The following is a 134281-nucleotide window of genomic DNA, read 5'->3' as shown; positions in this document are numbered from 1 at the left end:
CACTCCCCAGCCACGCACCTTGCCACCCAAGAAGCGGCTGTTCCTGAACTTTCGTAGGAAGAAGGCAATGAGGAAGGTCCCAAGCATGAGAATGAGGGACAGCAGAGCCGTGTTGGGCTGGTTCCTCGGGCCCGGCGGCCCCTCAGTGGGGGGCAGGGCACTCCCATTCAGGTCTAGCCCAGCCTCCAATGCCCCCTCAGGAGGGTAGAATGGCAGCAGCGGGTGCTCCGTGAATACCTGTGTGGGTTACAAGGTTGTGACACTGAACCTGGGCAGGTGACCCTAATTTCATCACCTTGATTTCATACAGCTGTGAGGGCGAAGCCTGGGTCCTCACATACCTGACCAGGCAACAGCGTCACACGACACCCAGCTACACCATGCACGCGCACACGCGCGTGTGCACACACACACACACACACACACACACACACACACAGTCCTCTACAAAAGGAGCCCCATAGCACCGACAGCGCCCCACTCCATCACATACTGGTTGGACCCCACTGGAGTTCCAACCTGTACCCTCTGGCTGTGGCGCCCTGCCCTTCAGCGCTGACCTAGCCCAGGGTGTCCCAACCCCCCATGCCCACACCCAACGGAGCCCTCCTCCCTGCCCCCTCTGCTCCCAGGGCTCCATGCGCCACCCCCATGCTCTCCTCCCCAGGGCGCTTCCCAGCCCCCACCTACGCCCACCCCCCAAGACCTCTCTGGACCTCCACCTTGTAGAGCTTGTGGAAGGTCTCATAGATGAAAATAAGCGAGATGAGAAAGGCGAAGATCTCCTGGGTGAAAGGTGAGATATAGCGGACCAGGAAGCTACCTTCGGCGGCCACCAGGGCAAGGACAAAAACCACCAGCCAGAGGCCAACCCACACCCGGCCGGTGAGGTACTCCAGGTCCTGGGCTCGGCAGAACTGGAGGACAGGAGGGAGGTGTGGTTACCCACTGAGGTCAGAGACCCTGGGGGTGGGGGGGAGAGGTCACGGGATCCAAAGGGGGAGGAGGGGAGACACTGCAGGGACCCATGGCCTGGGCCAAGGGACAGGGCGTGAGAAGCTGATCCCTGGGGAGGGGCAGGGTAGCGCCGTCACCTTGAAGAAGGCTTCTTCGAACACCAGCAATGGCCCGGAGAAGCCGACCACAAGAAGCGGCTGGGCCCCCAGCAGGGAGAAGAGGACGCCAAGCACGGCGGTGGACACAATCAGCTCGGACACGCCCATCAGGCCCTCCGTCTTCTCCCCTGGCGAGGGCGAGGGTCAGCGGGAGGGCCCTGGCCTGGCTCCTTGGACCCAGGCCCTCTTCTTCATCTAGCTTACCCTGACCTGGGGACCCAACTAGGACAGAGCAGCCCCCCAGAGCCCAGCCCCATCCCTCCCAGGCCCCTCACCACCAGCACCCCTGGGGCGGCCACAGCCTCCCTCGCCCCTTGCACCCCTCCCGCCCCCTGCAAGAGTGATCCCTGGGGTCCCCCGACCACAGACCTTGAGGGTGACGCTGGGTGCCTCGCCCTGCCTCCCCTCCCTCTCACCTAGCAGGCCCCCGAAGGTGATGGCGGGGCTGAGGGCAGCGAAGTAGATGAACAGCACGGCCGCCACGCACTGGGAGTGCAAGGCGTCTCGCAGGTCACTGGGGTAGTGCGGGTACCGACGCTTCACATCCCGCACGAGCCCCCCAAACACTGAGCCAGTCCGCAGCAGGGGGTCATCTTCGGGGGTCGCCTCAGAGCCCCCCAACTCCACAGCCAGCTCTGGGGGAACAAGGGGCTGTTGGAGCACAGACCACCCCTCCCGCGGCGGGGCCCTGGGCTCAGTCCTCCCCGACAGGGGCTGGGAGCAGGCATGTAGGAGCTAGGGAGTCAGGGCAGGCTGGGTCACGACCTTAGGAGCTCCAGGGCGGGTAGGGGATGGGCCCCAAAGGGGCTGACCTTTCCCAGGGGCCACATAGCTTCCCTGGGTAGTCATCTCCACTTTGGTCTGTTCACGCTCCCTCCGCTTCCTCAGCAGCTCGCGCTGGAAGGCGGCCACGGAGCGCAGCAGGTCACGGCCCTCTACCTCCGATGGGGGGATCACGATGCTGCCATCCAGGAACTCGCTGATGGCACTCAGGAGGTCCTGCCGGTCATCTGCCTGGTAGGCAGCCTCATGAAACAGCTGGGGGCAGGAGAGGCAAGGGCTGAGCCTCCCAGTAGCGCCCCTGGGAATGCTTCGGAGAGGAGGCGTTGGGCCCTCACAGAGCCAGAGGCAGGGTGGATGTCTGGCCACGTATACACGTCCAGTCCGATTGTCAAAATACGGAGTCATGTCCCTGCTGGCCAGCAATCGGCCGGCCACAACCCTGAACCTCCAAATGCTTTCTGTTCCCCTAGGAGCTTCGAGATTTTTCCACAACGCCACAACTAAAGGGGCAACGCTTGGCATAGCAGGGGCCCCCGAAACCATTCTGACTAGAGTACCCACACCCTACAGGTTGGTCAGTACGGATTTCCAACATCACCCCTGGCCAGAGGACCTTCCTATCCAAGCCGAGGAGAAGCCACAGCAAAGACCGACATACCCAGCCCTCCCCTTCAAGTCTCATGACTCATCCAGAACTCTTTCTCCCTCTTCAACCACCTCCCCTTCCAACGGCCCCAGCCTAGGGCTCCCTCTTCTCCCCTTGGCCAACAGCTCCTTCACAACCACTCCAGAGCACTGCCTCCACCCAGAAGGGCCCCCAGAACCCCTGCATCCACAGGCACCAAGGTAGGCAGGGAGAGACTGGGGAAAAGTAGGGCTCAGGGGAACAGGCCTAGAGCACCCAGCCCGGGGCCTGCAGGACCCACCTTGTCAGACATGAGGGTGGCAATGGAACGCCCAAGCTCGTGGTAGTCAGTGCTGGTGTGGCTGGGACCCAGCATCACAAAGAGAAAGCGAACCGGCACCGGGACCTCGAGCACAGACTCCAAGAGCACAGCCTCATTCAGTCGCACAAAAGCTGCCGCCGGCTGCTCCAAGAAAGGCACGCAGCCTGTGGGGGAGAGTAAGGCACCGGGCACTGGGTAAAGAGGATCAGTCCAGGCTGGCCCTAAAGAAAACATCTGGGGCTGTCATGTACAGTTGAGCAGGTTGCGTGCTGCACGAAGAAACCCCAATCTAAAGAAACCCTATTCACCCATACGTTTACATATTTATTATGATTCATCAATAGATGAAACGTTCACAGTCTTCAAGAAAGAGTGCTTCTTTTTAACTCCCACAAAAGTGCCGTGCAGACTAGCAGCAGTCCCAAACAGCAGAAAACTGGACGGGAGGCAAGCAGAGGACTGAGAAAGAAAGAGCTGGGGGCAAGACAGGCTGTCAGGAAAAGCAGGTACAAGTTGGGGGGCTGGCCAGGGATGGAAGAGGTGGCCTGCAGGCCAGAGCATAAGACCAGCAGACCACAGTGGAAGGAAACCCACACACCCAGTAACCCCAGCCCCCTGCCCTCCTTACCCACGAGCACAACAGTAGCCTCGGCATCTTCAGGGATCTTCTCCAGTAGCTTCAGGCTTTTTCCCCGGTGACTGTCTCCCCCAGGCATGTGGAGGGGCTTCTAAGGACGCAGAACTGGAATAGGGCTGGGACCCTGACCGGAGGCCGTGGCAGGCCCTCCCCTCCCTTGCTTCAGCCCCCCTGGACTCTGCCCTCCAACCCCTGGACCTGGGCCCTGTTTTGTCCCTCCCTGGGATGATGCGCCCCACATCGGGAGCAGACCACTCGGGATGTGGACCCCTCCTCCGAGCAGCTCACGACCGCCTCAGCCTTATCTCGTTTAAACGGCTCCCACGGGTCTGCCACATCATCTCATCTAAACCTCCTATTTCTGTAGGGCAGAGGCCCTCATGCGTATCTGGATCCCCCACATGCCTTGTGTGGTACCAGGCATCCAAACTTCCTGACCCGCTCAACGAAGCCATCAGTGGCCTCCAGTGTGAAATCAGAAGCCCTCTCAGTCCCCCAGCCCAGGTCAGAGCAAGGCGACTGACCTCCTTGGCATCTGGGTCATGAGGCCAGAGAGGGGCTGGTTCCCCCACGTCCTCAGCCATGGTAGGCACTGCACCGTCAGGGCCATGGCTGGGGGTTGGGTGATGATTCCCCATGACCGAGTTCACGCTGGAGCTGGACGGGTTTCGGGGAAAGAAGCCAGTGTCCTTGTCATCATTGGGATGGCTGTGAAGAGGGCAGAGGGAGCAAGGCAGGTTAAGAGGAGATGCCCTTAGTGGACTGAGGTCATGAAGAAATGAGAAATAAAGGGTCGGCGGGGGGGGGGGGGGGGGGGCGCCTGGGTGGCTCAGTCGGTTGAGCATCCGACTTTGGCTCAGGTCATGATCTCACAGTTCGTGAGTTTGAGCCCTGCGTTGGGCTCTGTGCTGACAGTTCAGAGCCTGATTTGGATTCTGTGTGTCCCTCTCTGCCCCTCCCCTGCTCATCCTCTGTCTTTCTCTCACTTTCTCTCTCAAAAATAAATAAAAACATTTAAAAAACATGAAAGAAAAAAGCAAAACAAAGGGAAAAAAAAGAAAAAAGAGAAAAGGAAAGGAAAAAGAAAAAAGAGAAAAGGAAAGAAAAGAGAAAAGAAAAAAGAAAAGAAAAAAAAGAAAAGAGAAAAGGAAAGAGAAAAAAAAAGAAAAAAAAAGAAAAGGAAAGAAAAAAAGAGAAAAGGAAAGAAGAGAAGAGAAGAGAAGAGAAGAGAAGAGAAGAGAAGAGAAGAGAAGAGAAGAGAAAAAAGAAAAGGGTCTGCACCCCTTGTACCTCAGTGTAAAAAAGAACCTTCTAACAGCTGGTGCTGTCCAAAGATGAACGAGGAATAAACTCCCTGTTGCCTGGGTTATGCAAGCAGAGGCTAGAAAGCCACACAGGTGAGTCTGTGCTCCTGGAAGAGCAGCTGACCTAGAAGGCCCGTCCCAGGCGCCCCACCCTGGCACCTGTGTTTCAGCAGGAGGGTGCGCAGGACACTGGCCCTGTCCTCCGGACGGATCTGGTCAGACACGATCATGGTCTCCACCACGAGATGTGCGATACCCGGCAGAGTGGTCTGCTCCAGGTCCAGGAGGGCAGCTCCTGGGGGCACAGTCGAGGAAGGGAGCAGGGCCCCGTCAGATAGGAACAACCACCCCGGCCGCCTCGCTCCCCCGGGGCAGGCAGACACACACGCGAGCCAAGCGCCCGGGGCTCACCGTTCCACGTGGCCTCGCCGAGCCAGAGAGGGGGGTGTGCAAAGGGAACGCAAGAGCAAGGGACGGCCCCTCCAAACCCGGGAAGGGGAGCCACGGGCGAGCTTCCCGCACGTGGACTGCGGCCTACTACGGCCCAGGTCCTGCGCCGGGCACCAGAGGCACAGCCCAGGCCCTCAGAGCTTACGGCTACGCAAGCAGTCAGACCCCACGTCTCCAGAGTGGCAGCCAGACCTCGCCTGGGCCCAGGACTCCAGGGAGCAGTCCCCAAGAGCTGGACGGCCTGCTGGGGGCCAACCTCCGGGGTCTCTGAAGAGGGCACTGCACCCCAGGGCCAGGCCCGCAGGGCGCCTACCGTGGGCGATGGTCCTCCGGAGCTCCAGAAGGCTGCGGAAAGAGAGCGAGGCCACGTGGGGCTTGCCCCAGCGCTCTGTCTCTTCCTCCACATCCTCCTCAAACTTGATCCAGCGCGCCGTCTCCCGCCAGTGGGGCTCCTGGCTGCGGTCCAGCGTCAGCTCATTGAGCTCCACAAACACCTGAGGCGGACGCCAAGGTGAGGGTCTGGGGGCCGCCAGGTGGGACCGGCGGTCTCGGAGACACGGCGCTCAGGTGAGGCAGGGAGGAGGGAAGAGGAGGCTCTGGGGAGGAGGGGAGAGGAAGCCGCAGGCCCGGTACCTCATGAGGCCTCCGATCAAACGTCTTCTTCTTCTTCTTCCTGCGCAGGATGGGGGCCAAGCCACCGGGGCTGCCCCTCCCACCCTGCGTGCGCGACGGCTTCTTCACTAGGTGACGCCGCATGCCAGGGTTGTCCTCCAGCCGGTGACCTGCAGACGAGGCAGGCTTCGTGGTCCCAGCGGTCCAGCTCAGGGCCTCACGGCCACAGTTAACCCCTCCGGCCCCCTGCTCTGCCCAGCCAGTCTACCTGGCGGGTGCCATGGTCGCCCAGGGGCCATGTCCACACCTCCACACCACAGACAAGGACAGTGAAGCCCGGACAGGGAGATGGACTAGCCCAAAGTAACACAGGGGACCACCGGCCAAAGCACAGTAAAAAGGCAGACCCCAGCTCAGTCCACGGCCCCAGCTCCCTTCCCTCGCCCATGGCCACTGCCTCTCATGCTGGAGCTCTATGACCTGTATCAATTCACCAGGCCCCCAACACTTTCCCTGTGCCCTCTCTCAGCACCCAGGTCTCCCCCATTGATACACACATCTGGCAGACTCAAGGAGAGCTCTGTCCCTTCCTCCCCGCCTGCCCCTTCCAGGCCAGCAGCTGCAGAAAGGCCAGCTGCCCAGTTACTCACAAGCTGGTCCCCCTGCCATGGGGCTCAGCTGGCCCTGGGTGGGTTCCCATGGGTCACAGTCATCAAGGTCCAACACCAACATCTCTAAGTCCTCTGAGGTCAGCGAGTCTCGAGTGCTGGGGGCTGGGGCCATTCCAGGGCCCCGGCTCTCAGCGTCCTCAGGCCTAGGGTTTGGTGCCCCGATGGGCTCTGTGACCTCCTCCAGCAGGCTCATCATTCCCCCGGAGGCCGAGCCCTCGGCCCCTGCTCCCTCCCAGAGCCCTGGCTTTCCTAAAAGGTGGGAGCCTGGGCCAGTGGTCTTCACCCAACCAGAGCCTCCTGACTCCTGGCAGCCCCGGGCCTGCTCCCTGCTGCTTCCAGCCCCCTCCCTGAGTCTGTAAACACGCCCTCCCCCTGACCCCCACCCCCACACCACTGCTGCCATCGGATTGTTCCTGTCCCTGTCCTCAGGCCCTGGCAACTTTCCATGACGTACTGAGCTCAAAGCCCTCCCTCCCACCCGCGCCCACACACTATGGTTCCAAGGGGGAGGGAGGTGGGGTCAGTGATGCCCCTGGCCCGGGCACAGAGTCCCGTGGGTGATGACAGGTGGCACAGAAACCAGGGCACTGATAAGATGGAAGGAATGTGCCGAGATCACGGCCAGGCCCTGCCAACGGTGGTGTGACAAGTATGGGGCCCCTGATGTAGGGAGAAGCAGGACCCAGAAGAGTGGCTCACGCTCAGGGGGCCAGTGTGAAGGGGCCAAAAAGAAGATGAGAAGATGAGCCTTAGGGGAAGAGGAGATATAAAATCTCCAAATGCCATGGGGAAGAGAGGTTGCCTTATTCAGGGGGTGACTCAGAGGACAGAATCAGGACAGAAGGACAGAGGTGTCACGAAGGGAAATCTCAGCTCTGGCAACCAGAGAAGTGGCTTGGTGAGGTAGTGAGCTCCCCGCCCCTGGCCACATTCCAGCAGACAGGGATACTGCAGAGGGGACCCAGCGCTAGTCTGGGGAGAGCACAGAGCTTCCCCAAGGTTCCTCACAGGCGGGGCGCCCATGGGGGTGGGCCACGGGGGCTGCCACAGGGTGTCACTCACTCTTCATGTCGTCCAGGTCCGCGGAGCCCAGCATCTGGGCCTCCGCCTCGTCAGTGGGCACCTGCTGCTCCGGGCCACCTGGGCTACCCAGGGCGCTGCCTGGGCACAGCCGTTCCCGAAGGTCATAGCTGGCCGACGGGCTCCAGGGCCGGCTCTTCTCCCCAGCGACTCGGGAGGCCCGGGCCCGGGGGCTCGGGGAGCTGAGGAGGCACCATGGCAGCCTTGGACTTGACAGGGAACCATGGTGGAGATGGGCCAGGTTAGGGGGTTTCTTTGCCCTCCTCCAGTTTGGGGTGGGGCCTGGAATAGCCCCCTGGGCACTAGACACAGACTCCTTCTGGGCAGAGAAGGAAGCTCACGTCCAGCTCCCTGCCCCCACCACACCAGTCCCCCCCTTCCTCTCTGTCCTTCCCCCTCTAGCCCTGTCCTCTCTAGTGACACCTTCTCTCTCCTCTTTGTCAGTCATGTGGATAGAGAGGGAGGCGTGCCCCTCCCTGCTTCCTCCGCCCCCTCTCCTCTCCTCCCCTCTTCCCCAGGGTCAGAGCTGGGGACAATCCCCAGGGTCAGGAAGGAGCCTGGGACCTGCTCTGGGCTGGATGCCAGTACCTGACTGACTGCTGGGGGCTCTTGTCAGAGCAAGGGCCCACCGAGGGCAGGGGCTTGGTGAAGGCAGCCTTCCCGGAGAGGCCAGGACTGTCATCCTCGTCACTTCCAATGGAGAACTGTGGACAAAGCAGAGTGCCTGGGTCCCTGCCCAGACTCAGCCCCCAACCCCCGACTCTGCTTCCCCCAGGCAGCCCCAGCCCCCTCTGCTTCGTCTTCTTTCCTCTCCTCTCTGCACCCCTCCCTGAGGAGTCGGTGCTCCTTCGGGGGCAGACCCATACCTTTGCTTTCGGTGGGGACCCTGAGGGCGGGGGCTCCACAGGTTCTGCCTCAGATTCCCCTTCCTCTTCCTCCTCCTCCTCCTCCTCCTCTTCCTCCACTCCGGCTGCCCCCTCCTCCTGGATGGGAGGGGTCCCCTCAGAGGGGGGAGCAGAGGTCTTCTCCTTCTTCCTCTTCCTCCTGGTCTGCCGGGCAGAGGTGGGGGGCAGTCGCCGCAGCTTGTGGGGTGGAGGCAGGCGCGCCGAGAGCGGGTGGTGGGTGTGGTGGGATGTGTGCCGGTGAACTGGGGGTGCAGGAGAGCCGGTTGGGGTCCCCACAGCAGAAGGGGGCCCCTCACCACCCTAGGGGCACACACCTTATTCTAGCTCAGGGCCTCAAACAAGGGCACCCTAGTCCTTCCTCGAGAGCCAGGCTCCCCCCGACACCTGTATCCACGTCCTGCCATTGGTAAGGCCTGGCAGAGCGGGGGAATGGGCCTAAGGGAGAAGGTCGTGAAAGGGGGGCTCGGGGAAATAGGACACGATACAGCAAGGGGGGAAGGCAGAGTCAGAGCTGAGGGAGGAGGCAGAGAGAAGAGAGCAGGGCCGGAGGTATGGCAGAGACTTGGGGAAGACAAAGGTCACGGAGGGAAGCCTCAGGCCCATCTCCCTGTGTCTCCCCTGCGTCTGGGGCCCGGTCCCCTGGAAGGTGGACAGGCGATGGGTGAGTGAGGCAGGATGACTTAACATGGCATGGTGGCCCAGCACAGCGTCCAGCACAGCGTCCAGCACAAGATGGCACTGGGTGACCAAGCCAGTGGTGAGCACGGTGATGGTGGCAATGAAGGTGATGGTGGTGAGGGCAGCCACACTAGGGGTCCCCAGGCTACCCACACTCAAAGTCCCGCTCGCTGTAGCTGCGGCTGGGCTTCTCAGGGTCCCAGGCTGGGGGCTTGCTGATGAGGTCCCCAAACCTGCTCACAGCCAAGGTCTTGCCCAAGTCATCATCCTCCTCCTCCAGGTCTGGACTCAGAGGGGGCTCCTCCAAGGGCACCCGGACCTGCAGGCTCAGACAGCCTCTCCTAAGGACCCTTGACCCAAGAACGCCCCACATCCCCCACCCCCCCACCAACTCCCAGCCCTGGCTGTGGGCGGGGGAGACCAGCCGGCTCCACCTTCAACAACCCCCTCTCCCTGTGCCCCAGGCTTGGGTCAGCATCCCAGGCTCCCCGGGCTTGGGAGGGGAGAAGGCAACAGAACTGAAAAATACCAAAGCGCGCCCCCCCCACCCCCCGCCCCATACCCTCCAACCCAGCTCCATCCCTGGATCTGGGGGTCCCAAGGTCGGCCAGAGGACTCCCCTCTCCTCTTTGGGGGTCCCTCCCGTCTTCTTCCACCCCCGCGCGCGTCAGTCACCTGGGGTAGGGGGGAGGCGCCCCCGGGCGGCGGGATCACTCCGTTGGCCATGGCCGGGGAGGCGACTTGGGAGCCTTGCTCACTGAGGGACCCGTGACCCGGTTGAGAAGAAGGGGGCGCTGCAGGGGCCTAGTGAGGAGCCCTGGGGGAGGAGGGCGGGGTCAGGAGCCTCGCGCGGCCGCCCTCTCCCCCTCGCCGAGCCCGATCCCCCCGCCCGCCCGCGCGCCCATCCGAGGCCCCGCCACGCCCGGGACACTCCGGGGCCCCGGCCCTGGTCCTGGCCCGCCGCGCCCCGCCCTGCGGTACCTCGGGGCTCCGGAGCGTGCGGGGCCAACGCCGGCCGCCGCGCCCCATCTCCCGCGCGCGCTCCGGGGCCTGGCGCCGCGCAGGGCCGGACGGCCGGGGGGCGCCCGCGGCGGCGGCGAGCCGGGCCGGCCGGGCGGACGCAGGCGCCGGAGCCCGCAGCCCGGGGCTCCACCTCCTCGCGCTCGGCTCCGCAGCTCCGCCGCCGCCACCGCCGCCGCCGCCGGGCCGCACAATGGGAGCGGGCGGGCCGTGACTCACTCCGCCCCGGCCGGCCCGGCCCCCACGCGCGAGCCCCCGCAGGACCCACCCTGCCCGCCAGCCCCTTCTCCCGGCGCCCCACGCATGGCCGGGGGCGGGTGCACGGCCCTACATTCCCACAATCCCCAGATCGCTCCCCCACTTTGCTTTTAGCCTCCCCTCCCTCCCCTCAGGAGCCCTGGAGGCGACCCCTGCACCGACACAAGCCCCTCCAACCTTGGGAACTGGGCTCACAGACACCGGAAGGCAGCCCCCACGTCCCCCTTTGGTCCCAATATAGCCTCAGATGCCTGGCTTCTGCCACCGGGCACCACCCAACATTTGACCTTGGCACATCACCTCCCCTCCCGGGTTTGCCCCTCTGTGGCCTGGAGTAGGAGTGTTCCAGGGTTCCATCCAGCTCTAAGATTCTGTAGCCCAGTTGCCACAGCCCCCCTCCCCACCTACACTCCCTGAGGTCACTTCTCCTTTTCCAAGGTCATATCTCCTTTTCCAAGGTCAAAGGTCTTTGGAAGGAACTGCTGGATCCCAATTTGATCCTCCGGTGTCTGGCTGAAATTGGGCACCCAGCCCCAGGCTACATCCATAACAGCCCCTCAATAAAATGTGTTGAAGATATAGTGCAGCCACCTCCCCAATCTTTGGGAAGACAGAAGACGATGTGGGGGCAGAACCGGGAGGGAGCTAAAGGGCAGGGGAAGGTGAGCCAGCCCGAGAAAGGGGAAAAAAACGCCTGCAGAGAAGGGGTATGGGGGACAGGGTGCTGGACAGGATGGTGCTCTGCGTGGGAAAGAGGTTTAACCTTGTGACCTTGGGCATGTTATATACGCTCTCCTACCCCTGCCCTCATCTGGCTCTCAGCTCAATTCAAGAGATTTTCGACACCAAGAGCCACACAAGGGGAGAGGGGAGGGCAGCGAGGGCCTGTGAACACCCACTTGGCTTTGCACTGCACCAGACCCTCTGCAAACTCATTTCAGCCTTCCCACAACAGAGATGCAGGGAGGCTGATTACCCTGCCATGGTCACAGCCGGGAAGCAGGCTGCCAAGCAGGTCTCGGGGGTGTGTACAGGGTGACTGTCCGAACCACAGCCATTTAACTGCCCCCAGCCTCTTACATCGAAAGAAATGTGCTCGGCCTCCCCATCTTGCAGGGCGGGCGGTCGTTGAGACGGTGAAACAAGACCCCAGTGTGAGTCAGCTGTGTGCCAATGGAGCATGTGCAACTGTGCCCCAGAACTCCGGGAGTGACACCCATCTGTTATGGATTGAATTGTGTCCCCACCAAATTTATATGTCGAAGTTCTAACCCTGGGCACCTCTGAAGGTGGCCTTATATGGAAACAGCCTAGTCAGACTGGAGTAGGGTGGGCTCCTTTTCCAAAAGGACTGGTGTTGTCATAAAAGGGGGAGATTTGGACACAGACGCACACTCAGGGAGGACACCATGTGAAGACAGAGTTGGATGCCACAAGCCAAGGAGCTATTAGAAGCTGGGAGAGGGGCCTGGAACAGATCCTTCTCTAGCATTTTCAAGAGGGAACATAGCTGTGCTGACATCTTGATCTCAGGCTTCCAGTCACCAGAACTCTGAGCTAAATCTCTGTTGTTTAAGCCTCTCAGTCTACGGTGCTTTCTTACGGCAGCCCTAACACGCCGATATGCCATCCCAAACCTTTATACTCTGAGCCAGGTGACTCGGTCCCAAGACTCTATCTTGAGGGATGTTTGCACAGGGCCCTCACCTCCTTAGAGATACTCAAGAGCCTTGGTGCCTTTTCCAGTCGGGAACATTGCAAAGGGCTCTGTTCAGTCTACCTCCGACCCCTTGGTCGTCCTCATGGCCCCGTCCCTGGCTTCTAGGCTACAAACTTGGTATCCAAGTTTGGGGGAAATGCTGATGGCCACTGGCTGTTTCATGCCAACTCATCCCACTAGACATCAGGGAATGCTCCATTTCTCCCACTTCAGATGTCCTGGCCTCCTGGAGGCTTTTCCAGTTGTGTTCTCCCGCACCTGTAATTGTCAATCCCCAACACAACGTTCCCAGTGGAGTCTTCAATCCTGCGATAAGCATGTTTCCTGCATACTCAAAGAATGGCCACTGTGTGTGCGAGACAAAGGAAACAGGAAAGGTGACCAACGCAGAAACTCAGAGTACCCCACTGGCACCCTTCTCCTCAGCCCAGACTGACTTGAATGCCCGCACCCTGCGTGTTGAGGCCCAGAACACTTGTCTGACACATGTACCACCACCAAGGCCTGTCCCGTATGTCCAAGAGCTCAGAAGCCACGCCACCACGCCACCCGGATGCAGACACATGAGCACATCGTCCTCTAGGGTTCCTCACAAATGGACCAGGAGCCCTCGGGGTGGGTCCTCCCCTAGCCGTTCCCTGCAATCACAGTCTTGTGACCAAGCACGTTGGGAACCAGCCTGACGTAGTGGATTTTTGTCCTCTGCGGCCACCCAGACCTTTGCAGACCCTCTACATTTTTGGTCGTTGCCCATGAGTACTGTCCCTCCAAGGTCAAAGCCGAGTGCCCCTTGCCGGACTCCCTTGCAGCTAGGGTACAGATACAACCTGGGTTCCACCAAGCAGACTTGCCTGTGCAAGACCTGAAATCAGAAGTGAGCACAGGAGTGGAGGCAGGTGGGTCCTCTGAGAGCAGCAGTGCTGCTTTTGCTGGAGAAGCTGTACTGACGGGGCCGGTCGTTATTCCTTTCTATTCCTCCCCCAAATACCACCTAACGGTCATTATTTCCTTTAACAAATTCCAGCTTGAAGTAGCTCAGCATTCTGACTGATAGAATCGGGGAAATGGCTCTGAGTCCAGGGCACAGGCTAAGCAGGCACCAGGCATTAGCAGTACCAATACCAGGGAGCTGGGGGCAGGCACATGAGAGAATGACAATCTTTTTTTTTTCTTTTTTGAGAGAGGGAGAGTGTCTTTTTTTTTAAGTTTGTTTGAGGTGGGGGATGGGCAGAGAGGGAGAGAGAGAATCCCAAGCACACTCCACACTGTCAGCACAGACCCAACGCGGGGCTTGAATTCATGAACCATGAGATCATGACCTGAACCGAAATCAAGAGTTGGACACTTAACCAGCTGAGCCACCCAGGCGCCCCGAGAGAGAGAATCTTAAGCAGGCTCCATGCCTAGCGCAGAGGTCAACGTGGGGTTCAATCTCATGACTGTGAGATTGTGACCTGAGCAGAAATCAAGAGCCAGACATTCAACTGACTGAGCCACCCAGGTGCCCCGAGATGACCATCTTATTAGCAGACCTGGGCAGTCTCTGTCCTCTTATTACTATGTCACTCCTCACCAACTCTATTCCTTAATCGTTTGTGGTTTTGTTTTTTTTTTTTAAGTTTATTCATTTGGGGTGTCTGGCTGGCTCAGTTGGAAAAACATGAAATTCTTGATTTGGGGGATGATGAGTTTGAGCCCCACGTTAGAGGATTAAATAACCTCTAGAGGATTACTTAAATAAACTTTTTAAAAATAAAAAATAAAAACTGGTGCAGCTGCTCTGGAAAAGTGTGGAGGTTCCTCAAAAAATTAAAAATAGTTCTCCCCTATAACCCAGCAATAGCACTGCTAGGAATCTACCCAAGGGATACAGGAGTGCTGATGCATAGGGGCAGTTGTACCCCAATGTTTATAGCAGCACTTTCAACAATAGCCAAATTATGGAAAGAGCCTAAATGTCCATCAACTGACGAATGGATACAGAAATTGCGGTTTATATACACAATGGAATACTACTTGGCAATGAGAGAGAATGAAATCATGCCATTTGCAGCAACGTGGATGGAACTGGAAGGTATCGTGCTGAGTGAAATCAGTCAGAGAAAGACAGATATCATATGTTTTCACTCATATGTGGATCTTGAGAAACTTAACAGAAGACCATGAGGGAAGGGAAGGGGAAAAAAATAGTTACAAACAGAAAGGAAGGGAGGCAAGCCATAAGAGACTCTTAGAACAAAGAACAAACTGAGGGTTGATGGGGGGTGGGGGGACAGGGGAAAATGGGTGATGGACACTGAGGAGGGCACCTGTTGGGATGAGCACTGGGTGTTGTATGGAAACGATGAACCATGGGAATCTACCCCCAAAACCAAGGGCACACTTTATACACTGTATGTTAGCCGATTTGACAATTATATTAATAAATAAATCAATAATAAAATGTTTTAAAAAATAAATAAAAAATAAAATTAAAATAAAATAAAGTTGATTTTTCTTTAGTAATCTCTACACCCAACGTGAGGTTCAAACTCATGACCCCCCCAAATCAAGAGCCACACGCTCTTCTGACTGAGTCAGCCAGGCGGCCCTCCATTCCCTAACCTTCATGATACACAATAATAACTTCATTACCTTAAATGTTGGTTGTGCTATCCTGGTTATAAACCACTTTAATATTCATAATCTCATTAGTCCACAACAACCTTCTGAGGTAGAGTGTCTTAATCCCATTTGACATGAGAGAGAGAGAAAGGGCTCAGAAAGTTGAAGTGATTTGCCCATGGTCCAGGGCTCTGGAGACAGCATGGGCAAGAATTGAACCCAGGGGTGGGGAGCCTGGCTGGTTCAGTCGTTAGTGCATACGACTCTTAATCTTGGGGTTGTTTGAGCCCCATGTTGGGTGTAGAAATTACTTTTTAAAAAATCTTAAAAAAAAAAAAAAAAAAAAAAAAAGAATTCAACCCAAGGGCTTCTGGTTTCATGTGCAATATTCATCCCCATACATTACAGTGGCCCCAGCCCCACCCCCATGTCCTGACGTCCTCCTACAACTGTTGAACTTTCCACGTCACGAGCACAAACTGTGCCATCCATGAGAACGGAAATTCCAGATGAATTTTTTAAGGAGATTGCATCTTTGCTACCAGAGGCTGCAGAGGGGAGTGGTTAAGCATGAGATGGCTAGAGCCAAGCAGCCTGAGTTCACAGCCCAGCTCTGCCACCTGACAATCACATGACCTTGAGCAGGTTATTTACCCTCACCGGACCTCAGATTCCCCATCTGTAAAATGGCAATAATAATGGGGTTGTTGAAAGAATGAAATGAGTTCATCCATGTAAAGCACTTAAAACAGTGCCAGGCACATAGTAAATGCTCAGTAAATGTTAGCTAGCTTCAATCCCATTACAAATCTAAGAGACACGGTATTGAAAAGACCTCGGGTAACTTAAACTACGAAAAGTGACGAAATGTATACACACGAAGTAAGTGGGAATGGTCTTACACTTAAAAGGACCGTAAGTCAGTCTTCCAGCCAAACTGGGTACTAGTCAGGCGAATTCAAAGACAGAGAGCTCCAGAACAGCTTTTATCCCCACCAGAATAGATTCTGACACTTTGGCCAGTGGACCAAACTTTGCTCTGGTAATCGTCCCTCAGCAGACTGAAGAGCTTCTAGAAGATGGGAGGATGTGGGTTCATATGTGCTACCGAGCCATTTCAACTGGCCTAGAATTCCCTCTGGCCTAAGCAAGAGTCCCTCACCCCTGTTCCCCCGAGCTGAACACCCAGTGCCATTTGTGGTTGACTGGCCAGCCTCGTGATGAGTAAGACCTTATTTTTACAAGAGAGATACCATGGCTCGAGAAAGAGCCCCAACTCTGGAGTTGGGCTAAAACAAAAATAAAACGAAATACCAGTTCAATGCTTGGCACAGAACAGGTGCTCGACAAATGTCATTCTTATTTACTATTGTTATTTGCAGTGGTTCTGCCATAACCCGTGTCCCTCAGCAAACGTGGCCTCAGATCTGAAACAAATCCAATCTCAGGAGGGCACTGCCTCTCCCGGAAGGTTTTTCCACCCCTGCAGAGCCCACGTTTCAGCTTTGGATATACGGATTCTTTGTGGCTAGACTGACATTTTGACACAGAAGCTTAGGTCCTTTTGCTCTCCTCCCCCAACCCGCCTGAGCAGACAGCTTGCTTTGAATTCTGGTTTTTGAGAATGGGTAGGACAGAAGCCTGCAAGCCTTTCGGCACTTTCTGCACCGTCTTCTGCACTCAGTCGAAGTCTCAGGAGACCAAGGGAGGTTTGCAGAGGGGGGAGAAAGAAGGGGTTAGCGAGACATGTGGTGTCTTGGCCAGAAAGGGGTGGAGGGTCCAGAGGTTGTCACAGACCCTTCGCCTCCCCCAGTCAGCAAAGCAGGAGGAGGTTCCCCCAAGATGTGGGGAATGGGGAGGGTGAGGTCAGTGAGCCCCGCCAACCTCATGGGATGGGGGCTTGAGATAAAAGTTTGAAAATGTTTTTGTGGGGACGTCTTCTTGGTGGCTCAGTCAGTTAAGCATCTGACGTCAGCTCAGGTCATGATCCCACAGTTCTTGAGTTCGAGCCCTGAGTCAGGCTCTGTGCTGACAGCTCAGAGCCTGGAGCCTGCTTCAGATTCTGTCTCTCCCTCTCTCTCTCTGCTCCTCCCCTGCTCATGCTCATGCTCTGTCTCTCTCTCTCTCTCAAAAATAAACATTTACAATTTTTTAATTGAAAGAAGAAAATGTTTTTGTAAAGCAGGGTTTCAGGCATACCCAAGCGTGTAAACCAAAACCCACACACTCACTCTATACATCAGGTGTTGGATGTACCTCTGTGAAAAAATCAGGCATGCTCCCTGCCTTTGGGCTGTTTATAGTCAACAGACAAGCAACACGTAAGTGTATTACAAAACATGGCAAGTGCCCGTTACAGAGACCACTGAGGTGGCACAGCTAAGGATACGCTCTGGAGAGAGGGGACGATTGAGCAAAGGCCATGAAGGGTATGGGGGGGGGGGGAAGCAGGGCAAACGAGAGCATTCCACGCAGAAGGAAGAGCTTGGGGAAGGCCGGGTGGCAGGAAAGAAAAGGCATGGATATTTGGGTGTGGAGGGTCTGGATGGTGTTCTTCTGGCAGGACGTGGTATCCCTGGAGCCTGGAGCCACCAGGAGACGGATTTAAAATGACTGAGGGTGGGGGCACCTGGCTGGCTGAGTCGGTAAAGCATACAATTCTCGATCTCAGGGTTGTGGGTTCGAGCCTCACGTTGGGTGCAGAGATTACTTTAAAAAAATAAGATCTTTTTCAAAAATAATAATACAGTGACTGAGGGTGAGCCAGGGTGGACAGTCTAGAAGTGTAGAAGACAGTCGAGTCTAGAAGTCTAGAAGGTCTAAGAGGCAAGAAATACCATTTAGGAAAACGAGGGGTCCTGACTGGGATCTGGCATCCCCTTGGTGAGAATCTTAACCTTCCTTGCCCTGAGCCTCCGTTTCCTCACCTGTAAAACAGAGATCATGCTTTTCCCTCAGGGCTGTACTGAGGGCAACGGCGTCACTGAGATGATCAATGCAAAGACCAGCGCAAAGCAGGTGCTCCAAAATGGAGGTCATACTTCCCCGCTGTAGTCTTACCCACCCTTCGTGCGCCGGCTCCGAGGCGCCGTGTCCCACTCGCTCGCCGGACTGGAAGCTCCTTGAGAGCAGGAGCACGTCTGATTCGTCTTTATTCTCCACCCTCCCATCTTCTCTCCAGAGAGCCTGGCCCATTTTAAGAGCTCAATAAATGTCGTGGAATTGAAGACAAGCGCGCGAGTAATTATAGTAACTAATAAACTGAGGAATGTTTTTGCGGAGGACAGAGAAGTCCCCGCGTCCAAGATGATCAAATGACAGAGGACGGGCCAAGAAAAAAACATGCCATGGCCTGCTCGCATCCCCAGCAGTGTCCGAGCTCCCCTCCGAAGCACCCTGGGGAAACAGCCACTCGTGAACAAGCGGGCGGTCAAGATGTAGGTTTCTTCTGATTACAAAGGGCATTTCTAGGCAACAAAGCGGGCTGTGATAACTCGCAGGCAGTTTGTTTAAACCAGCATTTATTTACTGCTTTCTGGCTCACACAGCACTTCCACGTGCATTACTGCACTCCACGATTTGGTGAACTGGCAAGTTATGGATGAGTCTCATCCTCGCTGTAGATCGAGGTGCCACAGATAGGTAAGGACAAGTGACCTGCCCGTGGTGGAATAGTCAGCCACAAAACTAAGGCATAAGCCTGGACCCTCTGGATCGAATCCACCGTGCCTTTCCCTGGATGACCATCACCCCACGCGCACTCGTGAGCACACAGATGCAAAATACCGCATGCACCTGCAGACAGACAACGCGCAGCCCAGCACTGTAGCTGAACTTCCAACCACACTTAAGCGATCCGGGGAGGGTCTTCTCAGAAGCCACCGTGGCATCCTGGCAAAGGGGGAAGGATGTGACTCTTCATTCCACCTGAAGTGACCCATCAGCAAGGGTGGACCCTGTCTCATTGAGAATGAAAGAAAGAGTCTTCGAGGTGACCTACTCCCCACCTTCCAAAGTCTCAGGAGTCGTCTATACCACTCAGTTTAGGGGGCACCTGGCTGGCTCAGTCAGTGGAACGTGAGACTCTTGATCTCAGGGTCGTGAGTTCAAGCCCCATGTTGGGAATGGAGTTTACTTAAAAAGTAAATAAAATAAAATTTTAAAAATAATAAAAAAATAAAAATAAATGAAAACTTTTAAGTTTTGGCCACTGACCGCCTAGGGCCTCATCTAAGTTTTTAAATATTACTTTTGAGGGCGCTTGGGTGGCTCAGTGGGTTGAGCATCCAATTTTGGCTCAAGTCATGATCTCGCAGTTTGTGGGTTCGAGCCCTATGTCGGGCTCTGTGCTGACAGCTCAGAGCCTGAAGTCTGCTTCAGACTCTGTGTCTCCCTCTCTCTCTGCCCCTTCCCTGCTCATGCTCTGTCTCTCTCTCTCTCTCTAAAAAATAAACATTTTTTAAAAATCAATAAATAAAATAAATATTACTTTTGAATCATACCTTTAGGGGGGTTAAAAATATTTTTAAAATAAAAAGAGCCTCAATACCATCCCTGACCCCCTCTGCCTTGTTCTCATCTTCATCCCCGTCACAACTTGTCCCTCTGGAATTCACTTACACAAACAGAAGTAAATATGAATATATACATTTCATCTCATCCTACCTTATTTCTACAGAAAATGTGGCATAGTGCTGTTAGTGACGTTTTTAGGGAGTGACTCCTTTCTCTCCACTGCTTCAGGCCTGCACTGCCAGCAAGCCCAAGGCCAGACAGATGATCAATGAGCACTTGTTAGAGGGGAAAGGCCAGACTGGATGGACAGGTCGATCCCTGGGGCCAGTCCAGGGCGTGAGAGGCCAGTGCTTGCTGACGGCCATCTGTGCACAAGCATCAGTAGCAAAGCAGGTCCCATCCGCTCAGAGGGCAGCAGAGTGTCAGAAGCAGGTGCATCCTGGCACCTGGTGAGGCGTGGCGCTAAAGGCCAGATGCTTCCGAGAGTGGTAATGGTAATGGCCTCACCATCGTCCACTTCTTCGGTGGCTGATACCAGCACCTGTCTTCTGGGTCACCAAAGAAAGAGCAACCACAGGACAAAGGGTGCAGAGGACTCCACTGACTTGTTAAAGAAGACAAAGAAGCCCGTAGAGATTTTAGGCACAAAGAAATGGAAGAAGTTCCTCGTGAACTGCACCAGCCTCACACCACTTTGCAAATCACGCTACGATGACTAAACATTAGTCTGCCCCATAGGGACCGTCTGACGGGACTTCTGGAGAAGTCCTTATAAATGGGCCCGACCTTTCTGAACCGTAGCTCTGGGCCAGCGGCTGGGGAAGGTCTCTCTTAGGGCCAATACCGGCTTGTTCGCAGATGGTACAAAAGTGCTGATGGGGAAGGGGGTGTGCACACCACCAAGAAAGTGGACTAATCTTTTTGGGAAGTTTTAATTTGCTTCAATTAAAAATTCAGGCCAGCTCTGAGCCAACAGAAGTAGGTGAACTTATTTTCCGAACCTCTGCACAGTCCTTTCGCAGGCCTGTCACCGAGGGACCTCCACCCTAGCCAGCATTTCCCGACTGGTCAGTTCCAAGATTCACACCGCTTCCTCTCCACTCTCCAGCTAGACCAGACCAGGATCCGGCTGGGGAAGCAGGAGACAGAAGCCATCTGGCTCTGAGGTGCAGAAGAAACCCCCTCTCTGGGGCCTCGGCTCAGGTCTGCCAGGTCTGGGTCATTTCTATTATACTGATGGCTCTTTTCTTAGGCGAATTGGCTCTACATCTCATGATCAAAGGGTGTAGGAAACACCCGGGAAAATGAGCTGCTTTAAACGACGCACGGACCATAGTAAGGGCTCACTAAGCCATAGCTGTTAGGTTATTACCTCCCTCATTATTTTGAGGTGTGCCTCTAGAAATCCTCAAGGGAGCTTTACATATTGGCACCACCAGCCCCTCTCAGCAGTCCTGACCCAGAGAAGGTAGGTGATTTCCTGGAGGTAGTTTATGGGCTGCTGGAGAAGCCCTCCTGCCCTGACGTGTGCTCTAATGGGCTCTGCGGTAGGACCTGTGTCCTACTAACCAATCAAGTGAAGGAATAAATAAACTCATCCTTTCAGTGCACTTAGGAATAAATATGCTTCAGGACAGGAACAATGCTGACCCACATGAGGGTCAGAAAAGGCAGAATTAAGGAGGGGGTCTTAACCAGGATCAAAGGCTTCTCCCTCCCAGGGCCCCACAGTTCCTTCACCTCCTCAGAACTCAGGGGCTTCTCGGGGTGCCTGGGTGGCTCGGTTGAGCGTCCAACTCTTGATTTGAGCTCAGGTCATGGTGCCGGGGTCACAGGATAGAGCCCTGCGTCAGACTCCAGGGCTGAGCACGGAGCCTGCTTGAGATTCTCGCCCTCAATCTCTCTCTCTCTTTCTCTCCCTGTGCCCTTCCCCCCGCCCCACTCATGCTCTTGCTGCCTTTAAAATAAATTAGACGGAAAAAAATTAAAAAAAAAAAGAATCTAGGGGCTTCTCTCTTGTACTTTTGCTGTCTCGTGAGCAGGGTTTGAGGATGAGTGACAGGCCTCCAGTGGCATTGATTATCTCCCATACGACTCCACCCTCTGGAGCCCCAGGGTTTGCAGAGGCTGGCTGGGTCAAGGGTAGAACTGGGGCACAGTCTTCTCTAGCCTACAGCACACCCCAACCCCAGGCCCCACCTTGGACTCCCCCAAAGCAGCTTTACAGTGATGCCTGACCCAGTTTCCAGAGCACGTCCCTCCCCCATGAATCCTAAGTCGAAGGCCTTCTAGTGGAGAGGAGTAACCCCCAGACCACTAACAAAGAAACCATACGCCCCTGCTCTCTAGGTCCACACCTTCCACACCCTTCTATGTTGACTTTTCCAATTGTAACAGATGAAAATTCCAGAAAACATGGCAGTCTTCCAAATTCAGGTATGCAAAAATGTGGTTTTCTTGACAACTCAACCCTATCCTTGTAACGAGCCCCCATTTCCAACCAACGGAGAAGTTAATCTGTTAACATTCAAGTCAAGTCAGCCTCATCAGTGATTTAAATTCAAGCAACTCAAATTTAACTTGGTCATATCCCCATCTGGGGGCTGGACCTACACCACCCTCCGGCTGTGCTGCTGCAAGGACCCGGCCAAGCTCTCTAGCACGCTTTCCTTGCACTTCCCCACACTTCCGGGAACCCACAGGATCCTCTGGGCCCCCTCCCCTTTCCATTCGAGAGAAATCTGGGCAACTGTCTCCAGCCCTATCTTGCCACGTCCTTCCAAAAGGCCAGCTCTGTGTGTCCTCGTGGCACAGGGAACATCTGACTGGTCACTGTCTTCCCTAGTTCCAAACACGGAGCTAGGCACTGGGCCCCTCCACCCTGAGAGCCCCCAGCGGTACGGGGCATCGTTCCTTCACTGCTCCTAATGCCCTTCTGTAAACACTCTCCCCTCTCTCCCCTGCAGAGCTCTTCGTCCCTTTATGGTCCCTCTCAGATCTCTTCTTACTGTTTAGCCCTTTGACTTAAAACCTAAGGATCGTCATCTCTGTTCTCTACAGTTCTGCTGGAAGGGGTGAAAATCACCCATGAATTAATACTTCACCTAACATCTCGCTACACCCTGGAGGAAAGAGAAACTTCAGATACACTCCATCTGGCTCACCTGTTCTGCACGAATCTAGGATTACGCAGGGCAAGGTGGGCAGTGGTCCCTCTCTGTGAACTGTGAGTGGGGCCGGGCACAGAGGCCCATCCATGGCAGAGAATGGGAGGCAGTGAGGCTCTGTGGTTTGCTGACTGCCCAGGCTTTGAAGTCCTACGAGTCTCGACTCCTCAGGTCTCCGCCCTTTACTGATAGGACATTGAAGAAGTCATTTAGCTCCTGTAAGCCTATTTCCTTCAACAAGATGCCACCCACTTCAGGACTCCTGTGAGGAGCTACCATCCCTAAGCACTTGGCTCAGGGCCTGGCATATAAATGCTCCATAGATGAGAGCCACCCCAAAACCACACAACAGACTCAGCCAGAGCCCAGCTTCTGGGTTTAAGGGAAGCTTGACTTAAGCCCTCAACACTCCTTCCCCAAGCTCTCCTCCCAGGGCCTCTGTGCACAAACATGTGGGTGCCACTCCTCCCGCTGCGCGCATTCCTGGGTGCAAAAGTCAGGTCCCAAGTCAGGCTGGTTCAAGTCAGGGTGCAGATTTACACAATTAAGACCCTTTCTATGGCTTGTTACTTGCTTCAAATTAGCTTAAGCCAAAAGAGAGACAAAGAGAAGAAAAAAGGAGGGGACTTCCTTTAGTTCACATAACCCAAAGTTCCAGGGGCACCTGCTTCCAGGCATGACTGGACCCGGGAACTCCAAAGACACCACCAGGACTTGGTCCTGCCCGCCCCGTCTCTCGGCCCTGTCCTGTCTCCGCGCAGTTCCACTCTCAGGAAAGCTCTCCCCTCACAGCCAGCAGCTCCAGGCTTCCTCTCAGCACCCCTCATGGGGGAAATGTACCTCTTTCCTGGGTGTTCCGGCAACCAGACCAAGTCACATGAGCGTCCCTGAACTGATCGCTGCGGCTACAGAGACAGAGGTGAAGGAGCAGGGTCAACCCAGCCAGGCCACCAGGCTGAGCGAGGAAGTGCTCAGAGAAGAGGTAGGGGCGGCAACCCACAGAATGCCAACCACTCCCTCCACAGCCCAACTCCACACACCCTCTCCCCAGACACCGTCTCATATCGGGCACCTCCTGCCAATGACCTGAGAGCTTCATTAGTTTCCAACGGTAATCCGAGACAGTGAGAATCGAACTGGCCCGACTGTTCGTTAGGCAGTGATCTCCACATCAGGCCCCGTAACAGGCACTACTGGCTGAGGACTGGGGCCCATGAGTCAGGGGTCCTACTTGCTCCCATCAGCCAGGGCAGAGTGGGGCTGGAGACGGGGTCTCACAGAAAAAGCAAGGCTGCTTGCGCAGTCCACTGAGGGAGAGCTATGGGTGGGGTAGTTTCTGTTAGAAGAGAGAAAGGAGCGACAGGCTGCATGAATGACACATGTCAATACCTCCACGGCCTCTGGAATGGAAACAATTTATTGATACCTGAGACACTGTGCAGGAGACACGTTCCTACTGACCACTTAGCTTGACCCCTTGGGCCAGACCAGGCCAGGCAACTTCTCTCACCCTTCCCTTGGGTGAGATGACCCTTTCCTGGGTCATTCTGGGGCCTCACTGAGCGTCCAAAGGCTGGAGAAGTCCACAGCCAGAGTCTGGAGAGACAGCCTGCAGCCGTGGCTCCTAAGGCCAAAGCAGGGTCGGCAAGGAAGCCTCACCGGTCAAGATCTAGAGCCTCCTGGGTCACAGTCCGGAGTCCGATGGAAAACAACTCCTCCCAGGGCTCCCGGATCCAGGCCAACAGGGCCGTCAGCTGCTCAGGACACACAACCCGAAGTGCCCAAAAACTCTCCAGCCGGGACACCTGGCAGACAAAGTGGCGGTGAGGTGAGGCTCACAGAGGACCCACCGCCCCTCGACTCAAAGGCGTCTTTCCTTCCCCAAGCCTGTGTCACTCCCTGTAGGAGACCCTGACTTTGAACTTTTTAAACAGAACACAATCAACACTTACTGGAGGCCCCCCAGAAGGCTTTCACATTTACTATCTTGTTCTTTTAATCCACCGTTTTTCAGAATATAAGTTCTGGAGTCAATTCCAAGGAATTGGCTGGAGTTGAATTTCTGCATCTACCACTTGTGACCCAGGCAGGTAAGTTAATGTCCCCAAACCTCAGTTTCTCCATCTGTAATAGGCCTAATGAGAGTACTCCTCCCACTGAGGCTGTGAAAACCAGATGGCTGGCACTGGGGCCCAATCGAACACGAACTCCAAGCAGCAGCCGGTGTGTCATGAAAGGCTTCCCAGGCAACACAAAGCCAGGCTCCAGGTCCATGGGGTTCCCATGGCTGTCTCCCCCGCCTCTACCTGCTGCTGATCCAGACACCCAGCGAGCCTCCCAGTTCCTTGCACCCCACTTCTCCATGCTCCCTCCAGCATGACTGCCCATCACATCCACACTGCCTCCAATGCCCAGCCCTCCTAGACTCATTTCCCACACTGCCCACCACCCCTGTCCTCATCTCCCTCTCTTTCTCTTTCTCTCTCTCACACACACACACACACACACACACACACACCTCGTCATAGAAGACCAGTCGCAGGTCCCCCGGGGCCGTGCGATACAGCAGCACCGAGCTCAGGCTGCTGAGTGGCCACTGCTCCCTGACATGCACAGAAGGGCCCAGCCCCAAGGGCAGGGACTTCTCAGAAGCTTCATCAGATGGTGCTGGAAGAGGAGGCTCTGCCTGGGACCCTGCCACGTCCTCCTCTAACAGGTACAGGGTGGACAGAGTCATCAACAGGGACACAGGGCAGGCTGCAGGGCCTAGAGGGAAAGAGACAGGGCGAGGCCCAGGGTGGAAAGCCGCAGAGGAGCCCAGATCCCCGGGGCAGCATCCCAGTGCGCTTGAGAGGAGTGAACCACACCCTGCTGAGGTGGTCAGAGAGCAGCCTGTGCCCCTGGAGGCCAGGGCCCTCCCTTCTCCAAACTCCAGGCATCTCTAGCTTCCAAAACCTGAGGCCCAAGACAAAGGGAACCTGCCCCACCACCCACCCCACTCAGAAAGAAAGATCCACTCGCCTCCTCTGACAGGATGAGGTGGAGCAGACCCAGCCAATCGGCTCCACTTCATAGAAAGCCCATACCCGGAAGCAAAGGTCTCTGAGCAACTGAGGACCCAGGAAACCTCCTGGCCCCCCCTCAGAGAGGCCGGGAAGACTGAGGCTGTCATTTGGGTGTGCCTGTGAGTGAGAGGAAGTCCGGATTCCAGGAGCTGAAAATTGCTACCACGGCATGAGAGGCACGGGGGGGTGGGGGGGAGGCGCAGCCAGCGGCCTGAACAAGAAGAGGTACCGAAGCCTTACCTTCGACCAGGAACACCCGAAGGTAGAAGAACAGGGGAGGCTCCGAGGAAGAGCCCCTCTCCAGCAAAGGCCTGGGGAGAAGGTGTGGTCAGCGAGGGGGGCAGAAAATACTGAGAGGGGCAGGGAGGAGGGACCAGAGCTGGGTCAGGGGGGTGCAGGCGTGAGGGCAGGTGGCAGGCCCAGGTGCTCAGGGCCTAACCGTGGCCGGAGCTGGTGGCGAGGGCCTGTGCACCAAGAGCGGCCGCGTGGGCCACCGAGCCCGGCCTCGGCCTCCTATCCACTCACCAGAGGCGGTGCTCCGGGGTTACCTCCTCCTCTGTGGCGCTGACACTGCTCCTCCAGGCAGGAGGCAGAGCCTGCAAGACATCTGGACCGAGCCGGCCAGGGACAGGGAACCTCAGCGACCCCACCTCTTCCCCCCCCACCCTCTCCGCCTCTCAACACCTTCCGTTCTCACGATCTCTAGATTTCAGAAACCTCTACAAGGGACGAGTCCCAGTACCCGTCTGTCTCCGCTGCAGCTGCCAGACACGGGCAGCCCCCACCTGCCCTCCCTGCACCTCCCTTCCCCCTCTCCCCCCTCTCTCACCGGTGAGCTCGTCTAGGAAGGCCCGGCAATGTCTGGCATCTCGGGGCAGCAGGACACAGCTGCCTGTCCCGGCAGCCCACTCCAGCCGCAGACTCTGTCCTGCCAGCCCCAGTTCGAGGCCACTCAGGTCGTGCAGGGGGACGGCCAGGGTTGGCTGTAGCCAGCTAGCCGGAGGCCCGCTGAGGAGAGGCAGGGCCAAAGCGGTGGCGAACAGTGAGTGGTGTGAGACCCAAGGGAGCCCCGCCCTGACCCTGGCGGCCCCGCTGGCTCACCTTATCTCCCCTGTCACTTTTAACACGTAAAGCCTGTGGTCAGACACCACCACAAGACACACAAACTCCCCAGGGTGGCCTGCCAACACGACGGGCACCTGAGGAGCAGGGAAAATTAATGAGAAACAAGGGAGGACCAGGGAGGAGGCTGCCAGGCTGAGAACAGGTTCTCTGTGCTCAACCCTCCCCCGCGGTGCTCACGCACCCTGGCCCCACCCCCCTGCACCCTGACCCTCAGCTGGGCTCAGCGGGTTTCCCTGCCTGGCACCGTGCCCCCTCTGGCCCACCCTCCACACTCCGCCGGACCGTCCTAAAGCAAACTAGACTGCCACTCCCCTGCCTCAGGGCTCCTGCGGCCCTTGGGATCGGGTCCAATCCCCTTGGCGGGCACTTGAGGCTGCCCCTCAACTGACCCCTGCCTCCCTCTTCAGACTCCTCTCAGGACACCCACCCCCTCCCGCCCCCTCCTCCTGCTGCCCCGACAGCAGCCTTACCCACACGCTAGCTCCTCTCTCAGGCCCCCACCTACGTGCTGCTTCCTCCCCCCAGATCCTCACCTCCTACTCTGTAACTCCTTTTTCAAGACCCGGATTACACCTTAGATCGGCTCCCCAGAGAGAGGCTCCCTCACTCAGCTTGATCCCAGCCCTTTCCAGACCATCGGGTTTCTCACACCACAACGTAAGACGGCTGGCGACACCGATTTACCCTAGGCCCTTAGTGTCCTGCACATGCTAGATGCTCACAGAGGAACCAATGACATCGTAGATCCCCAACAGCAACGGGAGGTCCCCCTCGAGCGCCAGGTGCTGTGCTAGGCAGCTGTGACGCGGGCCCTCACTGACACCACCACGCTCTGTAAGGCAGGCCCTGCTACCCCCGTTGCAGAGCGGTGACAACTGAGACTCCGATATCACAGCCACGCTGCACGTGACCACTGGAGTGGAAACCGGGAACCGGACCCGGTGCTTCCAGAACCACTGCCCTGACACGATCTGCTGCGCTGGCAGCAAGTGGGCACTCTGGTCAGTGAGAGGCGCGGGGCAGTGCCGGGCTGGCGCAGACCTTGGTGCAGCACTGGAACTCCTCCTGGGCATCGGTGAACACCTCAACATCCAGGAAGAGCCGGAGTCGGTGGTCCACGGAGCGGAGGCCGTGGCGCTCAGGGGCTGGGGGCAGCAGTGGGCCGTCAGCCTTGGCCGCCACAGCGCCGTCCCGCCTCCCCGGCAGGACCTCCTGCCTCCCGCAAACACCACCCCTGTCTCGTTTCACCTCTACTCACGGGGACTGAGGCTCCAACTGTGGTGATCTCGGGAGCCTGGTGCCTGAGATGGGGCCGGGTCGGCCCTGTCGCTGTGGTCACTGTGGTCAGAAGGGTCACAGACAGTGCTGGTGGACTGCAAGGGAGCTGGCGATTGCTCTCCCTCCCTGTGCTCCCGGTTGGTGGTTCCCAGGGACAGAGCCAGGAGAACCACATGATCGCTACCACAGTTTGGACATACAGCAGGAGATTCTGGAAGGAAGGATGGGCACAGTCCCTGTGAACCATCCCCCCGCCCCACAGTGTCACAATCCCCTACCACGCTCATAATGTTCCCCACCCCCTCTTGGGCTCCCCCTGGCCGACATCTCCAGCTTCATACACTCCTACCATTCCCAACACCCCTCTCCCCATTCCCTCTGCAGGCCTGTTAACCACCCTCCATCCCAGTGAGGGAGCAGCAAACCCAGACCCATGGCCTGCAACCTCCTCAAAATGGACCCCACCTTCTGATTTGAGGCCTTCTCAGAGAGGACCAAACTCAGCCAGGCCCTGCTCTGGTCCCCTCCCACAGCCTCAGGCTGGTCATGTGCTCTGATGCTCCACCAGCCACGTCTGAAAGCTCCAAATCAACACATCAGGAAGGCAGGGTGCCAGGTATGGGTCCAATTCCAGACTCTGTCACTTAACAGCTGTCATCTAGGCAATTATGACAAGTCACCTAAGCTCCCTGAGCCTGGTTCCTCTTCGGTAACAGAGGGTGATGACAGTGCCTGTCTCACAGAGTTGTCAGGATGGGTGAACGGACCAGGTAAAGAACCCAGATCAGGGATCGGCAACAAGAGAAAAAACATTCCTTGAGCAGCTATAGCGTGCTGGGCATACGCTAGAACTTTTGACAACAGAATCAAAACTCTCCCGACCCCATTTTGCAAATGAGGAAAGCAACGATCTAATAACTGAACGTACCTGGACTGAGACCGTGGAGCTGAGGCTAGCGGTGGTAGCTACCATTTACGGAGGACCTATGCTTTGTGCAAGACACTGTGCCTGGCGTCTTTCTGTCACATTTAAATCTCCTAACAGTAGAGAGGACAAGTTCACTCCCTTCTTTGTTCAGATGAGGTAACCAAGGCTCAAATAAAAAGAGGATGTAACACACAGGAACGTTCAATAATAATGACCCACTGAAGGGACCCCAGGGGCCACGTGACCCTGTGGAGCACAGAAAGGTCTTAGAGGGGATGGGGCTCTTTCCACTGTATACATTGTACTTCTGGGCCTCTGGGGAGGGAGGTTTAGAGAGGGGAGTGGAAAGGGGTCTATTTTCTCAATAAACTTTAAACCTCTGCTCTAGCCGCTGCCAAGAAGAAAAAAGTGGCTACTAAAAGTCATACGTTTCAACACACACGTTATCAAGAATATTTCTTTCTTCTTTAATGTCTTCAAAGACATAGCTTTTTGACTGATCTACAGTGGAAAAAATCTCTCCCTTTAAAGAACACAGTGTGAAAAGATGCCATGAGGCACCGCTCGATATGAAGTAGCTTCCAAGGTCAGTTAAGGAAGGACAATCTCAGCCAACTCCCACAGCATCTTACTCAACAGCCAAACACACTCAGAGGACAGCACTACACCCAATACTGCAGTGAGAGCTCAGGAGCTTTTATGCAGTTTCTAAATATTAGCCAGAAAAAGTGGAAAGAGCCTTCAAGTTATGAAAAAATAATGAGTACGTTTAAATAGTTTCAGAGATTGTATTTCCTGACTTTCAAAAAGAAAGAATATAATTTCTCTTTTTGCTCCTTTTCTTTCTTTTTTTTTTTTTTTTTTTTTTTTTTTGATAAATGTATCAGACAGATGAGTCTATTTTCCTCCAGGCAGAAAAGCTGGTCCCAATTCCTTCCCTTCCCTGGGGTTCCCCCTCCACACTCCCTCCCTCAAAGCCACTGTCTCTGAAATGGTGGGAGAGGTGTGGGCAGGAAGGCCAAGGGCAGGGCCCTTACCTGTCTCTTGGAACAGAGGCCTCCAGCCTTCCTCACTGTCTAATCCCAACCTGGGCTCCTCTGGCTTGAACTCATGGCCACAACGTAGACACTGGAGTCTGCCCCTCAGCGGGTCTCTTGCTTCCCCAAGCTGACACTGAGCCGTGGTGGCTGCTTGGGTCAACACGGCAAGCAGCTCCTGATACAGGGTTGGCCAGAAGCAGCTGTGAGCAATGGACCCTGGCCCTTGACCTCCCAATCCTTCCCCAGCCTCCTGGGCCTCGCTCCGGGCCCCATTACCTGGATAGCTGCATGGGCATCGGGCTCCAGCACCACATATCGACGCAGCTGCCGGTCAGGGCAAATATAGGAGAAACGCAGAACAAGGACAGGGGCCCTGGGGAGCGGATCTGAGCCCTGCACACAAAGAGGGGGACTGGGTAGAAAAGAGTAGAGAAGGGGCACCTGGGTGGCTCAGTCGGTTAAGCGTCCGACTTTGGCTTAGGTCATGATTTCATGGTTCATGGGTTCGAGCCCTACAGCAGGTTCTGTGCTGACAGCTCAGAGCCTGAAGCCTGCTTCAGGTTCCATGTCTCCCTCTCTCTGCCCCTCCCCCAGTCACACTCTGTCTCTGTCTCTTTCAAAAACAAATAATAAAAACGTTAAAAAAGAAAGAAAGAAAGAAAAGAAAGAAGAAAAGGAAAAGAGAAAAGAAAAGAAAGGAAAAGAAAAGAAAAGAAAAGAAAAGAAAAGAAAAGAAAAGAAAAGAAAAGAAAAGAAAAAGGAAGAGAGAGTAGAGAGTGGACCAGAGGGATTCCGGTTATACTGACAGCATGGCAGACAACAGTAGCTCTGGATGTCATGAAAATGCTCCTGCTGCCATCCACGCTCCAGCTCAGCGGCCCAGCCTCCCAGGCTGCCTGGGGCCATGCCTTTGTCCCCGCAGCTTCCCTCTTCTGCTCCAAGAGCCAAGGAGAGACTGTGGGAAACTCGCAGTCCAGTGCTTTGCACCCAACAGCCATGCTGTCCGAGTCGGCTCCTGCAAAAAGCCCAGCCCCTCTTCCAGGACCCCTAACACCACCGCTCACCTCGAGCACCGCCTCTCTCCCAGTCCGAGGCTCGGGCTCCACCTCAGCCGCCTCTAGACTCTGGAGCTCCAGCCGTGCCAGGGTCCGGGCCGCTTGGAGTTCCACCTCAAACAGGTGGCCAGAAGTGACCCGGAGAAAGCATTCCCTGCCCCGCACGCCCTCAGGCCCCTCCAGGGGACACACCAACATGGGGCGACACAGTTCCGCTGAGGAGAGATCAGGGGAGCAGCTCCATAAGAAGAGAGAGGTATCCCTGACTCTGCCCTCCCAAGGGGTGGCCTTCCATCCAAGAGGGGTAAGCCAGGGGCGCCTGGATGGCTCAGTTGGTTGAGCGTCTGACTTCGGCTCAGGTCATGGTCTCACAGTCCGTGGGTTCGAGCCCCGCGTCGGGCTCTGTGCTGACAGCTCGGAGCCTGGAGCCTGCTTCCGATTCTGTGTCTCCCTCTCTCTTTGCCCCGCTCCCATTCGCCCTCTGTTTCTCTCTCAAAAATAAACATTAAGAAAGACTGCAGGGGTGAGCTATCCCCAGTCTGGGTTTTCCTAGCTCTCCCAGATACGCCACCAGCACCGGGCCCCGTCTCCCTGACGGGCACTGAGCGCTCACAACTCACCCTCCACTTCATTCCGCTCCTGCTCCTCCTCCTCGTCTTCCTCCTTTCCTTCTTCCTCCTTCACCAGCTCCTCCACCACCTCTTCTTCCCGGGGCTCCGGCCGTAGCCTGACCTCCTCTGCCATTTCCTGCGGTGACTCCTTCTCTGGGCGGGGAGGCCCAGGCACGGACCCTGGGCTCAGGGTGTCTGGGCACAGAGTGCTGAGGGCAGGGGTCTGGGAGGCAGCCAGAACCGGGGTCCCAGAGGTCTCCAGGTGATTCCTATACTGTAGCCAGTCACAGCCAAACCGTTCCCGGAAGCTGTTCATGAGTTCAAGTTCCCGATGCTGCTGCACAAACTGCCCTGGGCCGGTGGGGAGAGCACCACTGAGCAAGCCCACGCCCCCACCACAACCCCCGCCGAGCCCGACCTCTTCTGCAACTCTTCCTCACAGTGAAGTAAACGGGTGTGTAATGTTAATAGGGGCTGGGCATCAGGGGGAAACTAAAGGCTTCCCCTCAGCAGCGTGTCCTGAAGCGTGTTCTGTAGAACACCTGTGGTCGTGTGCAATTCGGAACCACACAACATCCACTCCTTGGGAGATTCGAGATACAAGGGGGCACCCTGGAGGTCCTGAGACGTCCTAGAAGGAGGACGTCTATTTGACTTTGGTTAGCCCAGAAGTTCCCACGGAATCTAGTCATCAAGTGACCTTTCGACAGCCTACAAAATTCACGTTCCTTGAAAAGCACCTTGGAAAATGCTGCTCAGGAGTGGTCTCTTCTCCTTTCCCTAAATTAGAGAGAAAGAGGAAAGCCTACGAGGCCCTCTATAATGCTGTGCTCCGCCACAGACAGAATCCTTCTACCGAGAAGACTGGGACAGGACACTGAAGACAGGACTGGGCAAGGGCAGCTGGGAGCATGGCGGACTTACCAGCCGGGGAGGGGTCCAGAGTACGGGGCTCTGGGTCTGTATCACTGGGTTCCGAGATACTTGCTCGCCTCACACGGACTCGGCTCTGAAGGTGGACAGAGGGCCCATGCTCTCTATGAAAGCCAGGGCCTCCCACCCTGCCATCCACGGCCACCCACCCAACCTACCCAGAAAGCCCCACTCACAACCAAGGACGAGGCCTTACTATTTTCAGCCCATCGATAAACCAGAGCACCCATTAAAGGGACTCAACCCCAGCACAAGGCAGCCTAGGACACCGTCTACCTTAACCTTACGATGTGGGGGCTGGGCCACAACGCCCCCAGAGGAGATGCTGTCGCTCAAGTCAGGGCCACCTGAGGTTTCAACAGTACTCCCTGCTGGCCGGAGCACAGGTGGAGCCATGGAGCTGGAGGATGTGGAGAGCTGGGGTGTGACAACAGGAAGGACAGAAAGGTTGGAGCCAGAGGTACACCTCTGCCCTGCCAGGCTAGCCAGAGGACAGGCCCTACTTTGCAGCTTCCCAGAAAGACCCCTACCCTGGGACCCCTTTCATGTCCTCCCAAACCAATCCTATTCCCAGAGCTCCCAGCATACTAACCTGAAAGTCAGTCAGTGACAAGACTTTCCCATCGAGAAGGAACTGAGCAAAGACAAAAGAGGAGGGGTCGTGTTGGTGGTAGAATTCCTGCCTGCCCACGCAGGGAAACCCTTCAGCCCAGGGACCACTAGGCTCAGCGAGGGGCAACAGCGTAACAAGCAGGGAGTCCGGGGCTATGGCCCCTCACCCAAGGATGGGGTGGAAAGAGGCACAAGGGGGCGAGGGCAGGACCAGGCAAGAAAGGGACAGCAGAGCGGATGTGAGAAGATTACTCACGCCGGCTGCAGCATCCCTGACACGGGGTGACAAGTACTGGGCAGTGACCGCCCGATGCGCAGGGTGGAACCACAAAGGGTTCCCCTCCAGGTAGAGCTGAAGAGCAGGAAGGGGAGACTGAGATGGGCCTCAGGCCTCCCTGAGTGAGGAAGGGCACTCACCAGATCAGCCCAGGAGGGAGGGAGAGGCGCACAGCTGGCTCCCAAGTCCCGGCAGCGCTCAAGACTCACCTTGCGGAGCTCAGCCAGTAGCCACAACGGGGACAGCTCCCTGTGTCCTTCTAGCAGGTTGTACGCCACATCCAGGTGCCGCAGGTTCCTCAGCCGCTCCAGGCCTGGGTGCAGATGAGAAGGGAGGAAGGACAGGTGGGTGAGTTCAGGGGGCAGGGTGCTGGGGGACATGCAGCGGAAAGACCAGCCTGGGCATCTCAGACCTACCCGTAGACCCACAGGAGGCCCTGGAGGCATGCGGTTCCCGGACCACTCTCAGTCTCACATTGCCCCTAAAACCCTGTGTGCCCCCGCCTACTCTCTGGCGCCCCCACTTCCCTCCCCAAACTCCCACTCACCCTGCAGGCTCCGGAGCTCATTGCCTCGCAGTATCAGGGTCCCCAGAGCGGCCCCTGAGGGTCCTATTCTTGGCACCATATGCAGGTGGTTATAGGAGATGTCCAGATGGCAGAGCTCAGACAAGTCCTGAGAGGGGTTGGTGACAAAGATTCTCTCCTTGACCAGACTCTAGCCGGGCTCCTCTGAGCCTTCAAGCAGGCCTCAACCTTGGCCTATAAAGACTGCGTACTCTCAGCACAAATGATTCATCCAGTCCTCCACCCCCCCTCCCCGCACCACGTTAACAGACTTGAACAAATACTGGCATAGTTCCTAATAGCTCAAGGTCACATCATTGGGAAGACAACTCCAACCCCCTTCCGTTCCATCCTAGAGAAACTCCAGGCTGCCAGGAGAATTTAGTTTGTTGCAGCCAATGCCTGAAGATACAGCCCCTGTGTCCCAGCCTCTGTGGGAAGGTAGGAGGCTAACTCTGGCAAGCGCCAGTTAGCCAAACCCAGACCCAGATGGGTTTCATATGGACCAATGCCCCCTTCCTGCTTTCTGTACATTTCTACTTTCTTGACCTGAGGAAACTAAGTGGAGAGAATCTGCTCAAGCCCCTGTCTTCCCCGGCCCCATTCCCTCACTCTCCCTTTAAAGGTCCCAGTAATCTCTGCACAAACTGAATTGGAATTCAGTTCACGCTGAAGTTTACTACCAATTAAAATAGTTTTACTGCTGATTACATTCCACAATAGCGTATTACTACTCCAATGGTGCAATACGGATTAAAGTCTGTTCTCACCACATTAACTAGTGTCTGACTTTGGCTACCCCTGACTATGAGATGCGGGAGAAGGCTCTTCACCATCTTCCCGAAGCCATCTTTTCTGAGCTAGGCATAGGCTGAGCAACATCCCACAAACTTCGCACCCACGGTAATACTACACAAGCAGGTACTCCTATGACTTCTGCTTGATGGGTGAAGAAACTCAGAGGTTAGTTTGTCCCAAATCACACAAGAATTAGGAGCTGAGATTTGAATGCTGGCCTGTCTTATGCTAGAGCCTGAGTTCTCAAACAGTACTGCCTCCAGGATGCAGCCTCACCTGGGGGAAGGCAGGGGACAAGACGAAGGTGGGAGCAAAACCAGGTCCAGGAGAGAGGATCAGAGCAGAATCAGAGACCCATGTGGTGCCAGCCCCAACCAGCCTGCCCATACTCACCATCAGGAAGCCCTCACAGTCCTGCACTTGATTGTGGCTCAGATTTAGGAAGCGCAGAGCTGACAAGAGACGCTGGGGGGCATGGGAAAAGCAGCAGAGAATCAGACACCTCCATGCAACCAGCTGGCCCTCCTCCCTAAGGGCCTGTCCGTGTCCTTCCCCGAATTCCCTTCCCTCTCAGGCACTCACCAGGGAGCTGTCTAAAGAAGTCAGTGCGTTGTAGCTGAAGTTGGCAGAGAGTAGAGCCAGCCAAGGCAGGGCAGAGCAGAGGTCACCACCGCAGGCTGAGAGGAGTTCCTGAGACAGGGTGCTCCATTACCGCCACTGTCCCCTCCTCCCCAATGCAAGGCCACGCTGTCTCCCAGCCATTCATTCATTCTTTATATACTAAAGTCGGTCTGCAGAGGCAGACTGAAAGAAAGCCCAGGGCCCTGCCCACAGGAGTTCATTGTGGGGAGAATGGGGAGACAAACATGGGAATATTGAAGACAAGAGGGTAGGTGTGGCCATAAACATATAAACAGATACATAGTGCTCTGTCCAGAGGGAAGCAGGAGGCAGGGAAGGCTGCAAAAAGAGGGAATGTCAGAGCTTGGTCCTCTATGTCCCTCAGAACAGGGCATCCGGGCCCAGCCTTCATTCTCCTTACCTCTAATGCCTGGATGCTCCTGCTGCAAATCAGGGTCTCTAGCTGGGAGTAGATGCCACAGAGGCCACGAAGGCAATGGATGGGGACACCTCGGAGCTGCGGTGGAGAAAAGGAGGGAGGGAAGGAGGGAGACAAAACTTCACAAAAGGCAGACGCTTCACCTCACTTTCCCTCCTTTTACAGGGAGGGAAAAGTCGACAAGGCCAACTATGATTCAGGGAACCGTTACACGAGACAGATGTCACCCTGCCACAGAGCAATGGGCACACTCAGGCCTGCCCCCCTGCCCCCCCCCCCCCCCCCGGCAAAAGAAACCGTCTCTCTTTCTCCATTCCCAAAAGGTTGTCCCAAGCTGGGTTTTGTGTGCCAGCATCCAACACTCCATACCTCCAGATGCCGAAGGGACTTGAAGGGAAAAATCTTGATGGGCCCTGGGAGGCCAGAACCAGGGACATGTACCAGCTAAAACAAAACCAAACAAAAAAACCACTCATGTCACTGAGGCCAGCACATCTCCCTTTCCTTAACCTCTCCTCCTCGGCACAGCCACCCACAGCTCTCACATCTCCTCGATCTGGGCCCTGCAGACTTCCTGCACCCACGTACCCACCCCCAGCTCTTGGGCCCTGTGTACATCCTACCCAATTCCCACCCCAGGACCTTGAGTGAGAGAGTTTTCTGCAGCACATCGAAGAGGAACTGAAGCTGGAGGATGACAGGGGAGTCGGCGGGATGAGAGGGCAGAGCCACAAAGCCTGTCTGGCCAGGGCCCCATGGTCCCAGGTGCAGCTCAAATACGTGGCTCAGCTGCTGCAGGGTGCCAGTCAACAGGCTCAGAGTGCTACGGCCAGACAGGACCACATCACCTGCAGGGAAAGGGGCAGACAGGAAGGAGAGCATAACAAAAGGGTCTTTCCCTTTATCCTAAGACTCTGCGACCCCAGGATACACCCAGTCCAATCCACACTGTAATCTTCCACTGCCAGGATCATACTATCTCCTCCCCCGCCCAAAAGTCTTCAATGGCTCCCCTCTATCTTCCCAAAAAGTCCTAACTCTTCAGCCTGAAATATGAAATCGTGTCACTACATCCAACCGACTTTTCCAAATTTTCTTTCACCATCTGCTCGAGAGAGTCTGGCCTACTCACGATGCTGGGAATACAGTCAGCGTGGTTCACAGCTTCCTCGTTTTCTGATATTCCCTTCCACTCTGCTCAGCCTGAGACCTACCTCCTCCAGGCAGGCTTCTCACTGTGTCACACTGCTGTACTTTTAGACCATAATCATTCATTTTACATAAAAGCTGGTAATGTGTCTCATCTTTTTTTTTTTTTTTTTTTTTTTTTTTTTTGTCAGTAAACTCTACATCCAAGATGGGGCTCAAGCCCATGACCCCAAGATCAAGAGTCACATGCTCCACCGCTGAACCAGCCAGATGCCCCAGGTGTTGGTTTCATCTTTACTTCTTTTTCTTTTTTTTTTTTAATTTTTTTTTAATGTTTATTTATTTTTGAGACAGAGAGAGACAAAGCATGAACGGGGGAGGGTCAGAGAGAGGGAGACACAGAATCTGAAACAGGCTCCAGGCTCTGAGCTGTCAGCACAGAGCCCGACGCAGGGCTCGAACTCACGGACCGCGAGATCATGACCTGGGCCGAAGTCGGCGGCTTAACCGACTGAGCCACCCAGGCGCCCCTTTAGTTCTTTTTCTGATTGAAAAATAGGCACACTTGCAGAAACTTTCAAACAATCCTAAAATGCACGTCATAAAAAGAATAACCGCTCATTATAGCATTGGTAGTATTCTTGATCTCTATGCTAAAACTGCTCTAACGAGACTGTCATCCTTGAGGGCATCTTTTGATCACCTTGGTACCCGTCACTGCACCTAAAAAAGTATAGCTATGAGGTAGGCACAGAGAAATATTTTTTTTACTTTTTTTTAAACCAAGATATAGGGGTGCCTAGGTGGCTCAGTCGGTTAAGTGTCCAACTCTTAATTTCGCCTCAGGTCATGATCTCACGGTTCGTGAGTTCAAGCCCTGGGTCAGGCTCTGCCCTGGCAGCGTGAAGCCTGCTTGGGATTCTCTCTCTCTCTCTCTCTCTCTCTCTCTGTTCCTCCCCTATTTGCACACAAATGCTCTCCCTCTTTCTCTCTCAAAAATAAACAAATATTTTTTGGGGCGCCTGGGTGGCGCAGTCGGTTAAGCGTCCGACTTCAGCCAGGTCACGATCTCGCGGTCCGTGAGTTCCAGCCCCGCGTCGGGCTCTGAGCTGATGGCTCAGAGCCTGGAGCCTGTTTCCGATTCTGTGTCTCCCTCTCTCTCTGCCCCTCCCCCGTTCATGCTCTGCCTCTCTCTGTCCCAAAAATAAATAAACGTTGAAAAAAAAAAATAAACAAATATTTTAAATAAAAACAAGGATAGAGTCAAAGGATGTTGCAAAAATCTTACAGACAGGTACTCTATACCCTTCACCCAGTTTCCACCAATGGTTATGTTTTATGTAAATGTGGTAAGAGATCAAAGACAGGAAACTGACGATGTATATATGTACATGTATAGTTCTACACCACTGTCATTGGTGTGGATTCCTATAACCAACATCACCATGAAAATACAAAACTATTCCATCCCGATAAATATCTCTCTCTAGCTACTTCTTTATAGCAATACACACACACACACACACACACACACACACACACACACACCATCATGCCTAACCCCTGGAGCACCAGGTCAGATTTGTCTGAACAAACCAATAAATCCTGTAACCTTACTTGAAAGATGGTCTATGTACTTGATACTAAGGATAGATGCAGACAGGGTTCAAAGACTCTTCCCACCCTCAAAGAGCCCCCCAGTCTACAAGAGATAAAATACATACACAGTTAATAAAACAAGCCAGAAACTGAAACTGCTACAAACAGAGATTCCACAGATACCATCAATGGGAGTACAGAGTGCTAGAAGGAAGCTAACATGAATTGGGTAGTATGTGACAGACAACTTTGTTACCTCATTTAAACTTCTTTAAAATCTCCTAAAGAGAAGCATTACTGACCACCTCTTTCAGATATGAAAATGAGAGCTTAGAAAAGAATATCAACCAAGATTATATAGGTGGTAGGAAGTTGGTACTTCTGTGTGATCTCAAAGCCAAGGCTTGTTGTACCACAACTAATGTCAACCACATACTGAACAACCAGTGTGGCTCCACCATGCCCAAATCCTGAAAGAAGAAACTCTAGTAAAAACAGCTACCAGTTTTGAGCCCTTACATATTATGCAAACACTGTCCTAAGTGCTTTACATGAATTAAAATTAATCCCCTCGACAACTTTTTGAGTTAAGTACAATCATCATGCCATTTTGCTGGTGAGGAAAACTGAAGCTCAAAAAACTTAACTTCGCCACGTTTGAAAGAGGGTTGGGATTCCAACCCAAGTGAATCTGACTCCAACAAACCTCGTGCTTTTAACTATACTAAGGGTCTTGCCACACAGCAATGATTATTCTAGTCCCTGGTCTCCAGAGACTTACAGCCAAATAATGATCACCTTCCTCTGAGAGTATCAGAGAACGCATGGAGGAAGTGGTACTGGAGTTGAACCTCGAAGGATGGCTAAGGTTTGAACTGTCAAAGACAAAGGACACTGTAAGCAATGGCACCAGAGAAAAAACCCCAGAGAAGTAAAAAAAAAAAAAAAATGAACTGACGCTCGAACCCTCGTGACCTTAAACAGCTGTAATTCTATGACTCCTAGGGGGAGTGTCTCTGTAAGGCAGGGTGCACCCCCACCCTGCCCCAGCCCCCAGATCAACCAGGTATCCACTCACCAGACTCCCGCAGCAGCCCGGAGAGCTTCCACACCAGGGCGTCCCGCTGGGCGGTCGTCATGGCCACGGGACGCTGGGGGCGGAGCCTGAGAAAGAGGAAGCGGAAGAGCCTCAGGTGGGTGGTAGTATAAAAAGCCTAGGACGTCCGAGCAAGCCGAGACCTCGCAGGGAAAAAAAGTAAGAGAGAGAGCGAGGAAGAGCATCCTGCCGGGTACCCTTTCGAGGGGCATAAGACTTAGCCACCCAAACTGACCTCCTGTGTGCTCCTTCCACCAACTCTGCAGCCCGGCGCCTATCAATAATGGATGGGAAGTCCCGCCCCGGAAGGAAGGCGGGGAAGCGGGACAACCGGAAAGCTTGCCTGCGCTGCCGGAAACCACGCCCTAAGTCGTGCAGACGTGTCGGCTGGAGGCGGTGGGGTCTGGGTGCGGACGGGGCGGTCCCTCGGCGCTTCGACCTGCTGGGCCCGCCCCCCCCCCCCTCCGCCCGAAGGGGAGCCGTCACCGCCACCGCCACCCCCGCCCCACTCGTGGGCTCCGCTCGGCAAGGGACTTCCACTCGGCTTGCCGCGGCCCCTGTGAAGAAAACAAACCTGACTCGTTGTTTGCAGACTGGGCGGGGAAGCAAAGTTTTGGGAAACGGAATTTTCTCTTAGTGAGGAAAGGACTCGGCCAAAGCGAACACTTGTTTTCCAGTTAAAGGAGAGCGAGTCCGCCATAGGAGTTTTTTTGGTATCTGCCAAAAGCGGGAGCTGGCAAATTTGCCACTTCTGGAGTGCCCCTTGACAGTTTTTCCTTAACGTCCCTCCAAACTCTGTCCTTTTTTCCTTCAGCAATGTCAGACTCTCATACTGAGATTGGTAATGCTCCACGTATATCGGGTCTCTTGTTTTTACCGCGTTCCGTCTCGTACGTAACACGTGAATAAAAATTGTTAAGCCAGCTTTGAAAAAAAAAAAAAAAAAAAACAGGTTCACAGAGGCTACGTTACCTTCAAAGGTCTTTCAATTAGTAACCAATATTGTCAAGACTGCCAAATTTTCCAGGTTCCAAGTTCCCATTAGAGCTTTCACCTTGCTCCCGGTCAAAAGAGGACCTCCCGGCGCCTGGGCGTCTCAGTTGGTTAAGCCTGGGACTCGATCTCTGCTCAAGTCATGATCTCAAGGTTCGCGAGATGGAGCCCTGCGTGGGGCTCTACGCTGACGCCACGGAGGAGCCTGCTTGGGATTTTCTCCCTCTCTCTGGCCCCTCTCCCGCTTGTGTTTTCTCTCTCTCTTTCTCAAAATAAACATTAAAAAAAAAAAAAAAAGACAACTACTGAGCTAGATTAAAGAAAAATGTAACGATTTGTTTTTCAGGGAGAGTTGTGCCTTAATTAAGTGCCTTTCTTAATTAAGTGCCTTTTCTACAGAGGAAAATCAAATGAATCCTTTACCAGTTGAGGGTGAGACTATAGTTACCTTTATCTCAAGTTGCAAAATTTGAAGGATCTATTTTTCCAAAGACATAATATTTGAAATGGCAATTTATGCCTCTAAACCAGACAATTTAGCGTTTATCACATACTGTGTGATCTGAGCCAAAAGCCTAAAAGGCAGTCAAATGAAGTAAGTGGAAGCACGTAGTGAACGGTAGAACAGTATACAAAGGAAGAGTAGAGTCTCAATATATTTTTGTCGAATTATTAATCCCAGAGCCATGATGGTTGTCAGTCTCTGTTCATCCGTCACCTGGAACTAGGTAGGGAGGGTTCTCCCATAGCTGTCACTGCCAACTGTAACCCTCTTAGGCAAGAAGAGAGATTGTTTTGGGGCGCCTGGTTGGCTCAGTCGGTTAAGCGGCCGACTTCAGCTCAGGTCATGATCTCTCGGTCCGTGAGTTCGAGCCCCGCGTCGGGCTCTGTGCTGACAGCTCAGAGCCTGGAGCCTGTTTCAGATTCTGTGTCTCCCTCTCTCTGACCCTCCCCTGTTCATGCTCTGTCTCTCCCTGTCTCAAAAATAAATAAAACGCTAAAAAAAAAAAAAAAAAGAGATTGTTTTGAAATTCCTGACTTGACAGTGCTGTGAAATCTTTCAGGAGTGTCTTGCCAGCCCACAGATTCTGAGAATTGCTCTATTAATATGGAGAGACCCCTGTAGCCAGATTTGCTCTCGATCCCTTGGCCCCCCCAGAAATGTGAAAGTGGAACAGAGAGCAGCAAAGAAAACTGAACTATGGAGGGAGAGGAAAACATCCCCTGAGAGAAGCAACAAGGGAAGACTAAGCAGTTCTTGTTTCCAGGCCCCGCGTGAGGCCCACTCCCCTTTCTGCCCTCAGGCTGCGGGAGAGGCCTTGGCCACCTTCCAAAGAATTCCTACCCAATTTTTTTTTTTTTTTTTTTTTTGCCTAAATTAGTTTGAGTGTGTCTCTGTAAATTGCTACCATTAAGAACCTTGAGGAAGACAAAAGCTTTTTTATTTTATTCTTCAAGTTTATTTATTTTAAGAGATAGACAGCACGAGTGGGGGAGGGGCGGAGAGCGAAAGAATCCCAAGCAGGCTCTGCATTCAGTGCAGAGCCCCAGGCGGGCTTGAACTCCACAACTGTGAGATCGTGACCTGAACCGAAATCAAGATTCAGATGCTTTAACTGACTAAGCCACCTAGATGCCCCAAGGCAAAACCTTTTTTAAAAAACTGAAGTCTGGGTGGCTCAGTCGATTAAGCATCCGACTTCGGCTCAGGTCACGGTCTCACAGTTCGTGGGTTTGAGCCTCCTGTCGGGCTCTGTGCTGACAGCTCAGACCCTGGAGCCTGCTTCAGATTCTGTGTCTCCCTCTCTGCCCTTCCCTTGCTCACCCTCTGTCTCTGTCTCTCTCTCAAATATAAACATTAAAAAAAAATTTTTTTTTAAGAAAAGAAGAAAATGATGACAAAGTTAGTTACCAGAGAATACAGACCTCAGAGTCCTAGTCCAAAGCCTGATTGTTTCTAGTACCTTGGAGCATGCAGGCCCCTAGGCTATAGCCCACAGGGCAACAGAATAATGGTTCCTGGTTAGGACATGAACCATTGTCCTAGATATAGACCTCACTGCTGTGGTGCTACAGCCTCCCACAGCAGATGAGATGATTGAGACCTAAGGTTTCCTCCACAATGAAAATTTCACACCTGAAACTGGGTTGTGGGTAGGGAGAGTGAAACTGGATGATCTGTTTCTTTCACCAACCTCTTCATGGAGTGGGAAAGGGGGGCAAATGGAAGAGAATGAAGAGGTGTGAATATCACCTGCAAAAAAAGAGAGCTGTGGTAAAGGAGTTTGTGCTAGAGAGGCCCTGTGCCTGGCACCGATGGCCCCAGGGTTGAGTGGTCAGAGGCAGCTCTTTCTACATAAGTTACCACACATTGTTTCTCTTGGCTCTGATACCAGACCTAGCCACAAAAGACTGCCCAGGAATTGGCCCGGTTACCAGAATCAGACATATGGGACAAATCAGCAGCATTACAGGAGGTCTGGCATGAGAACACTGCTTTAGACCGTGACCAAGCGAACCCATCAGAGCCTGGTTCCAGGAGAGACTGAACACAAGGCTCATGAAGGGAAAGCTAGAGAAGCAGAAGCCAAACTCAGCGTGAGATTAGAGAAGCCAGGGCCTGAGAATGGCTGACTGAAAAGGAAGTAACAAAATAACAATATCGCAGTGACCCAACAGCAGCTGGGAGAGCCCAGCCTGAGCAGATTTTGCAGTGCTGCATAAAATAAACTGAGGGAGTCCCTGAGTGGCTTTATAAACCTGAGGTCCTTGAGAGTGCCTTAATTCTTTACATTGTCTCTGCTGGAAACCCCTAGAATCATATGGGGAGGGGTTAAGAAGCGCTGGAAGAAAGATGGGAACCTTGAGGTTAATCCAGAAAACAGAAAGGAAGAGACGAAATGAAAGCTCTATTCCCCATCAGAAGCTGGATAGGAAACCGGATTGGAGGCAGCTACGGAGAAGACAGGAAAGCAAGCAGAATCTTGGAAAAGAAGAAAACGTCGGTTTCAGGCATAAGCCTGATGGCAGAGTCAGGTGCGTATGTGACACGTGCCTTCCATCTCAATTCTTCCTGCACACAAAGCTGGAGAGAAGAGTCCACAACAAGGGAGGAATCTGGAAGTGGAATAGTGCAACGGGAAACTCGGACCAATGGGGCAAGGAAACTAGAGAAAAGTGAGATCAAAGGGCTTAGGGTCTCCAAGGGCCTGGGGAAAGGGAAAGGCAGTGGCTGCTTTGGAATCTCAGAGCCCGAGTAGAACCTCAAAAAGTTAAAGCAGGTCTTCATTCTTTCACTGGTTCCACAAATATTTACTGAGCCCTGACTATATGCCAGATTCTGTGCTGGCGTCGGTGTAAATAAAGGAGACAACAGTATGGCTCTTGTCCTCAAGAAGCTGGCAGTGAGGGCTGCAGGGATGGCTCAGCCAGCTGGGCGTCCAACTTCAGCTCAGGTTATGATCTTTCAGTCTGTGAGTTCAAGCCCCACGTCGAGCTCTGTGCTGACGGCTCAGAGCCTGGAGCCTGCTTCAGATTCTGTCTCCGTCTCTCTCTGCCCCTCCCCGGCTCTCACTGTGTGTGTCTCTCTCTCAAAAATAAAATAAAAACATAATTTTTTTTTTTTAAAGAAGCTGGCAGTCAGGTGGAAGGACAGACACCAACAATCACATTTCAACATTGTGTTCACTTCCTATTGCTGTAACAAATTACACCAAACTTAGTTGCTTCAAACAGCACCCGTTTGTTACCTTACTGTTCTGAAGGTCAGAAGTCCAAAATGTATTTCACTGGGCTAAAATAAAGGTGGCAGTGGGGCTGCGTTTTTTTCTGGAGCCTCCAGGGGCGAATATGCGTTCTTGTCTTTTCCAGTATACAGAGGCTGCCCACTTCCCTGGCCCCCTTCTGTCTTCACAGCCAGCAATGGCTAATTGGGCTTTTCTCACATCCATTCTTCTGGTGCTAACTCTTCTGGCTCCCTCTTCCACATTTAAAGACCCTGGTGATTACATTGAGCCCACCCAGATAACCCAGGATACTCTCCATATTGTAAAGTCAGCTAATTGGCAACCTTAATTCCGTCTGAAATCTTAATTCTCCCCTGTTATCTAGAGTGATATTTGCACAGGTTCCAGGGATTAAGACACAGACATCTTGAGGGAAGGGAGGAGGCCATTATTCTGCCTATCATACTCATGATGCGTGTTATGGTAGAGATAGTGCTATGGGGAGATGGTTCCAGTCCCAGACTGCAAGCTGAATACAGGCTGCAGCCTCTTGCTCTCATCCCTAATGGTTAAAAATAAAAATATACAAAGGATATGAAAATTAATGTAGGAGCGCCTGGCTAGCCCGGTCAGTAGAGTATACGACTCTTGATCTCAGGGTGTAAGTTCAAGCTTCACATTGGGTGTAGAGATTAGTTAAAAATAAAAAAAAAATTAAAAAAAATAAAAAGTGGAGGGGCGCCTGGGTGGCTCAGTCGGTTAAGCAGCCGACTTCAGCTCAGGTCATGATTTCACGGTCCGTGAGTTCGAGCCCCGTGTCGGGCTCTGTGCTGACAGCTCAGAGCCTGGAGCCTGTTTCGGATTCTGTGTCTCCCTCTCTCTCTGCCCCTCCCCTGTTCAAGCTCTGTCTCTCTCTGTCTCAAAAATAAATAAATGTTAAAAAAAAAATTAAAAAAAAAAGTGGGGTGCCTGGTGGCTCGGTCAGTTAAGCGTCTGACTCTTGGTTTCAGTTCAGGTTATAATCTCACGGTTTGTGAGTTTGAGCTCCATGTCAGGCTCCATGCTCATGGCACAAAGCCTGCTTGGGATTCTCTCTGTCCCTCTCTGCTCCTTTCCCCCTCGCACTGTCTCTGTCTCTCTCAAAATAAATAAATTAACTTAAAAAAAAAAAAGAGGATAGATCAGCACTATGAAAAAAGTGAATTCAAGAGGAAGAAGTGAGGGAGCAAACAGCAATGGTAAGCAAAGACTTTAGTAAATTCATTCAAACTAAAATGTAGGACAAAATAGGCCCACACATACAAAGGAGGGAGGGAGGAAGAAAAAACAATAAAGGATAAGAGCAGGGGGTGCTGGCTGGAGAGGGCAAGGGCAGTGCCTAGCCCACAGGGTAGATAGGAGAGGAGGTCACAGGGCCAAGGCCCCCAAGCACACAGGATTTGCAATTTTTTTTTTAATTTTTTTTTTCAACGTTTATTTATTTTTTGGGGGACAGAGAGAGACAGAGCATGAACGGGGGAGGGGCAGAGAGAGAGGGAGACACAGAATCGGAAACAGGCTCCAGGCTCTGAGCCATCAGCCCAGAGCCCGACGCGGGGCTCGAACTCACAGACCGTGAGATCGTGACCTGGCTGAAGTCGGACGCTTAACCAACTGAGCCACCCAGGCGCCCCAAATTTTTTTTTTAAGTAGGCTCCATACCCAATGTAGGGCTTGAACTCAAAACCTTGAGATCAAGAGTCATATGCTCTACTGATGGAGCCAGCCAGGCACCCCAGGATTTGCAGAATTTAATAAGAATGTGAAGACCTTACAAAGAAACCTGAAAACAGGGGTGCCTGGCTGGCTCAGTCAGTTGGGTGTTCAACTCTTGACTTTGGCTCAGGTCATTCATTATTCCAGGGTCATGAGATTGAGCCCCGTGTCACATTTTGTGCCAAACGTGGAACCTGCGTGAGATTCTCTCTCCCTCCTCCCCTCTCCCCCCGCTCATGCTTTCTTTCTCTAAAATAAAAATAAATAAATAAAAATTTTTTAAATAAAATAAAGAAACCTGAAAACAACCTAAGTGATGATGTATCAAGATATAAATTGGACTCAGGCCCCCCAGGGTTGCTCAGTCGGTTAAGCAACCATCAGCTCAGGTCATGATCTCATGGCTTTGTGATCGCATGGCTGTGCTGACAGCTCGGAGTCTGGAGTTGGCTTCTGATTCTGTGTCTCCCAATCTTTCTCTGCCCCTCTCCTGCTTGTACTCTCTCTTTCTCAAAATAAATAAATAAACATTTAAGAAAGAAAGAAAGAAAGAAAGAAAGAAAGAAAGAAAGAAAGAAAGAAAGAAAAAAAGGAAAGGAAAGAAAGAAAAAGAGAGAGAGAGGGAAGGAGGGAGGAAGGAAGGAAGGAAGGAAGGAAGGAAGGAAGGAAGGAAGGGAGGGAGAAAGATATTGGCCTGGGCAGAAATGCAAATCTTCCAAATCTGATAGGCCTAAAGTTACAGTCTTTAAAAGACCATGAACACTACATCAAAGGTTTTCCTGCTATTGAAGATACGTTCCCTTGGTTAAGGTGCTGACCACATCACTTCTCTGTAAGGTGCTGTGCAAACGAACATGAGTACAGAAGATCACATGTAATTCAACTTTCAACTGGAAAAGTTGTGAATGAACTTTTCAAAGAGGCGAGGGAACATTGGATGTCCCTCTGAAAGAAGCCACGTGAGCCTTGAGTGATGACAAACAAAAGTCATTTGCATGTAGAAGGTACAGGTTGGGGCATTCCTTTTATAAGGAATGAATACATCTATAGACCAAACCAGCCACAAGATGTTCAGATTTTGCTTAAAACAGTTTCAATAACAGTTTCAGTTTGGATGATGGTGAGTTGAAACCATACAATGATCCAACAAATGTTCAATTTCTGGAACCTGTTAAGGGTGACTCTGCGTGTATGCTTGAAATTCAGCAACTTATACTAGAAATCCTTTAAAGTGACATTACTGTTGGCAGAAGGTTTTTTTTTTTTTTTTCAACGTTTATTTATTTTTGGGACAGAGAGAGACAGAGCATGAACGGGGGAGGGGCAGAGAGAGAGGGAGACACAGAATCGGAAACAGGCTCCAGGCTCTGAGCCATCAGCCCAGAGCCCGACGCAGGGCTCGAACTCACGGACCGCGAGATCGTGACCTGGCTGAAGTCGGACGCTTAACCAACTGCGCCACCCAGGCGCCCCCTGGCAGAAGGTTTCAAAAGAGACTCTCCTGGAACTTCAGTGACTGGTTCATGGTGACCAAGTGAATTTGGATATGGAGAATGGTCAAGATCAAGAATACCTAAAGCCTAGAATAAGGTTCAAGGCTTTCCGTGGAGAAAGGCAAACCTTTGGAAGCCTTACACCTGAAATAGTCAGTACACCTTCCTCCCCAGAAGAGGAGGAGAAGTCAATACTTAATGCAGTTGTTCTTATTGATGATTCAGGGCCAACGAAACCCAATTCAAATCCAGGGGTGCCATGCTGGCTCCGTCAGTAGACAATGTGACTCTTGATCTCAGGATCGTGAGTTTGAGACCCACACTGAGCATACAGATTATTTTTTTTTTATGAATTATTTTTTAAGGTTTATCTATTTATTTTGAGAGACAGGGAGAGACAGTGGGGGAAGGGCAGGGAGACAGAGAGACAGAGAGAGACAGAGAATCCCAAGCAGACTCCAAGCTGCCAGCACCACTCGGGGCTCCATCTCACAAGCCATGAGATCATGACCTGAGCCAAGATCAAGAGTTGGACGCTTAACCCACTAGCCACTCAGACACCCCTAGAGATTACTTCAAAAAAAAATTCAGGTGTGCCTTGGGTGGCTCAGTTGGTTAAGCGACCGGCTCCGGCTCAGGTCATGATCTCACGGTTTGTGAGTTCGAGCCCCGCATCAGGCTCTGTGCTGACAGCTCAGAGCCTGGAGCCTGCTTCAGATTCTATGTCTCCCCCTCTCTCTACCCCTCCCCTGCTCACGCTCTGTGTCTCTCTGTCTCTCAATAATAAACATTAAAAAAAAAAGAATTCAATCTGGGTTAGCAGATGACAGTCATTTGATACGAAGATGCAATAGTGCACCAGACAGTTTACTGGATGTTGGGGACTTTATTGCACAGTCTTATCCTGAATTTCCAAGTCTTCACTTTATTCTTGTGACTTCATTTCCAAATAGCTGATTAAAGGCTAGGAAAGAGTATGTGCCATATTAGTAAGGAAAATACTTTCAACATTAAAACAAATGATTTTTATTACTTTTATTTATTTTTTTTAAAGTTTATTTATTTTCAGAGAGAGAGAGAGAGAGCATGAGTGAGATAGGGGCAGAGAGAGAGGGAGAGAGAGAATCCCAGGCAGGCTCCTCACTGTCTGCACAGAACTGGACACGGGGCTCAAACTCACAAATCATGAGATCATGACCCGAACCGAAATCAAGAGTTGGATGCTTCACTGACTGAACCACCCAGGTGCCTCTTTAGTGCTTTTATGAATACATTTTGGTTTTATTCTTATTATTAAGGTCTTCCAGCCTTGGTATAGATAATATTGGACTAAGGATGGGTCTTGAGATTAATATGTTTGAGTTTTTAGTTGCAGGGCTGGCTTATGGGAATAGCTTTTTTTGTTTTTTAAGTAAACTCTACACCTAGCAGAGGCTCAAACTCAGGACCCCCCCCCCCAGATCAAGTTGCATGTTCTACCTCTTGAGCCAGCCACACACCCCATGGTGTTAGCTTTTAAACATCCAGGCAACCCAATTTGTTACATGTTCACTGTTAATGTAACAACATTTATTTGCAGAAAAATGAACAAACCCCCTTTGCAATAAATGTATTTGGTAGAATTTGCACTACAGTTTCTTAATGCTGCATTGACCAACAGCCATTAAGAAATTTTTTTAGGAAATTAAGTTGAAAGTTTTTCTGTGATATATACCAAAAAGTATCTGTATTCTTATTTTGAAGTCGTTTGATCAGATAATAATTATTTCTCCTGTTTAGATTTTATGCCTTCTTTTTTCAAAATTTTTTTATTGTTTTTTTATTTATTTTGTTGAGAGACAGAGAGCAAGCTGGGGAGGGGCAGAGAGACAGAGGGAGACACGGAATCTGAAGCAGGCTCCAGGCTCCAAGCTGTTAACACAGAGCCTGATGCGGGGCTGGAACTCACAACTGTGAGATCATGACCTGAGCTGAAGTTGGATGCTTAACCGACTGAGCCACCCAGGTGTCCCAAGATTTTATGCTTCCTTTTTACTTATTGATTTAACTACATTAATAGTATCAAAAAATACAGTTTGGTTCTATTTTGTAGAGCTGTGACCATCATAAACCAGAAATAAAAGGATATAAAGGTCAACAGTCCTTGAAAAGATGTGATAAATTGTTATTTTTTTTTTAAGGTTTTATTTTTTATTTATTTATTTTTTAATATTTTTTTTAGGGCACTGGCTGGCTCAGTCGGTTAAGCATCTGGCTTGGGCTCAGGTCATGATCTCACGATTCGTAAGTTCGAGCCCTGCTTCGGGCTCTGTGCTCACAGCTCTGTGTCTCCCTCTCTCTCTCTGCCCCTCCCCCTGCTCATGCTCTGTCTCTCTCTCAAAAATAAACAAGCATCCAAAATAATTTTTAGTTTTAATAATTTAATTTTAATTTGATAATTTAATGTTAATAATTTTATTAATAATTTTTAATGTTTACTTTTGAGAGAGAGACAGAGAAAGCACAAGGGAAGGGGCAGAGAGAGAGAGAGAGAGAGAATCCCAAGCAAGCTCCGTGCCATCAGCGCAGAGCCCAACATGGGGCTCCACCTCAAGAACATCAATAACATGACCTGAGCCGAAATCAAGAGTCAGAGGCTTAACTGACTGAGCCACCCAGGCGCCCCAAGGTTTATATTTTTAAGTAATCTCTACACCCAACACGGGGCTTGAACTCACAACCCTGAGATCAAGAGTCACATGCTCCACTGACTGACCCAGCCAGGAGCCCCAAGAGCACTTTAAAATGGAGTCATTACAGTCCCTCCCAGAGACTGTCCTGATCACATTCATTCAACATAGTCCTCTAGGAGACCCACTGTATATCCTGAAAACTGTTCGAACTGCTCAACTCAAAATATATTCTACTCCAGGACAAAACCAGTCTAGAGACTCAGGAATGTATCTTCTGTCAGACACACTGGATCTAAGGAATGACCTCCGTAAGTGTTTGCATTTCTGCTGAACCCAAGCATTTCCTGAATGAGGTGGGCCACATCAGGAATGATGGAAAAGCTTTCTCTTCTTCCCAGATACCGTGTCATCTTTGGTCACTACTCCTGATTAGTTTCCTATTACTGCCACAACAGATTTCTACGAATTTAGTGGCTTAAAATAACACAGACTTTCCATCTTACAATTCCATAGGTTAGAAGTCCACCATGGGTCTCGCTGGGCTAAAATCCAGGTGAGAGCCGGGCTGCATTTTTTTCAGGAGGCTCTAGAGGAGGATCATTTCCTTACTCTTCCACTTTCTAGAGCCTTCCCGCATCTCAAAGATTGTAGCCCCCTTTTTGTACCTTTCTGACCCTTCTTCCACAATCCCATCTCTCTGCAACAGCCAGGGAGTTTCCCTGTGTTTATGGACTCCTGTGATTAGATTGGCCCACTGGATAATCCAGGATTATCTCCCCATCTTAAAGTCTGTAGGAACCTCAATCACACCTGCAAAGTGGCCTTTGCCATGTTAATTAACACTTTACAGTTTCCTTCCGGTAGGAAGGAAAGTTTCTCTCCAGGGGAAAACCTGTCCTTTGCCTTTTCCAATTTATAGAAGCTGCTGGCATCCTTGGATCATGGCCATATCACTGCAATCTCTGTTTCTGGCCTTACAATTTTGATTCTCCTGCCTCCCCCTTACACAGATCCTTGTGATTACATTTAGTCTACCTAGATGACCCAGAATAATCTCCCCATCTCAAAACTCTTGACTTAATCACATTGGTAAATCCCTTTTATCATACACGGTAACCTATTCACAGATTTGGGGGTTAGGACGTGAACATTTTTGGAGGGCCATTATTCTGCCTGCCACAGTCTACCTCTGCCCCCCAGATTCACATCCATCCCAAGTAAAATCACCCCATCCAAAGGTTCTCAAAAGTCTCAACCCATTACAGCATCGACTCAAAGCCCAAAATTTTATCTGAATCTCACCAACTTGAAAGTCCCAAATCTCATTATTTAAATTATCTAAAGTATGGGTGAGGATGTGGGTATGATTCCTGGGGCATAATTGCTCTCCATCTGTGCACCTGTGAACCAACAAAACCAGTTCTTTGCTCCCAAATATAATGGTAAGACAGTCATAGAGTAATAGTAACAGATGTTCCCATTCATAAAACAGAAAATGGAATGAACAAAGGAGCTACCCGTCCCAAGCAATGTAGCAATCCAGCCAGGAAGACTGCATTCATTAGGTTTGAAGGCCTGGGAATAATCTGTGGCTTCCGGCTCCACCCTTTGAGCCTGTGACTCCTTATCAGAATCATTGCTTTTCATGAGAGGTGGCACGTGTTTGTAGCTGAGGAGTTTCATCAGCTTGTTTCCTGCCTGTAGACAAACAATACTTTCACATTGTGAAAGTGCACAGCATGCTGCTTCATTGAGTCATTTTCCTGAATTCCTTTTACTGAATCCCTGCAGTCATTGTAGCTTTTATTTATTTGTTTTTTTTTTTTTTTTTAACGTTTATTTATTTTTGGGACAGAGAGAGACAGAGCATGAATGGGGGAGGGGCAGAGAGAGAGGGAGACACAGAATCGGAAACAGGCTCCAGGCTCTGAGCCATCAGCCCAGAGCCCGACGCGGGGCTGGAACTCACGGACCGCGAGATCGTGACCTGGCTGAAGTCGGACGCTTAACCGACTGCGCCACCCAGGCGCCCCGATTTATTTGTTTTTTAATTTCTTTAGTGTTTATTTTTGAGAGAGAGCAATACGACTGCAAACAGAGAGGGGCAAAGAGAAACGAGACACAGAATCTGAAATAGGCCCCAGGCTCTGAGCTGTCAGCACAGAGCCCAACGCGGGGCTCGAACCCACAAACCGCGAGATCATGACCTGAGCCGAAGTGGGACGCCCAATTGACTGAGCCACCCAGGCACCCCAAATCATTGTAGCTTTTAAAAATGTGTAATGGTCTCAAGAAAGATGGTGTCACAGTGAGCAGTTAGACAGCCCCGTGTGAGGTCAGTTGTTTTGTAGGATATAGGTAACGAAAATGAAGAATGTTTTCAGTGGAAAAGAAAAAAAAAGGACAAGACATTTGTGAGATCAAAAGTGATTGTGGAGGAGGAGGAGGAGGAAAGGAAAAGGAGGAGGAGGAAGAAGAAGGAGGAGAGGAAGAAGGGAAAGGAAAGGAAAGGAAAGGAAAGAGAGGAAGAAAGGAAGAAAAGTAGGAAGGAAGGAAGAGAGGAAGAAAGAAAGGAAGGGAGGGAGGAAGGGAGGAAGAAAGAAATTGCCATCTCCACAAGTGTCCTGGCACTAGGATATCTTCCTTACCAAGGAGCACAGTTTCATGTCCTCAGCAGGCACATTTGGAGAACAGTGGAGAGGAGAGGCCATGTGGTAATGCAGCATAGTGGTGGGTGCACAGATTCTGGAACCAGACTTCTGGAGTCCAAATCCTGGCTCCACCACTTAGACATGTGACTCTGGATAAATTAATTAATCTCTCATACCTCCTTTTTCTCATCTGTGCAATGGGTGTGATATCAGTGCACACCTCATAGGATGGTTATGAGGATTGGATGAGCTCTTACTTGTAACGTGCCTGGCACATAGTAAGCTCTATATAGCTCTTTGTTGTATAAATAGTAAAATTAATAAAACAAGATTATTCAGTGGGGGGAGTGTGATTTCTTAGAAAAAAAATGGCAGGACTGGAAATAAAGTCAATGAAAGTCCTCAGAATATAACGTTTCAAAATGTAGAGTTTCAACATAAGGCATGATATCATTTGCGGAGGAAAAAGCTATTTCTACAAGGTATATGTCTATATGTAAATTTATAGAAATGTGTCTGGCAGGATACTTACCTCTATGGAGGGGACGACCAAGGAGAACCTCAGCATTATTTTCCATATTTGCAACCTGACCGAGAGAACATATCTGCGTGTTCTTTGTGAAATAACAAACAAGCAACTTTTACTGAAAATCAACGTGAAAGAACAAAGTGCCCAGGAAACAGCAAGGAAGAGTGGTGGCTCTGCCATCTGGGAGTCAAGGGAAGTCACAGAAGAGATGACATGAGAATTGGATCTTCAAGGAGGCGTTGCCTGAGGAAAAGAGATTGGCTGAAGACAGGGCTGCTTGAGAATGAAATGATGGATTGAGGAAGATGGGAATTTATATTCCTGGCGTGTGTGGTTGGGTGGGGAGAGGAAGGGAGGGACGGGTCTGAGATCAGGCTGTGTGGACGGGTTATAAAGGCCTGCTGTACACACTGAGGAGGTTGAACTTTGTGGACACAACTTTTTAAGCCACCCAAGGGACATGATCACAAAAGAAGTATCCTTCGGCATCCAGGTGGAAAGTAGCTGGGGAGGTGGGGATGATTGCTTAGGAACTGGTTCAGGATGCTGTTTGCACTGCCCTTCGAGAATTCTCCCGGAAGTGACAGAATAGCGTCTATGCAGGGAGAGAAAAGGGGCTTGATTTTAGAGATAGTTAGGAGGAGGCAGCAACAGTACCTGCCTCTAGGCATCGACTCCACATTTTTGTGTTAACTGTACCCCGCTTTGGGGAATCACCTTTTTTCACTTTTAGCCCTTGTGCTTTAGGCTCGGGGCTCCGGGGATAGGACACAGGATATATAAGTCATTAACTCATTCTGTTCCCTCGGCCACCTTTCCCGGAGGAGCACATGACCCCAATCAGGACAGTCAGGCCACCGAGACACGTTCTGGGATGTCTGGAAGCAGACTCCCTCGTGACACCAGGTGTGAGATGACAAGAACCTGGAACTGCTCAGGCTGCCATGTGCCTGGGATGAAATCAGCCCAAGGGAAGTCGAGCCTAGAGCTGGATCCTGGAGGCATCTTTGGAGCCCCAAACCAAGCCAAACCTTAGCCAGACGTGGTCACAAAAGTCTCATGAGCCAGTAATTTTTTTAATGCTTATTCATTTTTGAGAGAGAGGGAGAAGGACAGATAGAGAGGCAGACAGACAGAGCGTGAGCAGGGGAGGGACAGAGAAAGAGCAGGGCACAGAATCCCAAGCAGGCTCCAGGTTCTGAGCTGTCAGCACAGAGTCCGACATGGGGCTCGAACCCATGAACCGTGAGATCGTGATCTGAGCCGAAGTCAGGCACTTAACCAACTGAGCCACCCAAGCACCCCATGAGCCAGTGGCTTTTAAATTAAATTAAACTAAATTTAGCTTGGTTTAAGTCAGTTTGAGTTGTGTTTTCTGTTCAGGCTAACTCTGAATTAAAAGTCTTCAGTGTGTTTCTAATGATTAGCACTGGAAGGAGGAGCATCTCTGAAATCTACCGCTCTTAGTCTCTTGCAAGAAGTGAGGACAAAAAGATGTCCTTAGCTACTGTCAGCCCTTCTTAGGGAGGATAGATGTGTCATTTCAATTTGCTAAGTTAGAAGAATCTAAGGCTTTAGAGATTCTGGAAGGGGTGGCCCAGACCAATGTGTGACTCCCTGACTTTGGGATTTTGCAGATCTCAGCTAGCAAAATTATAACGACAAACCTTAGGGTCCAAATTAGAATTGCTAAGTTTTAATTTGTTAAGTAACCATAAAAGAATATTATATCAGAAAAATAATACTTTTACACACTCTCTGTCTCTCTTCACACACACACACAGAGAGAGAGAGAGAGAGAGAGAGAGAGAAACTTTCAAGCAAAGGATACCTCTTAATTTTTTTTTAATTTTTTTTAACGTTTATTTATTTTTGAGACAGAGAGAGACAGAGCATGAACGAGGGAGGGTCAGAGAGAGGGAGACACAGAATCTGAAACAGGCTCCAGGCTCTGAGCTGTCAGCACAGAGCCCGACGAGGGGCTCGAACTCACAGGCCGCGAGATCGTGACCTGAGCCGAAGTTGGACGCTTAACCGACTGAGCCACCCAGGCGCCCCAAAGGATATCTCTTTAAAACAAATACCTTGGGGGGCACCTGACTGACTCAATCCGTTGAGCATCCGACTCTTGATTTCGACTCAGATAACGATCCCAGGGTCCTGGGATCAAGCCCACACTGGGCTCCATGCTGAACACAGAGCCTGCTTGGGATTCTCTCTCTCCCTCTGCCCCTCTCCCCGGCTCATGCTGTCTCCCTCTCTCTCCCTCTCTCGCTCTCTCTCTCTCTCTCAAAAAAAAAAATGTGAAATGAATATCTTTGGCTTTGTGAAAGACAGTACACCGTACTCACTTTTCTCACTCTGCCTCAGGTATGTGAAAACCTTTTACCAGCAACCCGCTAACTGGCCTAGTAGAGAACCTGTGCCCTTTGGTAGAGTTTCCACCCGTCAGATGTCATCCACATCCCTGGGACAGGGAAAGTCTGAACAACACAGGGTCCCAGGCCTATAGGAGGATTGCAGATCCCAGGGAAGGCCTCACTCAAAGCAGGGAGGATCTGGCAAGGAAAGCCAGACAGCGAGAGCATGGAGCTCAGAGAGACTTGAGGAACATCTCCCATTCCCAGCATTGACCTAGCCCAACCAGCCCTCTCCCCAAGTCCACCGCCTGAGTAGGGACCCCCAGGAGCCCTGAGCACAGACTAGTTGCAATGCTGGGTCTAGATGAAGGTGCTGGGAGAGACAGGAGACTGAACAGGCAGGTCCCCCCACTCGGGAGCAGGAGCAAACCAGCTGGGGATTCAGCATCAACAGAGACAGGTTAGCTCAGGAGTGTGGATGCGGGCTATTCCCTTGTGTCATGAGGAACAGCAGCTCATTCAGCTGAGCTCAGAGTGGGGGAAGGTGTTAGCCCACAGGTGAAGGGATGGGAGTCTCGCCCCTCCACACTCCCTTCTTAGAGCAAGCAGTCACCCACCCCGTGGAGCTGGGTTCACAGGAACAAGTCTTTGATGAGTCACAATCCAAGCTGTGGTTGTGCGGTCAATATCAGAAAGTGCTCCAACTTTCAGTCTAAGGGGCCTGAACATCCCCCTTAAAGGGAGACTGGACGGAAGCTACTGGCTTCGAGCCAGGACCCCGGGGCAGGGCAGGAGGATAACAAGACAGAGGGAGAAAGGGGAGAGTGGACAAAGCAGGAAGGAAGGCCAGGGAAGCAGGGCCCATCAAGGCAGGCAGGAATGGACTGACAGGAGACACAACGGGAAGAGAAAAGGACTTTTTGCATCCTGCTCTGGGCTCTGATCACATACACGAAGGGTGCACACGGAGGCACACGAGCGCATTTCTCCGACGGTAGGCTCTGCCTTTCCACGCCTCCGACGTTAAGGACTGAGTTAGGGGTTTATGTAAAGATATACAGGGCACATTAAGGGAAGCAAAGGCTTCTAGAACCTGAATCCCATGAGGCCAGGCCTCATGGAGTCTACATCAAGAGCCAGTGACAGATTCAAAGGAGTCCTGGGACCCTCAGCAAATTGAAATTCTTGGGTCTTCGTTCTTCCACGTCTCTGCCCCTGTCCACTTTCAGACTCCTCCAATTCATCCGTCTTTCCCTGACTTTCCCACCCAAGTTCCTGAGGAACCCAAGATCTGAGCTGCTCTGAACATCTATCTCAGTGGGGCCCTGAAAGCCATGATCTCTGGCCAGTCTGCAAATCAGCTGATCTTGAACTAGGGGTCCATCAGCTAAGGTAGAGAATAGCAAGGGAGAGGCATGAGGGTCAGCTGTCTCCAGAGCAGCTGTCGAGAGCTCAGAACACTTTTATGTCTTCTCCACACCAGCTCCCCACCAGATGCATGTCCAATTACAGCTCTTGAACTCCAGATCTTTAGGTCAAGTGAGGCTGTGTGACCTGAGAGCCTACAATCCTATGCTCCTGGGGCCCAGACCTGATCCCCACCGTATCAGAGAAGCCAGAGAATGCATGACAAGTCATATGCACTATGTTGTTTATTGTCACATGTTGCCCATGGGACAGGGTCATATGGGGGAGGGGGGCCCTCAGGCAGAGAGAGATGGAAGGAGGCGGAAGTAAGAACCATCTATTTTCTGAACTCGGCTCTTCCTTCCAGCTGTTGATGGTGGGGGCTTGGCCGCCAGCGGGACTCCCTCAGATGCAAGCACAGTGTTGTGTGAGAAGGTTGGGCACGGTCTCATACTTAAAAGAGTAACCACCATCTGAGGTGGTGCGGACACGTAGGGGCCTCATGGTCCCAGGGAGGGCAGCACAGCAGGGCCGGGCCCCTGGCACTAAAGAAAGGGGCTGGGCAGGGGTCGGAGGAGCCCCAGGGACCAGCAGGGGCAGGTCTGGCGGGGCAGTCAGCCCACAGCCACCGTGACAATAGTGGAAGATGAAGCTGGGAGGGTGCACGATCCACCGGTCCCAGCCCAGCTCCTGGAAGGAGATATTGAGGGCCGCTCGGTGACAGTCCGCGTTGGCAGCGGGTTCCTCTGGAGACCTCTGGAGCAGGCGCAGCGCGGTGGGAGACCAGGGCCAGGGCAGCGGGGGAGTGGAGCGGCGGGCCCTCTCCCCTGCGCTGGGCGGCCTGGCCCGCGTGTGGGCCACCAGGAAGGGTGTGGCCTCGGGCCTGGCCGAGCAGGAGCAGAGAGGGCAACGCAGCTGTAGCACCAGGACGGGGTGGGTCAGCAGAGGGAGGGCAGAGGTGGCCAGGTGCAGCACGGCCCAGCGAGAGGGGGCCTGGCCCAATGACACGGGCACAGCCATGGGGACCCCTGATGACAGCGCCAGCAGGCTCAGCAGGGGTCCAGAGCTGTTGGAGGCTGCTCTGCCCTGCCTGTCCAGTCCCGTGTGGAACCACAGGTGGGCTGATGTCACCTGGCGGCTGCGTGTGTGCTTGGACGGCTGGAACACATACGTGAAGAGGCTCTCCTCGGCCTCCTGGGTCAGCTCTCTGGCAGCCGGCTCATCCCCACAGCTGGCACCTGCAGGAGATAGCGGGAAGGGAGAGGGCAGACTGGACTGGCAGAGCCTGGGACCCCTCCTCCTCAGCCACTCTCCTGAGTGCTCTGTCAGACTTGGGGTCCCTCTCCAGTCTTGAGAGAACCGACAGAGGCTCTCCATTTGTTTTTTCATTTCTACGGGACGCAGAAAATACAAGACGTTGCCAACTTCCCTCTGAAGTGGTTTTACCTATTAACATTCCTATCAGCAACGTATATACGAGGCCCTGCCCACCCTCTACTTTCACTTGGAGCTGTTAGGCCTGAATCTCTGCTCACTGATAGTGTGAAATGGATGATAGTACTTTAGATACACAGGCAATTGTTTTACTACCTCATCTATCTTTTTACAAGTCAGAAATGTTGCACGATAAACTCTTTAAAACAATTCCGCTTGGGGCACCTGGGTGGCTCAGTGGGTTAAGCGTCCGACTTCAGCTCAGGTCATGATCTCACGGTCCGTGAGTTCAAGCCCTGCGTCGGGCTCTGTGCTGAGGCTCAGAGCCTGTGCTCAGAGCCTGGAGCCTGCTTTGGATTCTGTGTCTTCCTCTCTCTCTGACCCTCCCCCGTTCATGCTCTGTCTCTCTCTGTCTCAAAAATAAATAAACATTAAAAAAAAAAAACCACACAATTCCGCTTAAGGGGCGCCGGGACGGCTCAGTCATTTGAACTTTCCACTCTTGGTCATGATCTTGAGGTTCGTGGGATTGGACCCCGTGTTGGGGTCAGTGCTGACAGCAAGAAGTCTGCTTGGGATTCTCTCTCCCCCTCTCTCTCTGCCCCTCCCCACTCATGCACGCACTCTTTCTCTCTCTCTCTCTCTCAAAATATATAAATAAACGTTTAAAAAACACACACACAATCCCGCTTAAAAAAAAAAAAAAAAAGATTAATACCAGAAAGAAAAAGGAGGGACAGGAGGGGAAGGTAAATAGCCTAGGATAGAGGGCAGGGCTTTCTAAGAAAGGTGATTGGCCAGAGGGTTACTGGAGGGGTTGTGGGAGGGGGCATGGGCTAAATGGGTACGGGGCATTAAGGAATCTACTCCTGAAATCATTGTTGCACTACATGCTAACTAATTTGGATGTAAATTTAAAAAATAAAATTAAAGTTAAAAAAGAGAGAGAGAGAGAAGGAAGGTGGTTGGCATCCTTCCCCAACAGGTATGCAGGCTATACTAAACAATCATGGACTAGTTGACGGACTGGGGTTAGGACTATAGTGTGACACAGATTCTGTTATAAATCTCACAAGTGATCTCTTTTGCAGATAAGGAGAAAGGGTTACAAAAATGAACTACTAAGTGGCCAGGCTGGGATTCTGCCCCATCCCAGAGGCACCCCAACTCACAGTGTTGCACGAGGACTAAAGCACAGGGAGGCAGGGGGTCCCCTCTGAGGGAAAGATGGGCCAGATTACGAGACAGTCGACCCGGAAGAGGACTTTATTGGTTCAGTCAGTGGAACATGGGAACGTGCATAAGGAGATGAGAAGTCAAGAGAAAGTAGACTAATTTTCTGGAAAAGTGTCTCAACTAATCTCACTCCTGCATCTCTGATACCTTCTCAAGCCCCAGCTAATTGGGGCTAAAGAAACAAGATTCCGAGCAGGGAGTGGAGGCAGAGAAAGAAGGAAAGGTGGAAGGAAGGGGCCGATACCCAAATATCTCTGTCGCTAGAGACTCTAGGTCTCCCCAATGAGTATCTCCCAAATGCCTCCTCTCAGCCTTACATCATTTCACTTAATCCTCAGAGGTAGGCATTACTGCCCGTTTTAAGGTGAGGAAACGGAAGCTCAGGAAGGTTTAGTAACTGGTCCCCTGTTGCAAAGCCAGTATGGGACTCAAACCCAGACCTGTCTGGCTCCCAAGCCCACGCCGTATGTACCACACTGCTTCTCAAAGTCAAAGTCACCCTGCCAGTTCCCTGCCCTCATTACCTGTAGTTGGGAAAAGGATGGCCTGGGAGACATCCTCCTCCTCCCTGGGCCGAGAGCCCCTGTGCACGAAGCCCCCCTGGGCATGTCTTCGAGGCAGACGCCTGACTCCAGGATCCCCACTTTCCTCGGTCACTGCCGGAGGCCCCAAAGCATCCAAGAACAGGGCCCTCACCTTGGCCAGGACAAGTTCCCGGTCCAGCTCTGGCCCGGGGCAGCCATGCCCACTCTTCAGAGACAGCAGTAAGAGGAGCAGGAGTGGAGGCTGGGGCAACATGGCTCACCCAGCGGAGGGCCAGCGGTGTCCGGTGCCCTTTCTGTCAGGGTCTGCCCCCCACTCCCCCGCCTCCCCACTCTGCCCTCCCATCCCAGTACCGGCCCTCTTCTACCCCTCTCATCCCAGTCTCCTCAGTCCTTCCCACGCCCTGCAGTCCAAGTTGCCCCTGCCCATGGCATTGAGACCTCCTATCTCTGACGCAGATGTCTGTGGCCCTGAGCCTTATCTCCCACTCCTGCCAGGCATGTGGGGGAGGGGGCTGGTGAGAGTTCTCACCCGGAGTGACCTGACCTACACATACAACCTACAACCCTTTCCCCCTATTCTCTCTCTCAAACACACACACACACACACACACACACACACACACACACAGCCACATCCCAGCACCCAGCACAGAGGTGACATCAGGTACAACAGGAGCCTGGGAGCTGGGGTCAGCCAGCTCCTAACAGTGTTACTCGTCGTCGGGGAGACAGAATGCGCCAGCCCCTCAGATCTTGGGCGAGGGGGGGCGGTGGCTTTCAACCAAGCAGCTGCTGGGCGGGTCATGGGGGGGAAGGGCTGAGGTCGGGGCTAGAACTGGGGCTAGGGCCGGGGGCAGGTGGTCCCGCCTGCTCTAAACTTAGCCTGGAGGAGCCAGTCTGGGCTCTTGTCCTCCAGCTGTGTCATCAGAGAATATTTTTGGGATTGGCAGCTGCAGGCGCCTCTGCCACTCAGGCCCAAGCCTGGCGGGCGGTTGGGGACCTGGCGGCTGGAGGTGGGAGGGAGGAGGGGAAAGAGGCCCAGGCTGTGGGAGGGGGCTGGGAAGAGAGGCTCTCCGGAGCAGGAAGCCAGGCCGCGGGCAGGGGAGGCTGCGGGGCCCCTCGCTGCAAAGGCAAACAGGAAGGACTGCCCCTCGAGCTCTCGACTCGGGGCCCGGGAATCTCCGCCGCCGCAGAGCCGCAGCTCCGGGCCGAGGGTAAGGAGGCGAGCCGGGAGCGGGCGGCCGGGGGAGAGCCCCGCGGGTCCCCGCCGCCCCCGGCCCCAGACGCGCCGCGCCTCGCCTCGCGGGCTCCCGCCGCCGCCCCCGGCCTCCGCGCGCCCGCCGCCCGCCCTTCCCCCCCGCGCCGCTGCGGGCCGGCCGCCACGATGAAGGCGGGCTCGGGGGATCAGGGGAGCCCCCCGTGCTTCCTGCGCTTCCCGCGGCCCGTGCGGGTGGTAAGTGGCGCCGAGGCCGAGCTCAAGTGCGTGGTCCTGGGGGAGCCGCCGCCCATTGTCGTGTGGGAGAAGGGCGGCCAGCAGCTGGCGGCCTCCGAGCGCCTCAGCTTCCCGGTGGACGGCGCCGAGCACGGCCTGCTGCTGAGCGGCGCGCTGCCCACCGACGCGGGGGTCTACGTGTGCCGCGCCCGCAACGCGGCCGGAGAGGCCTACGCGGCGGCCGCCGTCACCGTGCTGGAGCCGCTGGCCCCTGAGCCCGAGCCCCAGCCCGCCGAGCGCCCGCTGCCTCCTCCCGGGGCGGGGGAGGGCGCCCCGGTGTTCCTGGCGGGGCCCCGGTCCCAGTGGGTGCTGCGGGGGGAGCAGGTGGTGCTGACGTGCCAGGTGGGGGGCCTCCCCGCGCCCGCGCTCTACTGGGAGAAGGACGGGATGGCCCTGGACGAAGTGTGGGACAGCGGCCACTTCGTGCTCGAGCCCGGCCGTGCCGAGGGCGGTCCCGGCGTGAGCCTAGCGCTGCGCATCCTGGCGGCGCGGCTGCCGGACTCGGGCGTCTACGTGTGCCACGCCCGCAACGCGCACGGCCACGCGCAGGCCGGCGCGCTGCTGCAGGTGCATCAGCCCCCCGAGAGCCCGCCCGAGGACCCCGATGAGGCTCCCAAGCCCGTGGTGGAGCCGCTCAAGTGCGCGCCCAAGACCTTCTGGGTGAACGAAGGCAAGCACGCCAAGTTCCGCTGCTACGTGATGGGCAAGCCCGAGCCCGAGATCGAATGGCACTGGGAGGGCCGCCCGCTGCTCTCCGACCGCCGCCGCCTCATGTACCGCGACCGCGACGGCGGCTTCGTGCTCAAGGTGCTCTACTGCCAGGCCAAGGACCGCGGGCTCTACGTGTGCGCAGCGCGCAACTCGGCGGGCCAGACTCTGAGCGCGGTGCAGCTGCATGTCAAAGGTACTGCGGCACCCCTGGGGCTGCCCGGGCCCTGGGGAGGGGCCTCCAGCGCTGCCCGGGAGCCGGTAGGGGGAGGGGAGACGGACTAATAGCATGCCGTTTCCTGCCCGCCTCCCACCCCCCAGGGATTCGTATTTAGTAGGTCTCCAGGGTACCCAGGAACTTCTTAGCAAACTTCGTAAGTGATTCTGAGGCAGAGGGTGGAAAACCAGCCTTTGATAAACCGCTTTAAGGAGTGATTGATGTACGAACCAAGAGGGAGCACTTCTAGTCCAGGGGATTTCAGCCTTTTTGTTTCACTCCCCTTCCCTCAATGGAAATCCCTTGTGGAGACTGATATAAGGAACATTTTATGGGTGTACATTTCCGGGTCCAGATTCATAACTATCCATGAGAACAAGGGTAAGAGGAGGCTGCATTCACAGCTGGGTCTAGTCTGTGAGTCCTGGGGGGAAAGTCTGGCTGCAAGCGACACATTGAGAAACTCCTGATTCACACCAAAGGTAGACTTGAGGGAGGAAAAAAAAAAAAAAATGCACTTTTATGAAACTGCTCTCCAGGTTTGAAAGAAGAAGAAGGTGAAGGAGAAGAGATTTCCATTTCAAAGTTGAGTCACCAGCAATATCTAATAACATTAGATACATTGCTCATAAACAGAAAACTCAGAGGAAAAGAACATCCCAAACTCCCACTGGAAGGTGAAGCTCTCCAGAATAGGAGTTCCCTGCAACTCCAGGGGTTATACCTTCACTAGCTATTCCTCAACTTGTCCCCTCAGAGGAAGAAAAGTGGGCACATTTCCTGAGCCCTGCCTGGCGTGAGGGCAGCATGTGGCACCTGTGCTTCTGTGGTGAGGTCTGATGTGCACAAACTCGCAAAACTGCACTAACACCATCAGGAAAGAAAAGCCCAGTGGGAAGGCAGAGCTTCCCAGAGGCACAGGACATACACGCTTCTCCAGCGGCCTGATAACCCGCTGGCCATTTCCATCATCATGCTTTCTTTTTGTAAAATGCAGTTTTGACACCGACAATTTATTTTATTTTATTTTTTTAGCATTTATTTTTGAGAGAGACAGACAGACAGAGTACGAGTGGGGAGGGGCAGAGAGGAGGGAGACACAATCCGAAGCAGGCTCCAGGCTCTGAGCTGTCAGCACAGAGCCCGATGTGGACCTTGAACTCAAGAACCGCGAGGTCATGACCTGAGCCGAAGTCGGATGCTTAACACACTGAGCCACCTGCCCCCCCTGAAAATGACTACTTTAAAAATTTTTTTTAAGTTTTATTTATTTCTTTATTTTGAGAGAGAGCGCATGCACTCATGTGCCAGGAGGGGAGGAGGAAGAGAGACAATCCCAAGCAGGCTCCACACTGTCAGCACAGAGCCTGAGCTGGGGCTCAAACTCACGAACCGTGAGACTATGACCCGAGCCAAAGTCAAGAGTCAGACACTCAACCTGCCGAGCCACCCAGCCGCCCCTGTTTCTTTAAATTTTAATTGCACTTTTTAAAAATCATTTTATTTTTTTATCATGATTATTGTGCCCCTTTAATCCCCATCCCCTATTCCCCCCCCACCTCCCCTCTGCTAACCATCAGTTTGTTCCCTATAGTTAAGAGTCTGTTTCTTGATTTGTCTCCCTCTTTTTTTATTTTTTCTTTCACGCATTTGCTTTGTCTCTTAAATTTCACATATGAGTGAGGTCATATAGTATTTTTCTTTGACTGACTTATTTCACTCAGCATTATATGCTCTAGCTCTAGCCAGGTGGAAACGACTAAAGTTCTTTAAAAATGAAATTCAGCTCAGCCCCTTGCAGAATTTGTGTAGTGCCTCTGAGGGACCCCAGGGAACAGCTGGAAAATCACCGTTGTGGTCCAAACCCTTCCATCCCTTTCCCCGCTTGACAGTCAGAAAACTGAGGCCCAGGATCACTGAAATGGCCTTGCTCAGGGTGATGTGGCCGGAGTGTCAGGGTCAGATGAGAATCCAGGCCACCTGACGTCTCTCCTGCTGGGTTTTCTGTGATCCTGGAATACCTGCTGGCCTGGGAGGAAAATGGCAGGAGCTGACACGGGTATAGGCAGTTGGTAATGCACGGAGCCCTTCCCCTGGTCTGGCCCTCTCCAGAGCCTTCTATCTCTCCCCTCCCCACAGAGCCCCGTCTGCGCTTCACCAGGCCCCTGCAGGATGTGGAGGGCCGGGAGCATGGCATTGCCGTGCTGGAGTGTAAAGTGCCCAACTCCCGCATTCCCACGGCCTGGTTCCGTGAGGACCAGCGGCTGCTGCCCTGCCGCAAGTACGAGCAGATCGAGGAGGGCGCCGTCCGGCGCCTCATCATCCACAGGCTGAAGGCAGACGACGACGGTGTCTACCTGTGCGAGATGCGGGGCCGGGTGCGCACGGTGGCCAATGTGACAGTCAAAGGTGGGCTGGCCAGTGGGAGGAGGCCGAGGCTGAGGCAGGCGGATGCCCAGGCCCCAGGCTGGGGGATTCCCGTCCTTTTCTCAGGGCCCATCCTGAAGCGGCTGCCCCGGAAGCTCGACGTCCTGGAGGGAGAGAATGCGGTGCTGCTGGTGGAGACACAGGAAGCTGGGGTCCAGGGGCGCTGGAGCCGCGATGGGGAGGACCTGCCGACCATCTGCCAGAGCAGCTTCGGCCACATGCATGCCCTGGTCCTTCCAGGGGTCACCCGAGAAGATGCCGGCGAGGTCACCTTTAGCCTGGGCAACTCCCGTACCACCACTCTGCTCAGAGTCAAATGTGAGGGCAGGAAAGCCCGTGGGCAGACTGACTCTTCGAGGGCCGGGCAGGACGGCCAGGGCAGGAGGGTGACCAGATGCCAGAGCCTGGGTTGGCAAAGCAGACTCAAGTTGGGAGGGCTGTGGGAGGCTGGAGCAGGGCTGGAATGCAAACCCTGCCTCTGTCTCAGGCGTCAAGCACAGCCCCCCGGGACCCCCGGTATTGGCAGAGATGTTCAAGGGCCATAAGAACACAGTCCTGCTGACCTGGAAGCCCCCCGAGCCGGCTCCTGAGACCCCCTTCATCTACCGGCTGGAGCGGCAGGAGGTGGGCTCGGAAGACTGGATCCAGTGCTTCAGCATCGAGAAAGCCGGAGCCGTGGAGGTCCCAGGGGACTGCGTGCCCTCCGAGGGCGACTACCGCTTCCGCGTCTGCACAGTCAGCGAGCATGGCCGCAGTCCCCACGTTGTGTTCCATGGGTCTGCTCACCTCGGTGAGTCAGTCCTTCCAGACCCAGCCTGTCCGCGGCCGTACCCCAGTCACACTTCCCCATCCTCTCTCCTCCCTTCCCCAGCCTTCGGTCCCCGTCGTGTTATATGCCTTCTGCCTGCCAACTCTTGTCCTCTGCCAGCCCTCTGGTTCTGATGGTGGCACTCTGTCCCCATCTCAGTGCCCACAGCCCGCCTGGTGGCAGGTCTGGAGGACGTACAGGTATACGACGGGGAAGATGCGGTCTTCTCCCTGGATCTTTCCACCATCATCCAGGGCACCTGGTTCCTTAACGGGGAAGAGCTCGAGAGTAATGAGCCAGAGGGCCAGGTGGAGCCTGGGGCCTTGCGATACCGGATAGAGCAGAAAGGCCCACAGCACAGACTCCTCCTGCAGGCTGTCAGGCACCAGCACAGCGGGGCACTCGTTGGCTTCAGCTGCCCCGGTGTGCAGGACTCGGCCGCCCTCACCATCCAAGGTTGGTGCTGGTGGGGACCTGGGTGGACACAGAAGTCCTTGGTGGGTTCAGACGGAGGGCTCAGCGGTCCAGAAGGCCAATTTCCACCTACGTACAACATACGTTATCTTCAGCATCGTAGCCAAATTCTCTTTGTGGCTTATAGAATTCCATCACATTTGCTATATTAGAGGCATGGCCCCTGGGCCCTAGTCCCTGACTGCTTCCTGCCTTATCATGTAACCGATAACATTATCAGAGCAACTTCTTGTGGTGTTAGGCACAATCCTAATCATTTTATGTGCGTTAATTAACACGGTTCTCTTGACAGCCCTACAAGATAGATTCTTTGGTGAGTCCATTTTACACATGGAGACACTGAGTCACAGAGGAGTTAAGTGATTTGCCCAGAGCCACCGAGCTAATGAGTGGTAGTGCTGGGTTATGAAGCCAGGCAGTCTGGTGCCAGAATCACACTGTGCCACCTGTGGAAACCAGGAAGGAAGGGGATGAGGGGTCCCTGGGGAGGACGGTTCTTGGTGAGCATCTGAAAGTGCAGGGGACATGTGGCATTTGCCATCTCACCATTGCTGGAGTTTGTCCGGCCAATCAAGGAATTCCTCGGTGACCGAGCACAAGGCCAGGCAGGTGGTCAGCTGCTGGCATCCTAGGAGGAGGGCAGAGTAAGAACCAATAACCAGAGTGGCATTTTCAAAATGCAGCCTGGGACCCCTGACATCAGAACTGCCTGGAGGGCTGGTTGATAATGCAGGTCCCCTGGCCCTTGCATGCCTGTGTGGGGCCTAAGAGGTTGCATTTTCAGTAGACTCCCTAGGAATTCTGTACGCTCAAACATTGCCCTTGAGAATTGGCCTGTGAGCCCAGCGATTTTCTTTTTAATTCCAACAAACGCGTTGAGCCAGCGGTTGTCTGGCCTGATGTACTCCGGCCTGCACCAGCGAGGGGTGTTTATCCCAGGTGGAGCATGACAAGGGTGCTGCCTGTGCCCACGCTTCTCCCCACACAGAGAGCCCGGTGCACATCCTGAGCCCCCAGGACAAGGAGTCGTTGACCTTCACGACCTCGGAGCGGGTCGTGCTGACCTGTGAGCTCTCCCGGGTGGACTTCCCGGCGCGCTGGTACAAGGACGGGCAGGAGGTAGAGGAGGGCGAGTCGCTGGTGGTGAAGATAGATGGGCGCAAACACCGCCTGATCCTGCCGGCCGCCGAAGTCCGAGACAGCGGCGAGTTTGAGTGCAGAACAGAAGGCGTCTCAGCCTTCTTCAGTATCACCGTCCGAGGTCAGCAACTATGGTGGTCTGGGCTCCTGCGGCTGAGGCTGATTCCCAGGGGCCATGCAGGCCCTGCCCCCTGGGCTGCCTGCTTGGGGGTCCCTTCCAGGGAGAGCCAAGGGGGCCAGCGGACACGTTTTCAAATGACTCTGTACTTGCTTCCTAATCCTCCCGTGCACCAACACCCTCCGGCATACTTGCCCTGCACATACCCCTGGCTAGGTAATGAGGGTGGGGAAACGAAATTCCATTAAGGGAAGGAGAGGCACGTGCTAACATTGACTGGGTCCCTGCCATGAACCCAACATAATACCAAATGTTTCAAATACATAGGGTTTCACGTAATCTTCACATCTGGATGAGAAGCAGTAGATCTCTACAACACAGATGAAGAAACAGGCTCAGAGAGGTTATGTGATTTGCCCATTATCACACAGCCAGCAAACACCATAGCTGGGTTCACACCCAGGTCTGTGCTTATCCTACTATCTCAGGTAGCCACAGTCAAAGGGAAGCTTTAAGTGCAGGGGTCCAGTGGTTCTCAAGCCATGTTCTGGCTGCTTCAGAACCACCTGGGAAGCTTGTTATAAATGCACACGCCCAGGCCCCCCAGCTCTCCAGCTCCAAACTATCCAGGGTAGAGCCTGGGGATCACTCCGGGAAGGCAGCTTGGGAACCACTGATTCACCTCATCTTCTCGCTTCGAGTGGACATCCTGTCTCAACCCCACTGCAAGGAGGCCCTCTAACTGCTGTACACGCACCCAGTGACAGGGAACTCACTACCTGTAGCGAGCAGCTGTCTCACTGTGGCACCTAAGTCATTCCCCCTTCCTGCCCATCCTAGGGCCGGTGCTCCAGGGGATCCCTTGTAAAAACAGCAGCAAACGTGGCCCAGTGTGGCCCATGATAATGACCTCCTCTCAGCCTAGGCAAAGGCTGTCATCTGTGCCTCCCCCTCCCCCATGTCCCCGCCCAGCCACCCCCACGTCCCGTGGGGACGCCCAGAACACAAAGGTGCCACATGGTTTGCGTTGCCTCACCTGCCATGCCCTCAGTACCCCACGTCATTGCTCCAGACCACCCTGCACAGCACGGCCTTAACCCTCCTAGTGTCCCCTGGGGAGGAAACTGTCTCCTGTGAGTCTCCTGTCTGCGTGACCTCGTTTTGTCTGCTTCCCACCAGACCCCCCGGTGCATATCCTGGACCCCCAGGAGCACGTGTTTGTGCATGCCATAACCTCTGAGTGTGTCATGCTGGCCTGTGAGGTGGACCGAGAGGATGCACCCGTGCGCTGGTACAAGGATGGGCAGGAGGTGGAGGAGAGTGACTTTGTGGTGCTGGAGAAGGAGGGGCCCCACCACCGGCTGGTGCTGCCTGCCGCCCAGCCCCCCGACGGGGGCGAGTTTCAGTGCGTCGCTGGAGATGAGCGTGCCTACTTCACCGTCACCATCACAGGTGGGGGGACAGGCAGGTCCGTGTGGCACCGCCTAGCAGCTGTCACACGATCCCCTCCGGGCCACTCTTCCCCAGGCCCTCTTCCCTCCCTGCAAGCTGATTGCGTGCCCCTCCTCGGTCTGCATCCTACGATTCGGTCACCCACCAAAACTACGTTGTCCTAAACGCTGGCCAGGGCTCCACGAGTCACAGGGCACCTCTGCCCCTTTCCGTTCTCTGGAGAAGGAGAACCTCTAGGAATGGCAGAGCTTTCCTGCGGGGCAGGGTGTAGGGCAGGTAAGCCCCCACCCTAGAGGGGTCAGAAGACCTCAAAAGTCTATGGGAGACCCTGACTCCATCTGGGCACCTACCCCACCTCTCCCCAGCCCCATCTTACATACGGTCCCTGCCCCAACCCAGAGAGCGTAGACCATTTCTACAGCAAAGGCTGACACCGTGGTCCCGATGGGGCCACTGTGCCTGTGACGTGCTTTGGTGACTGTGGTTGTGTCTCCAGATGGGGGTGGCTGTCCCAGCAGTTAGGAGACTAATCCAAAGGCAGATTCTCTTCTTTTTTCTGTTTTTCCTTTTTTTTGTTGTTGTTGTGATGAGCACTGGGCGTTCTATGTAAGTGGGAAGGTGGGAAGGCTCTCTTCGTCAACACGTGGCCCACTTGCAGGAGGAGGGAACAGGCGTGGCTCAGGGAGGGCAGCTGGGCGCCTCGGTCCCAGCTATGACTGTCCCTGTCCCGCAGATGTCTCCTCGTGGATCGTGTACCCCAGTGGCAAGGTGTATGTGGCGGCCGTGCGCTTGGAGCGTGTGGTGCTGACCTGTGAGCTGTGCCGGCCGTGGGCCGAGGTGCGCTGGACCAAGGACGGTGAAGAGGTGGTGGAGAGCCCCGCACTGCTCTTGCAGAAGGAGGACACCGTCCGCCGCCTCGTGTTGCCTGCCGTCCAGCTGGAGGACTCCGGCGAGTACTTGTGTGAAATCGATGACGAGTCGGCCTCCTTCACCGTCACTGTCACAGGTGTGGGTTCACCCCAGCCGCCCGGGGTCACCAGAGGACAGTCCTGAGCCCTCGGGGGAGCTGGCCACCTACCCCCTAGTCAGCACACTGGGGAGGAGGGAGGTGGGGCTGCGGGTGCATGTACCGAGGCTCCCTGCCCGGAAGACCCCAGGGCCCCTATTCAAGGAAGCAGGCTTCTCTCCAGCACCAGGGCCAGGAAGAGCTGTGCTCCCCTGGCTCATTTACTGGGTGCCTCCCACGTGCCACCAGACCCCAGGCCGGGTGCTGCAGGTAACTGGTGTGTGAGACATGCACCATCTCTGCTCTCAGAGCTGCAGTCTAGCTGGGGAGGCAGCTGTTAACCAGGGGTCGCAAACGGGCAGTCCGTAGGGCCCCATGCAGCCCACAGATGTGTTTTGTTTGGCCTGCAGAGTCTTACCAAAGTCAGGACAGTTCAAATAACAATCCGGAGTTATGCGTCCTCTTGAAAAAGCCGAAGACCCGGCGGCTCTGGTCCCGATTCCCCCCATGGCGACGAACAGCTGGTGCTGAGTAGCAGCTGCCCCCATAATATGGGGCCCACATTCCTCTGTCCTTCCCCCTCTGCCATTCCTCTTTGCCTCTCCCCAAGACCCCTTCCGCCACTCACCTGACCACCCACCTGGCCCCTGTGGGCATTTGAGTTTGCGACCCCTGTGTTAAACCAATAAATGCACAAATAAATGCACAGTTGACACGTCGTGACAAGTGATGTGAAGGAGCAGAGGGCTGGAGAGAGAACAGGAGAGTCAGAGAGGGCTGCAGAGAAAGCTGCCACGCCCCTGGGCTGGACTCTGGACACCCGGTGGCAAGCAGACAGACACGCTCACTTCCCTCCGGGGGCATGCAGCCTGGGAGGAAAGGCAGACACTTTAGAGGGTCTCAGAAGGTGGACTGTCCAGTGTTGTGACAGGGGTACAGAGGGAGCTCAAGGCTGGGGGGCTGCTAACCTTGTCGGCAGGCAGGGAGTGCCTTCAAGGCAGATACTTGGGGGCAGGGGCCGAGGTAGCTGAGTGGGGTCAGGTTTGGGCCGAAGGTAGATGGGAGAATGTTCAAAGCTGGAAAAGCACAAGATGACTGTGAAAGTCACGGTGGTTCGGTGCTGGAAAGTGTGGGGCCGCAGGCCTCAGCGCCAGACCTGGTGTGGATGTGCAGCTCGGGTGGGGGGGGGGGGGTGGCGCTCGCAGGGCCTGACAGCTCGGTGGCACAGAAGAACGGTGCTGGCTGCACTGGCACTGTCTTGTCGCCCTGTCCTCCGCTCTGCCCCATCAGTGATGCCTCGATCCAGGCTGAGCTGCCTGGGTGCCCCCACCCCCAACCCGCGAGAGTGCAGCCTGGAACACCCAAGCCACAAAGCCAAAGAGGCCTCTCTGTGCATGTTTTGTCCTGTAGTGACCCCTTCAAGCTCTTCAGCCCCACGCCCTGGCCAGACACAATGGCAGACACACATTTCAGCTCACACCTGGCCTCCCCACAAAACACCAGATTGCTCACCGGGAAGTTCACACAAGCGGCCCGGAAGTTCACACAGAGCCAGCCCGGCTTTGGGCCAGGGATAAACAAGTCTGATGCCAAGCTGAGGTCCCGCAGCTGTGCGGACACCCCAATCCTGTCATGGCACCTTGTCCTCACCCCACTGCTCCCTTCACCTCCTTGGCTCCCCAGGCAGCCACACCTTGCAATCTACCAGCCTTGCTGGACCCCCGAGAACCAGCCTGCGTCCCTTGGAATCTTAGAACAAGCCCTGTTAGGGAGGTGGGTTGTGGAGGCAGAGGACTTGTGTGCTGGTGAGCACGTCTGCCCATGCGCACCTCTGCAAAAAAGTGTTTCCGGGAAGCGAGCAGTTCCTGAGCTTAGCCACAAGGGGGCCGCATGGTAAAGGGGCTCTAAAATGTCTTGGAAGCTAGAAGATTCTGGGAGGTGTTCAGGGCGCATGGGAGCATGGGCAGGCTCGGACTCAGTGCACCAGTCACCTCCAGTGTTGACATAGGAGGTCCTTTCCTGTGGAGGAATGACCCCTTTGGAGCAGTTGGAGATGAACTCCCAGAATCAGCATTTAGCATCCCTGGGGAACTCAGACAGGTGCTGGCAACTCTTAGACACAGATGCAAAAATCATTACTGAGTTCTGCAAGCTTTGGCTTTCGATCCCTACCACTGCTCACAGAGTCTGAGCCTCCCTTTAACAGATGGTGGCTCTTCCTCCAGCCCTCGAGTACGTGGACCCAGCTGTGACCTTGAGATTGGTTAAATCACTCTTTGCCTCGATTTCTTCATCTGGAAAACAGGGATAAAATGATACCTACCCTTAGGATTGCTGTGAGAGTTCAATGTGTAAAGTGCTTAGGACCGTTCCTGGAACCTTAGGAAATCATACAGAAGTATTCGCTGTTACGGATCTACGATCTCTTGTTCACGATTCTGAAATCCAAAAAACCTCTCCAAACCAAAAGTCTTTTTCTAAGTTTGGTCTTCAGAGTCATTTCAGTAAAACCTGTGAAACTATTTCTGCTCTTTAAGTATCTTGTTTAGAGTGAGTATATGTATATGTCACACTGCCGAAATGTTAGTGTGGTTGGTTGCGGCGGGGGACGGGGTGTGTGTGGGGGGGTGCTCCAGTGGGGGCTAAGAGAGGCAGGTATGTGATATATAATAAATGCACCTTTTTTTCCTGGGATCTGAAGCATTCTGGATTCACATCTCTGGCCCCAGGGTTTTCGGAGGGTAGATCGTGGACCTGTTATTCCTTGTTATTATTATCCTTATCACTCTTGTTGTTGGGAGCGACAGGAACTCCGTGTTGCCAGGGCGGCTGGCGATTGAGTTTGTGACAGCCTGTGATTGCCCCACTCTGCAGAGCCCCCAGTGCGCATCATATACCCCCGAGATGAGGTGACCTTGATCGCCGTGAGCTTGGAGTGTGTGGTGCTGATGTGTGAGCTGTCTCGGGAGGACGCCCCTGTGCGCTGGTACAAGGATGGGCTGGAGGTGGAGGAGAGCGAGGCCCTGGTGCTGGAGAGCGACGGGCCACGCCGCCGCCTGGTTCTGCCTGCGGCCCAGCCCAAGCAGGGGGGCGAGTTCGTGTGTGACGCCGGAGATGACTCAGCCTTCTTCACTGTCACCATCACAGGTGGGCAGTCTCTGGGCACCGTGGGGAGCTAGAGAGCCAGGAGGCCGAGGGACAGAGACACCCAACCTTCTCACTTCCTGCTTCTTAGGGGCCCCCCACCTGCCCCACACAGCCTGCCCCTCCCCCAGACTCCTCATTCTCAGCCATCAGAGAGCCCTGGCTTGCCCAGATCAGGCCATGACAGTGACTAGAGAGAGCCCAGCAGTTAGGAGCATTCATTCATTCATCAAATATTTATTGAGCAACTACTATGTGCTTGGCACTGTTCTGGATGCTGAGGGATAGAGTAGCAAGCCAGTAAGAGAACACCTCCAGTCTTTGTGGAGCTCGAGTTCTAGTGAGGATACACAGACAACCAGTAGGCGATGATAAGTACATCAGAAGCAAAGTGGGGAAAGGGGATATGGAGTGGGGGCGTGGTAGGGTGGGGCGTGCATTGGGGTCACATCGGTCTGAGTCTACCTCTGTCTATCCGTGGGCCCTCAGACAAATCACTTTCCTCTAAAGAGGCTTCGAGTCCTCATCTGTAAAGTGAAACCAACATCGGTGCCGTCCTCGGGAGTGTCAGGAGTAGCTGTGAAAAGAGCTGCCGTGTGCTTAGCACAGCACCGGGCACACAGTAGGTGCCCCCAGATGGTAGCCACACAAGTCCCAAGAACTGCTCTGGAAAGAGAGAGTGCTGAGAAGCCAGTGTGAGTGGGTGCGAGCCTGCTGGCTGAGCCTGAGCACCTTTCCCTCTGTCTGTCCACCAGCCCCACCAGAGAGGATCGTGCACCCGGCAGCTCGCTCCCTGGAGCTGCAGTTCGGGGCTCCAGGGCGCGTGGAGCTGCGCTGCGAGGTGGCCCCTGCCGGGTCCCAGGTGCGCTGGTACAAAGATGGGCTGGAGGTGGAAGCATCGGACACACTGCAGCTGGGAGCCGAGGGGCCCGCTCGCACCCTGACCCTGCCCCACGCCCAGCCCGAGGACGCCGGGGAGTATGTGTGCGAGACTCGTGATGAAGCTGTCACCTTCAATGTCAGCCTGGCCGGTGGGTGCTTCCTGCCAGCCCGGGTGCGGGAGGGGGCAGTCAGCCGGAGCTGACATGTTCCTCTCTCTGTCCAGAGCCCCCAGTCCAGTTCCTTGCTCCAGAGGCAGCCCCTGCCCCACTCTGTGTGGCCCCTGGGGAGCCGGTGATGCTGAGCTGCGAACTGTCCCGGGCTAGTGCCCTGGTCTTCTGGACTCACAATGGGAGGCCGGTGCAGGAGGGCGAGGGCCTGGAGCTCCATGCTGAGGGCCCCCGCCGCATCCTCTGTATCCGGGCCGCAGACCTGGCCCACGCAGGCCTCTACACCTGCCAGTCCGGGACAGCCCCGGGGGCCCCCAGCCTCAGCTTCACCGTCCAAGTGGCTGGTGAGTATGGCCTGGGCAGAAAGCCTGAGAGCGTTGCACCCCCAAGCCCGTATGAGTTTCCCCGCCTCTCTAGCATGCCTTGTCCATCCCTCACTCACCTCTCTCAGTATCTTGCCCTCCCCACAGCCCTCGGGCCTCTCCCCATCCAGTGACCCCCAGCTCTGACCCCACAGAGCCCCCCGTGCGGGTGGTGGCCCCCGAGGCAGCCCAGACAAGGGTTCGCAGCACCCCAGGCGGGGACCTAGAGCTGGTGGTGCGCCTCTCCGGGCCTGGGGGCCCCGTGCGCTGGTACAAGGACGGGGAGCGACTGTCGAGCCAGGGGCGGGTGCAGCTGGAGCAGGCCGGGGCAAGGCAGGTGCTGCGGGTGCGGGGGGCACGGAGCTGGGACGCTGGGGAGTACCTGTGCGACACGCCCCAGGACAGCCGCATCTTCCTCGTCCGCGTGGAAGGTAACAGTGCACCCCTCACTCCCTGTGGGCCCTGTCACCCCAAAGACCACACCCCTGCACCCTTCTGGGACTCCTTCATCCCCCGACCCCCTCCTTGCTGCCTCGGGCTCTGACCAGTGCATGCACAACTAGTACTTGGATGAGGCTTCGGGAACCCTCTGTATAGGAGGAGCCATAACCCAGGGGTTAAAAGCAGGGGCTTTGGGGTCAACCCACCCAGGTTCCAATCTGGGTTCCTCTTGTCAGTAGTGTGAGACGCTGGCAAGTGGCTCCACCTCTCTGGGCCCCGGCTCTGAAGGGCGGGGCGGCGGGTGGTGCTTGTCTTGTAGGGCTGTTGTGACCGTTAAATGAGATAAATAGGGCCCATGGTAAAGTACCTAATAGGGAGTCAGAGAAGTAGGGAGCCAGGCTGGGATTGAAAGGAGGTAGCTAGGAGCAGCAGGGAGCTGGCATCTTGTCCTCTGAGATACCCTCCGTGGTCCTCAGCAACGATCTTTCAGATAACTGAGAGACGAGGACCTGCACCCAGGAAAGGATGGAAAGGAGGGAGAGGGAAAGACACAGCCCACCTCACTGCCTGACCCCATCCCCCCAGAACCACCACTGGCAAAGCTGGTCTCAGAGCTGACGCCACTCACCGTCCATGAGGGTGACGATGCCACATTCCGGTGTGAAGTCTCGCCGCCAGATGCCGATGTCACCTGGCTCCGCAACGGGGCCGTTGTCACTCCGGGGCCCCAGTTAGAGATGGCCCAGAATGGTTCCAGCCGCACGCTGACGGTGCGACGCTGTCAGCTGGAGGATGCGGGGACCGTGACTGCCCGAGCAGGGGGCACAGCCACAAGTGCCCGGCTCCACGTTCGAGGTTTGGTCCTGATGGGGATGCAGTGGTCTTGTCTCCTGGGCCTGTTCTCTCAGCCCTGGCCCTGGCAGCCTTGCGCCTCTGCCCAGGGACCGGCCGGTGAGCAGGGGGTCATCCGCCTCCAGGCCCCACCAGGCTCCATGACCCCCTCCCCCTTCCTCCCCAGAAACGGAGCTGCTGTTCCTGCGGCGGCTGCAGGATGTGCGGGCAGAGGAAGGCCAGGACGTGTGCCTCGAGGTAGAGACAGGTCGAGTGGGCGCAGCAGGTGCCGTGCGCTGGGTGCGAGGTGGGGAGCCCTTGCCCCATGACTCGCGCGTGTCCACGGCCCAGGACGGCCACGTCTACCGCCTCTTCATCCACGGCGTCGTCCTGGCTGACCAGGGCACCTACGGCTGTGAGAGCCACCATGATCGCACCCTGGCCAGGCTCAGCGTGAGGCGTGAGTGCCCTGTCTTCTCCTAACCCATCACACTGCCCCGTGGCGCAGCCTTTCCTGGCTGCCCCAGGGCCCCTCAGACCCCCCACCAAAGTGCCCCTCGCCACTGAGGCAAGTCAGCCCTGGCTGGCCTCCAGAAGTGTGACCTGAAGCAGCCTGCCCAAAGCAAAACTTTTCATTTTCTAGTGTTTTCTATTTACCCTAGAAGTCCGTGTGGATTTTGCATTCCATTTCACGTGTCTCGGTTGGCTTTGCTGTAAACGTAAATATTATACTCCAGAAACACGTGCCGTGTTTATCCCTCAGTCACCTGCCCCAGGGTCCACGGGCCCATTTGGCAAATAGCAACTCCCCCATCTGCCCCAAGCCAGAGCTTTCTATTAACTGCGAGACCTCATGCAAGTTACTTACTCTCTCTGAGCCAAGTCTTCTCAAGAATGGGGCTGATCCATAGCTGAGATGACATGAAAAATGCCCACACAGAGCTTGGTAAATGGTTGCTGTTGCTGATATGTAGTCTCTTCTAATTTATTTCATTCATTTAATCGCAATAAACCCATGTCTCAATGCTGTTCACCTTGTACGGTTGGAGAAACTAAAGCCCAGAGAGGTCGAGCAGTTTGCCAAAGGTCACACAGCACACAAACCATGTGGCAGAGCTAGGGCCTAATCCCAGCTTGTCTGACTCCGATTCCTGTGCTCCTTCCAGTGTCACAGCACCCCTCACCCAGACTCCTCAACCCTCTAGCCACAACTCATCTCCTTCACGTGTGCCCTCTCCTAAGCCCCTCCCCACCCCGCCCAGTTGTGGCCTCCTGTGCTCCTTTCTCCCTGACCCTGGTTCCGGGCTTCCTTCCACAGGGGCTCAGATTGGGTGTTAGGGGTGGTACAGGCGGGGCCAAGAGCTGTGTGAACCCTCAAAACCCCTGCCCAGAGCTGGAGCCCTCATCCTCCCTCTCTCCCCATCTCCCCCCCCCAGCGAGGCAGCTAAGGGTGCTGCGGCCTCTGGAGGATGTGACCGTTACTGAGGGGGGCAGTGCCACCTTCCAGCTGGAGCTGTCCCAGGAGGGTGTGACCGGGGAGTGGGCCCGAGGTGGAGTCCGGCTGCAGCCGGGGCCCAAGTGCCACATGCATGCAGAGAGCCACAGTCACCGTCTGGTACTCAGCGGCCTGGGCCTGGCTGACTCGGGCTGCATCACCTTCACGGCGGACTCCCTGCGCTGTGCAGCCAGACTCACTGTGAGAGGTGTGGATTCTGGGCCCGCTGCTTGCCTGCTGACTGCCCTGAGTGTGATTCCACCGATCCCCCTCCCTGTGTGGCCCCCTGCACTGACCCTGCCTGTCGGAGTGTGCCTCTCCTGACTCTTTGGCCTTGGGTGGCCCCCGAGACTGCCCTGCTTGAGTGTGGCTCCTCTGACCGATCTGATCCAGCGTGACTCCACTGACCTTCTGGTCCCTGTGAACCACTGACCATGCCACTGTGAGTGTGCCTGTGCCGGTGTGGTCCCTCTTGTCTGCTGCCTGACCAGGGCCCCACTGACCACACCTGCCTGCCGTGACCCCTGCTGCCTGCCTGTGTGTGCCCTTCTGACCACTCAAGTCCCAGTGACCCACTAACTGCCTAAGGATGACTCTACTAGCAACTCTGGTTCAGGGACGCCCACTTTTCTACGCCCCATATTCCCCACTGACAACACGTGCTCTGGAGTTCCCCCCATTGCTCCTCTGAACACATCATGTCTCCCACTGGCCAGTATCGCCTGTCCATTCCAGTAAAGTGTGGTCCCCACTGACCATGCCTGCCTATAGGTGACTCCACTGGCGTCTCTGCTTTGGTTCCCGCCCCCATGCCCCTCTAATTGCAGCATGTCCCCCACTGGCCAACTTAAAGTGTGATACCCCCAGCTGGCCACTCCTGTCCCATTGACCCCTGTGGCCCTGTTGTGTCCTCCACTGACTAGCATCCCACTTGGACCACTTGTGTCCCGGCACATCCCCCTCTGACGAGTGGCCTCCACCCACCACCTTCCCCAAATGTGTCCACCACTGACCCCTGTGCCCAAGTGTGTCTTCCTTCTCCCCCTCCCAGAGGCCCCAGTGACCATTGTGAGGGGGCCGCAGGACCTAGAGGTGACCGAGGGAGACACAGCTACATTGGAGTGCGAGCTTTCCCAGGCCTTGGCTGATGTCACCTGGGAGAAGGTCAGAACCCATCCCACCTTGACATCATAAGGACATAATGATAATGGCCCAAATGGAAACAACTAATACTCCCTGAACAGATGTGTCTGGCACTATGCTCAGATTTACTTTACATTAAACCCTCTAATCCTTACAACAGCCCTATAGAGTAGGTTTTGCTATCTCTGTGTTATCTCTAAGGAGCCTGAAGCTCAGTGGGGTGATATCGCCCAGCAGCAGACAAAAGGGGTAGAGCCATATTTGAGTCCAGATTTGCCTTATTCTAGAATCCATGCTCATGTCCAGAGTGATCGGCACACGACTTTTGGCTTCCAGTGCCCACGGCGCCCCTTTTCAGTCCTAACATCCCCAAGGATGACACCTTCCCAGTGAGGCTCCTGAGGAGGCCCCAAAGGCTCAGGACAGCCAGATCCCAGCCTGGGGGGACAGAGAGGCATAAATGCTCCTCGAAACCTCTGGACTTCAACAGACGGCGCCGCCCTCTCCCAAGGCCGAGGCTGCCTGTGTCCAACCGAATTCTCCCCGACCCTCTGCAAATCTCGCCCCTAGGACGGGCGCCCGCTCACCCCCAGCCCTCAGCTCAGGCTCCAGGCCCTCGGCACGCGACGCCTTCTCCAGCTGCGGCGCTGCGGCCCCTTGGACGCCGGGACCTACAGCTGTGCAGTGGGGACGGCTCGCGCCGGGCCCGTCCGCCTGGCAGTGCGCGGTGGGTACCGGGCGCTGCCCGGACTTGGCAGTGCTGCGGGCGCGGGGGCTGCGGACCCGACTAGCCCCGGACAGACTCCGGTGCCTCCCGGGAGTAGGGCGGAGTGTGGGCGTGAGCGGGCACCGCCCCCTCAGCCCCGCCCCCGCCTCACGCCCCCGGCTCCGCCCCAGAGCGCACGGTGTCAGTGCTCTCCGAGCTCCGGGCGGTGCGCGCCCGCGAAGGCGACGGCGCCACGTTCGAGTGCACCGTGTCGGAGGTGGAGACCACCGGGAGCTGGGAGCTCGGAGGCCGGCCGCTGAGACCCGGAGGCCGCGTCCGCATCCGACAGGAAGGTCTGGCGGACTTTCTTCCTATTCTGGCCCCCTGCTGCCCCGCCCCCGGCTCAGGCAAACCCCGCCCTACTAGGATAAGCCCCGCCTCTGGCTCGAGTGAGCCCCGCCCCACAGCCCAAGGAACCTTCTCCCGGTACTTCCCCGGTCCCAGCTCTGAGCCATCGGTCCTGGACCACTCCTCTTTCCCCTCAGTCCCGCCCCCAGCGCACATTGGCCGCGTCCAAACCGACCCGGGGACCTACTCCGGCCCACCTTCATCCCCGAGCCCTCCCCTTGGCTGCTCCGGCCTCGCTAGCGCCTCTCTCACCCCCAGGGAGGAAACATGTTCTGGTGCTGAGCGAGCTGCGCCCGGAGGACGCCGGTGAGGTCCGCTTCCAGGCGGGACCCGCCCAGTCCGTGGCTCAGCTGGAGGTGGAGGGTAAGCAACTGGGGAGGGACGGTTGGGAGAGGGCATCATCTCCCCTCGGGACTGGCAGGCTGGCGGCTGGTCCTGGGAACACGACCTCCCCACCTCCCTTCCTCGAGGGACTCTTCTGGGGCGGGTCACAGAGGGCAGTGCGTTTCCTGGGGAGGAGGAGACTTTGGGTTAAGGGTGCAGAGGATCGGGCTGGTGCCTTAGATATCTAAGAGAAGTGGAGGCTGCAGGGAGGGGGAAGATGCGTCTCTCCTCCTGGGGGCCCTGCGTGTCCCTATTAACTTAAGCCCTCGTCCTCACCCCCAGCACTGCCTCTCCAGATGTGCCGCCGCCCCCCTCGAGAGAAGACGGTTCTGGTCGGCCGCAGGGCGGTGCTGGAGGTGACTGTGTCCCGCTCGGGGGGCCACGTGTGCTGGTTGCGGGAGGGGGTCGAGCTGTGCCCGGGAGACAAGTATGAGCTGCGCAGCCACGGCCCCACCCACAGCCTGGTCATCCATGACGTGAGACCCGAGGACCAGGGCACCTACTGCTGCCAGGCCGGCCAGGACAGCGCCCACACACGGTTGCTGGTAGAGGGTGAGTGGAGCTGACCGGGCAGAGGTCAGAGGGGCAGGCTGGCTGGCCAGACAGGAGGGGTCGCCTGGGAGCTGGTGGGCTGAGACACGCCTACCAGAGGTTTTCCAGGACTTGGGATGGCCAACTGGTTCTGGGGTGTGTGGAGGTGGGGAGTGGGGGAGGGGCTGAGGGCTGAGCAGAGGCGGGAGCCCTGTGTTCTCTACTGGAACCGTCTGGTTCAGGTCAGCCGTTTCCACCTTTCTATGCCCTTTCCTGTCCAGGCTTCTCACTCTCTCCTGCCTCTGGACTGTGTCTGTCTCTCTCCCATTTGGACCCTAATTCCTCTCCTTCCTACCTACTAGCCCCTGATCTGTGCCTACCTGTCCCTCATCCCCCTCCTGCTCTCTGCCCAGCTGGCTTCTGCCCATCTCAGCCAGCTCCACATCGGGCTGAGAAGAGGGCTCCTCTAGTCCCATTTCCTTCCTCTTCCACGGAGATGCCCCCTCCGCCTGAATTCCCGCATTTCCTACCCCTAACTGGGGGCTAACTCCCATTTTCCTGCCCTCATAGACATCCCTGACAGAGGTCCAGAAAGGGTGGGGCAGAGGGTGAGGAGCCAGCTCTTCCTGTGCGGGTGCCCAGGCTCTGCCAGGGGAGAGGACGGTGGTACCCACTCTCTCCCCAGCCCCACGCCGAGTCATTCCTCTGCAGGTAGCTAGGAGGACCGAACCAGGCCAGGCAGGTGCCCTCGGACAGCTTGGAAGGCGTGTGCCCGTACCCTGGGCAGGGGTGGGGAGGCAAGGGAACCACAGGTGTTGGGGACAATAAAGTGGTACAGTCCTTTTCCCTGGCTCTCTGTGTGATGTAGGAGGGCAGAACTTGCCTGGAGCCTCTGTGTAGTAAGTGACACAGGACAACAAGGGCTGCGGGGCTTCCCATTTGGCCCGTGAAAGTGCCAGCCACTGAAGACCACCACCACTCCTGGCAGAAGCCACACAGTTTGGCACATTTATAAAATATGTAAAACAGGGTGGGGTGAGGGGAGACAGAAGCATGAGGTGTCCAGGGTGGCATGACAGACACCAGACATGCACCGTGCATTTAAGCCCCCTCCCCCAGCCCCTTTCCCTAACCCAGCCCAGAGCAGCACCCCCCACCCCCCTCCCCTGCCACTGCCCTCAGGCTGGTGGCTTTGTAGAAGACAGGGGACCAGGGCTAGGGGTGCTGCCATTTGCCCCAGGGACAAGGACAAGAAGCCTTAGATGAGTCTGGTTGGGAGGTGGAGCAGTGGGGGAGGAAGGCAGACATCCTCCACTTAGACATGCAGGAGAGTGGCCTGTGGGACCCCAGCAGTGGGGGTGGAGGCAGGGCCAACCTTGGAGAAGCCCCACCAATCAGAAGTCTAAGGCAAGGGTCCCAGTGTCCCCTCAAGCCCACGCCTCCATACACACATATACACACACACACAGGCGGCACACTCACAACCCTGAGCACACCCCAATGGGGCTCACACCCCGCATCCCTCAAGAGCCCCTCTGGAGCTCGGGAGGAGGCTTTCCCCTTAGGCCAGGCCCAGCCTGAGACAGGTTCTCTCTTCCAGTAGCCGGGCCAGCCCTCTTCAGGGTGGGGAGAGGGACAGCCAGAGGCCACAGGGCCAGGCAGGCTGGGTAGCGGCCCAGCAGACCTCCCCAAGCTGGCAGAGCTGGTGACCGCAGAGTCTAGGTGGGCAGGAGCAGCAGTACTGCTATACCCGCACGGGGGGCCCCGAGCAGGCCGTCAGTGGCCCCCGAGACCCATACTCATAGTCCGCGTCTGTGGGCGAGGCCATGAAGGAGCTCAGGGAGCTCCCCGTCTGCCGGTCCCGGAAGCTCTGGATGTAGCTCTGTGGGAAAGTAAACACGGGTGTAAGCGTGGAAATCCTGCCCCGGAAGCCACCTCCAGGGACATCCTCTCCTTGCACGCCACAGCCTCAGACTCACCCCAGAGTGCCACAGGCCCAGGGCCTCACCACACCCATAGTCCATAGCCCGAGACCCTACCCACACTATACCTCATTAAAATTCCTACTCGGGACACCTTTCCCCCAGTCCTAGAGCTGGAACCCGTCAGGCTCCTTGTGCAGGGGTTACAATAGGCAGACAAATGCTAGCCCTTCTAGATTGAGATCGGCCTCTGGGGAAGGCCCAGTTCCGTTGGACAGAGTCTACAGTACTCCCTTCTCCCCCATTCAGGCTGGAGGGGCCCAGGTTGCTCACCGGGGAGAGGACATCTCCATTGAAGCGTTTGATGGGCACGGGCCTACGCCGATAGGCCGGGTCAGGAGGCCCGGGCCTTGGAGGAGCCCGGGGGCCTCTGGGGGGCGCTCGAGGGGGTCTCTTCTTCCTCCGCTTCTCCTTGCGCTCTTCCTGCTGCCGAATCCGCATCAGCTGCACGCGTCGTCGCTGCCGGCTGATGACCACTGTGCAGGGGTGGGCAGAGAAGGGTCTCACAGGCTCACACGCCTCGTGTCCTCCAAGCCTCCCTGATCCTTCCTACCTCAGGGCTCCAGGCGTCCAGATTCCCTTTGTCCATAACCCCCTGCTCCCCCTTCCTTTCCCCATCTCCCACGCTCCAGATGGGACTTCCTGCAGTTGTTCTTTTCTTCCAAAGGTCATATGGAAGATTCCTAGACTTCTCCCAGCTATTATCCCTTTCCCAATCCTGAGCCCCAGGTGACTCACCTAAACCAGCCATCATCATCTCTCAATTGGACAACTACAGCCTCCTTCTCACTGGTTGGGCCTTCCATGCTTGCCCCCCCCCCCCCCCCCACCTTCCGCAATGTTTCTTACACTCAGCAATCAGAACGAGCATCCCAAACGCTAAATGAGATTCTATCCACCCCCTGCTTTAAACCTGCAATAGCATCACATTGCCCTCCTGGTAAAATCCAGAGTCCTAATCACGGCCCACAGGGCCCGCACAGTCGGTATGCCTCACCCACCACACTGCAGCCCACTTCCTCAACAAGCCAAGATCTTTCTTTCTGGGGACCTGCCCTTGCTGTTCCCTCTTTTTCTAGCTCTTTGCACGTGGCCTCTTATCCTTGAGCACTCTACTCAAATGTCACCTCTTCCTAGCGGCCTTCCTTGACCCCTGTATCCGTAACAGCCTCTGTAGGTCACTTGTTTACATTGCCCTGCATATTTCTTTCGTATCACTCTGGAGCTGGAATTATCTAGTTTGTATGCATTCTGTTGTCTGTCTGCCTCCACCTGAATGCAACCCCATGAGCGCAGGGTCCTTTTCTGTTGGATCCCCTGTGCCTGAAACGGGCTTGCCACAGAGCCACTGCCCCATACCTTGTTGCAGAATGAATAGTGGGGCTGAGGTCCTGTCTTCCCAGACCCCGAGCCAGTCAGCTCTCTAACCCTATTGAGGCCTTTGGCTACTAGTGTGTACTGCTCCTTCCCCCGTGCCCCATTTGCTCAGTCCTCCCACCCGTCCTTGGCCACTCATTTCTCTCTCACCCACCCTGGCCTGGACCCTCTCACCTTCCGTGTGGGAGTCCCCCTCGGCCGTCACCCGCCACTGCACCAGAACGCCCATCAGGCTGAGCAGGGGCCAAAGTGCCAGCAGGGCCCAGCTCCGCCAGCAGAGGGGGGGTACTGGGGCGGCGCGCAGTCGCTCCACCGCGTAGCGCCCCAGCAGCAGCAGCTCAGCAAAGTAGTCAGCGGCAGTGGCGATGAGCGCAGCACCTGTCACGGCGGTGGCCAGGGTGGTGAGTGGTCGCGGCCAACGCAGTGTGAGCAGGGCACAGAGTAGGCCGCCCCCCAGCAGCAGCCCCAGTGGGCCCCACACAGAGCCTGGCTGGTAGTAGGGAGCGGAGCCCAGCAGGGCGGCAGCAGCGAGCAGCAGACCCAACAGCAGCCCCACCAGGAAGAGGCCCACACTGCGCACCAGCATGGCCACCAGCCCGCAGAGCAGCCCGATGCCCAGTGCGATGCCCGCACTTGCCCCGGCACTCAGCTGTGTCTCCAGCACCCGCTCTCGGTAGCACAGCAGGAAGATGACCACCGAGCCAAACAGCAACCCAGTGAGGAAGAGTACTGCCTTGAAGCAGCGGTAACCTGGAGGGGAACAAGGGCTAGTGAGGGGCCAAAATGAGGTCACCAGGCTCCAGAAAGGGGATCAGAGGGGTTATGGACATGAGAATCACAGAGGAACCAGGAGCAGATCACTAAGGTCAGAATCTTGGGGGCCACTGGAGTTCTGAGGGCATCAGTGATGGGACCATTGGGGTCCAAGGAGGTTAGAGAGATAGGTCATTGGGACTCACTGGGAAAGCAGAGAGATAAGAGTTACTGAGATGAGTGTTGGGTCTTTGAGGGTCAGATAAACCATTGGAGTCAAGAGTGAATCAGTGATAGGGTCATTAGGGTCTTTGGAATCATAGGGGTCAGAGAGAGAGGTCATTTGGGGTCACAGGCGATCAGCAATAGAATCACTGGGGCCTTAGGAGGGATTGTCCAGAGATACGAGGTATTTAGAAGTCAGAAAGAACTTGAGAGATGAGGGTCACACAGGTTCAGAAAGATAATGTCTTTAAGGGGTAACAGGGCTTCAGAGATACAACATTAGTAGAAAATTACAAAGAGAATGGAAAAGCAGGGTTATTGGGGAGGGGTTCCAGAAGATGAGGTCATTGCAAGCAGGGGAATTAACAGACATGGAATCGTTGAGAGTGTTAAAGGGTTTCTGAGAGAGGGTAATATTGAAGCCAGAGAAATGGGAGATCATGAGGGTAGGCAGACAATGGCATCATAGGGACCAAAGTGTCAGGAGTAACAGAGGGAGACAGAGGGATGGAAGGTAATGAGATAACTGGAGGCGGCTGGGGGCCACTAGGGTCATAGAGTGTTCAAGAGGATTATAAGGGGAACCAGTGGTCATGGAGTTTGAGAAAAATGGAAGTTATACCCATTAAGGGTAACTGGAAGAGTGAGGGACTTGTAGATACTGAACAGTTGGGAAGATGGAAGTCAGAGATGGAGGTCAAGGGGTCAGGGTACGCCAAAGAGAAAGTTCATAAAGAGATTCAGGAGGTGCCTGGGTGGCTCAGTCAGTTAAGCATCCGACTCTTGATTTTGGCTCAGGCTGTGATCTCGAGATCATGAGATTGAGCCCCATGTTGGGCTCTGTGCTCTGTGCTGAGCATGGAGCCTGCGTGGGATCCTCTCTCTCCCTCTGCACCTCTTCCCTGCTCTTGTGCATATTCTCTCTCTCTCTCTCTCTCTCTCTCTCTCAAAAATAAATTTAAAAAAGAGGAGATTCAGTTTTAGGAATGAGGGAAGCATCAGAGTCCAAGAGGTTCTGGGGTCAGATAGAGGAGTAGGCCATACACAAGGGCTCAGAGTCCAAGAGCCTGGGAATGAGGGCATCCAAGGTGGGTAAAGTGGCAGAGAAGCTCAGGGGAGAGAATGTCAGGCTGCTTGAGCAACTGCAGAGAGAGTGGGTATGGGTAGTGGAGAGCATGAGGTGACAGACTCCTTAGAGACCCAGAATGTGTCCTAAACCCTTAGAAGGGGACTTCCTCTTGCTCATTCTGCAGTTGTTCAGCTTAGAGTTTGGGCGTGGAAGAGGAGGGACCATCTGGCTCCCATCCTTACCTAGTACACAGCCATTCTAGGGGGAGGTATAAATGCTGCAGAACACTAGTCTCATGGCACCTCTGCCCAGCCTGGAATCCAGATCTCCATGCTTCCTTTGTACTTCTTCCAATTGCCTATAATGATCCTCCTAGAGGCTTCCCTTGGGCCCCCAGCCTATGGAGCTCACTCCCCTCTCTGAAATTCTGTAACTCTTGCAGTAGTCACCAGGCACTTATTCCACTAGCCCATCTGGTACCTTTGTGCAAATTAGAAAAAGTCATGTCTTCCTCTAGGTAAAGCAGCCTTGTGCCAAGGCCTAGAGTTTGGCAAATGGACCATGGGCTGGATTTCAGCTCCCGGTTGCCTATTCAATTGAACTCCCTTGTGCAGTACCCATCCTAAACAACTGTTTATAGCAGGCCTGGTTACTATAGCTATCTCCATGTATGTGACTACCATCTAGCCCACTCTAACATGTATTACAGGTGTGAATGTTCCAGAAGTCTCTCCCCTATCAGACAATATGCCATGTGGTAAGGGACCATGTTCAACCACCCTGCTAAATGCTTTTCTGTGCCTACCTAGCACAGTGACCCAAACCCATCTTCACCATAATAGCTATTATTTATTGAGCATCTACTATTTTCCCAACAACCCTCTATGAGACAATTATCATCGTTCGCACAGTTTAGATGGGAAAACTGAGGCTCAGACAGGTTAATGTGCCGAGGTATCACAATTAGTAATGTGCAGAGCCAGTTTCAAATTCAAGCATGCTGAATTTAAAAGCCTGTGTTTTTTAGGACCTAGAGTCTAGATGATCCATGAACATGTGTGGGATGAAAGAAAGAGAAAAGAAAGATAGTTATTCATGGTGGTGGTGGTGATGGTGGTAGTGGTGATGATGTTCTAGAGAAGATTTGAGGCGCCTAAAAAATAATTTGGGAACCAGTGGGGAGCCCAGGTGAAGGATGAGGTAGGGGTCTCACCGAAGAAGCAGTAGACGACTCCGAACAGACAGCACATGATGCAGACGAGGGCCGGCAGTGCCTGGTACCTGCGCTCCAGGGGCTGCTCACAGGGTGCACCCCAGAAGGCATCATCTGGCTCGGGGGGCAGCAGCTGGAACCGCAGTGTCGCCACAGTGCCTGGCATAGTGCTGGGAATGGAAGGGAGTCAACCTCCCAGGTCAGCCTGACAAAGAGTAAGTTGGGGTCAAGGAGGAGTGCTGGGTCTCCACCAGGATGGGGGCAAGAATGGGAATGGGAGAACTAGGCAAGGACACCAGTGGACAAAGGAGTGATGCCCAGCTCTGGAAGCATCTCTGAAGTGGAGCAAAAGACAAAGGGAAACAAAAGTGCCTGGCTAAAGGAGGCTGAGATGTAGAAGTTAAAAGGGACCCTGGTTGGGGGAAGAGGAGGACAGTGTGCTGCCCATAAGAAAGAGGCAGCCAGGAGACTCCTCTGTGGGCGGCCAAATCTGGGATTGTCCAAGATCTACCTGGGCAGGAGGCGACCTGAGCTTCTGAGCGAAAGAGGCTGTGCAGGGGCCGGAGGGTCCGGGGTTGCAGAGCGCCAGAGGCCCCAGCTGACTGGCGTCCGGGAAAAGTCCGCCGAGCCGGGAAGGGGGCTGCTGGGCCGGAGGGACCGTTCTCTGTGCGGCGGCGTCGCTGCTCCGCCTCCAACACCGGCTGGCACTCCAGTGCCGCGGAGTCTGGGGACTCAGGCTGGGTCTGGGGAAGGGAAAGGAGCAGGAGCAGGGGCTTGGGCTGCCCCAGAGCCGCGGCCCCATGCCCTGAGCCCGCCCGCGGCCTTTGGTGCTGATGGACAGCTCCGGCCTCTGCTCCTGACGTCACTCAGGGCGCACCATTCAGGCAGGGGCGGGCTGCTTCTGACGTCACCAGGGACGCACCAACCACGCCGGGGGAGGCAGGGGACTCCGCCTCCGGCGTTTCCCTCACCGGCACTGAGGAGGGGGCACTTCCGGGGGTCCTTCCCCTTTAACCTCCCCCTTCTCCTCCGTCTCCGGTAGCTGGAGCCCGAGACCCCACCCCGGGGGCGGGGACCTCGCAGTGACACGTCGGACAGCGGCGGCCGTGGTCGAGGCTCCTGCGCGGAGCGCTGGGACCCTGCGCCGGACGGAGGAGGATCGGAGCGCCGCGCAGGGGATTCGACTAGGACCGTGTCGGCGGGGAGGGAGCGGGCCCGCCCGCTTGGCCCGGGCCCTTCGGATCCGCCCCCTCCCCGGTCCCGCCCCCTCGGAGCCTCTTCTGGCTGCTGTGGGGCTGCTCCGGGCCCCGGGGCCCGCGGTCCCGGCGCCATGCGGGCATCGCTGCTGTTGTCGGTGCTGCGGCCCGCAGGGCCCGTGGCCGTGGGCATCTCCCTGGGCTTCACTCTGAGCTTGCTCAGCGTCACCTGGGTGGAGGAACCGTGTGGCCCAGGGCCGCCCCAACCAGGAGAGTCTGAGCTGCCGCCGCGCGGCAACACGAACGCGGCGCGCCGGCCCAACTCGGTGCAGCCGGGAGCGGAGCGCGAGAGGCCTGGGGTCGGCGCAGGCGCCGGGGAGAATTGGGAGCCGCGTGTCTTGCCCTACCACCCTGCACAGCCTGGCCAGGCCGCCAAGAAGGCCGTCAGGTAGGGATCAGCCCCGCCAGCCCCACCCCCTGGGCACCGGTCGGGTCGGGAGCGCCGGGGAGGCCGCCGGAGGCTGGGTTAGGCTCCGGAAGGAAGGGGCTGGCCAGCCAGGAAGTCTTTGGCCCCAATAACTTCCGATTGCCCTGCTTCCCCGGGAGCTGTGGAACCCATCTGAGGCCCTTTCTGGGCCCCGTCCAGGCCTGGGCGGAACTTGCCCTCCTCTGTCCTAAACTGGCTCGACCCCATGGTCCCTCATAGATCCTATTAGCTCCCTGATTGGGCTGTTGGGTTTTGAGAAATGACTGGTACATAGAGTGGGTGCATAGAGAGAGGGAAAGAAAAAAGAGAAACCAGAATTTACCTGTATCTCTTGTTCCTGGGTGGGGCACCTCGGGATGAAGTTTGTGGGGGAGGGGTGAGGTACCCATCCCATTAATGCCTTTGCGCATGAGTTGAAATACTTTTCTTCTAAGCAACACTGAGTTCAAATTTCAGCTTTGCGACTTACCTTCTGCATTATGGAAGCTAAGTTACCGGAACTGCTGAGCCCCGGTTTTCCCTTGTCCCAAACACACTCAGTACATCCCTCTGCCCTATATTCCTTTACATCGTTTATGTGATGTATTTGTGCTATGATGGCATATTTATATAGAAATAAGTATACATATGGTGTGTGGAGTATCTATGTGCTGAGCAGTTGCCTAAGTGCTTTGAATAGATACTATCAGCTCCTTTATGCAGAGCAGACTACTGAATGAGGCTCAGGTAGGTTAAATAACTTGCTCAAGGACACAACTACTAAGTCGTGAAACAGAGAATCAAATCCACAATGTACCTCTCATATCTCCACACACACTGCCATCCCCCCCTCCTCAAGGCACTACATAGGTAAGGCAAATATTTCATGTAAATCCCCATGACCCCCGGGGAGTTGGTCATTCTTATCCTATTCGTAGGTGAAGAAACAGGCCCAGAGAGGATGTGACCTGCCAGAGCCTATGTTGTCTTCTTGATAACCTTGTGCCCTCTTCTCCCCCAGAACCCGATACATCAGCACGGAGCTGGGCATCAGGCAGAGGCTGCTTGTGGCGGTGCTGACCTCACAAGCCACGTTGCCCACACTGGGTGTGGCCGTGAACCGCACGCTGGGGCACCGGCTAGAGCGTGTGGTGTTCCTGACGGGCTCTCGCGGCCGCAGGGCACCACCAGGCATGGCAGTGGTGACACTGGGTGAGGAGCGGCCCATAGGGCACCTGCACCTGGCACTGCGCCACCTACTGGAGCAACACGGTGACGACTTTGACTGGTTCTTCATAGTGCCCGATGCCACCTACACCGAGGCACATGGACTGGCTCGCCTAGCCGGCCGTCTGAGCCTGGCGGCCGCTGCCCACCTGTACCTGGGCCGGCCACAGGACTTCATCGGTGGAGAGCCCGCCCCAGGCCGCTACTGCCATGGCGGCTTTGGGGTGCTGCTGTCCCGCACACTGCTGCAGCAGCTGCGCCCCCACCTGGAAGGCTGCCGCAACGACATCGTCAGTGCGCGACCGGATGAGTGGCTGGGACGCTGCATCCTCGATGCCACAGGGGTGGGCTGCACTGGCGACCACGAGGTGGGAAGATAAGCCGCCCCGTTGGCACCTCCTGCCTGAGCTTGTGCCCTTCCCCCTCGGAGGCAAAGGGGTAGTTGGAAATAATAGGCCTGGGTTTCCATGCCAGTTCTGTCACTTTCTATCCCTGTAACCTTGGGTAAATGACTGCATCTCCTGAGCTTTGGTATCCTCATCCATACCGATGAAAATAACTATGGTTCAGGTGTGTTCTAAGGATTAGAAAAAATAAGGGAACCTTGCACATAGCAGGCGTTCAGTGTTGGCTACTATGATTTTTATTTGAGCCCCTGGACAGCTCTGAGATGGGATGCATATGCCCATTTCACACATGAGCTAGCAGAGGCTCGCCCAAAGTCACACAAGCTAACAACTGGTCAAGGTGTACTTAAACCCAGTAATTCCGACTCCAGGTCCACATAGGTCATGGGAGGGGAAGATGAAATCCACACTGGGAGGTGAATGGGGAGCTGTCCCATCTCTTCCCATCATAGACCCCTTCCCTTCCTCTCCCCAGGGGGTACACTATAGCTACCTGGAGCTGAGCCCTGGGGAGCATGTGCAGGAAGGAGACCCCCGTTTCCGCAGTGCCCTGACAGCCCACCCTGTGCATGACCCCGTACACATGTACCAGCTGCACAAAGCTTTTGCCCGAGCTGAGCTGGAACGAACATACCAGGAGATCCAGGAGTTGCAGGTATGGTCGGGGCCCTGGGGGACAGAGGGGACAGGTCCTAAGACATCTGAGATCCCAGGGAGGTCAAAACTAGAATCAGAACAAACTGGCTTCCCAGTCCCTCTTTGTTCCTGCCTTTTCTGAGAAGCTCTTCCAGAAGCCTCCCTTTTAATTCTTAGGTTGCCTCAATCTGGGGAAAGGATAGGTAGAGGCCCTGGGATAGTAGAAATTGGGGACTAGGGACCCATCCCAAGTAGCACCTGCTGTCTGCTTAGTCCTCCAGCTCTGCGCTGGCCCCCACGGTCTATACCTTGCTCCTGGTCTATTTTTCCGATCTAGTGGGAGATCCAGAACACCAGCCATCTGGCAGCCGATGGGGAGCGCGCAGCCGCCTGGCCTGTGGGCATTCCGGCACCATCCCGCCCGGCCTCCCGTTTTGAGGTGTTACGCTGGGACTATTTCACGGAGCAGCATGCTTTCTCCTGCGCTGATGGTTCGCCCCGCTGCCCACTGCGAGGGGCTGACCGGGCCGATGTGGCTGACGTTCTGGGGGCGGCCCTGGAAGAGCTCAACCGTCGCTACCATCCAGCCCTGCGGCTCCAGAAGCAGCAGCTAGTTAATGGCTACCGACGCTTTGATCCTGCCCGGGGTATGGAGTACACACTGGACCTGCAGCTGGAGGCGCTCACCCCCCAGGGTGGCCGCCGGCCCCTCACCCGCCGGGTGCAGCTGCTGCGGCCACTGAGCCGTGTGGAGATCTTGCCTGTGCCCTACGTCACCGAAGCCTCGCGTCTCACCGTGTTACTGCCTCTGGCTGCGGCCGAGCGGGACCTGGCCCCTGGCTTCCTGGAAGCCTTCGCCACTGCGGCGCTGGAACCTGGCGATGCCGCGGCAGCCTTGACCCTGCTGCTCCTGTACGAGCCACGACAGGCCCAGCGGGCGGCCCACGCGGACGTCTTTGCGCCCGTCAAGGCCCACGTGGCGGAACTGGAGCGGCGTTTCCCCGGGGCCCGGGTGCCCTGGCTCAGCGTGCAGACGGCCGCACCCTCCCCGCTGCGCCTCATGGATCTGCTCTCCAAGAAGCATCCGCTGGACACGCTGTTCCTGCTGGCCGGGCCAGACACGGTGCTCACGCCTGACTTCCTGAACCGCTGCCGCATGCACGCCATCTCTGGCTGGCAGGCCTTCTTTCCCATGCACTTCCAGGCCTTCCACCCCGCCGTGGCCCCGCCCCAGGGCCCTGGGCCCCCCGAGCTGGGCCGAGACACGGGCCGCTTCGATCGCCAGGCAGCCGGCGAGGCCTGCTTCTACAACTCCGACTACGTGGCGGCCCGAGGGCGGCTGGCGGCGGCCTCAGAGCAGGAGGAGGAGCTGCTGGAGAGCATGGACGTGTACGAGCTGTTCCTGCGCTTCTCCGGCCTCCACGTTCTGCGGGCCGTGGAGCCGGCGCTGCTGCAGCGCTACCGGGCCCAGACGTGCAGTGCCCGGCTCAGCGAGGACCTGTACCACCGCTGCCGCCAGGGCGAGCTGGAGGGCCTGGGCTCCCGCACCCAGCTAGCCATGCTGCTCTTCGAGCAGGAGCAGGGCAACAGCACCTGAGCCCGCCCTGCGCCCCAGCACCCTGGCACGGCAGCACCCCTCTCCTCCCCAACAACCCAGAGTCACCTGCCAGCCTCGCCGGACAGGGCCGGCCGTGGTCTCAGACCCCAGGGCAGAGCCCGCTGGCCCCCTCTCTCTAGCTTTGTGGGTCCTCAGGCTCAGGACAAGCCCTGGGAGGTGCCTTTGGAGCCACCCCTTCTTGCCCCAAACCTGGTCTCCCTGCCTCTCCTCCCCCCCCCCCGCCGCCCTTGACGCTGCTGATTCAGGCTGTGGCCTCTGAGTATTTATGCAGTGCAGTCTGCCTGACGCCAGCCCCATCTCCCTCCTGGGGGCTGGGCTGTAGATGAGTGGTTGGGGAAGCGGGGAGCTGAGAGAAGAAGCGGGGGTGTCTCCCGGCTTCTCCCTTCTCGACCTGGATGAAGCTCCCTGCCTTTAATAAACTGGCTGAGTGTGGACTAGTGATTCTGAGTTTTCACAAGGTGGCACAGGGACTGGGAGGGCTGGTGGTGAGGATGGAGGCTCCCTTGTCCTGGCTGGGGGCCCCGGTCTCCTTTCCCGGGGACTAAGCCATGAGATGCCCCGCCCTGCCCCAGCTCACAGCTTGGTCATATGTGCACACGGAAAGTTCTTCAGGCCTCTTTATTCTCAGTTTCGTCAGCACTTATAAAACCAGACTGGAGGCAGAGAGGCCATTCAGGAAGGCTCCCTTCCCCACCCCCAAACTCAGCCAAGGTCTGATAGGTCGGCCTGCTCCCTGTGGAGGGGACTCTGAAGGTGGGGTGGGGGCAGGGGAAATTGGGAGCTAGGCCAGGCCTGCTGGGCCACCCAGTCCCCCTGCGAAAAGGGGAGCTGGGCCTGGAGAGGGACAGGAAGTAGGACCAGCCCAGCCCTCCTGAGTCCTGGGGGTTCTCCCTCTCCTGCTGACATTCTAGGGCTGGGACCCTGGCTGTCCCTGAATCACCCACCCCCATAGCCCCACCCTGCTTCTACTTCTGTATCCCCACCCCCGCCCTGTCCTCCCTAAATATATACAAATGTACAGGGGGTTCCACCCCTGCTGGGTGGGCCCCTTCTTCCATCTCCCTCTCTCCTTTCCTTCCCTCCCCTCCAGCCCTCCCTGGGCCCAGCCTGGGGGTGGGAGGTGTGGACAAGAAGGACCCTTGTGCAAAGCAGCTGGCACCAGAGCTGGTGAACTGAGTCCCCACCCTCCCAGTGAGCACCGCCCTCTCCCCCTCCCCTTGGGTCACCCCCTGGCCTTGTGTCCCAGGATCAGGAGGAGACTGTTGGGGATCCTGGGAGGGGTCCCAGACTCCTGGGTCTTTTTAGATACAGCACCATCCTAGCAAGCAAAGTCTTCAAAGAGTCCTCCTCGGGGACCAGGAGGGTGGTGGTGGTTGGGGAGCAGGCCGCTGGCTCCCCCACCCTCAGCACAGCCCCGGCTTGGGCATGGACTCTGCAAGGTAAAGAGGGAGCGGGACGTGGAGAATGCAAGCCCTGCCCCCATGCCCCGCCGCCCCCCACCCCCCACCCCCACCCCGCAGCAGCCAGCCTTTCCTCGCCCCCTAGGGTAGGGGCTTCCAGGGAACCCAGGAAGAGCTTGGGCAGGCTAGTTCAGAAGTTGCCGAGGCCTCCAGTCCCGGGAGAGGGCACCGGCTGCACTCCACAGAGCGCCCTCACCTGCTCCTTCAGCTCCTGCAGCCCCAGGGTGGAGATGCCCCCAGTGGAGGTCCGCAGGGGGGTCTTGGGACGACGCCACACCCGCTTCAGTCGGTCCCAGGACACCTTGGGGTTCAGAGTGAGGGGACAGCAGCGGGCTCAGGAAACTTGGTAGAGGAGAAGGGCGGGCCTCACCAGGCCCACCTTGTAGGACTTCCTGCCCCAGCAAACCCCCATTAGGACTCCCCAACCCTCCCCACCCATCCCCTTCTCCTGACTCCTCAGCAACCCCGGGCCTTCCGGCCAGTCAGGAGACCCTGGCCAAGAACCCCGGCTTTGCAGCCAAGCCAGCTGCACCAGGAAGACTGTACTGCCCCCGGCTTTTCCCACAGCCCCTCCTCCCACCCTCCACGCCCCCTCTGGGTGGCCCCCACCAGGCCCCCATCCCTTGCCTCATAGATGTAGTCCAGGATCTCCAGCAGGGTGAGGATGCTGGCCCCGATGAATAGGCCCATCTGTCCCCCGAGGTCTCCTGGGGCGCACAAGGGCAGGGTCAGAGGCACAGGCTGGGCTCATCCGCCCCCATGGAATCTGGGTCAGGGCCTCGTCTCACCCAGGAGGGCTGACAGGCCGTAGGCCGCTCGCTGCTCCATGGCCTCGGAGGTCAGGGCTTCAAAAAAGACATCAAGGACCAAGAAGTTCTCCCTGTGGAGACAGGAAGCAGGGTGTCCCTGTGGGGCCATCCTGATCTGAGTCCCCTGCACCAAGAAGCTGGTGACCACCCTCAGACTCCCAAAGGCTGTGAGGGAAGACAGTCCCAGATGCATGTCTGTTTCATATTTTGAGGGTTAGCCAAGGGCCTGGGAGAGCAAAAGGAAACTCCTGGGCCTGGGGGCACCTGGGTGGCTCAGTCGGTCGAGTGTCTGGCTTCAGCCCAGGTCATGATCTCACAGTTCATGAGTTTGAGCCCCACATCGGGCTGTCTGCTATCAGTGTGGAGCCCGCTTTGGATCTGCCGACCCCACCCCCTCTCTGCATCTCCCCCTCTCGTGCACTCTCTCTCAAAATTAAACATTAAAACCACGAAAACAAAAATAAAAACAAACAAACAGAAACCTCCTGGGCCTGAAGGAGCCCCTCCTGCCTTCTGTAAGGCAGCAAATGGCATTCACTCTGTATCATCCCAATACCTCTCTAGAACTTTCAGTGGCTCCCCTTTGCCTAACAGTACCCCCCAAAATTCTTTTTCCAGACTTCCAAGACTGCCTGTGATCTGCACCTTCTTATCCAGACTTCTTTCTTATCTGCTTCTCTCCACACAGCCTCCCCACTGCTCAGGCTGGTCTGTATATGATCCCACAGTTCTCTAGTCGGGATGCCTCTCCCCCACCCTGTCTCCTCCTGTCACACACCCAGGGTCCTCAGAGGCCCCACACATGCCTTCCCTGCTTCACCTGCCCCGCCCATTAATCTCAGCGGAGGCCTGACGATCAGCACCTCACTATCAAACGTGGCCTCACCCACAAATTGTGGCAGGAGCTTTGTGGTGTAATCACCTCTGTCCCCGCAGGACCCACACCCTGGTACCCTGGCACCCACAGGATGTTCAGCCTTTGTAGATTGACTGCAAGGGACCAGACCCAAGACTCAATGAGGCCTCTCCTGAAGGCCACCTTGTCCCTCTCCCTTGGCACAGCATTCTCTCCATGTGCATTTAATGGCTCCCAGGTTGCTGGGGGGGAGGGGCGGGGGGCAGGGGTTGGGGAGACACAAGCAGAGGGCTGTAAAACAACCATTAAGTGCAATGACCGAGAGGTACAGAGTGCTGTGGGGGCTCAGAAGAAAGGAGTTTGGATGAAGGAGGGCATCCCTGGAGGTGGGGACACAGGACGTGACTTGGGGGATGGGTAGGGATTAATTAGAAGAAAGGGATCGTGAAAAGCATTCCTGGCAGAAGACTCATTAGTAAGAAAGAAACCGCCCACTCCCAGTCTCCATCATGGACCACGCCTGTTGCAGGTGGCCTCTACTAAAGACACACACACACACACACACACGCACACGCACACACGCACACACACACATACCGTATGTAGGTTTCGTTGCGGTTGTACTTCCTTGCCAGGTACCGGGCTGAGCCCCTGTTGGGGATCCTGACCATGGAGATTTCTTTCCCGTAGCGGGTCAGGTTGCAGGGAGTAGGGCAGAAACACGGGCCCTCGGTGCCCCCACCCAAGGAGTCTGCAACACAGAGGTACCAACTGCAGTGGCGGGGGAGGGGGGGGTAGGTGGCCCAGAGGCCCACTGGCTGCAGGGAGAAGGCATAGGGGCTGTCCTGAGGCAGGCAGGTCCTCACTGAGGGCCTCTACTGGCCACCCTGGCACTGCCTAAGGGGGACTGGCTGGGGGTTCCTTCCTGGACCAGCTTCAGACCACCTAAGAAAGTGGGTGAGGGCAGAACCCCCCAGCACCCTCCTACAGGCTTATCTTTCTGTGTCCTAGCCTTTTGGGGCTGAGGAGTCCTCATGGTGTAGACGGAGGACACAGCCCATCCGTCAGAGCCATTCACACGAGATCTCAGACACACTTGGAGCTTGGGGCTTGGAGAGGATGCCGGATGAATGGGATTATATGCATGTTTTCACATATGCAGATGGATGAGTGGGTGAATGGGTGGACAGATGGGCAGAAGGACAGATGCTATGTTTCATATGCTGGATTTTCTTTGTTCCCCCCTTCAGATCCACTCTCCACTCTCCTCCACTTTTCTCTGTGTCCAGGAGGCAGGTCTCTCTGCCAAATGCATTACCTAGACTCCCTTGTCTTCTGGCTTTGGGTTGGGTTTGGCCAGTGGGAGACCCCAGCAGGGTCAGAGAGCAAGGAGGGGAGAGATGCCAGGATAGTTCTTTCCCCAGCTTCCTCACCGCCAGGCCATTGGTTGGCTGAGACTGCTTCCCCCTCGTGTGGCCGGAGTTCCCGTCCTCTGGGACAGCCACACATCTCTGCCTGGGCCCCAGAGGCGCTCCCTTCCTTTACCCTGTAAAGCAGCAAATGGCATTCACTCCTTATCATCCCAATACCTCTCTAGAACTTTCAGTGGCTCCCCATTGCCTAACAGTACACCCCAAAATTCTGGACAACTAAAGTCCCTGCTCACACATCTGCCCCTTCATTAAACACTCTCCCACTGCCCCTTTGGCAGATGCAGTTGGAATGCGTTGGGACAGAGAAGGTCTCAGTTCCACTTCCTGTCATGTCTCTCCCTCCCTGGGGGCCCCATCATCTGGATTACTGCAGCGTTCACCTGACTGGTTGCTCTGCTTCTGGTCTTAACTTCCACCATCCCTTCTCCACAGCTAATCAGAGTCACCTTGATAACATCAGATGGCATTCTTGCCTTGCCTTAAGCCATTGTTGGCTTCCCAGAGCCTCTTCCAGTCTCGCCCCCCCCCCCACCTCCTGTGTTCTCTGCCCTCGGGCCACACTGACCTTTCCGTGATTCCCCTCCCAACTCTCTTTCCGGCTACAGATGTTTAGCACTGAACTGTTCCCACTGCGTAGAACGTGTTCCCCCCTTTTCACCAGGCTGACTCTTCCACATCCTTCAAATCTCAGCTAATCAATCTATCACCTCCTCCAAGGATCGTCCTGCCTTCCCAGGTGGAGCTGCACGCCCATCCCTGGGGCCTTGTAGCACCCCTGTGTTTCCCCTATCCAAGGACCAAGGCTGTGCCTGTGCCAGCACGGTGCCTGCCCACAGTCCTGCTCCATGAGGGCGGCCTCTCGTTCCCACTCTCACCTCCAGCACCAGCCCAGGCTGCCACCATCTGCAGAGGAATGAATGGATGGATGGATGGATGGATGAAAGAATGAGTGAATCGCAGCCCAAGTGAGACCTATGGCCAGATGGGGTTTGCCTTACCCACACTGATAGCAGCGGCGCATCTTTCCTCAGACCAAGAGAGAGGTCATTTCGCTTCCCCAGAGAGGGTGAGCTTGTTGGTGGAGCCACAACAGAAGCCCAACCCTTCACTAACCAGTCCTGGTTTTTCTGCAACCCCTACCCTGCTACCTCCACTTACCCAAGTGTCCACACCTGCAAAGTCCTCAGACCCCCTGGAGGTATGGGATAAGGCTCAACCCTGGAGGGAGTGTCCAGGGAGAGAATAGGAGGAAGGGGGCCAAGGCAATGAGGAGAACAGCAGACAGGGGGGGTGAAGAGGGAGGCGATGGAGAGGCAGGGGAGGGGAGAAGGCAGCACGGACCCAGTGTGTGGTCGGCACACTCGATGTAGATATTTGGCGGGCAGATGGTCTCATTGCCTGAAAGGAGAGAAGATTATTCCTGGAGTCTATGGTTCCACCCCCTCTCCCCCACCACGCTCCCAAATGCGGGCACACACATGCGCGCGCACAGACGTACATGTTTGCACATCCCTGTACATGCACGAGCGTATACATGCTCGTGCATGTACGCCTGAAAATGTACACATGCATATGTGCATCAAACGAATGCACATTGCCTGCATGCACACATGCACACACATCTGTACGCGTGTGTACCAGCACATGCACACAACCGCCTCAAATACACAAGCCCAAATGTACGTAAGCCCACGTATGCAGAAGTGCGCATCAACAGGCCCACAAACATGCATGCGTGCATTGCCATACGCATACGTGGAAACATTTATAAAGTCCCAAACACATACGCATACACTCACGTGAGTGTAGACACGCACACATGTTGTTGTACACATGCACTTGCTCGTGCACATGAGCAGTGTTCTGCCCCTGGAGGTTCTGGAGCCTAGCAGGGTGGCACGGAGGGCTGGCGGGAGGGGAGGGTGCCCACCTGGCATGTGCACCATCCGGCAGTGGCAGCGCTGAAGCACGGCCTCCTTTTCACAGCGCAGCCGGCAGGCAGACACGCTGTAGGCTGAGTAGCCCTGAAGCTCAGGCTCCCTGAGCCCGCTCTCTGCCCGGCAGTTGCCCCAGGGCTGGGGCAGATAGGTCAGCTGCAGAGGGGGTGCATAATGGGGTCATGCCCAAAAGGCCCACCTGGCCCTCCATTGCCCACAACCTCAGCAAAGCCCATGGGTGGCCTGGTGGCCTGTGAGCTTCTGGAGGGTAGGTCTGGTCAGCATCCCCTCTGGGCCCAAAGACCCTGCCCAGTGTCCAATCCAGGGCCCAGCTGGAGGTGCTCACCCGCTGTTCCTGGCAGGACACGAAGGTTTGGAAGCCTGGGGACACGCCAAAGCCCAACTGGTGGATGTAGGGTGGCTCCTCTTGGCTATGGATCTGCACTCGGATGCCGGCCTCAAACGATGTCTCATCTGCACAGTGGAGATGCGGACCTTTGGAAACCCCTCCCAGGCAGAGGGCCCAGGCTGGAGCCCCCAAATCGGTCCCTGTCCCTTTCCCTGCATACTTGTCTCTCTCCAGATGGGCAGGTATTCCTCCTGCTGGATGTCCAACATGATCTCCAGGCCACTGCCCATGCCCCCAGCCCGACTGGGCAGTGAACTCTGTGGATCCGCGTTAAAGGTATAACACTTCCCATAGCGAGTATACACCTGGGGCAGGGGGGTGAGAGAGAGGAAGAGAGGAGGTGAAGCTGAGACAATTCCTGCAGCTCAAGGCTCCCTGTCCTGTGAGAGGGCCCACCTGCCTGGACATCGCTGTCCAACAGCAACCACTCTACAGCCCAGCCTCTTCCCTAAGCTCTATATTTCCCACTGACATCCTCTCTTAGCTGATTAAAGGACATCTCCAGCTTAGCGTATCAATAGCAGAACTCTTGCGATCTTCTGTGCTCCGTCCCTCTGATTTAAGGGCCCTACCATCTACCCCATTTCTCAAGTCAGAATCTCTGACTTTTTCCCTCTCCTTCACTCCTACATTCAATCCAGAATCTGAGCTGGGCAACTCTACTCCTGAAATCTATTTGGAATCCAAACACTTTCATTCCATCTTGTGTCCCCTCTTTCACCAGCATCTCCCACCTCGCTCCGGGCTCCTAACTGGTCTGCCTTCAGCCATCCTTGCCTCTCGCTCCTGGCACCCCCCAACACAGCAGCCAGAGTGCCCATTGTAAAGTACAGGGATCCAATTGAGTCCCCTGCTGGCTTGGAGCCCAACGTTTCCCAGAGGATAAAGCCAAACTCCTTCCCTAGCCTGAAAAATCGCCATGTGTCATGACCTCTCCTGCCACTCTACCCCCAGATCTCAGTGACAAATTCAAACCTATGGAGCACCTTTCCTTCCTCTGGTCTTTGTTCATTTATTTCTCCCTCCTGGAATGCCGCCTCCCCCCACCTTTGGCATGGTTAGCTGTCTTTTAAGTCTCAGCGTAAGTGCCCCCCTCTTTCATTTTTTTTTAATGTTTATTTACTTTTGAGACAGAGACAGAGCGTGAACAGGGGAGGGGCAGGGAGAGAGAGGGAGACATAGAATCTGAAATAGGCTCCAGGCTCTGAGCTTTCAGCATGGAGCCGGACGCGGGGCTCGAACCCACGAACTGTGAGAGCATGACCTGAGCCGAGGTCGGACGCTTAACCGACTGAGCCACCCAGGCGCCCCAAGTGTCCCCTCTTCAGACACACGCACATATACCACACACACACTTAGGGTGATCCTCCGCAGGTGTTCATCGGTTTGCTCAGTGTATACCAAGACCTGAGATTATCTCGTTTATCTGGTTGTCTCCTTGTTCAGTGTCAACATCTCCCCCACTGAGGTTTACGCTGCACAGGAGCAGTGGGTTTGTCTGGTGTCCCCAGCACTGGCCCAGCGGCCGGCACGAGGAAGGCTTATAAGCAGTTACTGCCGCACCGAAAGAAGCTCTTTTCCACTACGGAGGGTTCCCCAGAATGCACACCAGATGGCGCTGGCGTCCCGGAGATGGATGCCGAAGCCCCGCCGGCCAGGAGGTGCGATGGGGTCGTTGCGCAGCAGCTGGGGAGCGGGGGTCAAGAGAGAGGCGGAGGCAGGTGCCCCGCTGCCAGGCTCACCCCACAGAGACGAGCCCCCGGGTCAAACCCATCACAGGCAGCACCTTCCCTGGGGGCAAGGGGTCAGTGCCCTCAATCACTCTCGTGCTCCCTCTCCCCTCTCCTTGGAAACATTTCCAGCTGGTAAAAGCTGGGAGAAAAGGCTTGGGCGGTGTTGGGGAAAACATATCCTAAATGCCTAGCTTCAGAGAAAGGGTGTAGAAGGGAGAGGGGCTGGGTTGTGGAGAGCAGGAAGGATGATTTCTAAGAACTGGGGGCCTGGGGCACCGTTGTCTGGGGAGCAGGGTTAAGTCTTCTGTCACCCAAATATCCTGCCTGCGGATCCTCAAACAAACACGTGTCTAACAAGCACCTTGCAATTTACAAATCATGGCTACATCCAACCCCACTCCCCACCCCCATTTCATGCGCTCGGCAACTCTGATATGGATAGATTTAAATTACTTGGCTTTTATAGGCCAGGAAACTGCAGCTCAGAGAGGTGATGTGACTTGCTCAAGGCCACACAACCAGTCAACTAGTCGGTAGGAGAGGCGGAATTCATCTGGATGCAAGACTTGAGCTGTTCCCACAACCCACAGCTGCCACCTGCCAACCCAAGCCCCAGCTCCCTCTCAGTCCCACCAGCTGAAATGAGACAGGTGAGAAATGAGAGAGGTGAGTGATTTAACACCCGTCTGTCCCCTCCCCCACCACTTCCTCCTTCCCTTCCATTCCACTTCCGCACATCTTCCTCGCTTTTTTTTTTTTTTTTTTTTTGGAAAGCTAACCCTCTCTTTTGGGGTAAGGGGTCAAGGATTACCTGTTTCTAAGCCTTTCATTGTTTTAACGTTTATTTATTCTGAGTGAGTGAAGGGTGGGGCATGAGCAGGGGCAGAGACAGAGGGAGACAGAGAATCCCAAGCAGTCTCTGCACTGTAAGTGCAGAGCCCAACGTGGGGCTCGAACTCACGAACCATGAAATCATGACCTGAGCTGAAATCAAGAGGCTGAGCCACCCAGGCGCCCCACACCTTCCTCATTCTTTGTTCTCCAGATCTGCTGCCCCTCAGTTCATTGTCCCTCCCTCCTGCTTCTCCCCCTGACCAATTTCTGGGTTCCAGTCCTTGACCCTGTCTGTATCAGCCCTGCCCACTCCATGCTGCATGTCTATTTGTGGGGCAGGAGTAGGCATGGCTGACAGTCCCAGAGCATTCGCTGTGCCCAGGCACTGACTAAATGCTTAACGTGCTCTTTCCAATGGAATCCTCACATCTCCCTCTATCAGATGGGGAAATTGAGGCTCAGAGAGATGGGTTGATTTACCAAGGTCTCCAAGATCAGTGCTTCTCAAACTGTGTTGTACACAAAGCACCTGGGGACCTTGTTAAAATGCAGTTTCTGGTTCAGTCGTGTGTGTTGGCAAGGGGAGGGGGACAAGACGGAGATTCTGCATTTCTAACAACCGCTGGCACGTGGACCGTACTTCAAGTAGAAAGGCCCAAAATGAATGGGTGAGAGTCCCGTAGGACAGCTCCACTTTAGGTCTGCGCTCTGACAACGTGTTACTGGAAGGAGGGGAACCCGGAGAGGGGCTCGGTGCAAGATTCCTGGGTCCCCAGGGGTGTGGGAAGGGTAGATGGGGAGAATACATAAGTATTTGACTCAAATCTCAAGGCAGCCACCCTCTTCCTACTTCGGGCCAAGAAGATGCTGGAATCAGCTCTTGCTGATGAAGCTGGTTTGAGTGTATGCTCCAGCTGAGAGGCTAAACAAGGCGTGGACTGTATGGGGGACCCGTTTAGGTTTAGTGAGCTACCCCCCACCCTCGATGTGCAGCACCGCCCCGGTGGCTCCCCCTGATCACCAGGAACCGTCATGGCCTCTCCACAGCTCAGCCTGACCCAACCCAAAGGACTGTGGACTCCCCGCAGCTGAGAGGCTCAGAGCCCATTTCGGCATGCGTAGACCCCAGTACAACTCGTAGAAGGTGTGAGGTGGAGGGACGGAGTGCCAGGTGAACCCTACCAAAGGTCTTGCACTATGGTGCTTTTGATTTATTTTCTCCTTTGAGAAGGGCTCTCCTTTGCCTTCCGGAAAACCACACGAGGAGAGTATCGTTGCCCCCATTTAATGGTGAGGAAGCCCAGGGAGGGAAAGTGAGTTGACTAAAGGCACACAGCCAGTAAACGACAAGAGATCCAAACGGAACTGAGCCCAGTGCCAAAGCAGAATTAGCCCTTATAAAACACCTGGCGGGTGCGTATCCGGTGACTAAATGACTCTGGTAGGCTCCTGACCCTGGGCGGGCCTTGGGCAGCCTCCCTTTCAATACCTCCAGTAAGTACACACAGACCATTCTGCACGACACTGAGCCCGGCCCTGTGCGGGGCAGGGATAACCAGGAAGACTTTGACTACAATGGCTTTGGAGGGGGGGTGGTTACCTGGCACCCCTGCCCTCGAGGGGGTTGTGCAGAGTGGGGGTGGCGGTGGGTGAACATGCTCCGGGTCTGATGGATATACTCTGCAGGGAAGGGACAGGCCAGACTGGCAGGGCCGGGCCACTTGCACAGCCCAGGTCAGGCCCGACCGCTGGGCAGAGCAGAGCGTTGCCCCGGAGACGGTCCCCGGGCCAGGCAGGCAGCGGCGGGTGGAACTGCCAGCTCCTAAGTGGCAGAACCCTGGTGGCGGCACAGCCCACAGCCTCTTCCATGGAGACGGCACGGCCGCTCTGCCTCAAGGTCCCCCGGGCTGGTCACTGCTTTCTTCCCCATGGACTGGCCCAGAAGGAGGGAATGCATACAGGAGAGTCCAGGGTCCCGCAGCGGAAAGGAACGGGTGCTAGGCTAGGATGTGCTGGAGTGGGCCGAGGGTCTGTCTCCAAATGACCCACTACCAGCCCTCAGCCTTAGAGGCTCAGACCCCTACCTCTGTATCTCCCATCTCAGACCCCTCCCATCTCAGACCCCTACCTCTGCCTTTGGTCTGCACAGCCCCCCCCCCCCCCCCCACCTCGCTTTCTGCCTTAGCTCCTGGGTCCGCCCTCCTGACCCTAGGCTGAGCACATGGCCTCCCAGAATCCCTCTGGCCCCGGGCTGAATAAGCTTCTAGACGGGAATCTGTCTGTGCTGCGTGTGGACCCTTGGACCCTTCCATTACCTTTCTTTTCCTTTTGGCCAGCCCTCCGCCTGTCCCTCTCAGACCAGCCCACCCTTTCTTGGCCTGGACCCTGGCCCGGGTCTGACTCCCTGGTCTCTGTCCCTCTGATCTCTGTGTCTCACGGCCCTTCTCTATTCTCTTGGCCTGCCTGTCCTCAGCATCTGATAAATTATCCATCTGGCCTCTGTTTCTCGGTCCCTTGCCCTCTGTCAGCCAGCCCATCCCCCTGGCCTCTGTCTTCCTCTCCCATTGGCCTGGCTGCGCCCTGTCCTTTCCTTTCCTTTCCCCTCTGCATCTGCAGCCTGTTTATCCTAGCCGAGGTGTCCAGTCCCCATCTCTTATCTTCCTACTAGACTCTCCCCTGGGCCTGAGACTGCTGCTGCCAAGCCAGGAACCCTTCCCCGGGCATGCCCCCCTCTCCTTCTCCCTGCCCCCTCCTCCAGGTCTGCCCTGGACAACATCAGAGGTTGGGGGGGAATCTGTCCTCTCTGAGCTCCCTACTCTGAGCAGTGGCTCCTCACAGCCTCTTGGGTTCCATCTACCCACAGCTGCCATTTCCCCCAGGAAAGCTCTCCTTGGCTGGCTTGCATGCACCCCCAGCCCTCCCCACCCCTCATCCTCCCTGCAGTCACGGAGCCCACGGGGTTAACAGGCAATTAGCGGGGCCAGGGCTCAGAGCTGTGGGGGAGAGGGCCAGGGGCCTCCAGGAGATAAGAAGCCAAGCAGCCAAGGCTGGGCTAATCCCAGAGCTAATCTGCAGCCTAGGCTTTTATCTCCACTGCCTTCTGGGCACCCTGCCTCTGCTAAGGCCCTGGCGCCTCCCCCCCAACTTTTCCATAAGAGCTTCCTCCTGCCCCACATTCCGTCAGCCCTCCCCTGATGTGGTCCAGGCCTGGACCTCTCACTCAGGCCTCTGGAATGAATTCTCTTTAACCCTGTGGTGCCCTGGAGTCCATGGGGGTGGCCAGTGGAAGGGGGTGCATCTTCATCCATTCTGGACTGTGAGTAACACCCCAGGCTGAACAGCTCTTGAAACAACACTCAGGGGTGGTCCACGTGTCCAAGTTCAAAGGCTCCTGCCTCTCTATCCTCCTCGATGGGGAAGGAAGAGGGCATCATCGTGCAAAGGCCACAACAGAGGGGTGGCAAGGTACATATCCAAGGGCACATAGGAAGATGGGGCAAATTCAGAGTCCAGTCCCTCTCCTCCACTGGCCCCAACACTCTCCTCTAACCCCCCCTGAGGAGTCAGCAGACCCTGGTGCCAGCTTCAGCTCTACCACTGACAGCCTTGTGTAACCTTGGCTAGTAAAGTGATTTATTGACTTCTCTGGACCTCAGTTTCCTCATCGGTCAAGTGGAAATAGAAATTCTTGCCTGGCTTATTTCATAGGGTGGTTGTAAGTGTATGAAAGAGGCATCTGCTGAGTGAAATAATGTACATGAGTCCTCAATATTAGTAACAAGAGTGTCATAGAGACCAATAAAACCTGGGGCAGAGATCGACCACTGGAGGGGGTGCTGGAAATGGATACACATATCATAGCTTCATAATATGGGGAAAGGGGCACGTGTTTTGGAATCCTACAGAACAGGGTTCAAATCCTGGCTATGCCACCAACCGTTGACAAGTAACCTTGGGTAAGGATGCATGATTTAATCTCTCTGAGCCTAGGATTGCGCATCTGTGAAAGGGAAGTGGTAACTTCTCCTAAAGTTAGTTATGAGGATTAGAGATAAATTCAGAGTGGGGTGTGGTAGGGTGTTCAAGAAAGATAAGGGAAGGGGTATGGTATGGGGTATAGATTTGTGAATGGAACTTCTTGCCAAATGGTGCAGCTGTTTCTTTTTCTTTTTCTTTCTTTCTCATTGAAGTATACTTGACATTGGTGTCGCATTTTGATCTTGGATTCCCACTGGTCCCATTCTCAGGGCACCATGCACCTTGGTAAAGGCTCTCCCAGCAATTTGGGAGAGACTGTGTTTCTTAGGGGATGGGGCTCTGTCAGAGTGAACCACCCGCCCCGGCACAGGGATATGGCTCTCCTACCGGATGAGAAGCAGCACCGAATGAACAGGCCTGCAGCCCAGCCTGGTTCACATCTGAGGCCTGCCTATATTGTCTGTAAGATTCGGATTCAGTCATTGAACCTCTCGGATCTGTGTTATGAGGTAAGAGATGATATACATAAATCATAGCAACATCTAACATGTACTTAGTGCTTACTCTGTGTCAGGCATGGCCCTGGGCACTTTATATAAATTCACTCCTTAATTCCCACAAAAACCCTGCACTAGAGGTCTCTTATCCCCATTGTAGAGACAAAATACTAGAAGCCCAAAGAGGGTAGGGAACCTGCCAGGGTCGCATATCATGGCACAGCAGGGTACCAGGCAGTCCGATGCGATGCCCAAGCCTGTGCTCATATCCACTGTGTGATGATACACACCTGTCACAGCACTGGCAAATAGTAGGTGCTCAAGAAATGGCAGGTGTTAAAACAGCATTTATGTGCCCGTCACTATTCCTTGAGGCTGTGCGCTGTGTCAGGCACTGTGCTTGGTGCTGGGGATGGTTCAGAGAACAAAACAGACAGTCTCTGCCCTGAAGGCGTTTGCTGTCTGGCTGCAAAGGGATTCATTCATTCAAAACGTGTTTATCGAGCCACCTACACTATGAGGCAGGTGCACAGCAGCCGGGAACAAAATAGAACAATCACAGGTATAGGCAGATCATTACTGCCTGGGACTATTGCTGTGACGGGAATCCCACAAGTCCTCCGGCAGGGGGATTGGGGTTGGAGGGTAGAGCTTCCCGGAGCAAGCTCACTCACCCGCACCGGAAGGGCTTGGGTTCCCGCCACACCGTCCAGACCGAAGAGAATGCCCCCCCCCCCCCCCCAGCAGGCCTGGCCTCCTCCCCTACCACACCCCCACAGCCAGCCAGGTGCTTTTCAGAGCAACCTCCTCCCCAAGGTCGAAGCGCTCCCGCTCCCAGGTCCGGGAGGAAATGGGAGCAGTGTTTGTTCAAATGTAAATGTGTGAGCTGCGGTGGAAGAGAAGTAGGGGGCGGTCAAGGCCGCGTGACTCCAGGCCGAGGTCGCTCTGGGAGCCAGGAGAGCTTGGGGCCGTAGAAGAATGCGGTGACTCCAGGAGTGCGCCGCGTTTCCACGGGAGAGGAGCGCGCAGGGTGTCCAGCACGCAGGTAAACCCATAAACCTGCTCCCAGGTAGCTACCACTTAGGCCTTAAATCCTAGAAAGGCAGTTTTCCAGGCGAGAATATTTTTAATTTGTAACGAAGCCCTTGCCTGACATTGCCGCCCCTGGATGCAAAGTTATTCGTTAGAGAGTTTTGTTGACACAGTGCGGCACACACCCACGGCCGGGCGGGAGTTCCCGGGCCAAGACTGAGCAGGTGGCGGTGGGGCGTGTGGGTGTGCGCCCCCCACCCCAGCACACGCACCCGGGCATCCGGGCCGGGCCCAACCGCACCCCGAGGGCCGCACCCACCGCCGCGCGCTCCCCGCCGCCCCCTCCTCCCTCCCGCGGGGCAAGCATCCATCACCGCGCCCGAGCGCCCTCCCTCCCGTCTCCTCCGGGCGCCTCGGCTCTCCTCCCTGGGTTTGCCTCATTTGCATTCCCTCGGCTCCCGGCTCCTCGGCAAAGTGACCTCCGCACACAGCAGAAGCCAGAGGCTTCCACCGCGGAGGGAGACACCGCCTCCCGCCGCCCGCCGCGGCCGGGGAGGGCCGAGGGGGCGCAAGCCCGGACGGCAGGGCGGGGGCCCGGGGGAACAGTTCTCTGGGGGCAGCTGGAGGGCCCGGGAGCGGCGGGAAAGGCCTGGGGCCGGGGGGCGCAGACGGACTCCGGTGGGATTTGAACCTCAGGTCCTCTGTGTTGAGGGAGTGGCACGTGGAGGTCAGCACCGGGCCCGCGAAGCTGCGCCGCGACAGCCCGCTTGGAACCTGGGGAGCCCCAACCCGGTTCCCTCCCCTGCACCCCCACTGGAGAGGGGCCAGCCCTACCGGGCAGTCTCCCAGGAGTCCCCAGTTCCCCCCCGTGGGGCCTGACCAGTCCCTGTCCCCGCTCCCCTGGCCTGCCGAGCCGCCTCCCCTCCCCCCATTTGGTATTTACACCTTTCACACATTTGTAAGCTATTATCCTGTCCACGCTTAGTCACCGCTGAGCCAAGCGCCACGGATTTAGCTCCTTTAATCTTTCCTCCTAAATCAGTCCTCCATTTCCCCTTAATCATCCCGTGGCTCCTCTCTGAACTCTCTCGCTGCCGCCTCGGCTGCTGCAGCCCATGCCTGTCTCTCTGGAACTGCTCCCCCTCCAACCCCAAACGGGTGTCCCAAGGGTATGGTGAACGTTAGAGGGGGCCCGGGGTTGGATTTCCAACGCTGCGGGTCCCCAGCTTGGGAGCCAGGGGAAGAAGTTTAAACACTCCCCCCACCAACCCCTTTCTGGAAACACACAGCACTCTGAACCTTCTCCTCTCCATCCTCGCTGTCTCTGTCCTCCTCCTGCCTTCCCACCCCCATTCATCTGGATTCATCTGGATGGCTCCAAGACCCTAACCCTCAGGTCTCCTGACCATGGTTCTGGCTGTCCACCCCCCCCCCCCCCATGAGACAGAGGTGGCATTGCCGAGAGAGCGTGGAAGGACAGGGCAACGCTGATAACCCACCAGCCTGAGGCTGCCCTCCTCCCCTCTCCAGGGTGACTGTCCATCTCTCCCTGACCACCCTGTCTCCACACTGCACTCACTCCCGCCCAGTGGAACCCACTGACTCAGGCGCCTCAACCTGAGCAGCGCTGAAACTCAACCCTCCTAGTGTTCCCTGGGATGCCCCTGCCTCCCTGCCACCCATTCCTGTTCCTTTCTGCCCCCCAGCCTGGGACTGGCAGGGGCAGCCCTGCCGCCAGCCACAAGAGGGAGAAGATTCGTCCCTGGAATCCAAAGGGCAAGGGTGGGAATCCTGCAAGGAGCATGGGTAGGGGAGACAGAGGGAGGACAGGAGGGGGATACTGGGGCCATTTCTTCAAATGCTAATCAGCATCTTCCGGCAGTGCCACAAGAAGCTGAGCTGATAATGAGCCCAGCTCGGGGCTGATTCCTGATTAATGAAGAGGCCACAGGGCTGCTGAGTGGGGCTGGGTGGGGCAGGTCCCTCCTGGCCCTCCCCGCTGCCCTGGAAGACCAGTCCTCTGCAACAATAACAGCCCCCGCCCTTGGGTGTTTGGCCACACCACTTGAATCCCCCACCACCAATCCCACTTGCTGGCCGATGGGAAGCAGCCAGACTGAGGGCACTGCCACCAGGAGGGCCTGAGGGACAGCAGCCAGCTCTGGGGCAGGCGGTGGGGAGAGCAAACACTGGGTTCTGCAAGCTGTGACTTGTAGGTAGCCCTCAAAATATTTCTTAAAGTCAGGAAAATTTTTATTCAAATCATCAAGACTTGGGCTTCCCTGGACAGATCGGAAGACCCTGCCCCCACCCCCAAACACTGGGCATCCCCGACCCGGTCGGTCGTGAGTTAGCTGGGGCTGAGGGACAGCGGCTCCCCTCGGGCATAAGTGATCTTCCCTTCTGCTCAGACCCCACCCTTCCCTAAGGTGTGCCCTCCCCTACCTGACCTGCCTGGCTCCTGAAGGCAGGACAACCCTGAACTAGATGTTGAACTAAATGTTCTCAAGATTCATGCCTTAAGAGAGGACAGGGCAGAGGGGCTGGACAGAGGGTGAGGGTAAGAGGTAAGCTTGTCTGGTAGGTAAGAGGCCTGCGCCAACCTCGGAGGGAAGCCCGTCCGTTCCTGAGCCGAGGGGGGCAGGGGGCAACCCTCAGGCCCTCAGGAGCCAGCAGCCAAGGTGTGGAGTTGTCATGCTCATGGGGTAGCCTTCCCACAACCGAGGAGGTAGGGCAGAGCTGATCAGCACCGCCCTGACCACACCAGGGAAGGCAACGGGCTTAGGAGGAAGCCGTGAGCTTCGGAGGAAGCTGGGATCGAAGGCAGGGGATTGCCAGGATCTGGCATGGGGGAGCCAGGGAGGGCTAGAGGGCCGCATGCATGCTGCCCCCCTGCCTCTGAGCTGTCCTGGCTGGCAGCCGGGGTGGGGCTGGGAGAGGAGGGAGGAGGGCAGGGAGGGGGACTGCCCAGCTGGAAGAGGCCTTGTCTAATTGTGCCTGATTAGTAGAGAGGAAGAGAACAGGGCGAGTGATTAATAGTCACGGCAGTCACCAGCGAGTGGGGAAGGAGGGTTGGGAGGGGGAGGGAAGTCTGAGAGCCAAGAGGGAATGGGGACAGTGAAGTGCCCACACGTCCCTGGTCACCTGCCCCTCCGGGGAGTGGCTGGACCCCTGACGACCCACAGAGAGGGGCTGCATCCTACCCCTGCCTCCTCCAGGATTTTCCACCTCCCCCACGCCTCAATTTTCCAGACAATAGAATGGAAGAGAAAAGACTGAGGTCATGCCCTGCACCTGGGAAGAAAGGTGCATCGGCTGATGTGGTATCAACAGACACCTCAGTGTCTCCAGACCCAGGCCCTATCCTCAGCTCAACCTGGGACCTCAGCCCAGATCATAGACGCCAGAGCTGACACCTACCACCCATATCCTCTGGCCCCGGCTGGAATTCCTAGCCCTGCCCAGTCCTGCAGTCTGAACCTAGTTCCTGGGTCCACTGAGAACTGTGCTGTCCACTACGGTTGCCACTACCCGCGTGCGGCTATCTGAATTGAACAATTCATTTTCTCTGTCACGCGAATCACATGTCAGATGCTCAATGGCCAGTGTGGCTGGTGACTCCCATGTTGGACAGCACGGATACATTTCTATCATCCCAGAGATGTTCTCTGGGAGAGCACCGATCTGGAGAGAGTCTGTGCACACGCATGCACGCACGCACACATGCGTGAATATTTGGAAGGGGTGGGTAACACGGGAATGCTGTAACAGGGGAGGGGAGGGGCTGGGCCTGAGGATCAAGACCAGGGGAAAGACAGGAGACGGCAAATAGCAAAGATGCCTGCATGTGGGTCGGCAACCGCGGGTGGTGCTGGGAATCGACAGGTAAGAGAGCAGGAAGTTGGGGCAGTGGCACTTGCAATTGTGGACTCTTCCAGAGGACACACTATGTGCACGCCAGGCAGTGTGCTGAGTTCTTCTCGGCCATCTTTTTAATCCTCTCAACTGCCCGCCTTGTTTAGGTTCTAATATTGCATTTACTGGATGTAGAAACGAAAGCTCACGGAAGCTTTTTGACTTCTCCAAGGCCACACAGCTTAGAGGGGAGAACCGAGGTTCAGATCCAGACGGTCCGGCTCCAGAAACCACACACTTGACTGCTCCGCCATACACTCCCCAGCTGAGAGGAGAAGCTGAATTTTAGAGCCACCCTTGCATTTTACAGCTAAAGAGATGAAGCCCAGGGAGAGAGAGTGATTTCTGCCTTCGAGTAAGTGGGCAGGCTGAGAGCAAGCCGCAATGGGGAAAGTATGGATGGGGCTCGGAGCACCAGGGTGGGGGGAGCAGATGGTGGTGGGAATCGGAGGAAGGGAGAGAACATATAGGTGGTGAGAGCAGGAGGCGAGGTGGGAGGGGGTGGGTGGGTACGAGACTGAGTAAGGAGGGGGAAGGGAAGAGGAGAAGGGACGGGGTAAGCTAGGTGGAAGGAAGCATGGGTGGAGCGGTGAGTGTCCCCCACCACCCAGGAGCTCTTTCCTCTCTCCTCTCTCTCCCCTCCTCTCCAAACCTCCCAGGCCTGCCTCACCCCTTGAACCTTCCCAGCCTTCTTCAGCCCAGAGCGGCCTCTCTGGCTGGGCTCTTACTACCCATGGACCTCTTTTGGCAATTGATCCTGGCAGCTCAGGATCAACCCTGCATGGCTGGTTAACTCTTGCATGGTTGGTTAAGCTTCTGAGTGTCCCTGTCTCTGCTCCACCAGGAGAGTGTAGGCTGCCTGAGGACAGGGACCGGGGACTGGGGCTTCCCTTCTTTGTTCTTCCCCCACACCACCTAGCAGGTACACAGTAGGCACTCAGAGCTCCTGTTGATTGGGCGAGTGACTGCGAGTCGGTGAGGGGGTATTAGGGAGCGTGGGGGTGAAAGCGACTGCAGTGGTAACAGAAGCAAAAGCAGCAGCTTAGGGGACTGGGGGAGGGCACATTACCCAGAGTAAAAATAGGCTGGAAAATGTGACATTTATTAACTTGGATTCTGGAGGAAAGGTCACAGCAGAGTGGGGAGTGGGAAGGAGGAAACAGGGAAAGCCACAGAACACACGTCCCAGCCCCTTCCCCAAAGCCTGTCTTTGTCACTGACCATCTCACCACTCACACCCTGGCGGGTCCCCTGCCAGCGGATCCCTGTACCCGTCTCCCCACCATTGATCCCACCAGGAGCTCCGTGTTCTTACCGCAGGGTCTGTTGTGGACCTCGTGTCCTCCTGAAAGACCCCTTGTGTTCATCTCCTGCCCCTTCTCTGATCTCACCTTGCAGTACACCCTCATCTTCCCCACGGCCGTGCGGCATGAACCGCCATCCCAGCCCACACTCCCAGACCCTGGTGAATCTGCAGCAGACTCAGCCCTCAAAGGCCAGGTCCAAGGGAGAGTTACGCTCAGCAGACAGGGGATGGGCAGAAGGATATGGGGTCTAGACTGGGTGGGAGACAGGGAACGCAGGCTCTAAAGGGGAATTCCTGTCCCCCAGTGCTTGCTTTGCCCCTCCGCCCTTCTTGGGCCTGCCGCAGCCCCAAAGCTGAGACCCACAAACTTCTGTCGCCCTCTTGTCTGCAGCCCCAGGGTATGAAAGGGCCCGCTGGACACCCGTCCTCCCCTTTAGTCATCCTCAGGATCCCCAGAGACTCCCTGTTCCCAGATCCTCCAGGCACCTCCTTTTCCTAGAGCGAGGCAGGAAACCCCGCTTCCCTCACCTTACTCCCCCCTTCCCCATCTCTCCCTCCCCGCCACCCTCCTTCCCACTGAGGTTTCAACACACTTCCCCTTTCCTTTCTACCACCCCCCCATCCTTGCGCAGGGACACAAAGCTCCCATTGATTTCTGCCCCAACAACACCTGCTGGGACTGGGCTGTGTCTCCCTCCCCCCAACTCTGAGGGGTGAGGATGTCAGACAGAGGGGCTCCATGGACCCAAAAGTCCACATGCACACTCTCTACACCTCATCTCCTTCTTGAGGACTCTCGCAGTCCTGGATTTGGGAGCAGTGATTTTTCCTAGAAGAGGGGTGTGTGGCCACACAAAAGCCCAGTGCCCCACCCCCAGGACGACCCCTCCTTCCTGCCCCTTCCTCCATTTCTACACAACTGCCCCCACACCCAGTGGCAGGAGGACCCAGAGGCTGCAGGCATGGGTAGTGGTGAGAGGAGCCTAGTAGGGGCACGTCTCCTGCTGTACTGAGGCAGTGAGTGAGCGAATGGGAACCTGGGCCGGAGGAAGGAAAGCGCCCTCCCCATCCCTGGGGCAGGCCACTGGAGGCTGGCTGGAGTGGGCACCATGTTGACGCCACGTATTTGCATATGCACTGGGCAGTGGTAACAAGGATGCAAACACTCATGTACACAATGCTGGGAGTCAACCGTGCACCGGGGATCTCTAGCACCAGGGATAATAGATACCCTGTGAGTGTGGGTGAATGGAGCACTGACTGACAGACAGACAGACAGCACGCAAGACACGCCCCCTGAGCTCACACCTGACTGTGGGAGGTGTGCATGGGAGGGCAGCCCAAGCCGACACTCCAGATCTCAATGAGTGTGTGTGTGTGTGTGTGTGTGTGTGTCTGTCTGTGTCCACACACATGTGAGAGATGGCACCAGCAGTCCCCGCATGGGGCGCAGGGATCAAGATAGATGGGCGGGGGGCATCACAAAGGGGATGGCATCCACAGTGTGACCCTGTCCTCGTCCTCAGCAGCTAAGTAAGAGCTGGGATCTGGGCATAGAGATGGGTAGCTCTCGGTGTGTGGGTGTGCAGGTGTGCATGTGAGTATGGTGACAGGGACACTGAGTATGAGAGAGGGAGCGCAGAAAACTGTCCCTGAGAGGTAGGGGTGTGTGTGTGTGTGTGTGTATGTGTGTGTGTGTGTGTGTGTTGCTGGGTTGCAGTGAGGGTGAGCCATGCATTTAAGAGTGAATGAGTGATTCTCAGTGTAAGAGCCAGAGCCGGGCAAGGGAACAGCAAGAACCAGGAAACGGAGGGAGGGAAAGGGAGAGAGGCTGGAGGGGCAGCATGAAAGAGGGATGTGTGAGGGAGTCCGTGAAAGGGGGTGTGTATGAGAGACACAGAGACAGAGAAGAGACACTGGCACCCAGTGTACACGAAGATCAAGATCGTCTCTATCCAGCCTGCCGGTCGGGCCAGCTCCCCAGGAGGCAGCCCTGAGTCCCTCTCTTGCTGGAGCCCCCCAGACACCCGTCCCCAACACCCTCATTCAGTGGGGAGAAGAATCCAGAGGAAAAAGGGAACAAGAGATGAGTGGGGGTCAGTCGGCCCGGCCTTGGCACGGTGCATCCCTTCCTTCCCTGCAAGCTGCCCGGCTTCGGGGACCCCGGGCCCACTCCGGGCCCCCCGGGCCCAGACCTGGGCCCTGCAGCAGCAGCAGAGCCGAGAAGAGGAGCGGCCGCAGCAGCGCCAGGGTGAGCCCCTAGGAGCGTCCCCTGCTCCGCGGCTGGGGAGTGAGAGGGAAACACCGGGCTTGGGGGAGACACGAGGCCAGCCTCTGGTGGCGGAAGGAAGGGAAGCCCTGTAGAGCCCTGTTGAGGATGCCCCTGCGCGCCACCTCCCCCCCCACCCCCCCACCGGCCTCCGGCCACCCCAGGCCTGGCGGGCCAGCTGGCAGGACTCACCACAGAGAAGTTGCTGGCGGAACAGTGGTGCCCACTGAAGTTGCAGCTCTTGAGCATGTCGGCAAGCTGGTGGCCAGTGCGGTTGAGGATGTCTACCATGTCGGGCTCCGGGTAGCGCAGGCCGGCGGCTCGGTGCCCGTCCCGGTCTTTGGGGGGCAGCCCCGTCAGATTGGCCAGGTGGAAGATGTCGGCGTCGCTGAGCGCCGAGTGCCGGAAGCGGTTGATGTTGCAGAGGGTGACGGCCGGGAAGCCAGCCACGGGGGCTGGGGCAGCAGGGTCCATTGCCACCAGGTGAGGCCGGGTCAGGTAGCCCCGGGCCAGGCCAGCCGCCTGGTACAGGAAGGCAGCCAGCGAGGTGAGTAGGGCCAGTGCCCACAGGGTTCTGCGCAGTCCATGGGGGCCTGGGCCACAGGCCCGGCCCAGCCCGTGCAGAGTGCTGGTGCTCGCAAAGGTGGCCAGGTCCCGGGGGGCTGCTGCCCCCCGTGCAGCCCCCAGGAGGCTTTGCTCATCCCCTGCCTCCTTCTCCTTGGGTTTCGCATCCTCCTCTGCAAATTTGATTTTGCACACAATCTCGATCGGCATCTGTCCCCGGCTGCTGGGACTGGCCAGAGCCTCCCTGCCCCTGTCCCTCCCTGGCCGGCAGCCCCCCGGTGCCCTCCGGAGTGGCGGTGGTGGCAGCGGCCGCTCTCCTCAACTCAGGGCAAGCGGGAGGAGGACAGGGACAGGGTGGGGGCCCGAGGTGGGGGAGTCACTCCCACTCCCAGCAGCTCCGCAGCCCTCGTGCTGCCTCTGCTGCTGCTGCCTCTGCTGCTGCTTGTCTCTCTCCTCGATCGTCTCCTTGTGGCTTCCCTTATCAGCACCAGCACAGCTGTCAGCCCCTGCGTGTGTCCCTGCGAGCGAGCGAGCGAGGGAGTGAGCGCTGCTCCGCCACGCCGCGCAGCCCCAGCCGCTCCGCTCAGCATGTGCTCCGGAGCCCACCCCGTGCTTAATAATTCAGGACATGTCAACAGCGCTTCACCGGCGGCACTGGCGGCAGGAGCCAGGCCAGGGGCGGGGGCAGCCCCCAGCCCAGGACTGGGATCCCCGGCCCCCGCCTTCAACAACCTCGTCGGGCTGCCCCCCCCAAACTCTTGTCACACCCTAGGCACTCACGGGGTCCCCAGATGGCCCCACTCCCAGGCCACCCAGGGAAGAGATCTGCACCCAGAGTCCTCAGCTCATTCTGCCACTTTTGGGGGACCACACCCAGGCTCAGCCGACTTCACCACCCCCCCACACCTCCCTGACTCTTGACTCCTGACTCCTGACCCCAGCACCTGGCCACCACCTGCCCCCAACTACCCCACTCACAGCGGCTTCCAGAAACTCCTTGGGAGAGCCACTTGTTTGAATGAGGGAGGGGAGGGCAGAGGAGGGCAGGCAAGGCAGACAAGGGGACAAAGGTGACTCCACCAAGATTCGTGACTGGCCTGGACCTTTGCTCCTGAGCTCAACATCCACCTTCCCCGCCCCTTCCCCCCCACCCCCTCCTGGGATGCTGGCCGCCCCCTCCCCCGCCTCCAAACTCAGTCATTCCTGTGTCTGGGACAGAGGGCACCCTGGCTGACTTGAACATCTGTGGCCACATTTTTCTTCCCCAAACGCTTCCCAAATCCCTTGCCACACCTGTCTGGTGGGTGGGGGAGGGTGTTGGGTGAACGGGCCAAGGAGCAGGAAGGAGGTGTGATGGGTGGGGGAGAGGGTATGGAATGGAGGGAGAGGAAGAGCCCAAATGGGGATTTGGGAGGGAGGAGAAATGTGCGGGCTTGGATGGGGAGTACTATCTCAGAAGCGGAAGCAGGGGGTGGCCCGCAGAATAGGGCAGGGGCGCCCCGGTGAGGCTGCTGTCTTGCCGAAGGGAACAGGCATGTGGGTTGGTATGGCAGGCAGGGGTGGGGCCCCAGTGGGCAGCCCAGGAGGAAATGCCTTGGTGCTCCCAGGCTAGGGTGGTCACAGGGAGCAGCTTGTGTTCTGGGGGGCCCGCGTGAGAACGTGAGCCCTCATGGGGGAGGAAGCACTTGTCCCCCAGAGAAAAGGGGGGGCTGATTAATCGGGGCACTAATGAGCAGCAGGGAGAGGAAGCTCAGAGGGGCGGGGGAGGCGGCTCCATCGATCCGAGCCGCGGAACCAGCAGCTGAAAAAAAAGTGAGAAGGGAATCGATCTGAGGGAAACGGCAGCTGCTGGGGATTAGAGCCCGAGGTCCACCCGCTGCCCAGAGGCCACCCCTCCCCTGCGTCAGGCCTGCCCTGCCAGTCGCAGCCCCCGCCTGGGCCCGGAGGAGGGGCCCACGGGCGGCTACCCCGGGGGTGGGGGTAGGGAACCACGGGGGCCGCCCTGGCTGTGAGACCATATCAGGCCCCATCAGTCACCGTCGCCCCAGCACAGAGCCCACCAGCCCCCTGCCCTGGCCCCGCTTGGCACCCTGCGGTGTTGTCCCCAGCCTCTCATCAAAGTAGCTTCCTGGGGGGCGGGGTGGGGGACTGCGGCTGGGCTTCCCCACAAGCCAGCTCCCCCAAGCTGGGAAGATGAGACCCCTGGGGTCAGGGCTGCGTCTGGCGGCCTCCCAGAGGGGAAAGTGGGGATGGCGCTGGAAGCAGCTGCCGAGTTAGCACTCCGAGTCTCCAAGTGACCACAGTCTCCCTTCCTCTACCCCCTACCCAGGCAGCCCCCTGCCATGCTCTGCCCTCCCGGCTAGAGTCCTAGACCCTTCTGGTGCTGCCACCCCACCTCCTCCTCCCCCAGCCTCTCTTCCCCTTTCTCCTAGTATTGATTTTTCTTTACTGGTTTTTTTTTTTTTAAGGTGATTTAATTGCTTTTTTAAGGTTACTTCAGTCTGGGGCTCTGCCAAGAAATCAAGGAGCTACTCCCCAAGCTCTCCCCAGCACTCGTTGCTACCCTGTACTCAATGCCTAAATTGCCCTGCCATCCACTGAGATCATGGGGTCATACTCTTTTAACATACTGGCCTCCGTCATCATCAGCCCAAATCACACTCCTCTGGAGGGCACAAAGTTGGGGGGGTGGGTGGAGAGGAGAGTTCAGGCCACGGGGAAGTAGAACTGCATTCACTCCCCGCCAGTGCCCCACAGCCAGCTGTCTCCAATTGTCCCCAGGTCCCCATCACCCGGTCTCCCAGACCCCTAGGAATCTGGTTACGCTTGGCGAGAGTTCCCCTTCCATATCCCTGCAGCCCATCCTGTGCCTCCCCTCCAGTCTTTTCCGTCTCTCCTGCCCCCCTATACCCACTTCCCCTCTGGCCCCCGTCCTCCCCCCCCCCCCAATTCCCTCTCCCCGCTTCCCTGCTTGCCTCCCTCTCTGCCCGGCTGCAGTTGGGTGATAATCTCCCTCATTTAGCCTCCCGGCTGCTTCCCCGGCTCATTGCCCAGCTGGTCCCTGGGGCCTGGCCCAGCTTCTTCCCCACCCCCACCCCCAGCCCTGTGCCCAAGCTCCCCCATCCCCTCCTGACTTCCCCCACCCACTCCCCAGGGACCACCTGCCCCCTGCAGTGAGCATCAGGGCCAAAGTGTGGTTGGCCAGGACCTGAGCTGGGTGTGAGCAGAGGGAGAGGGTCTGTCGGGGACCTGGTTCCCGAGTCGGTGTGGGGCACAGGGGTAAGGGGGCTTCAGAGCCAGATTTCCTCTGCTCTCCAGTTGTCCCCATTTCCCAGATTTGTTCCTAGTCCAATCTCCACCCATCTCCATCCCCCAGAGGGTGAACTAGGTTTCCTGATGGCAGTGTGTAGACTGAGAGGCAGAGATTAGAGTGGCATCTGTACAGTCAGATAAGGCAGGGCATGGGAATGGGGGACAGAGGGTGAGGGAGATGACAGGGAGGGCAGAGGGTTCTTACAGAGCACCTGAGAAGGTGCAGGTTTTATTTGGGCAAAATGCCTCAAAGGCAGATCCAGACACCTCTCATGATCCAGCTTGGGGGCTCCTAAGGGATCCTCCAAGGTCCTTCCTATACCCAGGCTTTTGGGACTTCACCTCTTTTCCCAGCAGAGGGACACCCCCCCCCCCATGCTGAGTTGCATCTGCCCCTTCTCACCTTTGTGTCAGCCTCAGACTCCCTTCCTGGGTGGCCCACACATAAATGACATGACCCCCAAACTCTCTCCTAGAGAGAGTCCCCAGCCTCCCCCTCCTCCCAGTGGACACCTTGCCATCCTTCCGAGCCCAGACACCTGTCCCAGGCCTGGCTCTGGTGCGGACCAAGGGATGAGCTAGTGTGGGACAGATGTGGGTGGGAAGGGACAAGGATGGGGGGGTGGAGGCCGGGACTGGGCCAGGCCTGGCTGGTGAGCGAGCAGCGGTGACAAACGGGCTGTGCGGGGGCCGAGGGGCGGGGGGCGGACGGCGGCTGATTTATCTGGGTTATTTATGCCGCGGACGAGGCAGGAGAAGCGGTTAATGAGAGTTCCAGTGAAGGGGGGTGGGGAGGCCCGGACGTGATCTGAGGCGACTGAAGAGGGTTAGCGTCCCACCGCCAGGCCCTGCCCCCACTGCCCGCCAGCATTCTGCACCCCCTTCCCTGTCCTAGGGCCAACCCAGCCTGATCCCTCTCCTGTGGCTCACACCAACACCGCCCCCCATCCCCTTTTGAGGATGGCCAAGCCAAGGCAATGGATCACCGGGGCCGAAGGACACCAGGTCCAAGATCGAGGGGCAGGCAACCGGAGGAACTGAAGAGAGGACCAGGAAAGGGAGAGTAGGGAAGAAGAAAGATGAAAAATCTTGGCTAGTCAGAAACTGACCAAGTCTGCGGGGCCTGAGGGGGCAGGGCGGGGTAGGAAGAGACCAGTGTGGGAGTGGGTGGGCATGAGGCAACCTCTGAACTGAGGCTGGAGAGAGGGCAAGGGGCACTGGAGGGCAAATTTGGGGTCAGCCAGGAGCCGTCATGGAGGCCTGAGAGACCGGCTGGGAGTGGGGGTGCTGGTCAGAGAGAAGAGGGAGCCAGGGAAGGAGGGGGAGAAGATCCAGAGAAGGAGGGGGAGAGGGCTTTGCAGCAGCGAAAGCTGCTGGGAGCAGATAAGGCGGCACAGCAGCAGGAGGGATTAAAGCTCTGAGGGGCAGGGGCGGGGGCGCGACGCAGGACGCGGGGTGAGGGGGGGGCGTGGGGTGAGGGGTACGAAGGAAAGGGCTGAGGGCAGGACATCAGGGCCAAGGAGATGAGCAGGAGAAACAAGGGCTGTGAAGGGCGCAAGATTAAATCAGGGGCCGGGAGATGACTACTGCCTGGCAGAGAGGAAAGAAGGAGTTCCTGATCATCTCTTCTGGGCATGGGGACTCTGCCACTGTTGGCGAGGCCCCATACCCCGCGAGTACCAAGGGTGGCAGAGCTAAGCAGGGGTGAGCAGGGTAGATTGGGTGGGAATGGCAGGTGCCGGCCCTGGGAGCCTCTGAGCTCCTGGCTGGAGAACCCAGGGCAACGCAGCGCCTCCTTGAGGTGACCAATGGAACTCTGCCACGGGGAGCAACAGTCAAGGGTGCTCAGCCCACCCGCCCCGGGATGGAGCGCCAGCCCCATCACGCCCAGGGTGGCAAGAACTAATGTCTCAAGGGGCACTTCTTTGTAGGGAGGAGTATGGGCCCGGAGGGTGGGCCGTGGCTTGCCCAGGCTCCTGCTCAGACCGGGCGGCCCCTTACCACCTCCTGCCCTCCGGTTCTCCGTGCCTCCCAGAAAGGTGTGCTCAGGCAGGGTGAGGCCCCTGCTCCCTCCAGAGGAGCCGAGGTGGCCGAGGCGGCGGAAGGGGGAGCCTGGAGGGAAGGAAGGGGAGGAGGAAGAAGGGGCGGGGGGAGGGGAGCGGGGGTGGCAGGCGGGGCAGAGTAATTGCGTGTTTGTCAGTTCTCCTGTCTGCACAGGAGGGAGCGTGTGTGGTGGTGGGTGTAGCTTCGCCTCGAGGAGTGTGTGTCTGTTGGCAGAAGTGTCAGTGTGTCTGTCTCAGGGGTCTGGGCTCTCCTTGGCCCCCGCCCTCCCCTTTGTGTTTTGGGGAGCGCAGCTCTGGGCACACCCAGCTGTGCTCCGTGCTGATGCGGCAGATGTGGCGGGGCCCCAGCTGTGCCTGCTTCCCGGAGAGGGGGAGGGGGCTGCAATCTGCTCCCCCGATAATGGCTGCTCAGCGCCAGGGGGAGGGGATGGAGATGGGGGTGGGACTGGGCCCTGGTCAGCCCCGCCAAAGGGACAGGAGGGAGATGAGGGCCCTGCCCCCACCCCACCCCGGCCAACCTCCCCCCAGTCTGTGTTCTTGGCTCGGCCTCTCCCCCTCGCTGGCTCCTGAAGCCCATCCAAATTTCTGTCCAAGCTCGGTCCCGGTCGGTCCCCAGCTCTCCTCCCATCGCCCCATCCAGCTCGGTGCCAGGGACCTGCCCCCCTCCCCAGCCCCCAGCTTGCTCCCCCTCGTGGATTTTACAGAATCATCTTTTTATGGAAACCTAAAAAAGCACTAATGGCAGGAGCGCACCCCTCCCCCGCATCCCTTCCCCCGCTCACCCCCACTTCCCACCCCAGCTCCCTCCCTTCTCCCTTCTCAAACCCTTTGGGGGCCAGCACCCTCCTACTCCTACAGGGCCAATGAAGACCTAGAGGTGGTGGAGAAGGGGGCTCCCACATCCTGGGCCCTGAGCTGTGCCCTCAGAGGCAGACTGGGTGCTGAGTCCCTCCTGGGGCGGACAAGGGCTGGAGGGGAGTGGAGGGCATCACAGCTCCTTCCTGGACCCCCACCTCTGCCTGAGCACACACGCAGCAGTGACTAGGGCAGCCTGGTGGGAGGGGGCATGTTACAAGGATCTCCGCTACACTGGCCACCCCCCGCTTCAAACACTGACCCTTTCCCCTTCCAGTGCCTCTCCCCACCCCCACTGGGCCTAGGAGGGGGGTCCCGGGGGCCAGGGCCTGACACAGACTTATTGGATTTCACGGTGTTTTGCTGAGAAAATAATTAAATTATCATATTTATGATGGAGCTGCCATGGCCTCTGCCAACCACTTGGAACAGAAGGGTCAGGACTGGGGGGAGGGCAGGGAAGGGACCCAGTCTCTGGCCCCATAGCCCATCTCTCTCCCAGCTCCCTCCTCAGGGAGTTGACCCCAGGCCCAGAGTAAGCATCTGCTGTTCCCTCCAACCCCATGCTGATAATGGAAGGTCTGGGCTGGAGGCAGGGACAGGAAATGGGAAAGAGGCTGAGTCAAGGCAGGTCGTAGGTCGGGACTGCTAAAACCCGGCTCCTTTCACACACACTCCCATACAGCCTGCAGGGCCTGAGGGGGCTGGGAGGTCACATCTAGCCCAATTCCCACATTACCCTCAGCCCGGCTCCAGAGAAAGCACATCTTCCTCACTGCTTAGCTCTGAAGCTCTGAAATCCTGGGCTCTGTCCCAGACCCTGGTGCTGATAACAAGGCCCCGGCACCCCGCCGCCTGCCACCCCTGCCTGCTGCCAGGACCCCCTCCTCCCTCCCACCCACGCCCTGCCCCCCCATTCTCTTTGGGTAATTAGATTCCTCTCAATTAGCAGATTACGATCATTACCAGCTCATCTGGCAACTAAGCTCCGCACCCACAGCTGGGGAAAGGGGGGGGCACCAAGAGGGGCACATGGGGGTCACGGGCAAACATGATAGATGGTTGGGTTTCTCTGGGGCTTCAGGAATGTGGAGAGGACTAAGACCTCCCAAAGGGCAAAGTTGGTGGTGGGAAGTGGCCAGGGCCCCTCCTCTCCCAGCACCAGGGGCCCCACTGTGCTGCAGGTACCAGCTTAGTTAGGTCTGTCCCGCCTGCCAGGGGAGTAGAAGACAGACACCAACCAGGCCTCGGGAGGGGAGAAACCCCCACCCAGCCAAAAGCCAGGCGAGGAACAGATGGAGCTGGCAAAGCAGAAAACAGGCTGGGGCCGGGCTGGGCAGAAACTGAGGAAAGCAACCACCGGCTGATCCAATCTCAGGCCTGTGGCTCTCAGTCTGTGAGCCCACGGCCCCACCGAAATCCTTCACCCTTCCCTTCAGAATCCTTACACTCAGAGCCTGAGCCAGGGCCAACGAAGAGGAACAGGAAGGCTGGCAAGCTGGCCATGCTGGGGTGGGGGTGAAGGCAGGGGCCAGGCAGGCTGGGAGCCTTGGGGGCCTTCCTCCCTAGCAGCGAGAGAGGCTAAAGACACTGGGAGGGGGAGATTTACCAGGGCTCCAGATTCATTATTCATGAGCCGGCAGCGATGACTCCAATTTAAATGCTAATGTGGGGGGGCCTGACTCAGCTGCCCCCCTTCCACCCCCACCCCCAGCCCAGGCACAAACGGGAGTCCGTGCTGGCTCCAAGGTTCACGGGGGTTTATTAGGGAGCGGAGAGGGAGGCCTGGAGTCTCCCCAGCCACCCGGCCACCCACGTTGCTCCCGGACATGTGAAGATCCTGCCTGGCTTCCTCCGGTCTTTTTGGACAGAGGCTGGCCATGCAGGCAGCAGCCTCGAGGGGGGTGGGCAGGAGTTGGAGGGGTGCCTTCTGGCAGTCCCCCCTCAGAGGATGATCTGGTTGGTAAAGCTGCGGCTCAGCTCCTTGTGTGGCAGAACAATCGAGTTCAGGATGAGCACCTCAGCAGGGATCCTGACGCGGCAGCCTGCAGGGGGGACAAGGGCACCAGGAGGAAGCCATGGAGAGGGGAGACCAGAGGCCAGGAGCTGGGGCCACTGCCATCCGGGAGGGATCCCTCCCTGCCCATCTGTGCCCTGGCCTCTTGCCCCCAGTGACTCAAATCAGGGCCTGGCACACAGCAAGCACTTGGTAAATGTTTGCTAAGGGAGTAAACACGCACGTGTATGTGTGCACGCAAACACACACACACGCACACAAACACGTGCACGCATGCTCCCCACAGGGCAAAGCCATCACCTGTGGAGGTTTTCCACATCCGTCTGTCCCCTAGGAAGCCATACCTAGGATGGTGATGGCAGGCAGCAGCTTCCCATCCTTGAAGAGGCTCTCACTGTCCATGTGTGCTCGCGGGTCGTTGGGATTGGGGTCATTGGGGGTACCCTCCACACGGGCCCAGCGCCCCACAGTGCTCCCCCAGCCCACAATGGTGTGCAGAACACACGTGTGTTCCTGCCAAACACGACAGTGTGAAGTGAGGGAGTAGAAGGTGCCAGATGCAGAGCCCACGGGGTTCACCCCTCCCCTCCAGCCTCGGGGTCCCATGCCCTGCCGCATGTGCCTGGGCACCTACCTGCAGCGTGGCTCCATGGAGGACAATGCTCTCTCGGAGCCGCACACCCTCGCCCACGGTCACCCCCTCCCCAATGGAGACATTGGGGCCCAGCTGTGGAGAGGAACACATACTATGACCTCTGGAGGGCCTTGGAGAAACCCAAATCCAAACCCTTCATAGAACAGATATAGGGAAGGGACCTGCTTGTGGCCACACAATGGGCTGACCACACAGAGCCCAGCACTCTGAGCTCAGGAGTTATCTGCACTGCCCCACCCATCCGGACAGCCTGGCCCACCGCTTACCACAGCCGACGGGGCCACCTTGGCCGTTGGGTGGATGTAAACGTTTCCTAGAAGCAGAAGAGAAGACCTGGGGGCAAATACCCTAAACCATATCTGGTTCAGGGAGGGCAGGGATTGAGTCTTCACCTCTGAATCTGAGGTTGGGAGTCATGGCTCAGAGGGTACAGGAGGCTGGGGTGGGGGGCAAAGATTAGGAAAGGGGCAGGGCGGGTACCTCGGATTCGTGGACCCCCTGGGGTGTGCTTGGCCAGGCGTTCTGGGTGAGTGAGCTGGTACTGGCCCAGGTAGAGGCGGGAGGCATAGAGGGCTGAGCTGGAGGGGCCACAAAGTGGAACAGGGGTTCAGGGGCCAGCAGGGGCCGACCACCTGAAAGTCTCAACCCCCAGGTGCCCCGCTCACCTCCCAGAGGCATACGTACCCTGCAGACTTGATCTGGCTCCAGATACCATCAGTGAGGTGTACATAGATCTGGCCCTGTCCAGCCAGGGCTGAGAACACATCCTGTTCCAAGCGGATGGTGCCTGCCCCTGGCCATAGGCCTGAAGAGTCCTCCCTGGCAGAGAGGAGAAGACGTGGGCATCAGTGCCCCGGCTGAGCTGGCCTGGGAGACCCACACAGTCTCTCAGAGGATAGGAATCTGAGGGAATCCCACCCCCTCTCCAGGTCTGGTCAGATCCTCTCCAAGGGGAGGCTTATGTCCCTGGAGATTCTCCCACTGCCCTTACCCACATCACCCTCCACCCCTAGCTGGGGTGCTATCCCGGGGGATCCCCAGGCATGGACCCACACCCCATCTCTGCCTCCTGTCCAAGAAGTTGACCCAGACATACCTTCCCCCCATTTTCCTATTCTCCTCCCATCCACTCCTCCCAATCCCACCTCCGGCTACCCTCCCTCTCACAGGATGGAAGGAAACACAGACACTCACCCCAGAGGAAGACAGCTGGTGAGGGCAGAGACAGTCACAGAAAGAGAGGGGGAGAGAGAGATGGTAGAGATGCCAGCTCAGCAGAAACAGACAGAGGCCAGGAGAGATGGAGAGAGAAGCAGAGATGGATGAGAGTGAGAGAGTGAGGCATGAGATGGGGAGCCAGTGGGGAGGAGGGGGTGAAGGGCAGGACCCACGGGGGTGGGGGAAACACGTCCGGGGCCTCCAAGGATGACCTGGGGAGGGGACTGTGCTCAGCAGGACTCTGGGCACTATGCTCTGAGGGGAGCGTCAGCCTGACAGTGTGAGTGTGAGTGTGTGTGTGTGTGTGTCTCTCTCTCTCTCTCTGCATGTCTCTACACCCAAGCGTGTGTGCGCCCAAGTGTGTGTGTTGCCTTCTGTTCTGAAAGACATCTCTGGGACACTTAGGGCTTGAGAGAAATGGACCAGAAGGGGAGTGGGCAGGCAGTGACAGAGGAGGAACCGGGATGGATAAGGAAGAGGGACAGAATGAGGTTAGAAGGGGAGGGACTGGGAAGGCTCAGCTGGGGATGACAAGAGGAGAGGAAAAGGAAGGAGGAAGGTGAGCGGGTAGAGATGCAGCCTGCAGAGACTGGGGTGGGGGGTTGGGGGGGGTTACGGGTGGTCTGGGACGGAGTGGTACTTGGGTTACAGGGCCATGGGGCCCGCCTCACAGTTGCCCATCCTGCTGGTTACGCTGGAAGACGTCCCGAAGGGGCTTCAGGGCTTCGGGGGAAAAGAGGTAGATGCCGCAGTTGATGATGTCACTAACAAAAGTGCTGGGTTTCTCCACGTAGTGCAGGACCTGGGGACACAGCAGGCTGAGTCTGGTAGAGGAGGGGCCGCTGCCACCATCCCCTGAGACCTTCTGATCTCCAGGTACTCCCCGCCGCCAGGGTGGTCTTCCTAACTGCAGTCACTGCCCTTCACCTTCAAGAGAAGTCCCAACTCCGTGCCTTTTCCCTCTCAGTCCTCCCCACCTCCCAGCAGCCCTGGAGCACAATTCAATGCCGTTGCACCTGCCTGTGCCTGGAATGCCCTTTCTCCGCTCTTCATCTGGAAAACCCAGCTTTCAAAACCCGGTCCACTCTGCCACTGCCTCTGTGAGTCTGCTCTTGTCCTGCCTCACAGGTGGCTTCTCGGGTCTGGGCACCCGTGGCCTCTGGCCACACCCCACTGTGGCACCTGTGTCATTTGCAACGTTTGATTTTTGCCTGTCTTTCCCACTGACAGGGGGTTCCTGAGAGGCAGGGATTGTATTTCTTTGGCTCTGTCTCTCTAACATCTAGCTAGTGCCTCGCATAAAACTTAAACACACCCGAAATCACACATATTTATGTGTATGTGTGTATGTCTACCTGCGTGTGCCTGTTTAGATGTATTTTTAATACGAAAGCTTGAGCAAATAAAAGGTCGGTGTGAAAGTCAATTAGGCTCAAGGGCCGGGAGTTTCACAAACAAGGACAGAGAACCTCTGCTTTGCCCTGCAGGCCCCCTACCTGCAATGCCTTCCAGTCTCCTTCTTCCTCTATGTCAATTTAACTCGGCTCAGACCTTGCCTCTTCCAGGGAGCTCTCCCAGCCCCCACCCAGGCAAGGCTGGGGTGGGCCTCCTTTTGTGTTCCCATAGCACCCTGTGCATACATCTATTGGGGCGCTGAACCCATGGAAATTAACTGTTACCCCCTTGCTTTTTGCCAATCTCTCTAGAACGGATAGAAGATGAACAACCAAGGGTATGCCCCACCAGTCTGACAGCACTGGGCCCCCCCCCCCCCCCCCATAGCATTCCAGCATTCTCAGGGCGCCTGGGCGGCTCAGTCAGTTGAACATCTGACTCGTATTTCAGCTCAGGTCATGATCTCACGGTTTGTGGGATCGAACCCCATATCGGGCTCTGCAGTGACAGCATGGAACCTGCTTGGGATTCTTTCTCTCTCTCCCTCTCTCTCTGCCCTTCCTCCACACACGTGTGTGCATGCATGCACTCTCTCTGTCTCTCTCAAAATAACTAAAGTGCTTTTAAAAAAACAGCATTCTAGCATTCTCTAGAAGCAGAGGGGTGGGGGAATGAAGACACAGAGTAAGAACCCAGCCAGCCCCCTCTCTGCTCTCACCTCGTGTGTCTGTGGATTCTCTACAATGCAGCCGTAGTTGAGGGATTGTGTCCTGTTAGCCTGAAAGACAGACACACCAAAACAATGACCCGCCTGCTCCAGGGCAGCAAGGTCTGTTTTCTTGCTTTCTTTCCCTCCTCTGCAGCACCTGACACATATTTCTGCCACTGACAGGCCTTCAGCAGGGGGAGAACTGACAGCTGCCCTCCCCCTCCCTTCTTTCCAAGCAGCCACAGGGCTCAGGGTCTCCACCGCCACCTCAGCTACTGCTGGGATTTCTGGCACATTTCCCTCTTGATGTCGGTTCCCACTCCAGCTCCCTGGGCTGCCCCTGCCTCCCCGACACCCTGCATTCCAGGAACTTCTCTGGATCACCCCCTTTACACCCTCCAGCCTTCCCAGCCCCCTCACCGTGGTGCCAAGGAGCAAGAAAGGGTGAGGCTGGTGTCTGTAGGCATCCAACATAGCACTCAAGGGGAAGTCGGAACAGACGTCAGCGTTGAGCACGAAGAAGGCCTCAGGGCCCCCAGCCAGGATCTGGTCCCGGAAATGGTAGAGACCACCCCCTGTGCCCAGGGGCGCAAATTCCTGCAGGTACCTGTCCCCAGGGACCCCAGAGCCAGCTCAGTGAGATCAAAGGAGGCAGATATCCTGAGCCTGGCATCTGACCCCTCCTGCTCCCAGGAGTACATCTGCCTAAGGCCAATATACTCAGGGATTCAGAGAGGCCCAAACAAGAATCCTCCCAGTATAGAAGGGTAAAGTCTGGCAAACACCAACTCAACCCACTCACAAGAACCCTGAGGCCTAGGTCACCGTCCCACACCCCCATACTGCACGTGTGCACAAACACCTGACTGGAAGGTTAAACTCCTGCTGGGCAGCCTCTAGAAACCGGGTAAGGGGCTCGTCAGGTTGGTAGAAGCCAATGAGCAGAATCTCCTGCATCCCAGGGACCTGAGAACAAGGGAAGAGGTTGGGAGGAAAAAGAAAATATCTGATAGGAGGGAATGTTCGGGGAACCCCTGGAACAGTCCCAGGAGTCCAGAGACCACAGTTTTGGTCTCAGCTGTGGGGCCCCTGGGCACTTACTTTACCACTCTGGCCTGATTTCTCCTCCAGACAAAAAGGAAGTTAGAGGAAGTCTGTCCCTGGTCTTTCAATCTTTTATTATTTTACTATTCCCCCCCCCCATCCCCACCCCCACATCTGAAGATCACCCTAGGAAAGATTCTGCCCACCAAGCTGCATGAAAAGATAATCCTTTCATTTCCCCCCATATTTATTATCTGTCAATCTGAGCTTGAGATCAGCACGAGATATGGGTACCATTTATCAAGTGCCTACTTTGTGCTAGGCACTTTACCAACCTCATCTCTAAGCTCGGTCAGCCCACAAAGTAGGTTTAATCACCCCATTTGACAAATAAGGAAACCAAGGCTCACAAAGCGGGGAGAAATTTACTCAAGTCCTTATAGCAGGCAGAGACTGGATTCAGATAAAACTCTACCTGTCCCAATGATAAAAGCAAGACAGAAATTAGCTCCATAGTGAGCAACGGTTTGAGTTCTGTGCTTTGCTATCATTAAGGTTCCTCATGCTACAGCTTTAAATGGTCTCTAAGATTCCTGCCTGCTCGCACATTCCGTGCTTTAAAAATAGGAGTGAAATCTAACCAAGAAGAGGCCAGATGAGAGACCAGATTAGTAAGGACAGCAGGGCAGTTGCACTGCGTAACTCCAAGGGACACCATTCACACTGTCATTTGTAAATGGGAGTCCTTGGAGTTATGCCTGGTGGGAACAAGACACGGTTGGAAAGGGGGACGTACAGCATGAAGAAGATAAGCAGGAAGTGAGATGGGAGTGGGGAGCCTACGGGGTTACCTGGGCACAAGCCTCAATGTGGTGCTGGATCATAGGGACCCCTGCCACTGGAAACAGGGGTTTGGGCACCTCAAAAGACAAAGGCCTGAAGCGAGTCCCTGAGACAGGAGAGAGAAGCCCATTACAGCTTCTTGCCTCCCTCCCTCTGCCTCCGCTCCACCAACCGCTCCAGCCCAACCTCCCTGCTCCTTTCCCCGGGGCTCCTCACCCTTTTGAGGGCCTCCAATCAGGATCACAGCTTTCAGCATGATGGCAATTGCTACCTAAACCTCAAATCCCAACAGAGAAATCAGGCTCAGATCTCACACCCCAATCCAAGAACCCCACTCACATCCCAAGCAAACCCCAAACCCCAAATAGAAACATTTAGCCCTCTCACAGGATGTAAATCCAAAATTCAACGTAGCCCCTCCCTGGACACAACACCTCACAAATCCCACACATCTGAAATCCCATCCCAGATTCCAACTGACCTTAAACCCCACAGTGGTTTCTCCTAAATCCTGAAATTCACACCTTGCAATTTGATCCAACAGACTTCCCTAGGGCCATAAGCAAATCTAGCTAACTCAGAAACTCAGTAATAGACCTCTTAGACCCCAAACCTCAAAACCAAAACCCCAAACCCAATGATTTCCAATTGTTACATTTCTTATGCTGTAGATGTTAAGCCCTGAATCCCAAGAGTGAACGCTGAATACTGAATCTCAAATCCTGAGTATGCCCTAGATACTTAACCACAATCCTAAGAGTGAATCCCTAGAAATAAGGTAACACTGATCCGCATCTCATGAATCCCAAGTCCGAGCAAAAACCCTCTATATGCCGAACTTGAATCCTAAAACTAACCTCTAAGTGATGAACCCTGAATCAAAAGACAGATTCCCTTGGCATCTTAAACACGGAATCTACTAGCCCCTGAGTCCCAATACTGGCGACGAGTGCTAAAACTCTGCATTCGGAGGATTGATTGCTGACCCTCTGAACCCTACAACTGACTCCGTCTAACAAACCCTAGCCTTGCTTAGACAGCGGTTGCGGGGCTAACACAAGAGCAGACCTCCGAAGGGCCAGCCAGGACCTCCGAGCAGCCACCGGTCTAGGGGCTGTCCCCTCCCTCCTACCCCTTTCGCCACCCCTCCGTCGGCTCCGTTTACCACTAGGTCCCTTTATTTCAGCTTTGCGGCCAGCTCCCGCTCGCTCCTTCCGCGCACGTGTCTTCTCGCGACTCGCGAGAACTCCTTCGCGGAGTATGCCGGGAATAGTAGTTCTTAAGCCCTTGTTTTCCGTAGCCCTCCTCGCTACCCCGCCTTCCAACTACGAAAGAGGAGGGAGGTGGGACTAAAGGGAGAAGAATGGGGCGCGGTCTAGGGATCGAGGGGGAGTGGCTAAAGAGAAGGGTGGGGCCTAAGAGGCGAGGCTGGAAGCTAAGATTAGGACCCCGAACTGTCCAGGAACGGGCCCAGGAGTAGCAGTCAAAGTAAAGAACAAGGACACGGAGAGGCGGGGCTAGAGACGAAAGGGGGTGTGGCCAGTCTTGAGATGGGCGTGGCGAGAGCCTCCTACCGCGAGTGGGTGGGGCTTGTGGGACTCAGAAAAAGAGAAGGCGGAGTCATAAGATCCTCCGACCGTCCGGCTGGCAAAGGAAGGAGCTTCGGTCGTTGAGAGAAACCTTGTCTCAGATTTACAGTCTGTAAAATAAAGCACCGGACCAGTCACTCTCCAAACATTCTGATCCCAACATTCTGTGACCGTGGTGTGTGGGTTTGGAGTAAGCGTGGGATTGGAGTGCAGGGGAAAAGAAACGGCGTCTCCAAAGAACAGAACAGGCGGAGGGTCAGAGAGAGCAGCTTTATTAAGCAAGATGGAGGAGGGTTGTCGGTCCCACCCACCCCGGGGCTTGGAGCCAGGGCGAAAGGTCCGAGCGTTCCTTTCAGGCCACGTCCACTCGTGCGAAGCTCTGGTCCATGCCCAGGCTGTTCTCCACGTACACCTCGTACTTGCCGCTGTCCTCGGGCGTGGCCCGGCGGATGGTCAGCGTCGTGGTGGTACTGCCGATCTCGAAGAACACCCTGGCGGGGAGAGCGGGAGTGGGGAGGGCGGGCCGCGGTCAGGTTACAGGCGCCCGGGGCCCGGCTGGTTAGCCAGCTCTGGTGCTCGCCTCCCGTTCCCCGCCTCCCGGCCCACTGCCGCCAGTTTTCTGGGCCCCGTTCCGCCCCAGCGGCAGGTCCCCGCCCTCGCCTGTCATCCTCCTCGATGTCCTCCCCGTCCTTGGTCCAGCCCACGTCGGGTGCAGGCTCGCCCATGATCTCCGCAGTCAGCGTCACCGTGGCGCCTTTGCGCGCCTTAGTGTTATCCGGTCCCTTTTGAATCTTCGCAGGGACTAGAAGAGAAAGGGCATGCGACCTAGGGAGGGTCCTAGGGGTGAGGCGGGGCAGGGGCATCACCTCCCCAGATAATACCCAGCGCTAAATACGAGATGGATTTAAATTCGCAGTGTGACGCTGGGCAAGCCTGTAGCCTCTCTGTGGCTTCATCTCCTCAGCTGTTAAGCCGGGCTAGCAGCTGCCGTTCCAACTTCCCACGGGGGAGAGTGGGGGGGGGGGGGGGACGGAGGATCAAAAGAGGTACTACGAGTGCAAGCCCGGGAATGTTTACACACCTCGGTGCCCTGGAGACAGCTCCACGTAGTGGAAATTGCCCCGGGTTGGAGTCCGAAGACCTGGGCCCTAACTCTGGTAATGCCTCTGGTTCAATGTGACCTTGGGGCCCTGGTGTGGAGTGATGGAAGACCACTGCGGACTTCTCAGTCTGGGTGGGAAGGGCTCCTGAGGCAGGCGGTGCCCCCAGCCCCATCGGGACTCGGCTAGGCCCAGCGGATCGCGCGCGGCTGGACCCAGTTGCGGCACCTGGAGGTGGTGCCGCTCTGCGTGGTGGCACCCGGGGCGCGCGTACCTTCCACCAGGATGCGCGCTGAGTCAGAGCACTGGCCGAAGGGGTTGGTTACGTTGATGCTGTACTGGCCCAGGTCTGCCAGCTCGCCGTCGCGCACCACCAGGGCGACCACGTCAGGGTCCTCGAAAACGTAACGATACTTGGGCCCGTCACGCAGCTCCTTGCCGTCCTTGCTCCAGCGGATGAATGGGTCCGGGAAAGCCGAAATGCGGCAAGTCAGCTTGGCCGCGCTGCCCTCGATCAGCACCACGTCCTTCAGTGGCTCCAGCACTCGTGGTGGCCCCTTCTCGCGAAGCTCCTTCCGGGACCTATCAGAGAGCCGGCTCAGGGCCCAGAGGTCCCACGACACGGCTCTGGACCGCCGGCACCAAATTCCTCGCCCCCTCCCCCATTCGGTCCACTAGAACTTTAAATGTGGGGATGGGTTCGGAGGGAGCCTGCTCTTGAATTGTTACCCTGATGAAATGATTTATTCTTGTCGGCCACTGTGCCACACCTCACTAACGGCTTTCCCCTAAGTGCAGGGACCCCAGTGGTCCATAACACTGTGCTCAGCTTCCACCCCCCACGCAGCAGGGCGCTTTCTGCAGCTCCAGCTCCCCTCCTCCTGAGGGCTCCAGGCTCCCCCTCACCTGTGGCCCCGGTAAGAGGCCTGGATGCGAATGGCTGCTCTCTGGACCTGGGGGTCGTTGATATCCAGGGTACATCCCGGAGGCGGGGCCGCAGCCGCTGGTTTTTTGGCGGGAGCTGCTTTGGACATCTGGGGAGCACAAAACAAACATGGGGTCTAGGCTCACACAGAGACTTTGACTTTCAGCCTTTTCCCTGTCAATTCAGAACATCTTGGGGGATGGGAGTGTCTGGGGCTGGTCTGAGGATGGGGACTCACCGCGGGCGGGTCGACTTCGGGACTTGGGTCGAGTAGCTGGGTGGGAGGTGGGACAGAGCCCTCCTGGAAGGCACAGTAGGGGCACGAGCAGGTGCTCAGCCCAGGGCCCCGGTTTTATACATCACTCCCCTCCTTGCCTTGTTTGGCGTGGTTGCCCCAAGCCCCCCGGGGACCCCAGCCCCGCCCACTGACCCAAGCGGGCTCCTTATTTAGCCTGAGGATGTGTTGGGATGCTGGCTCAGCCTCTGGGGCAGGCCCGGGGGAGGAAACCCGAGCAGCTCTGGGGTGCACTTCATGTCAGCACCTGGACAGCTGGGCAGCTGG

General features: G+C 56.1%; 9 protein-coding genes, 1 long non-coding RNA gene and 1 pseudogene across 41 annotated transcripts in view; 4 read left to right on the top strand and 7 right to left on the bottom strand.

Moving 5' to 3' along the window:
* The window catches only part of SLC4A3 (solute carrier family 4 member 3), a 14182-nt gene extending 3673 nt beyond the window's left edge, over nucleotides 1-10509 (bottom strand). The window contains exons 1-17 of one of the 6 annotated variants that reach the window (XM_045481411.1): nucleotides 10164-10509; nucleotides 9858-9999; nucleotides 9336-9501; nucleotides 8466-8746; nucleotides 8188-8303; nucleotides 7582-7808; nucleotides 5870-6018; nucleotides 5550-5730; nucleotides 4946-5081; nucleotides 4007-4190; nucleotides 3474-3573; nucleotides 2825-3009; nucleotides 1928-2153; nucleotides 1532-1750; nucleotides 1095-1243; nucleotides 723-917; nucleotides 19-237 (exon numbers count right to left, since the gene is read on the bottom strand). In XM_045481411.1, coding sequence (XP_045337367.1) covers nucleotides 19-237; nucleotides 723-917; nucleotides 1095-1243; nucleotides 1532-1750; nucleotides 1928-2153; nucleotides 2825-3009; nucleotides 3474-3573; nucleotides 4007-4190; nucleotides 4946-5081; nucleotides 5550-5730; nucleotides 5870-6018; nucleotides 7582-7808; nucleotides 8188-8303; nucleotides 8466-8746; nucleotides 9336-9501; nucleotides 9858-9908 — 2784 coding nt within the window. In that variant the 5' untranslated portion in view covers nucleotides 9909-9999; nucleotides 10164-10509. Of the gene's footprint in view, nucleotides 1-18; nucleotides 238-722; nucleotides 918-1094; nucleotides 1244-1531; nucleotides 1751-1927; nucleotides 2154-2824; nucleotides 3010-3473; nucleotides 3574-4006; nucleotides 4191-4945; nucleotides 5082-5549; nucleotides 5731-5869; nucleotides 6019-6498; nucleotides 6839-7581; nucleotides 7809-8187; nucleotides 8304-8465; nucleotides 8747-9335; nucleotides 9502-9857; nucleotides 10000-10163 lie in introns of those variants that run through there. The other 5 variants (XM_045481412.1, XM_045481413.1, XM_045481414.1 and 2 more) reach the window with 5 other exon arrangements.
* Nucleotides 10510-23862: 13353 nt separating this feature from the next.
* LOC123599523 (serine/threonine kinase 11 interacting protein) lies at nucleotides 23863-40840 on the bottom strand. Of its 5 annotated transcripts, XM_045481419.1 has the most exons (27): nucleotides 40712-40840; nucleotides 40232-40581; nucleotides 39640-39725; nucleotides 39360-39436; nucleotides 36456-36661; nucleotides 36183-36257; nucleotides 35796-35891; nucleotides 35336-35443; nucleotides 35147-35218; nucleotides 33938-34064; nucleotides 33600-33703; nucleotides 33370-33465; nucleotides 33094-33135; nucleotides 32778-32918; nucleotides 32493-32577; nucleotides 31578-31919; nucleotides 30967-31172; nucleotides 30179-30295; nucleotides 29900-30077; nucleotides 27915-28145; nucleotides 27698-27801; nucleotides 26633-26730; nucleotides 26361-26539; nucleotides 26057-26138; nucleotides 25772-25842; nucleotides 24985-25232; nucleotides 23863-24271 (listed from the first exon to the last, which is right to left on the bottom strand). In XM_045481419.1, exons 2-27 carry the CDS (start codon nucleotides 40355-40357, stop codon nucleotides 24122-24124), a joined length of 3447 nt encoding a protein of 1148 aa, XP_045337375.1. In that variant the 5' UTR covers nucleotides 40358-40581; nucleotides 40712-40840; the 3' UTR covers nucleotides 23863-24121. The 5 variants fall into 5 exon arrangements, with proteins under 5 accessions (XP_045337375.1, XP_045337376.1, XP_045337377.1 ...); XM_045481420.1 differs by lacking the exon at nucleotides 33370-33465; XM_045481421.1 differs by lacking the exons at nucleotides 39360-39436; nucleotides 40712-40840 and having other exon boundaries at nucleotides 40232-40338.
* Nucleotides 40841-44027: 3187 nt separating this feature from the next.
* LOC123596939 lies at nucleotides 44028-48580 on the top strand (annotated as a pseudogene).
* An 8891-nt stretch (nucleotides 48581-57471) lies between these two features.
* INHA (inhibin subunit alpha) lies at nucleotides 57472-60791 on the bottom strand. The gene is made up of 2 exons (XM_045481406.1): nucleotides 60437-60791; nucleotides 57472-58480 (listed from the first exon to the last, which is right to left on the bottom strand). Exons 1-2 carry the CDS (start codon nucleotides 60708-60710, stop codon nucleotides 57648-57650), a joined length of 1107 nt encoding a protein of 368 aa, XP_045337362.1. The 5' UTR covers nucleotides 60711-60791; the 3' UTR covers nucleotides 57472-57647.
* Nucleotides 60792-61506: 715 nt separating this feature from the next.
* Nucleotides 61507-88566, top strand: OBSL1 (obscurin like cytoskeletal adaptor 1). Of its 5 annotated transcripts, none has more exons than XM_045481379.1 (21): nucleotides 61507-62853; nucleotides 65014-65283; nucleotides 65368-65619; nucleotides 65789-66091; nucleotides 66269-66565; nucleotides 67572-67844; nucleotides 69021-69293; nucleotides 70027-70299; nucleotides 73174-73446; nucleotides 74199-74474; nucleotides 74549-74836; nucleotides 75010-75285; nucleotides 75881-76150; nucleotides 76314-76586; nucleotides 77563-77829; nucleotides 78673-78785; nucleotides 79335-79491; nucleotides 79662-79823; nucleotides 80137-80241; nucleotides 80545-80814; nucleotides 88455-88566. In XM_045481379.1, the coding sequence occupies exons 1-21, from the start codon at nucleotides 61842-61844 to the stop codon at nucleotides 88496-88498; spliced, it is 5727 nt and encodes a 1908-aa protein (XP_045337335.1). In that variant the 5' UTR covers nucleotides 61507-61841; the 3' UTR covers nucleotides 88499-88566. The 5 variants fall into 5 exon arrangements, with proteins under 5 accessions (XP_045337335.1, XP_045337337.1, XP_045337338.1 ...); XM_045481381.1 differs by lacking the exon at nucleotides 88455-88566 and adding an exon at nucleotides 81505-81637; XM_045481382.1 differs by lacking the exon at nucleotides 75010-75285.
* On the bottom strand, nucleotides 81773-88143 carry TMEM198 (transmembrane protein 198). 2 transcript variants are annotated; one of them, XM_045481409.1, is made up of 5 exons: nucleotides 87924-88143; nucleotides 87413-87582; nucleotides 84327-84902; nucleotides 83049-83251; nucleotides 81773-82675 (listed from the first exon to the last, which is right to left on the bottom strand). In XM_045481409.1, exons 2-5 carry the CDS (start codon nucleotides 87576-87578, stop codon nucleotides 82538-82540), a joined length of 1083 nt encoding a protein of 360 aa, XP_045337365.1. In that variant the 5' UTR covers nucleotides 87579-87582; nucleotides 87924-88143; the 3' UTR covers nucleotides 81773-82537. The 2 variants fall into 2 exon arrangements, with proteins under 2 accessions (XP_045337365.1, XP_045337363.1); XM_045481407.1 differs by having other exon boundaries at nucleotides 87413-87617; nucleotides 87924-88038.
* A 161-nt stretch (nucleotides 88567-88727) lies between the features above and the next one.
* On the top strand, nucleotides 88728-93396 carry CHPF (chondroitin polymerizing factor). The gene is made up of 4 exons (XM_045481385.1): nucleotides 88728-89056; nucleotides 90096-90669; nucleotides 91184-91363; nucleotides 91682-93396. Exons 1-4 carry the CDS (start codon nucleotides 88743-88745, stop codon nucleotides 92939-92941), a joined length of 2328 nt encoding a protein of 775 aa, XP_045337341.1. The 5' UTR covers nucleotides 88728-88742; the 3' UTR covers nucleotides 92942-93396.
* Nucleotides 93397-93565: 169 nt separating this feature from the next.
* Nucleotides 93566-121418, bottom strand: ASIC4 (acid sensing ion channel subunit family member 4). 4 transcript variants are annotated; one of them, XM_045481386.1, is made up of 11 exons: nucleotides 121308-121418; nucleotides 115623-116512; nucleotides 100027-100171; nucleotides 99804-99931; nucleotides 99451-99613; nucleotides 98862-98918; nucleotides 96685-96838; nucleotides 95211-95302; nucleotides 95050-95129; nucleotides 94619-94723; nucleotides 93566-94394 (listed from the first exon to the last, which is right to left on the bottom strand). In XM_045481386.1, the coding sequence occupies exons 2-11, from the start codon at nucleotides 116202-116204 to the stop codon at nucleotides 94281-94283; spliced, it is 1620 nt and encodes a 539-aa protein (XP_045337342.1). In that variant the 5' UTR covers nucleotides 116205-116512; nucleotides 121308-121418; the 3' UTR covers nucleotides 93566-94280. The 4 variants fall into 4 exon arrangements, with proteins under 4 accessions (XP_045337342.1, XP_045337345.1, XP_045337344.1 ...); XM_045481389.1 differs by having other exon boundaries at nucleotides 121311-121389; XM_045481388.1 differs by lacking the exon at nucleotides 121308-121418 and adding an exon at nucleotides 116973-117158.
* On the top strand, nucleotides 107731-115567 carry LOC123599521. Its single transcript, XR_006713176.1, has 3 exons — nucleotides 107731-107953; nucleotides 111963-112210; nucleotides 115306-115567. It is a non-coding gene; the product is annotated as an uncharacterized LOC123599521 (long non-coding RNA).
* Nucleotides 121419-123963: 2545 nt separating the features above from the next.
* GMPPA (GDP-mannose pyrophosphorylase A) lies at nucleotides 123964-131427 on the bottom strand. Of its 15 annotated transcripts, none has more exons than XM_045481392.1 (14): nucleotides 131271-131376; nucleotides 130322-130382; nucleotides 130114-130211; nucleotides 129081-129184; nucleotides 128639-128825; nucleotides 128228-128287; nucleotides 126786-126916; nucleotides 126091-126105; nucleotides 125581-125715; nucleotides 125377-125474; nucleotides 125163-125209; nucleotides 124876-124968; nucleotides 124586-124754; nucleotides 123964-124269 (listed from the first exon to the last, which is right to left on the bottom strand). In XM_045481392.1, exons 2-14 carry the CDS (start codon nucleotides 130359-130361, stop codon nucleotides 124169-124171), a joined length of 1278 nt encoding a protein of 425 aa, XP_045337348.1. In that variant the 5' UTR covers nucleotides 130362-130382; nucleotides 131271-131376; the 3' UTR covers nucleotides 123964-124168. The 15 variants fall into 15 exon arrangements, with proteins under 15 accessions (XP_045337348.1, XP_045337353.1, XP_045337350.1 ...); XM_045481397.1 differs by lacking the exon at nucleotides 126091-126105 and adding an exon at nucleotides 130587-130655 and having other exon boundaries at nucleotides 131271-131320; XM_045481394.1 differs by having other exon boundaries at nucleotides 130322-130376; nucleotides 130587-131284.
* A 523-nt stretch (nucleotides 131428-131950) lies between these two features.
* SPEGNB (SPEG neighbor) lies at nucleotides 131951-134030 on the bottom strand. The gene is made up of 5 exons (XM_045481410.1): nucleotides 133958-134030; nucleotides 133701-133828; nucleotides 133069-133376; nucleotides 132355-132496; nucleotides 131951-132185 (listed from the first exon to the last, which is right to left on the bottom strand). The coding sequence occupies exons 2-5, from the start codon at nucleotides 133826-133828 to the stop codon at nucleotides 132047-132049; spliced, it is 717 nt and encodes a 238-aa protein (XP_045337366.1). The 5' UTR covers nucleotides 133958-134030; the 3' UTR covers nucleotides 131951-132046.
* Nucleotides 134031-134281: the final 251 nt, after the last annotated feature.

This window comes from Leopardus geoffroyi, chromosome C1, assembly GCF_018350155.1.
Source record: "Leopardus geoffroyi isolate Oge1 chromosome C1, O.geoffroyi_Oge1_pat1.0, whole genome shotgun sequence".
Taxonomy (NCBI): domain Eukaryota; kingdom Metazoa; phylum Chordata; class Mammalia; order Carnivora; family Felidae; genus Leopardus; species Leopardus geoffroyi.
The sequence above is the reverse complement of the archived record's forward strand: the minus strand, read 5'-3'. Positions and strand labels throughout refer to the sequence as shown.

Excerpts from the sequence above, each read along its gene's own strand:
- LOC123599523 (XM_045481419.1), bottom strand. The coding sequence starts at position 40,357 with ATGGCGGACTCGCTCTCCTTTAACTGGAAAACAAGTGTTCGCTTTGGC. Across the intron at positions 35,444-35,795 it reads GGAGCATCCAGGCATTAGAG|GAACTCCTCTCAGCCTGCGG; the intron begins GTAAGGAGAATG and ends ACCCTGTCTCAG. Across the intron at positions 30,296-30,966 it reads GGAGAGAGGCGGTGCTCGAG|GGCTCAGATCCGCTCCCCAG; the intron begins GTGAGCGGTGGT and ends CTTTGTGTGCAG.
- INHA (XM_045481406.1), bottom strand. The coding sequence starts at position 60,710 with ATGTTGCCCCAGCCTCCACTCCTGCTCCTCTTACTGCTGTCTCTGAAG. Across the intron at positions 58,481-60,436 it reads CATCCTTTTCCCAACTACAG|GTGCCAGCTGTGGGGATGAG; the intron begins GTAATGAGGGCA and ends TATCTCCTGCAG.
- OBSL1 (XM_045481379.1), top strand. The coding sequence starts at position 61,842 with ATGAAGGCGGGCTCGGGGGATCAGGGGAGCCCCCCGTGCTTCCTGCGC. Across the intron at positions 65,620-65,788 it reads CACTCTGCTCAGAGTCAAAT|GCGTCAAGCACAGCCCCCCG; the intron begins GTGAGGGCAGGA and ends CCTCTGTCTCAG. Across the intron at positions 77,830-78,672 it reads AGCCAGACTCACTGTGAGAG|AGGCCCCAGTGACCATTGTG; the intron begins GTGTGGATTCTG and ends TCCCCCTCCCAG.
- TMEM198 (XM_045481409.1), bottom strand. The coding sequence starts at position 87,578 with ATGCCAGGCACTGTGGCGACACTGCGGTTCCAGCTGCTGCCCCCCGAG. Across the intron at positions 84,903-87,412 it reads AGTCGTCTACTGCTTCTTCG|GTTACCGCTGCTTCAAGGCA; the intron begins GTGAGACCCCTA and ends GTTCCCCTCCAG. Across the intron at positions 83,252-84,326 it reads GGGGGACTCCCACACGGAAG|TGGTCATCAGCCGGCAGCGA; the intron begins GTGAGAGGGTCC and ends ACCCCTGCACAG.
- CHPF (XM_045481385.1), top strand. The coding sequence starts at position 88,743 with ATGCGGGCATCGCTGCTGTTGTCGGTGCTGCGGCCCGCAGGGCCCGTG. Across the intron at positions 89,057-90,095 it reads GCCGCCAAGAAGGCCGTCAG|AACCCGATACATCAGCACGG; the intron begins GTAGGGATCAGC and ends CTTCTCCCCCAG. Across the intron at positions 90,670-91,183 it reads GCTGCACTGGCGACCACGAG|GGGGTACACTATAGCTACCT; the intron begins GTGGGAAGATAA and ends TCCTCTCCCCAG.
- ASIC4 (XM_045481386.1), bottom strand. The coding sequence starts at position 116,204 with ATGCCGATCGAGATTGTGTGCAAAATCAAATTTGCAGAGGAGGATGCG. Across the intron at positions 99,932-100,026 it reads GCCCATCTGGAGAGAGACAA|ATGAGACATCGTTTGAGGCC; the intron begins GTATGCAGGGAA and ends TCCACTGTGCAG. Across the intron at positions 94,724-95,049 it reads TCCTGGACTACATCTATGAG|GTGTCCTGGGACCGACTGAA; the intron begins GCAAGGGATGGG and ends CTGAACCCCAAG.
- GMPPA (XM_045481392.1), bottom strand. The coding sequence starts at position 130,361 with ATGCTGAAAGCTGTGATCCTGATTGGAGGCCCTCAAAAGG. Across the intron at positions 124,969-125,162 it reads AGGTGGCCCCGTCGGCTGTG|CTGGGCCCCAATGTCTCCAT; the intron begins GTAAGCGGTGGG and ends TCCTCTCCACAG. Across the intron at positions 124,755-124,875 it reads TCCATGGAGCCACGCTGCAG|GAACACACGTGTGTTCTGCA; the intron begins GTAGGTGCCCAG and ends CGTGTTTGGCAG.
- SPEGNB (XM_045481410.1), bottom strand. The coding sequence starts at position 133,828 with ATGTCCAAAGCAGCTCCCGCCAAAAAACCAGCGGCTGCGGCCCCGCCT. Across the intron at positions 132,497-133,068 it reads AGCGCGCATCCTGGTGGAAG|TCCCTGCGAAGATTCAAAAG; the intron begins GTACGCGCGCCC and ends TTTCTCTTCTAG. Across the intron at positions 132,186-132,354 it reads GACATCGAGGAGGATGACAG|GGTGTTCTTCGAGATCGGCA; the intron begins GCGAGGGCGGGG and ends TCTCCCCGCCAG.